This window comes from Erigeron canadensis, chromosome 8 (genome assembly GCF_010389155.1).
Source record: "Erigeron canadensis isolate Cc75 chromosome 8, C_canadensis_v1, whole genome shotgun sequence".
Classification (NCBI taxonomy): domain Eukaryota; kingdom Viridiplantae; phylum Streptophyta; class Magnoliopsida; order Asterales; family Asteraceae; genus Erigeron; species Erigeron canadensis.
Genome location: NC_057768.1, coordinates 39,368,601 through 39,477,508, shown reverse-complemented (window position 1 = coordinate 39,477,508; position 108,908 = coordinate 39,368,601). Strand labels below are relative to the sequence as shown.

Genomic DNA, 108,908 nt, shown 5'->3' with positions numbered 1-108,908 from the left:
ATCATTTAACCCTTAAAATAACTATATTACCTCTTTTAATATCAATTACTTTTACATTCACTACCATTCCCACCCCATCACCCGTCGTCGCCACCATCCATGACACCACCGCCACCATCGCCGCCGCATTGCGCAGTGTTATATATGAGCTTTATCAACTACTCCTGCAAAACAAAACAAATTAAGAAAAAATTATTAGGTGATTATAGAGGTATTTTCCGATGAAAGAAAGCATAGGCCGGTGACCAAACTATTGACACATATATTTAAATCACCAAGTTAAGAAGTTTCGAGTCTATATATATATATATATATATATGGAGATGAGAATCTAAGACTGTTAGGTACTTAAATTTAGGTGTGAAACACTCACATCTTGTTTTTTTGATCCATAAATATCATGGAGGCCAAACATTTAATCATTAAATAAAAAATATTAAAAAATTTGTATGGGAGGGGTGTAATGATCTTTGTTGATAAAAGTATATATATATATATATCTATATATGGGAATGGGAATATAAGGTTGTTAGGTGCTTAAGCTTAGGTGTAAAATACTCACATCATGTTTTTTTAATCTATAAATATCATGGAGGCGAAACATTTAATCATTAAACAAAAATATTTTAAAATTTGTATGGAGGGGTTCTACACCTAAACTTAGATGTCGGACAACCTTATATTCCCGTTTCCATATCCACATATATATATATATATATTATATATAACATCCCATTTAATTTAGTGTATTGATTTTAATTGAGCTGATATGGAGTTTACATGAGTATGGAAAAGCTATACATAAAAATACGAGTAGTTGCTATATATATATAGCCTCAGTTATCATTGGTCAAAACTAGGAATGTGCACGGTTTGGTCTAAACCGGCTAAACCGTTTAAACCGAAATAATTGGACGGATTGGTCGGTTTAAAATCAAAAACTTAAACCGTTGGTTTACCTTTTTAATAAACCGCTCTTATGGTTTGGTTCGTGGTTTTAGACTTTTATCAAACCGGTTTAACCAAACCGGACCATTTAATTATATCAATGGTATGTTTATTATTATCATTATTAGTATTATATATATATATATATACATGTGTATATTAATATTCAATATTATAAATTATAAATAACAAATTATTAGTTGGTATAAAGTTGAACATATTCAAATTCTAGATTTAAAATTTTTAAAGATACGATTCCTAAGTCACCAAGCTAATTAATATTATATGATTTATATTTTTTTAAAATACTTTGTGTTTCATTTTAAGTATAAGTGAAATTTTTGCAATTTAGTGTTACTAAAAGCTTTTATATATGAATGTCAAAAGTATGATAACCGTTCACCGGACCAAACCAAACCGGTTAATTGGTTTTCGTCGGTTTGGTTTGGCATAACAATTTGGACGGATTGGTTTGAAAAAATGTTAAACTGTTTACATTGGTTTGGTTGAAATTTTTAGCAAAAACTGACCAAACCGGACTACGCACATCCCTAGTCAAAATAGAGTGATTTAAAAGTCCATTTGATGAAAGCGCTATGTGGGAACATATGAGCCGAAGGTGCATCGTGTGGACACATTGTTTCGACTGAAATTAATATGAAAAACTTAATCTGGACTCGTTTGTAGGCTTGAGGTCTAATTACTTAATAAAAGTTGCGTCCGAGCTTGCACTCTAAGCTGGTTTATGTTTTTGTTTTACTTTTAAACAACTAATTTAATTTTTTTGACATAGCTCAAAGTTCCATAAAATCAACTTTATCTAAGCTCATTTGGCTATTTTGACTCGTTAAAGTCGATCGGCTCATTTGAGCATATGAATAATTAACTGAACGAGCCAGACCAAATTGAATGTTAATTTGTAAACTCGGATTGTGAAACTAATCAAGCATGAATTTTTCTCTCCAAGCTCGACACGAGCCTAGAAATCATTATGTTTGAACACTACCTAAATGAGCTCATTTGTTAATAATTACACCATTCCGAATGTAACCCTGAAACAACCAAATTAATTTGAAATGAGTCGTTGTTAATAACAAATAAATAAGTATCCAAATAGAATTACGGCACAATCCATATATGTCGAAGTAATTAAAAGTTTATACTTGCCATACTCAGAATTGTTGGATGAATATCGTATTCTTTAGCAAATACAAATGGTATGATCCCTCCTGATAGCGCAGCCTATCAATGAACATAAAGAAAAGCATAACATACCAACAAGGAATTAGTCTAGTGGTAAGACAAACACTTGATAACCTTAAGGTCTCAGGTTCGATCCCCGCTGGGCACAAAAGATAATTTCTTTAAGGTACCCGTTACCAGTGAAGCCTAGACCCATATGTGAAGTTTAAATACGCGGGTTCGATCATTCGGGGTGCCCAGATCATGCGGGGATTATGATGTAGGTATTTTGCCGACATCATATGGCTCATGCGGGGTGGGTCGATGGATATCCAATTGTGTTACCGGGGCTAGGATTCCCCCCATTACCCTTTAAAGAAAAGAATATTCCCGTGGTTGAGAACCCTTGCCTTTCTTACTAGATTTCCTGTTGATGGGGAAGGCTTGGCAAAGAAGCTTGTGTCAGAAGAGAAGTGGCCTTAAGAACGCTGGTTTTAAGAATGAGTGATTGCCCTTCTCCGACCCTTACTGCCCAACCTGAGAGTGGACAACTAATGCGTTCAATATCGTCTTTATCCTTTATATCAAGTTGAAGGTTTTTACTATTGTACAACGATTGTGCCTTTTCTATTATTCTTTGCATGCCTGGTACGTGTGGTTCCCATCTCGTGAGTAATGTCATCAAAATACATTTTTGAACTACACAAAACTAAATTTTTCTATTTAAACCCTTTTGAATACATATATCTAGTGTCAGAATGTCATACATTGATCATGCATATCATACATATAGAAGCATATATAAGGTCTAATAACTTTATAATATATTCATTAGATCATATATTTTTAGGCATGATAAAGTGTTAAGATTACCACTTGCAACTTAATTACAAGTCTAATATGTTACCTTGGATCTGTGGATCCGGACCCTGTAGATAGCTTTAAACCATGGCCCAGAAGACTATTTAGGGGCTTTTTGGTAAAAGAATTCATTTAGGGCCCATTTTTGTTCCAAAGAAAAGTTCTGCACCACTTTGGGCTACCATTGAACTAGTATGACCCATGAAATAGGGTTTGTGTTAGTTATGACTTATGACTTTACGATCTAGTGAAAGTGTTGTCTATGACATTTCTTCAATGGTTGTTTGACTAGAGTGAAAAAGAAAAGAAAACAAAAATGAACTTGTGTTGAAAAATTTATTAAAAGTGCGTTTATTTGAAAAGTTAATTCTAAATCGACATTATCCCTTTGTAGATTCGAATGTGAATACTTCTTTTCGTGCATTTAAAGTTGATCATGTATAACAAGGGTAATGTATAATTGTTAATTTATCAAATTTATTCTTGTTTTTAAATGTAATGAAATTTCTATGTTTATATGCATTTTTAACTGCGAACGTCTTGTGCACAAATGAAATTCTAGCATCTTTTAATAAAAGTTGGTAGGAAAATGCTCTGGGTTAGCCTAACGGGTAACAAGATCCACCGTCCAATATAACATTTTTGCAATTATGTGAAAGATGGGAACTAAAATCACCATCAAGAATATTGTATATTTTTTCGAATATTCAGTCAGTATGCGACATCAGAGAAACCTCATTGTATATTGGTGAAATCTTGCACGTACCCTAGACAACGAGATGTTGACCATAGGCCGTTACAAGTATTCAAAGAAAAAACCACAAGACTTGTCATCCTTAAGGATTGAACTCAAGACCTTGGGTAAAACCATGGATGTCTTTGACCGCATCATTGGCATGAAGAATATTGTATATAGATCATGTACAAGTGTAAAGATAGATTTCATAAATGCTGCTATTCATTGACAAGTACACAATCGTGAATAATGTGGCTTGGAGTTATGTGACATAAATTAGTTTGAAGTAAATCAAAACGTTTGGTACTTTTATAGTTTTATTTAAAACATTGTATGAAATCTTATCTTAAAACTTACTAAGACGGTTTGTCAATATAATATTAGAAAATGATAAATGGTTATATAAAAATGTCAACAGAAAACTTGAATCAATTCATTCACAAATTTACATTATGCTATTTTAAAGATTATTAAAAAATAATTTCTTCTACAAAATACAAATTTTTAATATTTCACATGTGAATTAATTGTAAAAACATGTAATTGAATATAAAAGTTAAGAATTCTTATAGTTTTTTATAAATAATAAAATTATATATATATAGCTTTATGTATTAAGTGAATGGTTTCTATATATATATATTTTTTCTAATTAACTGTTTATTTAAGATATAAAATAAATAACAATATAATAATGATATTGATATAGTATATATAATAAGGGGGAAGGAAATATAAAGCTGTTAGGCATCCAAGTTGGGTGAAAAACCCTTTACATACCTTTTTTTAAAAGGTAAAAATCATGGGGGGCCATGTATTTATTTAAAATATTAGTATGTGAGAGGTTTTTCACTCAAGTTGGGTGCATAACAGCCTCATACTCATTTTTTCCATATAATAATATAAACAATATGTATTATAACAGTCTATATATATATATATATATAAAGCCTTAGGTGTCAAGTTAGAAATGGGTGTAGCACTAGACTTTGGAAAGATTTTTGGATTGGGGAAACAATTTTGGCTAACAGGTATCAAAGACTTTTTGCACTTGAAAATCAGCCTAATTACTTTATTTCAAATCAGTATATTGACAATAAGAATAACAATGGGGTGGGTATCGCCGGAGACTCGATCTCCATCCCCATACCCGATTCTCACTTATAATTTCCACTCTCGTCCTTATCCCCGTCAGAGATTTAAGTTACATCCCTATACTCGTCCCCATCAGGAATCCCCGTTAGGTAATCGGGAGATATCTTTTTGGACTAAATATAAATTCATTAAAGTAGAAGATAGCTAAGAAAAAATGTATTGTTCAACCTTTTCTTTCTATATAGAAACTAATATTTATGTTAAGTAATTGATAAATAAAGTGTAAGACATAAAAAGTATTAAACAAAAAGCTATAAACTTAAAGTGTAATTAATGAACATATATAGTTTTTTTCTGGTTCGGGTATGGGAATCGGAGATGTATAGTTTCTGATTCCCGTCCCCATCTCCATCGGGGAATATAATTACATCCTTGTACCCGTCCCATCCCGATCAACTCCAAACCTTCTAGTCGATTTACAAAACAAAAGCTTTTTTAAGGTACCTATTTCGCAAACAGCAGAATTATTTATTAAAACTTAGCTTTCGACAAAATACCGAAAGCTAAGATTATAACAAGTAAGTTGGCTAATTTGCCAAAGTGGCCAAACTAATCTATCTTTTTTTTTCTATGACAATTGATCTAAAAAAAGGGAATAGAAACAATTGACTTGAAAAAATCTAAGCTTGAAGCAGATCTTCCGTTGAAGATGATGTCATTACGATATTTCCAAACTGACTACCACCAAGTTAGACAAATAGCTTCCAAAATAGCTTTATACGTTTTGCTTACCATTAGCTCATTGATCCGTTGTAGTACTTGTGAAGTAAGGTACCTATTTCGTGGCAATGGAAATGTAAAGGCAACATGTATTTCTCGGTTAAGGATATTAGAAAAGACTTAGATTTGGTAATATTTCTTGTTGAAGATCAACCGACATGCTAGAACTTTACGGTGCCTAAGAAAATCAATATTTTCACATGGAGGTTGTTGAAAGATCGTCTGCCCATGAGACTGAACCTTAGTACTAGAGGCATCGAGCTTAGTTCTATCAGTTGACCGATTTGTAATATGGGGAATGAAACATCGAATTACATTTTGAAGGATTATACTCAACCAATGGAGGTAGTATATGGAAATGAATTGAATGTAAACATAATTTTTTTAGGAATATGTTAAATGTGATGTTGTTAGAGCTTCACTTAATGTTCATAAAAATTTTTAATCTTTTTATATCAAAAGTTCACTCCGTAAAATTTATGGTAAGTAGTGCACAACTATTTAATGTACTTTAGTGAAAGTCCTTAGGACTTCGTTTAACAAAACTTAGTTGTTTGTTAAGTTCATATTATGCACATGTTTGGCAAGAGATTTTTATAAAATTTTGAAAACTTTAACTTTTAACTTTGAATAATAAGCTCCTATCATGTTAAACGTGGAGCTTGGAAACTTTTTCTAGTTATATATCTCGCAATATGTTAGTATTATTAAGTGGGACTTAATCACTTAATCACATAGAGCAATGAGTAGTTACAGTAGTATAATAATGATATATAACCCAGTTACGAATTTTTTTAGGCTTTAAACCGTGTAGGGCATCAAATTTGTTCGGCACATTATCTTCCTTTATAAAATTATAAAAAAATCCTCAAGTAAAAATCTGTTCATACGATACAATAGAATTTTGGATCAAAATGCATGGTTTATTGTCATTAGGCCCGTTAATTAAAATAGAACACACCTAGAAAGAGTAGAGTATGCATGTGGTAATCCACATGGTACCTAACATTAAAAATGTGAGAATCACATGGATCATTGGATGGATGGCCGCCAGACACGGGTCATACCGTCATACACATGACCTTCTTACCAACGGCTTTTTCATATATTTTCCAAATCGGTCGATACGTTCTTATGTAATTAAGCTTATATATTAAGGTTACTCGCTTTTTTGTGTGCTTAATCTTAATTAAGCTTATAATAATCACCAAAAAAATGTAACAATTTTCGTTGTAAGTTAATTTAAGCTTATATCTTGCCGTTAAAAAAAGAAAAGAAAAGTTATAAATTTAAGCCTACTATTCGGTTTGATTATTCCTGATGGTGACAAAACTCCGTGGAATTGAGTCTATCAAACTTAAGTAATCAGCTAGGGATTAATTAGTTGCGACGTTTCTTGAAGTTCGTTAGGTGATTTTGTCGTATAACGTAAACTAGAGCCGAAAGGGCTGCATTAATGCTATCCATGGATTTTGTTGAAGATGAAGTGAATATACAATATATATAGTCCCACAAGTGATGTGCCACTTTCACTAAACATCCCTCCATTCTCATTCCAGGTTTGATAAGGAGATATCTTGGAATGTAGCACATCATGTTTATTGTTTCCACATGGGTGTAGGGCATCAAACTTGTAAAAATTTTTATGCATTTCCATTTGGGGTTATACTAATGATTTTTTTCCCCCCGTTTTTCTCCAATACTATCTCTATATATCTACGTTTATATATTTAATTTAGTGAACAATTGTGCAAATGATGTCAAGAAAAGACAAGAATATTTGATTATGTTATATCTTTTTGAAGGTGTTTTTTTCCAAAAGATCGAGTGAGTGATTGATACCGAAACATTCAGATCTGGTAATTATTTCAAAATTAAAATTATATCTAACTGGATTTATAAAAACTGAGACTTTTTATAAAAAAAACTTACGATTATGTTAACCAGTAGATCGATCACTTCTAATTTTACCATTGTAACGTATGACACTACGACATATAACCGCTCTCTAGCAAAACCTATATAAGAGTTTTTATTCACCTACTTGGTTCCTTTAATTTCGTTTCTATTCAAGAGACAATCCACATGCTCTAGCTAAAGTCACGACCAGATTCTTTGACGTCAACGGTCAATTTTATCTTTCTAACACTTAATCTTTCTATTTTTATTTTTTAAATGATCGAGCACGGCGTTGTCTATTTTTCTTGTTTTGGTTGTGACTTCCTTTATTTTTACGTGGTTCGTTACTCATTTAAATTTGTTTAGCTAATCCAAATTCTTAACCTGACCAATTTTCGATCTTTTAGCTAATCCAAAAACATGGTTATATTTATCAAAACACACATAATAAGACACATTCTTTTCTACTAGATTGGTGTCAGTGTAATGTAACGACGGTAATGGCGGCGGTACGTGACATATCATGTTTCACTGCGTAAAAGTAAATTTCATTGCGGCTGAAAATGTGATTAATTTTTGCGCTGGGATGTGCAAGTGGGAAGGACTGAGGATGGGTACGAATTGTGAGTTAGGGTTATTGCTATGTGTTTCCGCGTGATAGAAAAATAGAGGCTGAATTTTATTTAAGGATATTTTAGTCAATATGAAAATAAGGATGTATTACGATGTAAGGTAAGTTAGACATATCATGTTCTTAAATTTAAATGATGAGTATTTAGTACTATCGTCTTTAATTTGTAAGGGAGTATAGATTTGTAGTAGGATTACGAACAAGCTAAACATTCAACAAATCTTTCATTAAACAAATGAACATATATAGAAAAATCCGTTCACCTAGTTAAATGATTAAACACAAACATAGCTCTCGTCCATTCAAGTCGTTTACGTTTGTAAACATTAGATAATTTGTTTGTGAATGTTCGACAGCTTGTTCGTAAGCTTATAGTTATTGGTTATTCATTTAGATCGTTTATTCGTTATTGCATGTAGCCTTTCCTTCTAATTAAGATTTATAATTATAAAGTCGTGATTGTACCGAGTACTCGAGTAGTTTCTTAGTTTCTTTCTTTTTAGGGATAGTATATAAATAAAGTAGATTTCTCGTTAGAGGAAATTTTCAATGGGTACGAAACGGATCATATTTGATATTTCCCCACAAGAATTAAAAAGAATAAATGGTTCTGTTTTCAAGATGACCCACAATGATAAAATATGATTATATATTTTTCACCACAGGCTTTGAACTAAGAACGTGATGATAAAAAGTTAGAAACTGGAATTCACATCCCCATTTAGAACATCATAACTAAGTTCTTTTTGTATACACCTTTTGGGATTCATATGATCCCGCAATCATCGTTGGCCCCAAAAAAAGATCAAAAGGAATGCATTTTTTATATTCATTTCCACGTCTTTCAAAATTGTAGAAAGCAAGATTTTCCTCATCATTGTCCTTTGTAGGTTTCAAAATTAACATATATTAATTTTGGCTTAGCCAAATCTTTATTTAAAAACTATGTTAGAAGTAATAGCAACCATTATTCAACAAAACAAGCCATTATCCAACAAAACATTTTTATCAAACATAAAACTAAAACTGTATGCGTTATATAGTTGTCAATATATTTATTTGATGTATATATTGTATGAAAAATATTTTATCTGAAATTCATCTTATTAAAAATAAAAATTAGCAAAAAATCTCAAATCTTGATCTAGTCTTGGTCCATATATCAAAAACCAATACCATTAGTACCGAAAATTCTGTGGTTTGTAGGATTTTTCTGATACTGTAATGATTTTATACCGATACAGGCTTATATGAGTCCATAACTGGTATTATGTTTTGATGATTTTTGAAACCGATACCATAATCGGTATTATACGACGACAGTGGCAGTGGCGGTTTGGTAGTAGCGGCTATTGATGGTGGTGACGGCCAAATAATGTGGATAATTGATGTAAAAATATTCGATATAAAGGAGACAGTATAAGCAAATAAGAGATAAAGATATATAGTGTAAATATGTATGAGGAGATGGTGGGCATTGTTGTAAGAAGATCCACCTGGATTCGAGTTTCACTTCTTACATTTATGGGTGAGTTAATGGGGAATTTTCAAGAATATTATGGGTTCAATCCAAACATTCGTAGTAGGAGTAGAATAATATGTTCAAAGTAAAATTACAACTATTGACCTTTTGTGAGGAAAATGACCGTCATTGCCACTAGAACATTTGTGATTTTTTTTTAAAGGTAGCAACGGATAAATGGCTAACATGCTTACGCGGATGCGTCCACGCCGGTTTGATTCATGGCAATGCCTTAAAAGGTTTACTCCCCATGTATTAGATAAGTATAACATTGCTAAGACGTACTCACCACATTTGCATGTGACAGGATTCAAACCTGATTACTCAGAAAGCCCTTGACCACTGGACTAACACTCCAATGGCATTGACACATTGTGATGATTTACCTATATTTCACTATAGAAACTTTGCGTTTATGAAGTTAATTAGTCTTAAATTAAATTTTTAGAACAAAATTTGTCAATGTAATTATAGTAGTATTAATGAAATCTATAGATAACCCCAAAAAGGAAGTAATAATTGTGTCATAATAATAAAAGTAACAAGATGAAAAGGTGGACTGATTGAAGATAGAGAGAGGGGCCACATTCTTAACATTTGACCCAAAAACGTCAACAAAAATTAAACATTTGATTTAACATCTTCGTTTATTTATGATAATTAATCACACACAAAACACACACAAAGACACGCATATGATATAGATGCAGTTTTCCCGTACTCCACAAATCAAACTCCGTTTTTCACTCTCTCTCTCTCTCTCTCATAGACAGACAGTGACCGATACTTGCCGTGAAATCCATCATTTCTTCTTTCTTATTCTTAGCTTAACTTGTTATTATTAACTTTCATTGATCCATTCATGGTTAGTAATATGATTTGCTATATCTATATCTATACATACATTAATTATAAAAGTTTCTGTTTTTATCATCCAATTATTTCCTTTTATATCGCCACTTTACACCCTCTCACACAGGAGCACGATATATGTGTGATTTACTATAACTTGTTAAATGGAATGATGACATTTTTTTTGTTTGTTTGTTAGGGAATTTGTTGAATTTTTACTAGTGGCCATTTGTATTATTAAATGGCAGGCGAAATCCAAGAACCGTTACGGTTAAATTTTCAGGTTTTTATTTTCTTTATTCATGTAATTATTGTAACTAGATCTGATTAATTTTTGAGTTATTGTATTTATTAGATTTGATTTAGAATATTAGTTACTGCTGTAAATGCTCATTATTATTTATTACAGTTTGTTATTTAACTTATGTTAGTAATAATCGGTCACTGTTAAAAATGACGAGTGATCCACTGTGTATATCAGTATATATATATATATATATATATTTACACAGTGTATGTATATAAAATAGTAGAAGGCCGAGATCAGATTTAGAGATGATCTAATGGATGACATACACATACCCTCCCGTTAATATCGAGACTATTCTGTGACAGTGTAGCACTATAGATTAACAAAGGTAGGAACTTGTTGTAATCGATGTTGGTAATTGTAGCAACAATGGCTTTTAAGAAACTGCAATGCAGATTTGGACTTATCAACAATTTACGAAACACGAATTTATGATTAGTTATGCAATCGGTATTTTTTTAGCTTAATGATGTGGTCTTAATGTGATCTATTACTTTTCTTCGTTATTACATGTCTGAAGATATTGATATATGTTTCCTTTGATTGGACAGGCTGATCTCTTGCACTCTGGTTCGATCTCATTTGGAAAATTTGAATCTGAATCTTTATCATGGGAAAGGAGATCAATCTTTTCACACAATAGATATCTTGAAGAAGTGGAGAAATACTCAAAACCGGGTTCGGTTACGCAAAAGAAGGCGTATTTTGAGGCAGAGTTCAAAAGGAAGGCCCTTTTAAGGCAACAATCTGCCGAAGGTCAAGATGGTGGAGAGGTATCCACAAGTAGCAATAATGATGGGCATGATTTCGATGTATCTGGTAATGAAAGTCCTTGCAGTTCTGGTCCTTCTGTATGCAATAGAGAAACCGAAATCCAGCAGCATGAAAAAAGAGATGTTGAAGGTTTATATGCTGAGTGTGGCAATGCTACCAGGCATCCTGCATGGTTTGAAGAGAGCCCTCATAGTTTAGGATATGATGAAGATGCTATAAAGCAGGAATTTGATAGTGTAAATTATGAGTTTCTTCTTGCTACAAGCCAAGATGAACCTGTAATTGATATGATTAATTGTCCGGTTAGTGTACCTGAGCATGTCAAGCTTGATGAAACACATGAAAGTGAAACTGAGAATTTAGTGGTAAATACCGAACAAGGTAGCAGGGTTACCCTTATTGATGAGGAAATACATACGGATGTCACATCAGAAGCCAATGATTCATCCATTACTTGTCAATCACTTGAGATGGGCCATGATGGTACTAGTTCCAAAGATCGGACAATACCCAATGATTCATCCATTACTTGTCTAACACCTAAGAAAGACCATGATAGTACAGGGTCCGACCCTCAGACCGTTTTTTCTCTCAAGGTAATACTTCTGACATTATTTACTTGTTTCTACGACTCTTCAATCTTCATGCAGTTGCTTCTTATAAGTAGAAATAGCGCCGCAAGTTGCAATTTTGACTGATTTTTTTGTGAAGCGGTCGATTAAGTTTTTGTTTTATATTAGTCGAACCCGTAATAGATCTAGTTCTTCAGAATATGGGTCTAAAGTTGCTCAGAGTGTATTATTAAATGGATAAAACCTTCTTAAACAATTCATTCAAGAAATTCAAATTATCAGTGAACTACTATGTTTTAATCACTTGACAAACTAATTATTATGAAAATTTTGGATTAAAAGTGTTAGGGTCAACCGTGCCTTACCCATTTCACCATATCAAAATTGGGCATTGTGACCTGTAACAAATTTAATCTCTACCCAAACCGCCCGACCCACCCATGTTGTCATCTCTACATGAGATCACCTGTATTGGATGCAACTCATGCAACCTCTGTATTGAGTGGAAATGCATTTCTAAATTCAGTTGAAACTTTTAATCAGTAAGGGATGATAATGTATGTTCTTTATATCTTTGTGCTTAAAATGATCGGGTTCTACTGGTTTAAGGTACAGCCTGCATCAAAAAATAAAGTTACTAGGCCAACTATGAAGACTCGTGCCATTGGGGATCGGTTCCAGAAACATGTTTCCAATGAAGTATCGAACGGCTCAATGAAGCCCAAAACAAGTGACAATAAAGGTTTACCTGTAAAGAAAACAGAAAAGAAGTCACCCCGACCTGCTAGTCCCTTCACTGGTTCAGGTTTAAAAACTTCAAAAGCAGAGGTGAATATCAACTGTCTCAAAATTATCTTACTACTGTATAATATATTGACTGTTTAAATGTTTTACAAATTTCTACACCTAGTCACCTATACAAATGTTGGTGTTTATCTGTAATTAATATGATACTGCCATCCTTTATCTCTGGTGGTATCATTATTGTGCTACTATTCTCATCAAGATAATGAACCATTTTCTTAATTAGGATACGACAAGTTCAAAGGAAAAAGAGCACCGACTGAAAAAAAGGTACTTATTTGCTGCTTCCATACTGTGGGCATTCTATATGCTTCAAGACTTCTCCTTACAAATGATTTCTTTTATGCAGCATTATGAAGGATTTAAGATCCGAAAAACCAGTCAAAGCTCAGATTCCGTTGTCACAGAAGTCTGTTCCCGGAGCACATATGACTGCTAACAGGTTGGTAACAATATACATGCTTACCAAATTACAAGTTTCTTATTATTAATTATTTAACTTCAGTAAGCTTCTCAACTTTCTTTTCTCATCTATCTTTTTTTAACACTTCCTCCTTTCAGGCCAAAACCTACTATTAGTTCAAGCAAGTTGCAGTCCATTCAGGGTGCTGCTGGTTTCAGTTTTAAGACTGATCAACGGGCAGAAAATAGGAAAGAGGCAAGAATAGTGTATTCTTGATAGCTGATCTGTGATATATATGTACCTTTTTTTACTTGAAAACACAAACGGTGCACCTTTTTTTGAGGTTGATATTTGCCAAATCTGAACTGTTGCTCACATGTATAACAGTTTTACATGAAAATCGCGGAGAAAATGCATGCTAAAGAGGCTGAGATGAACCAAGTTGAAGCAAAAACAAGGGTATGAACCAACGCAAGTGTCAAAAGTATTTCATTCCCATAAACTTGTCAACAATGATGTGTAGTCATGCGCTAAGATTTGTAATTTCAGGAAAAACAAGCAGCCGAGATGAAGCAACTCCGAAGAAGTCTCAACTTTAAAGCAAAACCAATGCCTTCTTTTTACAGTGAATCTACTCGTGGTTCTGATCAACACAAGGTACTTCAGTAACATCTTTGAAGCTAGTTTTTATGACATGTATGTGTTAGGACGCAAAATTCTATTTACACTAGTTTGTCATGTTTTGTGTCTATGCATGTCATTTTTGTTTTTCTTATCCTTTTTATTTTTACATCATATTGGTATTAGTAAGAAAAAGTAGTGTGACACTTATACAATGCAAAAATTGCAGGTTATACTAATCAACAGGACAACAACTCAACCACGGCCTAGTTTCCAATCAACACCCACCCGTGCCAAGAGTGCATCAAAGTCTTCTGTTGCATCAAGCATCAGACCAAGCTCTGCAACTTCATCAACCAACAGGATCCGTCTTTCAGGAAGTGTTGGGAGAAATGATATGTCTGTAAAGAAAGAGCAAGATATACGAATTCAACCACGGCCTAGTTCACAATCAATGGCTACTCGTGACAAAAATACTAAGTCTTCAGTACCATCAAACATCAGACCGAGCTCTGCAACATCATCAATCAACAGGATTCGTCTTTCAGACTGGAGAAATCATGTACCTGTAAAGAAAGACCAACATACACCAAATCAACCACGACCCAGTTCACCATCAATGGCTAGTCGCCGTGACGAGAATGCATTAAAGTCGTCTGCTCCATCAAACATGATCAGACCGAGTTCTGCAACTTCGTCAACCAACAGGATCCGTCTTTTAGAAAGTGTGGGGAGAAATCATATACCGGCAAACAAAAACGAACAGATATCATATCAACCACGTCCCAGTTCACCATCGATGGCTAGTCGCCGTGACGAGAATGCATTCAAGTCGTCTGCTCCATCATACATGATCAGACCGAGTTCTGCAACTTCATCAACCAACAGGATCCGTCTTTCAGAAAGTGTGGGGAGAAATAATATGTCTGCAAACAAAAACGAACAGACACCAAATCAACCACGACCCAGTTCACCATCAATGGCTAGTCGCCGTGACAAGCATGTGTTCAAGTCTTTTGTTCCATCAAACATGATCAGACCGGGCTCTGCAACTTCATCAACCAATAGGATCCGGTTTTCAGAAAGTGTTGGGAGAAATCATATACCTGTAGAGCAAGGGAAGATTAAGGACGCCAGTTACAAGAAACAAAAAGAACCAGAATTAAGAGCTATAGACATGGTGAAAAGACATACGAAAGGCATTTACATCGGCAAATCCGGAAATTTAACAGTCTGCTGAATGTTGGTATTTTCTTCTTTATAGATATGTTGTAGTAATGTAGAGAATAAAGATGTGAATCTTGTAACAAGTTGTGACCTCCAAGTCTCTGTTGATAGTTAATTGTCTTAGTAGTTGTTCTTTGGAATGGAGCTAAGAGTGGTCAACTTCAGAGCAATTATGCTGCAATGACTTGTACGGTAAAGTTTGTAACGTGTTAGATTGCTTTGGAGTTGCCCCTCCCTAGCTTTAGGAGAAGGCCTGATCATTGGAAAGATGCGTATCTGCATAGTTTCAGGATTCACCTTCTTAGTTACCTTGATCAGTAGTAATATATCTGGGAGGCATTTGTACCATGTTTGCTTCAAACAATTGTGTTCTCTTTCACACTCATACGTGTGTCCAAAGTATTCAAGAATATTTCTGTATATGTTGGCCTTCGGGACTGTATTGGTAGGATCTGTTGTATTACATCCATTACAATAATTCTACTAGTCGTATATGCTCACTAAAAATTTGAGAATTCTATATAACCAAAGAAGATAGGTTATCATTGTTACAAGGCTGAACATGGATTATGAGAGTTCAAGTATATGATCACAGAAATGTCATTTTGTTGGATTGTCTTTTATGTGCATCTTGTGTAGTTTAGACACAAATGCAGAGTTTTAGGGTGAATGAAACTAACATAAGCGCTTGCAAATATTACATTGATCTATCCAGTTCGTTAGAACAGTTTCGAGTAAACATCTATGTCCTTGCCTGATTAAAACATATCCTTACTGGAGTTTAATCAACAACCCCAAATAAGCATATATAGCTAAATAAACTTGACCCTAGTCATGATGAAAAATCAAACTCAAAAGAAGGAACATATCTCTCATAAAGGCCTTAATATAAATTAGACAGCTAGTCCCCAAGTGTAAATAGCTTAATTGTCAAACTAAGTCGCTATTTTACTATCATGTCGTTCAAAAAAAAAAAAACCCTGATTACGCATGCCTAAACCAAGGAATGAACTTCTTGCTGCTGATTATCATTAATATGTATTTTTGAACGCTTAATTTGGTTTAGCGACATTGTCCCTTCAAATAATCGGCTCTAATTCCAGGGAAACCCATTTTGGGAAAACTGCCTTTAATCCTGGTAATATTTGCTCATACAAGGATTTAAACCAAAATCTTAAGTTTCACGTTCTCCAATTACTAATCCATCTTTGATGTTTATCAAGCTTAACTTTATATGACAGCAACTTATCATTATGGTACGGCCTTACAAAAGACGTTTGATGTACTCACTTGATATTGCACACTTGGAAAAACCAAATACAACGCATACGAGAATTGACATTTGACAATAATTTGCGACCAAAAAAAAAAGTAGTATCAATCATTATAGAAATGAAAAAGTCTAACTAAATGTATGAAGAAAATTGATTAATTAAATTTAAAGTGTGATGTATATATGAGTCATTAAAAATTAATGCGTTTTATTGGTTATAAATTTTGAAAGGGTTTTGTTAAACGAAACCCTATGTTCTAATAAGGGCATCCAAGTGAATGACATCGAATCTGATTTCAAAGTTATGGCCTTTGGTTAAAGTGCATTAATTAGTTGTACATTATCATAAAATTCAGGGGTAGGTTTTTAATATGAAAATGTACAATCTTTTTATGCACGTTAAATGAAGCCCCTAAGAGCTTTATTTAGCATTTTCCATTTTGAGATAGTAATCAAGTTTGTTTAAAGGATAAAGATCCCGTAAAAGTGTAAAGTTATACCAAGGATTTATAATAAAGGACTTGTAATTTAATAGAATTGGATTAAGAACTGAAAAATTGTCGGTTTAAGTTTTAGTGGAAGAACGTGTGAAATATTATGCGATTTTCTTTTTTCTTTTTAACGTTTGTTTTTTTTTGTCAGAATTTGTTTATCTCATATGTACCTACCGGGCAAGCTGTAATTATGGTAGTTCATAGGGAAAACCCCTAATGGCGGAACTTGAACACTTATTATGGAGGGGCGGAACTCAATGACGCATAAAATTTAATTTTGTTAGAGAGGCTAATGTGTATCATGAAAATTATTTTTGAAGAATATATAAATAAATTATTATTAAAGATAAATACTTTTGGAGGGGCTGGAACCCTCTTTGGCCCCTTAAAAGTTTCATCCTTGAAAACCCCCGAATAGATCGTTAAATGGCACGACATCTACAACATTAAATGCCATTTGGGGTAAAACATACGTCCCTTTGAATTTGAACCCTGATTGCCCAAGGAACAAACATTATTGAAGGTCTAGGATGACACTCGATTATCAACGCATTGATGTTTGTTAATATTTGTTTTTTCAAATTGAATCATATTATAAACACAGATAAGCGATGCAATCAAATATTAAAAACATACTCGTAACAATAACAACTTTATATAATATAAATATACAGTACGACATTAATAAATTTAACCAGAAACCAATTATCCACACTAACAATAGGCAACACCATTTTTGCCACATATCTTACTTCATTACAAATTTTGCCCCATTTACACATGCACCAGTTCTCCCCACAACATCAAGATTGTGATGTAACAACCACCATATGTATAAAAAATTAAAAAAAATAAGAGATAATTAAATTAAAAGATAACTCACACACACACAAAAAAAAAAGTTTCTTTAATTAATTGCATGCTGGCTACCACACTAAAAAACTACTTAATTTAACGACAGAAGAACATGTAATAAGAAAATCACAACCATTGATCCACTTAGCCGATCAGCCGCCGACGACTTATGAGGATTTCGTGGCGGATCTTTGTAGTAATAAGGGAACCATGGGACTACAGGGTCAGGAGATGGTGGTGCACCACCGTAAAAGGTAGGTGTTTGAGGGTTATAAGGATAAACATTAGACGGTGGTGAAAAAACAGCAATCGGGGGAGGGTAATTCCCCGTTTGAGATGGCGGTGGCAACGTTGTAGCCGGTGGCGGCATATTGCTGCTGCCACCGGCTATTGGTGGTGGGTTGCATGGGTAGGGGCATTGAGCCACAACTGATAGTGGTGAGTTGAAGGTTGTGATAATAAGTAGGAAGAGAGTGGATAGAAATTGTTTTGAGGACATATTTTTTGTTGAAAAGTTTTAGACACAAAAATTACAATGGTTTGAATGAAATGGAGAAAAATGGTTTAGAAGTCATTTTCGTTACGGTGATTGATTTCAATATTTGTTTTGTCATTTGGTGATCATGAAGTGGCCGCGGCTACACATATTTATCAATTATGAATGAGTGAGTCATGCATAATAAACTCGGTTCTTGACTCTTGAGTCATGCCTCAGTCAAACTCAGCAGGCTCATAAATAAGTTACGAAATATCATCTTGAAACTCTTGTATGAAAATAATGTAAGATATAAATATATATAGACTCCTAAATGAACCGAATGAAGAAAAACGAAATGTTATTTATGTTAATTTGTTCATTTAAATTTAACAAACTCTTCATGGATATATAACCGATTAACCGTACATAATGTTGTCTTTATATTCATCTATTTATATTTATGAACGATAAAAATAAAATGAACGAATGCTAACTAATGTATTACATTACTAGAAGCTGACATTACAAAACATCTAAACTCTGATAAAAGTTATGGAATCTGCTTATATGTGGTTGTTTTAATTAAGAAGTTTTACAGAATTCAAGTGGCTCAAATAATACTAAAGTCAATACTATACGTTATAACTATGACCATAAATGATCACAAACATAAACCAACAAATCTTTATATAAACGTGAATGAACGAATTTGAAAGACATGTTCATATTCGTACGTTCTCTTAATTAAATAAACGAACATAAACAAACTTACTATTGAATGCCTCAACTAACAATTTATATCAAACGTTTAGTTCACTTACAATTTATCAAAAGAACATGATCAACTACAAATAATATCATAATTATCCATAATTTTAGGTAGCGTGAATAAATTAAAATTCTATTCACGTTTTTATGTGTATAAAATTATGTTGAACTAAAAGTGTGTAGAAATTTATCTACACTAAAAGTTGTGGTGTTTTAAAAGTATACACTTTTTAGTGTGAGACAATATTTGTAACTAAAAGTTGTGGTGTTTTAAAAGTTGTGGTATTTTAAAAGTATACACTTTTAAAAGTATAAAATTATGTTCTATTCACTTAATTTGTAACACAATATTTGTTCACACTAACTAAAAATGTAGTGTGGACAAATAGAGTGTGACAAATTAAATGTGAAATTTCACACTAAAAAGTCTAAACTTTTAGAATATCACAATTTTAGTGTGGACAAATTTTTACACTTTTAACTCAACATAATTTTACACACATAAAAGAGTGATAATTTTTTTAATTTGTTTATGCTAACTAAAAGCGTAAATTATTGTAATATTATTATATGTAATAAACTGACCTTTTTGGGTTATTGATTCATTATTTGTAAAAGGGAGAGAAGGTAGTATATCTATATCTATACTATATTATAAAGCAGATTCTTTCAGGATTTTCAACATTGAATTGAAATTTTCAATATTGATTTTAACTACATCTCCAAAATACCTCTCTCATTTATTCTATATTTATCTAAAATAACCATAATACCCTTTCTCTCTCCTCAAATCTCAACCAATCATTTTTTTTCTCCCTCCTTCATAAATCATTTATTCCTCCAATTCATTAAAAATCTTTTATCTCAAAAATCATACGTCGATAAATTATAAAAATTGTTTGGGTGTTCTTAAAATTTCATGCTCTTTCATTAGAGATGTCATTCGATATACTTTCGACGAATTTTTAAATCCGATGGCGGAGGCCGTAGGCATTTGACTATCACACTCTCTGACCTAGCTATCACCCCCACCATCTCACCGCCGCAACGCGCAGGTACTCACTCTCATCTATTATAAAGGAAGTAAAGATATGATTGAGAAGTTGCTATAAATTAATTATTAATTAAAGATATATATAATTTAAAACCAATATTTTCTGCATATTATACCAAAAAGTAGCGATCATCACACAAAAAATCCGGTCATTCTCTTTTGTTGTTAGTTCTAAATATTATGTTTAGCATGTGAGATGATAGGTATTAAGGGACAAAAAGATATTTAAAAATGAAGGCTCCTAATTGGCTTCTTCTTATTTATATTCTGTTCCAAACTTCCAATTATTGTCCTCTTCGACTTTAAATGATCAAAACCACAAGACATTGCTTCATTTGTCTAAAACCATCCCAAATATAAAGAAGGAAATCAATCATAAATAGATAGATAATATGGTAAAACTTGAAACTGATAATTCTTGAATTCAAATCTAGAATTGGGTACACATAAAAAAAAAAAAACATGTCGTTGAGCTAAAATTTATTGTTTAAAAAAAATGTATTATTTTTCTTATTTATACACAGTTATCCAGAGTCTGGACAACATTTACCACAGAACTAGCTAAAATCTATAAGTTTTGTTTTAAAACTTTTTATTTTCACTAGAGAATTTAAAATATTTTGAAAAATCATACACGTCAAACAGTGTGTAAACTAGAGTTTTACTTGCACACGTTGTGTAACTAGAGTTTCATTAAGTGTACAATATTATATGTTAGAAGAAATTTTGATCGACTTTTTATCTAAAAATTTGACACTTTGATTCAATAAAATTAATGTATATTTATTTTTAATGTAAGCAAAATATTTTCAATATAAAAGATATGAGATTTCTTAAAAATGAATTTTTCTTATAAAATTAGAGTTAAGTATATAAAGAGACATGTTGATATGCTATACTTAGTTCAAACATGTCATTCAAAAAGAAAAAAAGAAAAATATCTACGTTAATAGTGATAATAATAATATTGATGATGTTCAAGTCAAACTTTATGCTCTACTAGTGTACCTGTAGTTGAATGGATAACTCACATCATGATTAATTCATTAAATATATTTCTAGTATTATTCAACTTTGAAAAGGATCCAATGGATCGATCGAGAAAATTTTATTTCTATCATTTTTTTAATTTTAATGATAGTTTTAGTCTGTTAGATGTTAATGATTCAAATCTAATAACATCTAAGGTAAGAGTATGCTGAAAATTGAAACTCACGTATACAGTCAAGAGTAAATGGCATTTTATAAAGCAAATTACTTATGAAGAACTTGAAACAAACCATTGATGTTTTTGACCCCGTAGACATTTTACTCGTGCATTCACTGTAGAGTAATCAAATTAAGTTGTTACTTACAATCACGTATCTATTTATTTATACTATATTATAAAGTAAAAAATCATGTTTAAATTTTAAGTTTTAACATTAATTTTCTCAAAATGTTCCCCTATCAATTTTATATTTATCTAAAGTAACTATATTACCCTTTCTCTCTCCTCAAATCTCAACCAATCATTTTTTTTTCTCTCGTTCATAAATCATTTATTCATCCAATCCATTCAAAATCTTTTATCTCAAAAACCGTACATCGATAAATTGTAAAAATTATATGGGTGTTCTTAAACTTTCATGCTCTTTCATTAGAGAGGTCATTCGATATACTTTCGACGAATTTTTAAATCTGATGATGGAGCCCATACGGCTAAACATTTGAATATCACACTCTATGACTTATCATCTCCTATGACCTGTCACAATCTATGACCTATTACTCTAACATCTCATCGCCGCAACGCATGAATACTTGTTCTGGTTTCGAACTATAGAAAACCTGAGGAAACAAAATTCTTACATATATACGTACTATATATGTTAACAAATTGCATCGATCATTCGCTTGTCATATTTAAACGGTTTGTATATAGTTTATTTTATGTTTTGGTTTATTTAAACAGGAAGTGGTTATATGGGAAAGGAAAGAACATGGAGTGCGGTGGGTGCAGATCACCTAACTTTTTCACAATCTCGATAGTTCTTAAAATAATTGATGTATGAAGTTTGGATGAACAATAATTCAATTTTATACGATTATTAATATTCATCTAGTATGATTAACGAATCGACAATATTTATTTACAATTGATTTTTTTTATCTAGAGAGAAAGTAAATATGATTAAATAACTACTAGATGGGTGTCCCGTGCGTTGTAGCGGTACCATTAAAAAAATGATAGTTGATTGTGGTGATGATGGATATGGAAGGCGATGGTCGTAGTGTCGGTGATGATGGACATTGTCACGCTGGAAAGTGATAGTATGAAAGAAAGGGAGACAAAGAAATGATGTGAAGTGAAGGTGTGTTATTTATTTTAAGGTTACGGGTAATATAAAGATATTGTAAAAAATGCTTAAAGTCTTAAACCTTATTCTTAGATTATAGATAGTTAAGATAGTTAAGACTTAAGACTTTTATTATATGATGGACATTATTATTAATAATAATAATAATAATAATAATAATAATAATAATAATAATAATAATAATAACAAAAGAAGATGTATTTATTTATACTATATATCCATAAGTTCGATCAAAACGATATAAAAAAATTAATTTTTAATTTATTGTATTTATGTTATGTTATATATCTAATAAGAAAAGATAAAAGATATTATTAAAAAGGGAAAAATTCATAAAAGGGTAATCTTTTTACTCAAAATTCTTAATAAGGGGAAGCTATTTAGTTTTCGTCTATTAAAAGGATCTCATTTTCAAAAAATTCTCAACAAAGGTAATATCGTTAATTAGTTTTTAACATCAACCTTTCGTTAAATGCCAAGTCGACTTGCCACGTCATTAATAATTGCTGACGTGGAGGAAGAGATTAGGTGTGAGAAATCGTTAGACACAAATATCATATTATATGTATATGTACTCATAAAAGTATAAAACAGATTGTTAAAGAAAAAACACGATCTTCCGTAAACTCTTTTTATAAGTAACTATATGATATATACCGGATCTAAATCCAAACTTTTAGATTCAATGGGCCATTCTTTTTCACACAGCCGCTAGCTTGCATTTTGATACAATCCAAGCCTTGATTTTTAGTTGTTCATTAGTATTAAATTAGCACTCTTCTTGATCGATTATTAAATCTCTAAACCGAATTTGAATTTGTTGTTGACCGAGCAAACCAAGAAAAAAAAAAGATTTGGAGGGGGTGGAGTTTTCTTTTGCCGCCGTGAAACCTACACTAGCCACCTCTAGACTAACGGCTGACCACAACCGCCGTCGTCATATTCACAAGACCACAATTCCGTCGTCGGATCCCACCAACTCTGATGTATAGTCAGATCCCACCACCGATACCACTATAATCAAACCCCACCACCAACGCTCACAGAGGTGGTTGCAGCCAACTCAAGATCACACACATGCTTATTGTCAAGAGGATACATAGGCAACACGAAGGTCCTGGTCCGCTTGTCATTTGGAGTCGATAGTTCTAAAGAAGGGGTAATGAAACTCGCTGTTAGATCTGAGAATATTCCTCATCCAATTGATAAATTAGGGTTCATGATAAAGGGGGAAAAAAGACGCATAAAAATAAGTTGGGGTATTTTTTGTTGTATAATATGGGGTATATAGATTTTTCTTTCCCAGTCAAAGGTCCACATCAGTAATTTTAATGACGTGGCAAGTTGACTTGGCATTTAACGGATGGTTGACGTTAAGAATTAACGATATTACCTTTATTGAGAAAATTGTGAAAATCAGATCCTTTTAATAGATGAAAACAAAATAGTTTCCCCTTATTAGGAATTTTGAATAAAAATGTTACCTTTTTATGTATTTTTCCCTATTAAATAAAATAAGAATACTTTCAAGGTTTTATTTTAGTTAATATTTATATTTAGATACTAGTGAATATTAAACCAAAACTGTTTTTTTTTTTTTTATCTTAAACTGGGATCATCTATATTATCTTTAATAAGTTTGTTATTTATAGCCTTACATCTATAAATAAAACGCAATAAAACATTATACATGACAGTTGTAAATAATCTAATATATGAGATATTTAAGAGTATTTATACATACTTAATTATACTAATTACAAATATACTTTTAAGCTAGGATGAAAATTGTATTATTAGTTGAAACATATCTTCATTGATAATGTGTTTTTGAGTTATATTAAATGAAAAAAAATGAAATGATGAGATAAAAATGAAAGAGATTGAATTATTTCAAATCATCTTAAATGTGGAAGGAACATTTTTATATTAGAAACAATTATTTTCAAATCATATCAATTCATTTCTTTTAAATAAAACTAAAAAAAGTAACACAACTTACTTCATAATCATTTGGGTTCTATCCCTTTCTTCTTAAAAAACTTAAGAACACAATGTTAGACTCCAAGAACGCAAGGTATTTGTTCTTGTTCCCCTGCTTCAATCGAATCCTAAGGTTCCACAAATCTCAACAACCATACGAATTTGGGTGATGACGAGAAACGTGATGATGTGTACGATAAATTGTTGAACCAATATATATGTCTTAAACCATATAGTTTTTAAATCTTTAGTTTTTGAATCAAATGTTACTGAATTAATGTTTTTTTTTATCATTATTATTGTTGCGTAGGAAATTAAAAGAAATAAAAAAATAAAAGCAAAAACATTATAAAGTCAGTTATCTTTATGTAAATGTTTTTTCTTTAAAACCCTAGCAAGACGTTAGAAAACAAAGTATAAAGTTACAAATCCAAAAATAAAATTAAACGTTACACAATCTAGATTTTTTCCAAAGTTTTAACAGCAATGATTGTAAAATAGGTGAAATACTCATGTTACGTTACAGATTTGAGACGAGAAAATAATCTCACCAACGAAAGTCATGCCACAAATTTTCAGTCAGTATTGTTTTTATACAATCTTTATGTAAATATTAGAACAAATTGATACTCTATATAGTAGATTAGTAGTCTCAATACTAAAATTAAAGTATTCCCAAAAATCAGTTAATTTTTTTTTTAATTTATTTTTAGAACGACAAGTATATAAATATAAAAAGGATCTAGCAAAGTATCAGAAACCCATAATACAAGAGATAATTACAATATAATTACAAAAGTAATCACGCTATTTTTGAGCCAACAAACACTTAAACAACACCTAGATACTTCCCGTGGCTTGAACTTGAGGATTGTAAAAAGAGTGGAAAAAAATTAGTGCTAATTATAGTGACCTAAAAAAATGAGAAAAATCAATTTTTTTTTTAAAGGCTTGACTAAACAAAACAAACATCGTGGGCCAGACGTGGCATTCAAGATTGATTCTATCTTTACCCATCTGACAATAAACCTCTGACAACACATCATTACCTTAACATTTCACTTTTAAGGATTGCAGAACCTTCTTTTTATTTTTAATTTTAACATGAAAACGATATAGATAGTCCCGAGCGGTGATTAGTATATTTTAGATACCAATAAGTTTGTTGTATATGATTTTTTAAGCATAATAACAGGAGATGATTTTATTCGAAATAAAATACTTTTATGGCATATTTTAACAAGTTAAAAGCCCCGGATTATATTTAGCATTTTTTTTCAACATTTATATGAGATTTTTATGGGTATAAATTCTCTAACTAATTTGAACATGACTAAAAAATTTCAATTATTAAATTAAAATTAAAAGTCAAAACTTTGATTTTAATGTTAAAAATTTGGTTTAATAACAATAACAAATAGAAAAATAAAAAATTGAAGACAAGATTAAACACTACTAACTGTACACGATTTGCTTAACTTATATTAATTATTTAGACAAGAATGTAAATTGCAATAAGTAAAGAATAAGAACAAGAGCAAAATTCAAATACAAAAATCTATGCAAGTCTAATCATATGTATCATTGATTTATAAATAGTGAATACATGGTCGATATATTACAACTTGACTTATAAGAAAGTAAATGAAATGAACATACAATTGTTAAGTATATATAAACTTAAACAATTTACAAGAGAGGAAATAAGTGACACACACTTGTGGTGATCACAAACAGAAGTGTTTAATGTGTGGCTGTGTTGCTTTATAAAGGGGAGGAATTAGGGCAACACAGTCTTGCTTTGATAGTGATAGGATGGTGGTTGTCGAGATCCTATTGGCTTGAAGTACTTGCATCAGAAGTCTCTGTCTTCTTTACCAAATCGGGTATGAGAGAAACCTTTCTCTTTTGGATTCAACTGCAACTTTGCCATACAAAGTATAATACAATTGAAACAACGACTATGTGACTCTGTCTTCTTCTAATTCAAATTCTTCTCGATTTGACAAACAAATTGGATAAAAATGTATTGTTGGCATAGAGTTACTGGACTCGCCAGCTGATGACTTCTCACCAGTGATTAAGTGTTGTCAGCGAATCCTTGACTCAAGGACTATCCATAATTAGGAAATGAGGACTTAATTTCAATATGTTAGTTACTATAATCGACATGTTGTCATTTTCTTAAAGCCCGGCAACTAGCCCCACACACACCGACACAATCCTTGATGCTATTGAGTTTCTTTCGTTTCTTTGAATTCCAAATAGGCCGTAGTGTTAGTTTTTCTTAGGTAGAATGGATTTATAAACCATTTCTTGGTTGTTTCATGAAATTAATTTTAGAAGTTAAAAATTAAAGGAAAAAGAATATATATTTTTCTTAAAATAACGTACTATTTTTCTGAAAGCCACCAGAACCATTAGGCAAAAGATAAAGAGATAAGACATGTATTGAGACGTTTGAGTTGCGTCGGCAATGGAAACACCGGTTGTCATTTGTCAACCTTTTTTTCAATTGTTTCAAGACTCCTAAATTCCTAAAGTCTTTCCAATATTATATTATACGAGTAATTAATATATTCTGCAAAATTTAATATATAATTTCTCCTTGTTAGGAAATCTATATATTCAATACAATTAACAATAAAATAACTTACATATATAACTAATTTCTATCCCATTCTGAAATCAATTAATCATATATATGCAGAAAATGTGGAAAAACAATCATTATGATACTGTCAATAATATATCTACCTAACTAAAATCTAAAACAAAGCAGAAAAGATGCATGGAAAAACAAGAAAGACAATTATAACTATAGTGGCTTAGATTATTATACGTATACACAGATATATACATCTATGTAATATATGTAAAACTATGAATGTACGTACATGAACAACATAAAAGATGAATTTAAAGATTTATTCAAGAAAAAAATTCGTATACAAATAAAATAAAAAAGTAGTCAAATTAAATGCTACTACCACCTTTTTTTATGATCGATCACAAAAAAGATTGCTCTTTTCATCTTGATAGAATCTGATTCTAATTCCAACCTTTTTTTCTTTACACATAAAAAACGAACTTTGTAATATATAAATTCTATATATATAATTCACCAAAAAGCCAACATGCCAATTAATAACCAAAACACCACCATACTCGCTGGCGCCACCGCAAATCTCTTATTATTACTATCAGCCGCCGATACACTTTGCACAACTGGATACAAGTCTCCTGGTGGACCAGTAACATAACTAAAATCTGGCGATTGCCCACTTCCACCGCCTCCGCCTCCTCCTCCGCCGCCGCCGCCGCCATGTGGTGGTGGTGGGCACTTTGGACTAGATGGTTTCTTGGGTGGTGGCGGAGATGGTGGTGGTGGTGATGGTGGTGGTGGTGATGGTATTGGTATTGGTGGTGGTGGACTAGTATAGCAAGTTGTGCCACAAGGACAACTACCACACTTAACTTCACCGTTTTCATCGAGCTTTCTTGGGTTCTTTGCCTTGATAGGTGATGGGATGATCGTCGCGATTACTGCGACGATCAAGAATACCATGATTCGGAATTTGGTAGACATGTTTTGATGCTGAATACAACAGGAAAAATGTAAAAGTATTTTGGGTGTTGATGTAAAGGAAAAAATAAAATTGAGTGATTATTTGGTGGTGGTGGATGATGGTTATTTGGTTAAGGAGTATTTGGAGTGAAGAGGACTTAAAGTGTGTGTGATTTATGTATGTTATTATGGGGGGGTGTTTGTTGTCTAAGTTGGTGGGTTGGCTTAATCTATAAGTCACCACTCAATTTCGTTGTATATGCATGTGGCATTACCTAATGGTTGGGCCCCCAATTCATTCATATAATATATATGCTCGATCAATCCTTCTCAATGTGTGTTTATAATTATTTTTTTTAACTTTAAACCCACTTAACTCACTTAATATTAACGCTTGTGAATGTGACTTTTAAAAAGTATGCTTGATTTTGATTGAATTTAACTTCTTAATTAGATGATCTTGTTTGATCTCTTCCAAAGTATATTTAAATAAAAATGATCGATATGATAGATCAAATAAACTCAAGTATTAAACCCATATCCTTTCCATAAAAGATTGATTGGGTTTCCATTAGAAATTTTTGGTTATTGTGTGCATATGCTCTCAATGATTGTAATTGATTACAAAATAATTTATTAAAAGTGATATATACCACCGGCAATATAAATCATTTTAAGCATGTGAATAGTAATAGTTTATTCTCATTGAATTATTTGGTGCATATATACACATATATATGTTGAAAATTATGTGTATATATATAGAGTGTACCTAAACAAGGGCATGTGAATAAGGTCATCCCAACCTTAAAGTTAGGTTTGATGATGACATTATTGTATCATATTTTAGGGAAGACGTATATTGGACCATGTTCAATGACCTTAGTTAGCTCAAATAATTGAGCAAAATCACACAAGAGAATGCTATTTTGGGTTGATGGTTTGAAAATAGATGGGCTGGATAGACATGAAAAGAGAGACCATATATGATTAATTTTTCTCTATCTCTTCTGTATGTGTAATAAAGTACAAGTATGGTTTTCCACTTTTCCTTAATAAAAATAAGCAAATTGTTTTCAAAATACTTTAAATTGTCTCAAACAGGGTCGGAACAAAAAACGTTTTTTGTGTGCTAAAACTTGGCAAAAAGTTTGGACTTCAGGATTTGAACTGTACTTTTTACTCCGAAGGGGCCAAAGCCTCTACACCTAAGTGGTGATGGTAAATTCGGACTTTCTAACTAATTACCACTTTAAGCGATTGCTTTACTGGCCTGACGGTGGTTTGTAAGAGGTTAGCCCACCATGGTCCTAACTCGTCTCTGTTCATGGACTAATGCGCCTAGATGAGTAGATGGGCTGGTATTAATTAGTTCTCTATTTCTTTTACCTTTTCTCTTTGGACAAATCTATACAAAAGCTCGATAAGCAATATCTTAAAATTAAAAGAAAAAAATGGGGCAAAAGTAGCATAAAGAGGGAGGTGATTTGCACTCATTTATTGTCTTCTTAAACAAGTTAACCTGTTTCCGGGCAAACCCAATGTCCCAATCTAGTACGTTTTGACCAAGCCAATCACATTTGAGCCCGTCACCCCCTTCGCCTCCTCTACGCAAAACCATCAAAAGGTATATACTATTCTAGCATTCTGGATCCAATAGACCATAAACCATTACTTTTATAAACCAAGTAAATTTACTAGAAATTAATATGCCCCATTCCTTGTCACAGAAGACCAACATATTTCAGTGTAAAAAGCTTTCTAAACTAATCCTAGCAAAAGATTACTTAAAGTCAATTACCAATACAAATGTGACATGTATTTATCTATGTATATGTGATGCATGTTTTGAGAGGGAATGCAAATTGTCATTTGATACTTCAATAAGCTGAAGTGTTGACTAACAAATAGTTTGTGTCAAATTCTCTCTGGCTGACTGGCTCAGTCAACATACAAAGTGAAACTAAAACGATAATATAACGTGAGATCAATGGAGACAATCATCACGGGAGTGGGGCGGCTTCCACCACAATTTTCTTATCATTCTGTATCCTGGGAAGTGATGGTTCTGGTGGAACGTGAACTTTATTCTTCGGTATTGGCGGGGAAGGTGGAGGAAGTTTGTTCTCTGGTACCGATGGAGTTGGTGAGGCAATCTTATCATTTGTTTCGGGTTCTGGCTTTGCTAATCCGACCTTTTCTCTAAGAATCTTGAATTTTTCCAAGATCATCTTCTTCATTTCAGCTTTACTCATACGTGCCTCAGCCGGTTTTGGTGATAATAGAGTGACAGCACTGAAAGACGTTGCGGTTAAATACAATGCTAGATTTCTTCTTGAGACGTTCATAGAGGGTTTCTCAGATGCTTCTAGCATTTGAGACTCTTTGACCTTTACCTGCATTATTGAGAAAGGAAAAAGAAGAGGATATACGTCAGTATTGGGACTGACGTATAATATATGTCAAAAAGATATTCTGCAATGAAGATCAAGTTGAAGGACACAATACTTTATAAAAGAGCAGAAGATGGAAACGTTTAACTGATATGGGTCATATAGCATAACCATTCAATACGATCATCCAAGCTCTCAAGGTCCTTCAAAGGGGTTAACCATGACAATTTAGATTAGCCCGTGATGTGAGAGAAATCGTTTAATCCTATTGGAGTAACAAGTCTTTATTTTTTCATCTTATTAGCAAATACAAAATGCTATACATTTCCATCATTGGGTCATGGTCCTAGTGATATACGTGATGACCGATCAACCAACAGGTTGTAGTTTCTATTTTCTAATTCCATTACGGACATCATGTAAATATGTATGCATATATATATATATATTTTGTGTGGATGTTTTATTTGTATGATTATCTTTCCAAGCTATGCAGTTTCATAAACAATCCAAGTATGTCGGTTGATGTCAAATAAGGGGGGAAATCATAGGTGTTGCTGTCCTAACATCCAAGGGATTCAACATGTGAATCTGATAAACGGCAAACTTATTATTATAATATTTTTCTGATAAAAAATCTGCTGGCACGGATCATTATCCCATCAAATAAGTTACTCGTAACTGTTTCCTCCAAATCTTCTTCTTCTTCTTGTTATTATATATTCTCAAAGTGTAGTAGTATTCACTTGAAACTAATTGAACAAGAAATGTACTTACATATTTGAACATAACATACACATATAATTGATTAGTGTATGTATATATGGAAAGCAATTACAATACAATCACTTTCGAATATTAATAAACAAATCATAGAAATTAACATAATTAAAAGTAAACTCGGTCTTCAATTCATAGACGCAGGCAGTTCATAGATTTGCAGTTTAATTAAAACAATTAAGTATCACTTCAACCAAATACTTTACAATACTTCATATACAAAGCCGACATTACATAAGTTACATACAAACATATAAACACGTACAGGAGAGGAGGCTAGACATATTGAAAATGAACTACTATATGTAATGTGTGTGTGGCGAATGTGTTTCATATATATCGTACATGTTTTAATTTCTGGCTAGCTAGCAAGACTAATTATTATTCTTTAAAAAATAAATCACAGGGATGAACGGGACCTGGAGAGGAAGAGTAGGTGGAGGCAGCTTCGCATTAGATCCGGTCACTGTCACCGGAGGCAGAGATCCGGCCATCATTTTAGCTGTCAAGGAAACCATTTCAACAACTTACAAAACAGATCAAAAGGCAGTGTAGTTTGATTAGTTAATTAGTGATCTCGGTGTTGTTGAAGTCGGAAAATACTATAAACAAAAAGTAGTAGTAGATTTGACTTTGGGACTCGGAAAGTCGAGTCAAACAGTATTTTTGGAAGTAGGTGTGCAATGCGCTAAACAAGTTTATTTTGCTATCTACACACCTTCTACTTTCCTCTTTTGCTTCCAGATGTCCTTTCTAATTCAGAGTACTTGTGTTTGTGTTTGCTTATTCAATTTAATCAGCTCTTTTGGAAAACAATTCCAACTTTAATCAAAAACTTTTATGTGTTAACTTATTTCAGCATGCCTATGTGTATTAGCTGAACAGTTAAGTTTTTTTTTTTTTTTATATATATATTTTTTGGAAAAAGTCAGATTCAATTCTTAACACCTTCATATCAAATTAGTTTATATGTATGAGTAAGAATAAGATTAAAATTCCGACACTTAATTAAAAACATATATGTGTATCCATACGCAATATTATTTCTAAGTTCATTTTAATTTAACAATTTGTAGCATACTTTTTAATAGAAAAATTCAAATTAAAACCTATGTAGTTTAAATTAAGATAAATAGATTGTGATAATTTTGCGGCGTTAAAAAAATGAGTAAATAAAAAACTCGGGTTGTAGTTAAGGTGGCTTTAGTTGGAAAATTTGGTCACGACAACATGTATGTATATATATATATATATATATATAGTATAACTAAAAGAGGGGGTTGAGGTACACTTGGCACCCCTAATCTCTCCATTTAACTTAATCTTTAATCCTTATTAATCCTCAAATTTTTTAATATTAATCTAAATTAATTTACACTTTTTGATTTTCCATCACCAATTTACACTTTAACCCTAATCTAAAATAATTAATTTACACTTTTTGGTTTTTCATAACCAATTTATACTTTAACCCAATTTTAAAAAAATTAACTTACACTTTTTGATTTTCATTAATTTACACCTTTTGGTTTCCCATCACCAATTTACACTTTAGCCCAATTTAAAAATAATTAACTTACACTTTTTGATTTTCCATCACCAATTTATACTTTAACCCAATTTAAAAACAATTAATTACACTTTTTGGTTTTCCATCACCAATTTACAGTTTCACCCAATTTAAAATCAATTAATTTACATTTTTCGGTTTTATTGGTAATCTATAATATAACTCACGTACGACAAAAAAAAAAAAACTACGATCAACTACAAAATGGTTTTTCTTTTATATACTTTGCACATAATTAATCATTATTATTGTTATTATTTAACATTGAATTTTTATGTTATTGTTATTATTAAATCTTTTAATTTAGTTTGTTGTCTATTATAGGTCCGTTATGGCTTTTTCTTCAACAACAAAAAATATGGTCAAATTAGTTCATTTTGAGGATCTTAAGCCAACACATGTTAACCATTATTTACGACCCCGTGTTGTGCATGTATGGATTGTTTCGCGGTGGAACAACCCAAAGAAAAAATCAAAAAGTTCGAGATGGTCTTTGTTGATGAATTGGTATGTATTTTTTAAATTATATTGTTTACACTTTTAGAATATAAGAAACTGTAAATTTTTTATTTAACTAAAGTTGAAAAAAAAAAGGTTAACTGGAATCAATATTTATATGGAGTTACTTTTTGTATGTTTCTTCTTTAGCTTACATATTCATTAAGTTGTGATATGTGATTTAACTAATCTAAATATTATATATTAAATTTTGTATTTGTAACCTATATTAACTTTTAGGATTTACAATTATATATTTCTATAACCTTTTAGATATAAAGTCTAAATTTGCTATGAGTAAGTTTCTGATTACTTTAATATATTAACTTTGATTATTTTGATATCGTTTTGAAAGTAGCTCATTAATGGTGTATACTTAAAACTTACGATTATATCTTTTTACAAGCTTTTAGATAAAAAGTCGAATTTTGCTATAAGTAAGATTATGATTATTTTAATATATCGACTATGATTATTTTGAATCTGTTTTGAAACTAGCTCATTAATGGTGTAAATTTTTAGCCGTTTTTAATTTATTCTATCAAGGGAAAATGCTACATATTGAGATGATGTTGAATGTTTTAGTATGATTATTTAGCATGGTGGAACAATTCATCATTTTAGTTTGTGAATGACAGATATACTTCGGATCTTATGAAAAGCATGATATCAATTTTAAATAATACCTTTAGATAAAACTATTTGATCCACGTTATGTATAGAATTTAACACAACAGGAGATGGCTTTGCAAAGTTTTTGACTCGACACTTTTTTTTTTCAAGAATTTGTTTCCCTATCTTTCTTGCTTTAGCCGATAAAATCATTTGATCGACGTTTGGAATGTCCTTGGTTGAATTCCTTTTTTATCATGAATTTTTCTAGATCTATATGCAAACATGTTTATTCGATTCTTATGGTTAATTTATTTGGGATTTATATTTTAAAGTTGGATTAAATACATAAAAACACACTAAGAGAACTTACCAGTTTTTTCTATGTTTTTTTTGCTATTTGCATGGCACTATCAGACATGGCTTGGTCAATGGTGAATAAGCGAAAATTTTTGGAGTATTTTGACCGATTGAGTGGCTATTCAGGTACCAAATTTCCAAGTTGATTTTGGTATATTTATTTAATATATTTGAATTCTAATTTTTTAACTTTGATTAATATATTTTGAGAATATCCGTCCATTGGAGGGGCCTGAACACTAGTATATATATATACAATGTTAGGCTTAAACTTTTTGAGGACTTTAAGCGAAATCAATTTTTGAGGTTTGGTTTACTAACATGTAAATTAAAGTAAACAAAAATAAAGATAACTTAACTATGGTGTTGACCTAGTAATAAAATAAAGTGCAAGGTTGATGGAATAACGGAAAGGATTTTACTCCAATACAATTGTATAGTTATATTTAAATTAAAGTCCAAAGAATACTAAGCTTACAATTGTTGAGACCTTAGATTTTTGAGGGCTTAGAGCGATCACTTAACCCACAAAAACTATTAAGTCGGTTCTGTATATTTGACTTCAATTACAAAAAAAGAAAAAAACATGTCGTATCTAAGCTATACTAAATGAGAATTATTATTAGTCACACAAAATTTAATACATCTATCACAAATATGCTATACTGGATTGCACAGTGTGCAATAACAAAATATATTTTGTGGTAAATCAATCAAAACTATTGGTATGATTATCCCTTCCCATACTAAATAACTAATGTGTGGTCCGGTAAGCAAATTGCTCATTCCCGGATTGAATTCAATTAAAGTCTGAAAGTACGTATGTACTCTCAAATATGGATCTATCCATAAGACGTCGGCTATTTATCTCCATGTTAATACGTCTCAGCATTTCGATCAGTTATTATACAAATAAATGTCGCTACCTAACTCTATCTAATTGCCGCGCCTTTTTCGTTTACAAATGTAGTTACCGGCTTGCCGCACCCTTACGAGTACAAACAAATTCTATTTTACCGCGATTTGTTACAAGCATATAAAAAATCCCGTACCTTTTCGTGATAAATTATCAACTTATACACAATTCTATATTTTCACCATAAAGTACTACCCACGAAATGTGGCGGTGGTCGTGGCGGCGACGGTGTGTCGTGTGTTGGTGGTGGTGACGTCGAGTACTGTAAATAATTGATATAAATGTGATTGATTTAAAGGGTTAATAAATAATTTTTAAAAAGTAATGAACTGATAGTATAATTTAATCATAATATTAAGTGGATAGCGTATGTAAAAATATTTTAATGTTAAGACAAAGAATAGATAGTCTTTGATGGGTTTTAAGTCCTAAATGTCCAATCTTTGCATTGATAGATAGTCTTTTTAATCCCCTAATATATATTTTTATGACATTGTTTTAGTTCATAAGTTTCATTTAAACATTGTATATATAGAGTGCTAGCCAGCTAGATTGGTTAAGTGTTTAATACAGTTATTTCTGACAGAGGTCAAGGGTTCTATCCTTATTTTTTGTAAAACTGGAGGTCCTTTTCTATCTTAGATAGAATCTTAAAGCAGTTTTTATACTGTCGTAATAAGGGTAGAACTGTCTACATTTTAATCTCTCCATAAACCGCTATTTTATTGCGACTCAAAACCCATGAAAAATAGCATTAGATGTTTACTTACTTTACATACTTTGTATATATATAGACTACTAATAGCCAAAGTGATAAAGAACCTTTACCCAAAATCGTCATCTATATGTTTAACTGGAACGGATGTAACATGTCGTGCTTCAGATATATGGCATTCCATTTTGAAACTTGTTCACGATTTACACATTGCAGATACGGTTCTTGTTACCGTTATCAATAGGAGAATTGGAAACGGGATGGATGTGTCATTTTGGCACGACATCTGGATGAATGAGGCTCCTCTTGCTAGTCAATTTCCGCGTTTATATGCTTTAGAGACTCGAAAAAATATCAAAATAGGAGATATCTGGGATGGCCAAATAGCCCATTGGAGATGGCGTCGCAACATCAGAGGAGGTATTGAAGATTCACAGCTGAATCAACTCCATGATCTTCTCAAACATATTACAATAACTTCTGCCCCAGATCGATGAAGATGGCATCTTGAAGATATGGATGAGTTCTCGGTCAAGGGTTTAAGGTCTCATATCGATGGCTTATCCTTGCCATCTCATTATTTGGCGACTAGTTGGAACAAAATCGTGCCTAGGAAAGTTAATATTCATGCTTGGAGGGTTGTTAAAGATCGCATTCCTATTCGATTTAATTTGTGGTTCAGAGGAGTGCATCACAATTCGTTGATTTGTCCTACATGTGGAAATGGCATTGAAACAACATTTCATGGTTTCTCAGACTGCTACAAGGCGAAAAGAGTTTGGTATTCTATTTGTAAGTGGCTCAATTTAGACATTCCTTCACATTATGATCCTATCAACTTGCTTTCTTATGTGGAAAATATGAATAAGGCTAAGGCTATTAAGGATTTTGTGATAATCATTATTTTTAATGTTTGGTGGGAGCTATGGAAGTTTAGGAATGATATTGTTTTCAACCCATCTAAGAAAGGGGACGTCATGCTGGCAGATGCCATCATCAATTCCTCTTTTCTTTGGTTCCGGAACAGAAGCACAAAGACTATCATTGGTTGGGACGAGCGGATTAAAAATCCTTTATTATCTTTCGAACTTACTCTTTGACTCGTCCGATTATTTTGTGTAGGTTGTTATTAAGTTCAGTCAAAGCTCCGAGATGGATCTAGTTTTGTAATTTGTTGATTCTAGATTTGTATACTTGTATTTTAACCTCTAGCTAGTTCCTTACTAGTTGGTCGTTCATTTAATAAAATTGATGCCGTTCTAAAAAAAATATATAGAGTACTACTAAACTTTATAATAAATACATGTGACAGAAAAGTAAGTTACGATGGATTCTAGAAACTTTGAAATACTGAACAATACATAATTCAAATAGATATAAATTAATTATATAGCCTTTTTTATGCGTATGTACGTGAAACTAGATATAAAACTAAAATTTAAACAGAAATATATAGAGTACCAAACTACCAATATTTTCCATATTTTCCTATAAGCCATGCTAGAAAATGACATTACTAAATGAGTTGTAGTTTCTTTTAATCGATTCAACAAAACAGAGCGACTTTACAATTTATTTTTGTCATTTTATTATATAAAAAAATCACATGAATGCAGCCATGCTCAACACATTCAAATTTTAAATGAACTTTTATATATATATCTTACCCACTAAATTAACTATAACAATATTCAGGAAAGGGAACAAATTTTACATGGATTCAGGCACTTCAATATTCATGATTTGGTCATTAAGAATGGAACTACTTAATTAATTACATAAATATGCATGATCATCAAGAACAGATAAATACAGAAACAAGTTAGTTAGAGCATAAAAGAGTGCGTACGTGATAACAAAAAAATATATATGTATATTATGATTTCATAGTATGTGTTGAAACAAATCGTATAGTATCAGAAAAATCAAATCACTCGCGATTATGAGCTCTCTTGGATCTAAAAATTAAGAAAAAAAAATATTCTACATACAGTTTGGTAAATTAATTTCGAAAAGGAAATTAGAGATTGAAATTGTACAAACCCTGCCTACAAAAGTGATTATTATGGACAATAGCTTTGATCTTCACTAGATACGAACTCGGATTGCTTGTAGAGATCAACGGCATTATGACATAGAGATGGACCAGAAGGTGGAACCGGGCCTCGTGGGAGTCTATGTTTCAATAATCCTTCATACTTCTCAAGCCAATCATCTTCCTTGAGTACCCTAGTTGCATTCGGTGAAGCCAATAATATCGATATCACAATAACATAAATAAGACAAAGCTCTAGACGCCTTAGTAGTACCATCCTCACCTCAATCTTAATTTCTTCTTCTTTAATTTCTTGATGTCTATTTATATATATATATATATATATATATATATATAGAAATGAAATGTATATGTAGTTGTGGTTTTTGATCAAAAAGGTTGTGCCTTTATTTATCCAACTAGCTCGAGAGTAGTTGCCCTTATATATATGTTTGTGTGTGTAAGTGTTTATATATACATATGGGAAATGTGAATTATATATATATATACAAAAGAGCTAGCTAGAAAGACAAATTAATTATGTGAAAATTTTATATAAGTGGATACAAATGTGGGTAATTGACTAATGGTGAATTGAACGCCGGTCCTATTCGACTTGTGAGAATGTATATATGTATGTAGCATGACTATATATATATATATATATGCATATATATACTTATTTTTTTTACTCGGTGCGTGTGTTTTTTAGTTGACTTTAAGACGGAAGTTTAAGATGGTAATTTGACTTTCAATTGGTGCGAGCGCCAATTTGGACAAAGAGAATGCCAGGTTTCTACCGTTTATATACGAATTAAATCACAAGCCTCAGCTCTAGGATGTTTAATTTATTAGAATTTAATTTGTTCAATTAGAAGATTTATAATTAAAACTATCTATACTTGTTTAAAACTAGTTATTTTATTTGGGAATTAGACATAACTTATTTGCGTTTGATAGTACGTATATAAGAAATTATATTGTGTTCACAAATACATGCAATAACGTAATGGATTTATAAAACAATGATATAATGTTAGTTTAATTTATACTAACATAGTCAAAATAATAACAGCATATCAATATAATGATAATATAGTTATATCCAATATTATCCGATTATAAGTGAAATAATTTAGATTATTAATTAAAGAAAAAAATTAGCCAAAACTTCTACTAATAAAAGTAAAAGTCACAAATCATTTCATGATTTTAACGTGTGGCACATGTTTAAAAATTGAACCTTACCCGATAACCAAATATTATCCGTACTTGTTAATCCGGCCTGTTAATTACAAGTTGGATGCTCAATAACCAAAAAACGTACATTTCTTAAATGGATTTGTAATACTGACAAGTTAATTTACAACTTTTACTTGATCATACAGACCATAAATATTTGGAGATTTTTTTTTTTTATCATATTATCAGTCGTAAAGTTTTTTTGACATACTCGATCAATATTCGATTAATATGAAAGCCCAAATACTGAGAGACGAAATAAAAAATAAAAAAATGGGACCTTTCAATGAGGAATTGAAGGTACAATATAAGAATATATATAATTATATATAGATAATAGATGTACGATGTACAATTGATTGATGCATATATAACATAGTGAACAAAATCAATATTTTGATAGTACATAATGCACATCTAGATTGTAAGTACAATCGCACAATATTGTACAAATTTCATATAAAAGCTCTTCTTTTTATTTAAAAGAAATAGGTTTACCTAAATCTTAAAATAGGACCGTAACTAAAAGAACAAATCGCTAGATGTGCCTTGAGATCAAACTAAATCGCAAGATACACTCCCATGCAATTTTGCTAAATCACATGTATCACCATCCGATATGGACAAATCACAAGGTTCATCAATGTGATATGGTCAAATCAGCAAGTGCTCTCTGAAATTTTGAACAAATGCTAATGGGATGGACCAAATTACATAGTTTAATTGTGATTTGAATACTAGTCTGTGAGATTTTATTTGTAAAATGTTGGCTTTTAAATAATTGAATCTTATATGGTAAGTAAAAATTAAACACAAAAGTCAATTTTAAACATCGAAAATTGTGATTGGTTAATTATTTATTAGATCAACTGTGTTTTATACTTTTATTAGTGGGAGTGACGAGTGGCAACAGGTGGCGATGGTGGTGGCACTGGTGATGGGGCAGACAATGGTAGTGAATGTGTGTAACAGTGATTGATGTTAATGATGGTAGCTAGTGTAGTTATTTTAAGGGTTGAGTTATTTATATTATAAATTATTTTTCTAAGAGTATTATAAATACATATTAGGTGGTGATGTTTAAATTAACGAATAAAATAGAGAGACATTTTGGATAATTCAAACTTGTTATTTAAGAAAAGAAGAAAAAGTTGATGCTTTATTTAATTAATACGAGTAGTATAGATATAATCATATAAATATGAGATTGATCATTCAACACATTAACTACCTAATATATATGTTTATCAAAATCATTAATCCAATAATTTATAAATATGCATTATCTCTCGACTTTTAAAATAACTAATTTAACACATTTTAAATCAATAGTTTTACATATGTAACACACATCATTCGTCATCATCATCACCATCACCGGTCATTGCTCCCGTCACCCGCCGCCGCTACAACGTCTCCGCATCGCGTCAAAGTTGATTATAGCTTATAGTCGAATTCCAAAATGTTTATTATATTTTATAGCTAGTTAGGTAAACTCATTCAAATATTGATCACATGCCTATATTGTGTACAGAATTGAAATCGATTTAAGCTATAAATAAGATTTACTGAAGTCTAAAAGATACGATCTGCCATCTGTGGTATTGTTGTACTAATAAAGTTACAATAGGCGTATGTAATATTTAATTGTGTGCCTTCATCGTGTGCATTTATTTTAGTATATATAAGATCTCATGTGGGTTTTATCCGACATTAACTTATAAAGCAGACATGGCATTATTGAATTTGACAATGGGTGGCTTCAATTCTACTCGATCTCAGGTAGCATGCAATGAATATATAAGGGTTGTAAAATAAGGTTGTGGCTGGTTATTTGGTACATTTATTATCTCTAATCTATAAAAGAAAGTACGAAAATCATAAAACATTATGCATGTCGTTAGAAATAGAATTACGTACTTTTTTTATTTTATTAAAGAGCAAAGATATTAAAAACATGTAAAATACTAGTCAGTACGTGATTTTTGAAGATTATCTTTTTAATATACATATTATATTATTATCTGATTGTCATCAGCCACCTTGCCACAACCACTATGGTCTATGGCAGTATGTGATTCTATTCCGGCATACACTTACTTAATTTTGAGCAATTTTTCCAAAAAATTTAATAGTTAACTAGCAAGGTGCCCGCATAATGTGTCGGTGTTGGCGGCAATGCGGTGGTGACGGGCAGTAGCGACTGACAATGGTGATAACGAGTAGTACTGTAAGTTATTGATGTAAATGTAATTAATTTAATGGTTATTGTAGTTATTTTAAAGTTGACGGACTAGCTAGTGGTGTAAATTATTTCATTAAGGATTTTAAATATATTAGTAGAGATAATTAAATTAGTGAATAAATAATTGGATGATTAAAAAAAAAGTAATTTTTTTTTGTCAAGGTGTTCCACTGTTCCTAGATGCTTGGGGGCGGTCGTCTCACTTCGGCTAGTCTTAGATGTCAAAAATTAAAAATGTTTTTTTATTTATTTTATCTTTCAAAAAGTTTCAAAAAAAGGAAAAAGTTAAAGCTAATAAGGATGTTCACATATGTTTTCTTTTAAGTTAACTTTTTTATGAACTCAAATATCATAAACAATATATATATATACTCTAATGAATGTAAAAAAATAACGTTTATTAATGACGTTTACGAACCTATATGGAAGAATATTATGTCATCTCCGTCTGTCTAGCTAAACAAAAAGCTTTTTAATCCACTCATTTTTATAGTTATTTATTAGAGTAAATAGTATCTATATTGAAAATGGGGTGCTAATGTGTTATAGCTCTAGTTCAGCTCATTTATCAATTAAGATCATATCCTTTTTATATTTCGTTTTCATATCATTGTTTTTCTAAAATCTAAATTCAATTACACGTCTCGTCGATAATGAATCTGAAGACCTTGACTATCTTAACCCTCTAAGTTAATTCTCGAGTCTGAATGCAACTTTGAATACTATGATACCGACTATTTTTATTTTTATTTTTGAACGGCAATGATACCGTCTATTCATCGAGTATGCAACTCATTAAAGTGCCATTCCACTAAACAATGAGATGTGTCTCACGCCGTACTCTTCCCTTATTCCATTCTCGATGTAATCTTTTAACATTATCGATGCAATTATTTTTTACTTTTTTATACTAGATATATTTCGAGTAATCGTTAACAATAACGAGCATAAACTATCAACCTACAAAACAAACTAGTTTTGGAGGGTTCCAATGACCCAACCATCTTTGAGTGAATTTTTTTCAAACTGAGTTTAGTGTAAAATCTTAAATCAAAATACGCTAGAACATCTTTAATAAAACCGAAAAATCAACCAGCATGTTTGGGTAAATATCCTTGTCTCTGGAGACAGAGGTTATGGGTTCGATCTCCATCCCATGCAAAGGTTGGAGGACCTTTTTTACCATTTAGGTAGAAACTGGAAGCAACCTCTCTACTTAGTTAGAGGTAAGGTCTGCCTATATCTTAACCTCCCTCATACACCGTCAAGATATTGGGGCTCAAAACCCGCGGAAGACGACACTGAGCAGGTACTTACTTATTTATCTTTAATAAAACCGAAAACTAAAGGGGCTTAAAGTAGAAAAAGATAAGTCCAGGAATCGAACATATCAACACAATAGTTACATGGACCAAATTCTGAAGATTACGCCACACTAAAAAAGAATAACAAAAAGCAGTAAAAAAGGCGCTTAAAAATTGCTATGCTTTTTGGGGTTTTAGCTTCATCCATTTTAGGGCAAGTAATTATTCCAAATCCATATATATGTCTTCTTAAACAGCCCAGCTTTCTGTTTGTGTGTGTTTTCAATTTTATTTTATTTTACACTGTTTCTTGATTTTTGTGTTTTAATTGCAGGAATATAAAGGGGAATTCATAAATTAGTTAACTTTAGATGTTTGGGCTATCTTTAATTGCACCCACTACTTCACTTACGGCTTCTGCAAGGTTTGTTTGAATTTTCTTGAAATTTAGTACTTTTTCCATTCATATATATATATATATAAAGACAATATATTGTTTCATGTGTATGTATATATATATGTGTGTGTGTGATTTTATCTTATTTTTGTTGGTGCTATGTGGTTGGAAACTTAGAGGCAGGCTAGTTGTTAAAATGGCAGCAACCCCAACTGTGAATTTAGGAAAATCGGTAGAGTCGGTTATTGTGAAGCAGCCACCGGTGCACCCTACTTATGATTTAAAGGCTGTTATTAAGTTAGCTCTTTCTGAAGATGCTGGAGATAAAGGTTTGATTTTTTTCTTCTTCTGATTTTCTAGTCATATTTGTTACAATTCAGTTATTTGAACAATACGAGCGATGAAGTTGTAGTTAATGCGAAAAGGGAATACATTATTGGTTCTGTACGCCTGGATTGAATGTCTCATTGACTATGTATCTTATGACATTAGTCATTTGTGTTCTTTTAAGTCATAAATGTAACATAAGTATAGTTTGACGGGGATTGTTACTCGTTAGGCTTAGCTCTTGATGGTGATGAGTTAGATAAAGATTACACTTTTCTTGACCTTTTAGTCGTATTTTATTTTGAAAGCTATGTACATTGAAGTTGTGTTATTGGCAAAAGGGAAGAAAGCATTAATATCCCGGGCCTAGTTAAAATGTCACATTTGACTTTAAACTCGTGTGAATGTCTGGTGATGGCGTTACAAGTCAATATTCTGTATTTGTTCCTGGAATTGAGTCTATTTTCCAAATTTTGTCAAGACTTGCTATTTGTGTAACCATTAGTTGTGCGTTTAATTACTTTTTGTTTACACTTAATAAACTCTTTACGTAAGCAACAATTGAAATGACAGCTTTTCTATGTATTGTTTACCTATCAGGAAAATATGATCGTGAAACTTATGACACCTTTAGTGGTGGTTCTTAAACGAATGAAACTCATTTTTAAATTTGATTTGGCACAGGACCATTAGGAATAGTTGAATTGTTGAACGTGTGATGTATTTAATTTCCCATTGTTTTCGGCCTGTAAAAATATAGGAGATGTGACTTGCTTGGCCACCATACCAACTGACATGGAAGTTGAAGCTTATTTTCTTGCCAAGGATGATGGAATTATTGCAGGAATTGCACTTGCTGAAATGATATTTAAAGAAGTTGATTCTACATTAAAGGTGTCGACAAACAGGATATCTTTTATCAGAATTTATTAAACCTTTGTTAATCTGCTTATGTCAGTCTCTTTTACTGTTCAAAATGGTATCAGGTGGAATGGTTTAAGAAGGATGGAGATAATATTAGCAAAGGACTGAAGTTTGGCAAAGTGTATGGTAAGAAATTATTTGAAGTTCAAATATTGATTGATACAAAATGTGGGGTGTTTCATTTTTTGAGCCTATTTAGGAAGGGCATACAGCATCGTTGTAGCCGAAAGGGTCGTGCTCAATTTTATGCAGAGGATGAGTGGCATTGCCACACTCACAAAGGTGTGAATAATTCTATGTAGAATATATCTAGTCATGACTTGTTATTGACGTTTTCATATTAGAAACGATATAAAGGAAGAAAGAATACAATGCTATGTACTATTTGTTTTAAGGCTGAAGACTTAAGAGTTCTTGTGAACTCCGTATCTATCGACCAATTAAACAGTTTGCTTTATCAATTATGTTGATGAATATATGTTAAAACTTCTCTTGATCACTAGATCTTTTTGTTATTTATAAATAGACTTTAAATTTTTATTTAATTGATTGTGTTAGCCAACATGATTATATTGATGTGCAACACTTACCAGCCCATAGGAGCTAGACTAAAGCCTGAAAATGTCAAGAAAGCATACAGAAATGCAAGCAAAAGATAAAAACAAAATGTTTAAGACAAAACACATCGACATTGTATCAAAATGGGAATAAATTTTTAAAATAAGACTTGCTAATACCTACAATAAAGAAAATACATTTTCAGTTATAAAAGATATTCATATCAAATCTTCTAGTTGGTTACCATAACTATATAAAACCTGATATTCTATGTAATTTTGTATAGGCCATGGCAGATGCTGCTCATCCTGCATGCATTTTGGAAACAAGAAAAACTGCTCCGGCATTGCGTTTGGTGGATAAGTGGGCGGTGTAGTTCACTTTTTCATTCTGTGTCAGTCACATAAACATGAAACTTATCTGGATTTTGTTTCTAACACATGTGGGTTCTCTGGTAACAGGTACTAATCGGTGGGGGCCAGAATCACAGGATGGGTTTATTTGATATGGTAATGATAAAAGACAATCATATCTCCATTGCTGGAGGTATCTCAAATGCCCTCAAATCTGTTGACCTTTATTTAGAGAAAAATAATCTTCAAATGGGAGTTGAGGTAACATCTGTGGGATCTCGAATGATTTTGTCTTTTATATGGGTGAAATCTTAAAACTTGTAATTGTTTTATATGAACAGGTGGAGACTAGGACATTTGAAGAAATACACGAGGTCCTAAAATATGCTTCTGAGAACAAAACATTGTTAAGCAGGATAATGTTGGATAATATGGTGGTGCCTCAACCTGATGGTGATGTTGATGTATCCATGCTTAAAGAAGCTGTGGAGATAATTAACGGGAAGTTTGAGACCGAGGTAAAAGTCTATAACATAAGTTGTATATTTGTATATTATTATCTACATTAGTAATAGTGCGCATGAGCCTAATAGACAATAACTTGGTTTCTGGTAACAGGCATCTGGAAATGTTACCCTGGAAACGGTACACAAGATTGGACAAACTGGAGTTACATACATATCCAGGTAACAATGGGTTAAACAAACTTAGTAAAATTTATTGATGTCGGCTTTATTGATTGTAATAAAGTTTCTATAAGTAAAAAGCATTATGATTTATTGCATGATTTGTTCATGTATACAGTGGAGCACTGACACACTCAGTGAAAGCAGTTGATATATCCCTGAAAATTGATACAGAGCTGGCACTTAAAGTTGGAAGGCGCACTAAACGAGCATAGTATTTTGTATAATTCGAGAGTTGGATTGTATCCCATGTGCAAGATTATTGTCCCATAACCATAACTTATGATTTCTCTACTTGGTCGTAGAACGAGTTTTAGGGAATAAAGTCATGGAACATGCTCTTAAAGGAGATGCATGAATTCCATCCCTGGCATTATTTTATAAACCAAATCTTTGATTTTTATCGTTAACATCAAACTTATCTCTTTTTTTTCTCTTGTGAAGAAAAGTGAGAAGATGTCACGTGTGCCTTTACCTATAAGAACTTTAAGTTTAATGCTAACATTTTGCGCCGGCTATATGTTCTTCCTATTATATTTGTAATAACTATGAACGAAAGTTTGGTGAAAGCTAAATACGATAGATGATGATCTCCTTCTAAGTTTCACAGATATATCTACTGGTTTTTGGCCCAGTTTGTTCGGGTTTCATTTTTTTTTTTTTTTGTTTGTTCAACTTATCCTATGGCCATGTAAGTTTGACAGTGTGCTAGGTCTTTTCGTTTGTTACTTAAGCAGTTTGTAATGCTTCCAGTTTGCTGCAAGTCTTCTATGGGCTTGAGATATACAGCTGGCTAGGTTAATAGGAAACATTATACATGTCTAAATCTGCAAATTGTTTTTCAGGTGGATGTATTTTTAGCTTGGGCAGTCAAGTTTTGTATCGTTTGATATGGGTAAAGTTTTCAGAGATTCTCCAGTGGTCAGTTTATTTGGATCTGTATATACAGTTATCAACTGCGCATATATATGGGTCAGGAAAGGCAATACAAAATCTGCAGTTGTGGTAATATAAGATCTCAATTCTCATGTGCCAATTTTCTCTTTTGGATGATTTCGGCTGCTAAGTTTTGCTGGGCCTTGGGGCATATTTATATAGAACATCTGGGTTTATGCTATTCAACTTCAGCCATGATTAGTTTGCTAATGTAGTTGTGTAATTGATTGGTTAATGTCCTAATAATAAGTAATGATTAGTTAGTTCAATAATTGTTGATGAGAATAATAGTTAGATAATTGTTCTAACTATGCTGTCAATGCTCAGGAAAGGATTTGTCCTTTAGCAATAATTAAGACACAATTAGGACATGATTTTGAGAAGGTGAGATTAGTCAATCAATTAAATAAAATATAAAAATTTGATATTGATTCATCTTTAAACAAATGTAAATGTTATTCTGAAACGTCAAACAAACAACAACCAAGGAAGAAAACACAAGGAGTTGCTTCACCTCTTTAGTTTATCTTCATTTCAAAAGTGTAAAAAATCAATAATTAAATCAATCAAGAGTATCATAAATATTTTAGTTGATGTTATCTTCGGTTTGTTGTTGAAACCTTTGAAGATACCCCAACAATGAGTTAGCCTTTCGTTTAGCTCGGTCTGAGCCATTATTTGCAAGCTTTATCAGTGGTGTCAATGCCCCGAGTCTGCTTATTAAACAAAGATTATCATTATCTCGTTTGCACAAAGAAAGCAAAATGGAAGTAGCATTTTCTTTATTTCTTGAGTTCCCATTTGCCATATGGTCAACTAAACTAGGAATGATGCATGCTCTCACCATCACGGCTTTAGCTTCTTGGTGGCTAGCAAGAATCGAAAGTATGGTCAAAGCTTCATCAACCATTAAACCACTTGAATCAGTCAACATTTTGAGTAATGCTGAAATGATCCCGGCCCTGACCGCCTTTCCTTTGTTTCCTTGATAAATACACAGATTAAATAATGCTGTAGCAGCATCATTTTTCCCTCTTCTGCTTCCGTTTTCAAGAAGCTCAACCAAAAGCGGGATTGCCCCAGAGGCACCTATTATGATCTTGTTTTCATCAGCAAGTGATAAGCTAAAAAGGGTAGCGGCTGCATTTTCTCTTGTTTGCATACTTCCTGATCTAAGGACTTGAACTATTGAAGGTACTGCATTAGCAAGCATTATGAGCTCCCGGTTGTCTTCATATATTGAAAGGTTTAAAATTGAAGTCACTGCGTGTTGTTGTGTAATACTATCTTCAGATGTTAATAAATCAACAAGGATTGGAATAGCCCCAGCTTCTGCAATTAGTATTCTGTTGTCCGTGCTTCTTTTTGATAATGACCGAATTTCAGAGGCAGCAGCTTTACGTTCTTCAATAGAGTTGCTTGAAAGGTTTTGAACGATTGTTTCAATGAGAGCAATGTCTCGGCTTACATCAACAAATGATCCGTCGCTCTTTTTTAATCTTCTGTTTGTCAGTAGCAAACTTGGGTGGTCAACATTGTTATTGGTACACCATTGAGTAATCAAACTTCTCAAAACATAGTTGGGAGTAAGAGTGAGGTTTTGAAGTTTCTGCCGAGTTTTTGGGCATGTTGTATTCCCACAATTTATCCATCTTTGTATGTATAATCTGTCATAAGTCTGTAAAATAAAAGCAGTTTGAGGGTCAAATAAACACTATACTGGTTACAGCAAAACTACTCAACAAGGATTGCTTTTTTTCTTTTTGAACGGCAATCTATCCTACTCCTGTACTACACGAATGCCTAGCGTGCAACTTATGTGGCAAAATGTGACAACTTGGATACATTTTGGTGAACTTATTCTCTTTATGTGTTAGTTTCTTGGATGATCAGAACTTGCCAAACACCCCAATGACTCAAAAAGCTAAATATTACAATTTCAAGCAGACCCATTATCCAAGCTGCAAGTTGTATCTTCTGTGACCGTTTTATAACAGCTAATTATCTAGGTTTGATTATGGAATATCACACAATCACTTTCAAGACATAAAGCAAAACACTCCTACAATACTAAATTCCATATACCTGTCCCGTGGACACAATTACAGGATCTCTGATGAGCTCCAGAGAAATCGGGCAAAGGAAGTCCTCTGGAATCACAGGAGAGCCAACCTTCTTGTTCTCTTCAACGACGTTCGTTTCATCATTAGGTTCTAATACCGATGATGCCTCAGAAGATGTAGTTGCAGACTGATAAATCATTTCATCAGGATCATTCAAAAGGGTTTCATTTGAAACCCCTTCTACTTTTGACTCAACGTCATGATGATCAATATCACTTGTCTGAATTGAATAAGACTCTTTTGCCAACAACTCCGGAGACAAACTACATCCCAAATCATGTGATCCACCATATCGTTGTGATGCTCGTTTCAACTGGCATCTTACTAAATCAACCTACATAATCATAATTCACTAAAAACCAAACTCCCATGACATCAAATATAATCATTCAATCAAATATTTTCAAGACTTACTTGTTCCTTAACTTCCTCTGAGATCTCAAAATGATCATATGGCAAGTTAGCTAATGCTTTTTCCAGTCTCCAGGTAACGCATTGGAACTGAAACGCAATTTTCTCCGAATCTCCAATATCCTTTAAAGAAAAGTAGCATAATATAAGCAAATGAGAGATGGATTGTAGCACTTAAAAAGTTGAAAGTAGCATACTTACAGGGGATATATTATGATCAAAGCTTCCTGCAGACACAATCAAACTTTTAGCCCCTTTAACAGCTACCGTCAACTCTGACAACAAACAATCCAACGCCGAATCCAAGGGCCCTTTAAAGTCCTTAATTTCTTCCAAGAAATGTGACAACAATGCAACTCTTCTTGACAAGTCTATACAATCTTTCTTAAAACTTCCTGTAAAACCAACACCCGAGTTCTGTGCCACGTCGTGGACTAAACGAATAAGAGGCTGGATCGCCATGATAACGGCCGTGGCATCATCATCCCCTGCCATTGGTGTAAAGTCAATGATTGATGAAAAAGAGTTAAAGATTTTGAAAAGAAGAAAAGAATGCGTGTATATGGTGAAAGGGAAAACAAGACAGTTGTAAGGGAGAATATATGTTAGTAAAATATATTTATGTATGAATGCTATAAGATTGGTTTATTTAAAAGTTTGTTGGTTGGCTTCTACTACTTGGCTGGCTGGCTGTGTATGCATAGGTTGATACATATCCTATATATATCTTTTTAAAAAAGCTTACTTTATATTATTAAAAAAAAAAAAAAGTTATATTAAAGATGTTTGCAATCATTAATTACTAGACAATGATTCTTGAAGATACATTTCTTAAAATAGAAATTGAGTGGAAGAACATTCCTTTTACATGTAATTTGCCATTTTTTGAAAGCTTCATATGATGTAAAAATTTCATACATATGTTTTTGAGGAGTGAAAAGAAAGTTACCATATGACATTGAATGATTTTCATAAATGTGGAAAAAAAGCTTGTGATATGATGATGCTCTCAAATATTATTGTTTTATAACCATACATATGTATACACCACCTAGTATAACCTTTTTTTTATGCTTATGTTTATGTTTCTTTAAGTAATAGGTTTTTTATCATGCCAATTGTAGTAATCTAATGTGATTAATTAACATTATTATTATGTTAAAATATACAATGTCAAATTAGTTGCTATGATGATGATAGTGACAAGGGGACGTTTGATCCATCCTATAAGATGTGACGCAATTTTTGATAAACGTTATCTCAATGATAATCATTTAATATCATTTTCTTTAACTTAAATAAAAGAATAGGGTCACATTTAATTTTCCTGTTACATTCCCCATCGCCTACAATAGTTAACCAGTTTACACAGTTTAACATAACGAGGTATTGAAGGCTATTCAGTTTCCATCGATTCATTCATCTTTTTATATAAATTCTCATGTCAAAAGGTATAACATTTTTTAATCCGACTCTTCCAATAATTAAAACAATCTACCTTTTTTATACATGATCGGTTTTGATGATTTAATATCTATACAGGAGGTTGTATTTACCAGACTTGTTCCAAAATGTCTTAGTCGCCGCTTAAATGGAACGATATCTTGTAAAGAGAAGATTATCAATACACAGAACATATGAAAATGACAATTTTGTTTTTTTGCTTTTATATGTCAACTTGATTATCAATGACCCATGACAAGTTAAGGGATTACAACAAGAAGACGAAATGGTTAATTTTCATGCGTTTTTGTCAATCGTACATAGTACATTATTATTTATGATCCTGTCTTATACTAAAGTAGAGAGGTACCATTATAAAATATCAGTCCCGGCTCAAGTTTTTTGATAACGAGATCAAATTTGGGGTCTAGTTTATTAGCATACAAAGTAAAGTGGATGGAAAAAAAAACCGTATATGCTACTGGTTGATGTTGCTAAGTTGCTGATACACCAAAACAAAATTTGTGAGAATCAGAAGTTAGGAACACCAGTGAATGATTTTTGGAGAATGAAAACACTGAATACACTTACCCAATTTTATGCCCAATTTTTGAAGAATGGAAACATTAGTAAATAACCCTTCGATTTCACCATAATCACAAGACTTCGTTGTCATCACATTATAAGAGAGAAAAATCACACGCTTTTTAATATTTTTTTGGAGGATGAAGACTTCGAGGGAGGTTGCTTGTTGCGCTCTAACTTTTGTCTTTTTCTTTGAAAAAAAAAATTTAGGCGAGATAGGTAATTTTTTTAGCCGCTTGAAGTTTTGGGGGCCTTTTGCTTTTGGTGGCCCAGAGCACATGCTTGTCCCTAATATATAGTTTGGCCGGCCTTGTAAAATACAATTTCCAACTGCTAAGTTACACCAGATTGAAACAAGTCAAACAATTGAAGAGACGCAACATTACAACATTGTTGTAATCTTGCCCGGTTAAACTTAAAAACACTAAGCTAAACAAACATGTTGCATGCCTACAAAATATTACATTAGAACTCATTAACCTATTCGTTTTGATAACCAAAAGATATTACAATTCGATCATTAGAAATGCAACCAAGGGGATGTACAAAACAATGAGATGAGTAATTGTTTGTATAAATTGAGTATAGCATAATCGACTCATTTATTTTAATCATCATTTTTAGTTGAAAGTTCAAACAGAAACGTTGATCAATAATTGAAATATTATAAATAAGTTCAATCGAAAAGTGAGAAATATTAATTTTCCAACATCATATTGGTATACAAACTGGACCCTTTTTTAACAAATTGAGACGTCGAAATGTGGCTAAATGCCTCGATGCAAAACCCAATTACCGAACGTCATTGATAGGCTATAATGAAGAAAATAGTTTGGTCTAACCGAATTATATTGATGGGCTACAATGTCAATAAGCAAACACTTTGGCCCAAACAGGATTATTTATGGGTTCATTTGTGAACAACTAAAACATCATTTGGTCTCAAAATTTTAAAAATTGAACTAATCTTGTAGTCACAAATTATTGTCATTCATAAGACACTTGAAATACGTCATTAATAATTTATGCTCATTGTTTAACATCTTTTAGTTCATTTTATACATCCAAAAAATGCTTACTCCGTAACTTTAGTATCACAAGATAAACTTTTTGTAAGATACTCCACATTTTTGACGTCTGGATTGTATATATAAACTGTATATAGTAAGTATGCCTTCAGATGTATCTCTCAAAACCTATAACTGGATATAATATGCAGCTGTCGTCAATCATTTTTGAAACAATTTGGTTTTTCATACAACACACAATTGTCTAAAATCTGTAAACTGGTATGTTATATCTACAGACTTATTTCACCATCTTCAAAGGCCTCATCATCACATTATCCTCATGATCCAATATCTGCAATCAAAAAAAAAACACATTATCGTTTTACCAAACAATGTGCAACAGAACACGAGTATAGGATTATCAAACATCCTATCAGATACTCGTATAAAACGTGTGAGCTTATGAATTATGATCAGTGATATGTTGAGGAACTTACATGGCAATGGTAGACGTATCCTGGCTCTGCAGTTGCATCGAAGGGGTACGATGCATTTGTATGCAAGTAGGCGAACTTGACAATAATCCTGGTCACGTATCCAGGCTGCATCTTATACACATTCTTCCACCCTTTCTCGTACGGTTCCACACTCAATTTTCTCCCACGCGCGTATTTTTCAATATCACATTTTTCAGCATTGTTAAACTCTGTCATACAATCTCTAAATTCATCTATATCTGTTATATTTGTCTGATCCAGCACCTTAAAAAGCCCAAGATGAATATGCAACGGGTGATTATCCTCTGTCAAATTGATCACATTCCAAATCTCCGTTGACCCAACCTTGGGCTTTTCGGTCACTGGATCATCATACGACAATGCATTTATATAAAGATGTGTTGGCTCATCAATCGTGCTTGTGTACTCATACATTGCAATGTAACGAGTTTTTGACACTTCTGACAATTTCGGCGTTGGATATTTTATCAACCTTTTTGGTACCCTTGACGAGTCATACTCATGGTTACGGCTGATGATGAATTTCATGACTTTCCCGTTGCTCTCATTGACAGGGTCTCCACCCGGGTAAGGATAAGCCGCCCCGTTATGTAGAACAACCGAGTTAAGTTTTGACTTTGAAAAGTCAACAACCACGTCGGCAATCTCAGATGGGCCCAAAAGTAACTCTTTCACCAATACCGACTCCTCATTATAAACCGAGTCAGATGCCACATGGATAAAACTTAAACCGTTGCTAAAGAAGAACTTAAAAAACCTTGCGTTACTAGCATTGATGATACGAAACCGGTATTTTCTCCTACGAACGTTCATATATGGCCACGCTTTGCCATTAACAACAATGACATCACCGAAATACTCGGGTTGCCATTGTGGATGTATACTCGGGTTATTCCCTTTTAGGTCCATGTAGATGGATCCATTAGCTCTAAAGGTACGATCAAAAACAACTAACGGCCGATCAAATTCATCGCCGTTAGGTAATCCAAGTGGGGCCTCAACGTCTTCATGGCGTATTATGTAGGCCCCAAACAGCCCAGCGAGTAGGTTGACTCTAGTCAACCCCATGGCGTGGTCATGGTAATATAAGTTGCCGGGCTGTTGCTGATTATGGTACTGATATGTCTTTTTAGTCCACATGGGCCCACGCTCTTTAAACCGAGCCGTGAACCATGAGTGCGAGTTACCATCACTTTGTGGCTCATCGATCCCGCCATGTAGGTGTACGACTGTTGGAACGCCCATTTTCGTACGAGGTATAGCCGTTGGAATGGTGGGGTCCCATGGAAGAATATGTTGTGAAGGGAGATGATTTTGCCACGTCACATATGTGCTGACACCGTGGATGGCCTCGATTGTTGGACCGGGAACTGTTGCGGTGCGCTTCGTTTCACCATATGCGAATACCTTTGTGGGTGGCAGATCTCTATGAAATTTCTGTAAATAAATTTTTAAAAAAAAAAAAAAAACATTCAACATATATTCGTTTGCATTATTTTTTTAGGACTAAAACTTTAAAAAATGTATATAAATTTTTTTTCGAACATTCAGTCGGTATTCGACATCAGGGAAACCTCACCGTATAATAGTGAAGCCTTGCACGTACCCTAGACAACGAAATATTGACCATAAACCGTTACAAGTATTCAGAGGAAAAACTCCAAGACTTGTCATCCCTAAGGATCGAACTCAAGACGTTGGATAAAACCTAGGATTGTACTAGTCATTATTGGAGAAAAAAAATATATAAATTGATAAAGGTACCACAAACATTTTGTATGTAATTAATTTAGTTTAATCACTTCCACTAATAGATACTCAAGTGACTTCACTTTAATGGTTTTAATGATTCGAGTACGGTTGATGATTTACTTTAAGTATTTAACTAATTTATACGAGTAAATTATTAATCCATTATATGATACAACCAACAAATATGGTAAGGAAATTACTTCTCCTTTACTTTAATACAGTAGATAAAAAATGTCAATATGACAAATGGACTAAAAATGTACAAATGATGATATTGGAAAAGAAAACACAATATTCTTGACAAATACTTTTATTAGAGATTTTTGTAAAATTTTTAAAGGTATGTGTTTGTTTGGTAAGGAATAAAGAATCACAAGAAAGGCTTAACCATGTTTCAAAAGGGGAACGAAAGGACAAAAGTGGGGTACCATAAAAAACCAGAAATTGTCTTGGTCTTTCAGATGGATGATATGTACAGTATATGAGTTGTATGTCACCCAAAAAAATGTGATTATTCCAAAGCATAAATTATTCTAAAAAACGTATATAATCTTTGAAAAAATGTTAATTAGTTCTTAATATATTTATCACTAGATAGTACTAGCTATGTATTTTGATGTTTTTGGAAGAAAATGTCAACAAACAAAATGATTCAAATAAGGATTGAACTCATAATTAAAAACATGAGAGATTTACATATATCTTTCATTTAGGTATAACTTCATATTTCTTTTAAAAGCTTTGTATTTATATCGCCGTTCTAAAAAGAAAAACTTTGCATTTATGTAATGAAAACTTACACTTTCGAAAAATATGTAATATAATTATATTTCTAAAATGGAAGATATATGTAAATCTTCCTAAAAACATTAATATACATTTTTGAAAATATTCATCAATATGTTTTTTATTTTAGTTACTACAGTTTATATTGTGAAATAGTGATCGAGTTTGTTAAATTCATACATCTAAATCATTACACTCTTTATTAATATTATTAGAATACAAATAAATACTGTAACTTAATGGTTTTAAAACCATGACTGGAAAAGTGTATACTAATGATACAAAGGTATTAAAGAAAAGATATTATATTTTTTTTCCGGATTACTCAGATATGGTGAGCTTTTTTTATTTCGCTCGAATGTAATGTACTAATGTACAGTAACGACTTAACTAGTTTTTCTTTTCGTGTCCGATTTAACCATTTCCATGCTACCCCTTTGCCTAAATTTAACATGATTCGAAATTTGAAATAGTCTTTAAGAAAACAATAACTCCTTCCAATAAATACAGTTGTTCGTTAATGAAATTTAAATATCACATTATATTTTGATGATGATATAGACCCTTCCAATAAATACCGCATTTTGACAAGTAACAGTTACACAAACTATTTAATAATTGCATATAGTCTGAAGTCACCTGAAATAAATTTCAAAACTTATTATTACCAAAGATTATGTATTTCTTTGACAAGTCTACAATGTTTCTTTTACCTGGACTTTCGTGTAGTAACAAGTCGTCTCCACTTATATATAACCTTATGACCCACAAATAAAGAAGTAGTAATTCAATATATATCGTAAGTTAGCTTAAAGCTTTTTTAGCGAAAACTCAATTTAATGTGTAAACGGGTTAGCTTATTTAATTGGGAATTATGAAATTTTGTTTTTTTTTGTGACAATTTTGACTATACTTTGGTGGTCAATGACCCAAGAACCTAAAAACCTCCATTATTGTGTTTAAAAATCACATTTAATATGTGAATCTGAATTAGAAATTAGTAGTTGAGCATAAGTTTCAATTCTCGGATGAAACGCCAGTATAGTAGTGTAATTTATATATAGAATATATTAAAGCAACATTGAATTAAATTGAATGGAATGAAAGATAGACATACATACCCAGTTTTTTTGGAACATGGTGATTTTAAGAGTCTTGGAAACAGGAAGACCATCATGATGAAGAACATCATAACCTTTGATTCTGGGCATATCTGGAATTTCATCCACAAACATTCTCAACTGAGATGGACTTACCAGCTGCTGGCCTCCTCCTACATCTCCATGAACCACCACAAACAACAATATATGAACTAGAACAAAAGTATGAATCATTTTGTGATATGTCAATTCTCTGTATTATTTGCATGTACAAGAAAACACACTATGTGTGTTTTTGAGTAATAAAGATCGATGAAGGGAGAAAGAAAGAATGAAAGTACTAGAGAAGGTTGTGTGTCGTCTAAATTATAATTAGTAAAATGGAATTAGATTCATTTATATTGAGTGTGAATGTGATAATATGATAATGATTGGATAGTGTAGCTAAGCTGGTGTGAGGAGGAGGTGTCATTATGCTTCTAAAATGAACACGAAGAAAAAGGTGTTCCTTCAAAACTTTGTACTGACTTGTCTTCTTTTCCTTAATTGCTTTCAAATTAATACTTTATACTATTTTGCTTGATTTCTTTTTTCTTTTTTTTTTCTATAAAGATATATGTTTGTTTTTTAAACATTCAGTCGGTATAAGACATCAAGAAACCTCACCGTATAATGGTGAAGTCTTGCACGTATTCTAGACAATGAGATGTTGACCATGGGCCGTTACAAGTATTCGGAGGAAAAAACCCCAAGACTTGTCACCCCTAAGGATCGAACTCAACACTTTGGGTAAAACCTGGAATACCTCTAACCAGTTGGACTAATCATCATTGGCAAGATATATGTTAAATAAATAAATAAGCCATCAATACTATCAATATCAATATATATACAGTAAATGATACGGGGTAGTATATATAAAATTGTATATTGTAAAAAAGGGTTTGTAAGTGTAATCTAGAGGGAGTGAATTGATTATACCAATTATTTAGCTTCTTTTTGAAATGTTATGATTAAAAACAATGTTTTGAGACTTAATTTGTGCAACATTTGTAACTAATACCATACACAAATATATAAATGTAAAAGCATAAGGAAAGAAATACTTCACTACACAAGAACACAACGATGTATAGTGGTTGGGGCGAATGTTAACGAATTCGCCTTAATCCACTCCTCGATTCACTAATCGAGATTTGTAGCACTATGAACTCCAAATCCGGTGGAGAGTCCGATTATACACCTTGACACTTCAAGATATCAACAACTCCTAGTCACTAGGATGAAACCCAATTCTTGACACTTCAAGAATCACCCAACTCTAACCACTAGAGTTTGTTTACACCCAATAATCACACTCACTAGTATGATTGCACAATTACAATCTCACTATTTCACTAAATAGTTTCCTCACTACAAATTTGCTCTCTTGCTAAGAATAGATTTGAACAATGAATAATAATATGATAAGTAGTTGTGATGCAAGAGGTGAGTTCTCAAAACAACCCAAGTGTTGTTTATAAAGAGAGACTTTAAAATAGATCCGTTTGGTAGTATGGACTCTGCAGAGGCCGTGCACAGGTGCACCATCCGTGCCAAATTTTGAACTTTACAAAAAGCCAAGAATCACTCCATAGATATCTTCACCATATAAGGGAATAATCCCATCTTCAATGTTTTCTTGAAAGAGAGACTTAGAAAGGGTAGATGATGCATGCCAAATATGAAAGGTTTTGGGATAATGGGTAGTCACAAGAGGGTATATGGAAATGAGAAGATAAGATCCCCACTCAAACTCAAATCTGCATTTTAAAGTTATTCACACCCAAAATGTTGACTAATTCTGACTTTTGAGAAATGTTGACCAACTTTGACTTTTGTACTTAGAAAAATTTTGGCCTCAAAATTTGCCGGAAAATCAAAGTGTTAGAAAATGGAATTTTTTGATTTGGATCATCATTATATGATTATATAAGCCTTCCATGAAAGTTACAAGTCGATTTAATATAGAACGAAGCGGGAAAAAATCGAATGTGCCGAGACCAGTGGCGCACGGCTCTTGCACAAGGCAAAGGTCGTGCTATGCTTCAGAGAGGCCGTGCTATGCTTCAGAAAGGCCGTGCTCCAGTGCTACACCAAGATGTCCTTTATTGACATTTTTGGTCCGAAAATAGCGTATGAATGCTTATGTTTGTATTTTTGACATTTTTAAACAAGTGTGTACGTTGTTGTCATATATCAAAACAAGCGGAGACGTTAAGTATAATTAATGTGCCTAAAATGCACTAACATGGTTTATTCAAGCAATATATAAAATAGTTTTTAAAACGACAATATGGTACACATATAAATATAAAAAAAGAAACATTTTTAAAATCTTTCTAAAGATAGATGAAGAAGAGTGTTGGGGTGAAAAGGTAAAAGGTCAAGGTGTATAGATAATTGACGATAAGTGAAATCCCTATGTCTAGTAAATATACGATTAACGTATTTATTCTTAAAGACATATTATAGGGTTTCTCATTAAATAATATGGGACTTATATTGCACATACTAACCACCATGCCAGGAGCGAAAATTGTAAATGTTTTCTCTATAAATAAAGAGTCATTTCCAATCATTTTAGGTCTAATCTTCCACCCTTTTTGTGTGTGTCATTCTCTCCCAAATTCTCAATCTCATCATCAAACAATCATTTCGTTTTGAGAACACCTAACAATCAAATGACAAACATTCTTGCTCTCACATGGTCCTTTGGATTATCATATATACTTATATTATTATCATATTTTTGTTATATTTATAATACAAATCATATTTAATCCAACACTTTTTTCTTATAAAATATGAGGAGTTAAATACATTATAAGGAGTAATGTAATTAAGATATGTGTATGTATTTTGTCAAACATATATTATATAATTATCTTAAGCATATATGAAAAGGCTAAGTAAAAAAAATATGTATGTCACGGAATGAAAGTTTTATGTGATTTGAACATGTTTTTAAGTATAAATCATAGTCTTTCATCGAAACGAATCGTTCAAATAAACGAATGGTTCAATTTACGTATGTATAAGTTAATTAGTTTCTTAATTTAGTGGCCATCAACTTCATCTTATCAAAATATTTTGCGTAGCTTAATTGTGGATTAATATGTTCACGTACTATACTTTAGCTAGGACAATTTTAAAACTACTGCCCGGCCAAGAAACAGATATCGATCACTTAATCTTTTTGCGGACCTTTGAATATCTGGTTGTGATCATATATAACATTTATCTTAAAAGCTAAAATTATTACTCGAAATAAGGAGATATGAAAGTTGTATGAAGACAAAAGAATCAAAATCATGCAAGGGAAAAAAAGCAACCATCATATTCATAAAAGTCTTTCCTATCTACTACTATATAAAAAAGTTTTCCAATTACTATTTCTGACTTAAAATTGATTTATTTTGTATGTTTCGACGAAACTACAATAATGGTATGGACAAATAAAGTTCAACGTGGTTCAACATTGAACTCACCTTTGTAGAATGCATAATGTCCATTGATTTCGGTCTAAGTACAAAAGATCCGTTAGTTAAAAGGATAAATTATCGATCGAGTTTCATTAGGTAAATGGAATCGATCATCAGTGTCCTAAGATATGAGTAACTATAGACTAATGTGATTCAATTCAATGATATTTATTAATGATATATATTTTATGTAAATAATTAACTTGAATTTGTGGTTCTTGATGGCAACCATTTTACTTCTGGTCTTTTTATTCGTGATTTGTACGTATAGTAGACATGAAATTGAATTTGAATTCAGAATAATTGGTATAGTTGGATATTTTATGGATTTGGTATTTTGAGCGATGTCCATATCTTCTTCTTTTTTTTTTCCCCTTCAAATTTGCTTGTTTGTATCGATGATTCAAATTCTCATTCCCAAACGTGGCCTAAATATTGACTCTCGGTTCATTGACTTAGAAATTTTGTATGGATTTGACCCACCCATGTTCTCGTATATATGGCAACAATCAAATATTTATAATTGTCTAGTCCGGCCATGTCGCGTAAATTAGTTACACATCAGCAAAACTTAATTTTGTTAAATTGCATAATAATTCAGCTAGCTTTTGATTACTAGACACTTGAATTATCGTACAAAGTAGTAACAAAAGGGAATTAATTTACCCAGTAGCAAAAAGGAATAATGACATTCTTCTAATTATCTTATTAAAATTTAGTCTAATAACAAGATGATGATGTTTTTGAATAATCAAGAAAGAAAATGATGAAAAAAAAATAATGAAATCCATATGCTATAAGAATTTTAGCGTTAGAAAGTTTATTCCTAAAATTATTAAAAATGATAAATTGTTAAATTCAAATAAATAGTGAAAATATATGGAAGCTATATGATGATTGAGATATTGGTATAATGGTATGCATGGGTGCTGTCTCTAAAAGTTGGATTTAAATTTTATGACAAAATGATTTCTGATGAAACGATACCAACTTATTATCTATATCTATACTTTTATATCTATATATCTATCTATATCTATATCTATATATTATTATATAAAAATATAAATTATAACCCCATGTTAAAAGTTTAGAATAAAATGATGTATGTGAATCGACCAAAATACTCTTAATAAATTAAATCACCATTAACTCTTAATATTAAATTACACAATTTAGTATATACTATAAGACAATTAACCTAATGATTTATTAACTAATCACATCGCTCAATTTCATCAAATTGACTTTTGATGATGTCATCATTTAGATAAACTACAAATTAAAAATCCTAATAATCATTATCCAAATATATTATTATATTAGTATTTATATTAATTTGTAGAAAAAATCTCATTAATTTACACTTTTTTATTTTCCATCAATAATTTACATTTTTTATCCCTGAATACTTAATTTATATTTATTTTTAACCATCAACTTGAGAGAATTTTTAAAATTTATAATCATTTAATTAAATTAAAAAACTTTTAACATATGAAATATTTTCTAAAAAAAATTATTTCAAAACCTAACGACTTATTAACAAATATTATATTAGAATTTTATAATTATAAATATTAATATTTAGTTTAATATTTGATATAAATACAATGTGAACTCTAGATATATATGCCAAACAAGATTTACAACAAAGGGTTACTTGAATGCTAAATCCAAATCAATATAAACTACATTTAAGATTCATTTTATCTCTCAATAAAAAAAAGTACATAATTTTCTCCTTTTTATATATTAGTTTTACATATTAATGTTTAATGTTATAGTTGTCACTCAAATCAAGAATTCTAATTGTTATCATATAATATAAAAATAATCCTAATTGTTATCATATTATCATAGAACAAGTGATTGAAAATAAACCTATGCGTGTTATGGACACGCATCATGATTAAATACATATACTTGAACAGTTGAATGTCAAGTACATGATCACAAATATGTTTATATTTTAATTCTTAATTATTTTTCATAATAGTATCACATTATGAGTATAACTGATTTCAAAATGTTTTATAATGGAGAAATTATTATATATAACATGTGGCTTGTGGAATGACTACGACAAACAATTCCATCAATATGTCTAGGCTAATCATTACAGTGACAAACATATGATTATTGTACTACAAATATAACACTTGAAACTGTATTTCTTCAAAATTATAAGCTTTTATGACTTAAAAGTATGAAGATCTAATATTGATAATATCGTAAAGCTCGTGTCCAGTGTTAGAAACGGATCTAAAATCTAGTTAGTATATTATATTATAAAATATCTCTACTAACCCCCTTTAAAATCAAATACTTTTACTTACACCAATTGATGCCGCCATTACCGTCACCATCCATCGCCGCCATCACACCACTTCATCACCGGCTCGCCAACGCATAACGCGGGTACCATGCTTGTGTTTCTGGAAAATTAAATACTCGTAAAAAGAACAAAAGTAATCTAGTTTATTTATTTTTTAATGATTGATGATAAGAGAACCGGTGTATTCCAATGTGTAGTGCACTTCCATAGTTCCATTGCATGCTCATGTTTATTTATATTTTCTATGATTTAGAATTTATGAGTTAAAGTTAATGAAAGGAATCGACAGAAGGGATTATAAGGTGCTGAATAAAAGACATGGTTCAGTTGATCGGCTTTTTTTGGACCTCAAACCCAATCAATTGGAAGAATTCGCTTAAACATAGCAAAAGACTTTGTTTCTCCATCTATAAATGTAAATTTATTATGATTCTTCTAAAGTTATTTGCATTTGTGAATGTGAGTACATTGTATATTTCATACACTACGAGGTAAGAACAATTAAACAAGCTGTTTTATATCTAAAAGATGGAATAATGAAATATTAACAAATGACATGTATGTTGACATGTTGTGTAGTAAGTGGAAGAATGACATGGATAACCACCAAGTTCATTGCCTTCTAAAACTACTTCTCACCATTGTCGCCTTCATTTGTTAAAGCATCAAGTATGTTCGCTTGATACAGAACCATCCAAAACGCAACTTCACTGTTACGTCAGCTTTCATCGTTTTATCAGTTTTTACTGTTATGGATGCAAAATCACGCAGAATGCAGAACACTAAATTTTTTAAAATTTAATTTACTTATAAAAATCACACAAAATAGATTTTTAACTAACTTTATATATTAATATAACAACGTTATTAATAAAAAAAAATACATCTATAATTGAAAGAATACAGTTAATTATCCATTTATATCTATACTCCCTTAATAAGCAAACTACCTCACCCCCTTTTAACACCCCTTCCTTTAAAATGTCTTTTATGTCCTCCTAATTTACACTACCCTATTTTTTTTCTATCACGCTCATTACACACACATACGTTCATCCGATTTCCGATTTTCTCTCCCTCCCCCCTTCTCTGATTTTCTCCCCCCATAAACACCATCCACCACCGCCCCAAATACCACCATGCACCGCCGCAATCCACCTTCTATGTACATTATCCCCCATAAACACCATCCACCACCGCCTCAAAAAACCACCATCCACCGTCGCCGGCTTGTTTTTTTTTTCTTTTTCATCGCCGCCACCCCACAAACCACCATCAAACCACCGGGCATTTTTTTCTTATTCCCCGCTGCATTGCGCGGGTACAACGCTAGTTCTTACATATATGCTTGGCCTCTTTTTAATTTATTATCTTTAATTATACAATAAATCAATACACATCACCGCCACTATTCTAGTATTCTACTCTTATTACCACTCATCACCTACCTCTCCACATTCAAAGCATAAATTGATAGATCATCATAAACTTAACAACCAGCTGGTTGGGCCACCTTTTCTTGAAAAAGGCTCATCTTTTTCATCAAAAAGTGTTATCAATATCTGCTTAATGTTTCGCTCATCATCGTCACCATTGATGATCAGTCGTTTGAACTCCATGATTTTGCAGATCGTCGATGATCTTGAATAAATGGTACCCGCGATTGTTTGAACTTTGATCAATCCAACGATTAATTAATATTATTGTTATTATTATAATTTTATTATAAAGAATTAGAAAATATTTTTTTGCTATTTATCTTATTTACTAATGATGAGGCTAATATGAAAAAAGCCAAAAGAAACTAGATGCCGACACCCGGCGAACAGATGCCTCACCACGAATCAAGAACGCCGAACGTATGGAGGGGTATGGGAGATGGGTCGGCGTCGAATGCCACCTAGTGTGCCACCTCATGCCCGGGGTCGGCAAAGGCTTACCATACCCTATGCTCTTAGAGCATCAGGTATGGATGCAGGATGTAGAACCATCCAGAATGTCATCTTAGCGCCACATTAGTTTTCATCATTTCATCAACTTTAGACAGTTATGGATGCAAAACCACCCGGAACACAGAACACCACTTTTTTATTTATTTAATATGTCACCTATATTAATTTTTAATTATGTCTTTCCTAATAATGTATTTTTAAAAAGATGTTAGTAATAATAGAAACAAGGCATTAAAATTAAAAAATAAAATGCATTAATAACAAACTAGAAATACATTAACCATAATCCTAAAAGATACATTAATAATTCATGTTACGATTTAGCTAGATAAACATAACACAAGATAAACATTAACCATAAACCTAAAACATTAGCTAGATAAACATTAACCATAAACCTAGATGAACATTAAGGTATCACTTAAAATTACTCCGTCTCTGTTCACATATTTCATGTTACGCTCCATCGCTCGCTTTTGGAGAACTTGCATGATCTTGAGTTGTTCACCCGAATAGCCTTCTAGTTTCTTTCCTAAAATCTTGAAGTCGTTTTGTTCTTGACGAAGACTAGCAATACGGTTCATTGTCTCGTTTAACAAGTCGATTTTTGCTTCTTTGTTCGAATGACTTGATGATGATGAAACAAGGCGTCTTGCTACTGTTGCCAACTTGCTAGCTTTTTTTTTCCCATGATCAGGTCTGCGCGATTTCTAGAACTCTGACATATCATCTTTATCGAGTAGATATGAAAGTTTATAAGTTGAAAGTATATAAATTGATAGAAATGTATGGTAGAATAGTTAAATATTGCGTCTATTACTACATAAAAATTTCAATGGCAAAATTACGTATAACTTTTATACATATTCATTAATAAATTTACTTTTTTTTTCAAGGTTATTAATATAGCTACTTTATTGAATATATAGAACTAAATGTTATATTGATTCATGTATATATATTACTGAGATGAATTCATTGAAATAAATAAAGATCTACAATTAGTAACTTATAGGGTATCATGCATGAAATATTCAGACTATCTTCCTGCACCAAAGCAATTATTAGTAACTTAAGCCTTAAATATATTAAATGAACCATATTTATTTACTAAAAGCAAAAAGAGGAAGGAATGTCGTGTATCGGCATATACATCAAGAATCTTGATGAATTCTTGATGAAGTGGTCGGCAAAGAACAAGGAGGGATGGATCAAGAATGGCGCCGATGTCCAAGTAATCATCCGGGGTTCGGCGTTGATACCCCATACTGAATGCTCTTATAACGAGAATGCCTAAGTCACCATGAAACAAAACTTATTGGGAAATGTTTATAACTTCGTAGTTGGTACGAACATCGATACTTCTATACTACTCGTACATATTTAAAAAAATCATCTCTTGTTGAAAGTTACACAAGGGAATTGTCTAAAATACCCCTCCATACAAAAATAACTCTTCTTTTTTCATTTGCAGTCATTCACATATACGCAACTTTCTCTCAATATCTATCTTTCTTTATTTTCATTTGCACCCATTAATAGTATCCACTGCAACGTACGTATACCATGCTATATAAATATTATGAGAATATATGTCCATAAAAAATAAAAAGTAATTGAATGATAACCCCTGATCCCATATAACATTTGGACTCATTAATCATATCCTTTAACCAACTGATAAATCTCAACCATTTTAATAATTATTTGATTATCTCAAGTTTTGTTTTTGATAAGACTTGAATGCAGGATACCCAATATTTGAAATTTTCATAATTTACTTACAATGGATTCAAATACGTATAATGTGTGCGTATACCCAAAAGATCATTTACGCATCACTTACTTCTAATGAAAGTTTATCCTTATAAACTAATTATAAGAACTCTTTAATTAAATGTGATGTATGATGGTCTTCAAAATGAAAAAAATGGAAAGAAAAAAAAATTCTATTCTAAACAAATCATTACTTAACCCAACTTTTTGAATGATTTAAAAGCATTGGTGGTGTTAGTGAGAAGCATTTGTGGTGTTAGTGAGTGTCACCATGATGACTTTAAATAAACATCGAGATCTGTTCACATTCTAATCTTAAATAAAAAGAAGGTAAAGAAGTGTCAAAAAAACCAATAAATAACGCATATTGTTTTGAAAACCCAAACGTGGTATGATGTGACAAAATCCGACTAGTAATATGAGGTGTGATATGGAAAAAACCGTAAATAAAAAAGTATTATAGCCACATAGCCACTTCCTAATGAAAGTGACACTATTCACTTCCAATTCTGTTAATTAGTAAAAAAGTTAATGTTTTATTGAGTGTGAACCATGAATTTGTTTTAGATCCATTCTTGGCTTATTTGACGAAATCCGACGTTTAAACTACCGGATTTCTTAATCTTACGAAAGGTTTTTTTTATAAACTACTAAAAACACCACAGGGAACAAAGTTAATGTTATCCGTATAAATTTGTACGGATGTTAGTATTTTGTTTTTTTTAGAATTCTTTATTTTGGTGCCACTTCCGTCTTGAACATCCAAAACCTCTTAAGTTGGTATGGAAAGGGGAAAATTGTGGCCACCTGGTGGATGAGAAATATGATTGTTTTGAGAAAAAGAATTCGTGAAACAAAGATGGATGAGATGAGCCACCTTCTCATTGGATGAATTGGGAGACAAGGCATATTACGCAACATATGATCATACGTATGTTTATGAAATGGTGAGAATGTTGCAATCGAGTTTGTTGAATACAAGGCGTAGCTTAGCTCTTGGGTGGATGGCTCTAATTGCATTAATTAAGCGTACGTGCTAGTGTCGTTAATGGTTTGTTGACTCATTTATAAGGTCTTAGATTTCCGATTAGATAAGGTTTGAAGCTAATAACTACTAACTCGTTGTTAAGAAACATGTACCCATGTACGCTTGTATGGTAGTTGTTTCTAATTAATGCCATGGATAATATTACTAAGGGGATTTTGTGCCGAGTCTTGCATTAATGAAACTTAATTTAATGATTAATTCTGTTTAAAACCGTATTGTTATCATCACTTGGTATTTGCTCACATCATATCCGTCATGTGCACCATGCAAGCCTCATCTCTACTCCCTAATAAAATAAATCCCCTTCTTCTATTAAATATTTCTGTTATTTAATCAAATTCGAAAACCAATATCATATCCATCCAAACTAAATAACCCTATACGTACGTGGTTATATCGATCAACAATTTTCATAACTTCACCCCGGCCTGTTATTTGCGATTTGGTGTTACAAACACACCCAAATATATTTTTTCGCCTATATAATTCGATGTAATTTCAATAAACTCATCGATCGTACCTTCGATTCTGATCCTTATTTTTGTACATGTGGCAAGATTGTTAAACTGACAATCCAAATTAACCGGCCCACGATACACTGTTGAACCTCAAGTCTTGCAAAGGTAACACATTATCCCAGTTGTTTATATTCACATATATATATACAAATTAAGTTTATGTTTATAATTTTGAATATTTGTTATTAATGACAATTATGTTTACTCTGGAAAAAATGCATAGGGTGTGAATGGAATTGCATGCTAACATGAAGACCATGCAAGAAGATATATTAAGTGCAGTTATACCATTATTAAAGCTTTTATCATTAACACTTATGGGACTAATATTTGGTCACCATAAAATTATTCCCAAAGACACATTTAACTTACTAAACAAGCTTGTATTTGCTCTGTTTCTACCATGCCTTATATTCATCGATTTGGGTAAATCGATAACGCTTGAAAACATTTATCTTTGGTGGTTCGTTCCTGTTAACGTGTTGATCAGTATGGCATTAGGGTTGTTGTTGGGATTCATAGTTGTGTGGTTATGTAGACCGCCGCCACAGTTTGTGAGGTTTACTATTGTTATGACTGCTTGTGGAAATACGGGCAATTTACCTATTGCGATATTGGGTTCACTTTGTCATGATAATGGGAACCCGTTTGGGCCAGATTGTCATCAAAGAGGCGTTGCGTATGTTTCTTTTGCTCAATGGGTGTCGGTTCTTTTGGTTTATACGCTTGTTTATCATATGATGGAGCCTCCTATGGAGTATTATGAGATTGTTGAAGAAGAAAGCGTTGAAAATAATGGGAATGCTACTTATATTAGGCCTTCAGTTGTTGATGAAGCAGAATGGCCCCATGGTATCGGAGAAACTGAAGTAGTTTCAAGAACGCCGTTTATTGCTAAAAGCGTTAAGGAAATTGAAGAAATAGAAGTACATGAAATCAGATTAGAAGTCGATCAACCCATCAGTTCAGAAACGGGCCAAAAAATCAGAGTTGTTGCTGAAAAGACTCCAATCAAGAACATTTTTCAACCTCCAACAATAGCTTCTCTGCTAGCTATAATCATAGGTTCTGTTCCTCGAGCCAAATCATTTGTTTTTGGACATGACGCACCACTTGGGTTCATTACAGATAGTTTGGAGATTTTGGGTGGGGCCATGGTGCCATCACTTATGCTTGTTTTGGGAGGTATGCTTGCTGAGGGACCAAACGTGTCGAAACTGGGGATTAAAACAATAATTGGTGTAACCATGGCTAGATTGTTAGTGCTTCCGGTATTAGGAATTGGGGTTGTTGCTTTGGCTGACAAGATGCATCTACTGGTTGCTGATGATGCTATGTACAGATACGTGCTTTTGCTGCAGTATGCGACTCCAAGTGCCATTCTTTTGGGAGCTGTTGCTAGAATGAGAGGTTATGCTGTTAGGGAATGTTCAGCAATTTTGTTTTGGCAACATATATTTGCATTGTTTTCGCTCACGTTTTACATCTTCATTTACTTCAAATTGGTGTCAGTATTATGAGGCAAGTGCTTACACTCGCATATACACATATATGTGTGTTAGTATGTATATGCTTGGAGTTCTGTTGTATGATGGCAAAGAAGAAAGCATGCAGTACAAGTTACATTAATTCCAAACTGTTGAATGCGTACAGCTATGAAGGCTTATACTAACTCAAAATGCAGGACCAGAAACTATATCTCAGGTAGATGTTAGTAGTGTTTCAAGATTTTGTTGAAAGAGATCAAAGATAATCGGATTCTGTTATCGATTGCTCCTGTTATGTAACTAGTACAATATGTTAAATCACATCATTATGTATTGATGACCCATCTTGGGGTAAATCTTTACTTCTGTGATGATTTTAACTGCAGTTATTGATGTCATTAAAGTCATTTGTTGAAAGATTTTGTGTTTGGATCGTTGTATGAAGTAATGCCTAACAATGACCAAATAATTTCATGGTCGTAAGATTTTCTTTTTCAATCTCTATACATATTTGTTGTTCCATTGCGGATGAACCAGCATATTGGAAAAGTGGAAGGTCTTCTAATTATAGATGATTGGACTATAAAAGTCTTGGTCTTAAATGTTGTCAAAAAGGTGTTCAAATATTTGAAACTTAGCTTAGTTTTTCATAGCATGAACTGATTCAAATCACTCAGATTTCTATACATATGAGAAACCTTTTATAACTTTTTAACTATGGCCCATATGTGGCAGGAAATTGTGGCATGTGGTTGTATTTGTACTTCGTAATTAGTAGATAATTACCATGTCTTAACTTGTTCCAAGAAATGAAATATAATCTGTATGGGTCTAACTTATACAAAATTAACCTTAATAATTAAACATGATCTTACCAATTGAAAATATTTAATTGAATTATTCCAGGAGGGCTTCAAAGGACTACACACACACTGTCTATATGTCTATATATTACTCAGTAATTCTTTTATAAGTTTGCAGGTAGGTAATTCTTGAGGTTATCCGGGTCAAATCCTCAAAAGCCCAAAGGGTATATGAAGATGCATTAACATTTATCTGAAAGTAACCTGGTTGCTTGAAAAGTCAAATCTGCATTTTTTAAATATTGGTAAAACATGTTCACAATACATCTTCATCTAGTTTGCTGTTGACCCATAGAACTTTTTTTTTATAAGAACCCGGGTTAACTTATAAATAAATAAATCGAATTCAACCCGGGTAACTTTGAAATATATTATTATATTAAAATGTATGATAACAACGTTAAATAAATTGAAAAGTTGTGATAAGTTATTATGTAAATAATGTAACTAAACGGAAACAAAACTTGTGTAGTTGTACACACATGTTGAAACACATACGGATGGTAAAAACAAAAAGTAAAACATATACTAAAAGACACCAAAATTTCGGCCTATTATAACGGAAATTAAGGTGATTAAAATCTTACATAATAGTGTGAACATTTAATAAAAATCTATATTAATGAGATATATTTAAAAAAGGTAGAATATTTTAAATTTTAAATCAATAAATTATGATAATGTCATAATTAATTGAAAGGATGGATGAGAATAAACAATTTTAAAAAATCTTAGGTCATCACAATCTTCCTTTATTTATATAATAGATTATTGGTCATATATTTAAGGCAAGGGTGCATCTGCCACAAATTAATATTTCGCTAGTTTTTGGTTCTTCTTTAGCCAATAAGAAGACGCCACCTATTTTTGTGATGGTGTAGTGCAAAAGAATTAGCCAAAAATTGCCTAAATGTCAATGTTGGAAAACTAAAAGGTTGCCATAAAATATATAAAAGTGGTCGTTTTTAATAAAAAATAATACTTGGGCTCAAAATTTGGGGATCGGGAATTCAAAAGTCGAAGACCTCATGACTGCCAACCCAAAGGTTTACCCCGCCAAGATACGTCCTGGATCATCCGAGTCCTATTTTTACGAACATTTTATATCATCATCGCCCATATAAATGTAACATCGGCAGCCTAATTGTTCAACGATATCATCACCGACATAATAATACTTTTCCGGCTACCTAATACTTTAATGGAACAAAAGACGGCAACACTACTTAGGAAAAAATCCGACAACGCTACAGCTAAGTTAACACTACCAAACTAATCACAAACATGCAATTAACGGCAATGTAAAGATAAATATACATATAATCATAAGCATAAGCAGCAGCAACAGTTAGCTGGAAAACCCAAAAAGGGCTCGCAAGAAAACCGAATAAACCATAAACCCCAAAAAGGAGTCACCGAAAAACTGAAGCAACGTCACCAGAAACCCCAAAAAGGGGCAGCCGGACAACTGCAGCAACAGAAACTAGAAACCCCAAAAAAAGAGGTCATCGGAAAAGCGTGTACCAAAAAAAGGGTCACCAAAAAAATTAGTCATACAAAGAGCTTGGACACCCGGACTTTTGTCCAAGAGGTCACAGGTTCAATACTCTCGGCCTGCGTTTGCCCGTCAGGATTTTGTCCTGGCTTTCGTGGAGCTTTTACCAGGTGAAGCAGGCGGGGGGAGGGGATCGGGTAGGTCCACGGTATCCAGTCCGGATACCCATGATCCGGCCCTTACTGTTCTAAAAATTAAAAAAGAAATGTGCCAACTCCACCCTTGCCAAACAACTATTTGTCAGTAAAAGTGAACGTTATGGCCGACGACCACCGGAAACCCCAAAAAAGGGTTTCAGATCTCGCCGGAATAAGGGTATTTTACGTTTGGAGTATCGGCAAGTCGTTTACGGCATGGATTCCGGCTATAGAAGCCAATAAAACCATAGTATTTACCTCAAAATGGAAAACCCCCAAATAAAGAATTAGGTTTCCCGTGTGAGAAGCTTTTTGGCACAAGAACAAAAAAAAAAAAAAAAAGTCACATAGCGCGCTCCCAACGTTCACAAGGATCGGCCATGGCCAATATATATAGCCGATGGAACTTGCCGATGGATAGGGTACAAAGAAGCCAAAAAGCTGATGCAAGCCAAAAAAAAAATATAGATGCAAACCAAAGAAAAAAGCCAAATAAAATATATCGACTGCACCCTTACCTTTATGTTATTTCGGATCGCTTATTTGGTTTCAGGATATTTTGAGCACCCCAAATTGACAGTCAATATGGACGTTATGTCGTCACGTGTATCCGAACGCATAAAATATAAATTCAAATACTCATTTAAAACTCAATACACTACATTCTATAAAACTTTGGTTTTAGTGTGACCCATTTCCAAGCATTTAAGTCTAATTTCTTACGTATATAACGTACCCTTAATTAAAAGTTGTGTTAGCATTCCTTTGTTTTTTGAAAAATGATAACAGACCATGGTCTCGTGCTTTTGGTCAATTTGTCAAAATATGCAGATATACTTCGATATGTATGTTTAAAGGCATAAATGTGATCATTCAAGATAATGTTTTTATAACTAAAATTATATGGTTCAAGTCAGCACTATCTCTCTTTAATATTTAAAGTTAGTTGTTAGTAACAAATAACCGGAATCAGAACCGGAAAATAACTGGTTCTAATTAACTAGAATCGGAACCGAAAAATAACCGGTTCTTGAGGAACCGATCGGTTTGGAACCAGTTCTACTTTCATTCCGAAAACTTGGTTCCTTAAAGGTTTCAAATCGGTTTGGTTCCGATTCTTGGACAAAAAAAAAAGGAAAAAAACTAGCCAGAAGTTGACCAAGAACTGGTTCCAAACCGGTTCAAATTCTTCTTCATGTAGACTAGAACCGGTTCCACCAAGAATCGATTTTTGGGCAAGTCTAGTTGTTACGGTTGACTGAATGAGTCACCCTTTTTTGGGCTTCCTTTTATAGAAAAGTAAATTATGGGCTTCAACTAACGACTGCACTGCCCATGCTTTGAAGAGGCTAAGCCCAAAATTATGTTATCAACGAAGTAATCACGATAACTACTCGTATGTTGCTTATAGTGCAGTCGAATAGAGTCATAGACAATAAATTTAATTTTGTTGTAATTATCAAAGTTTCATGCAAAGACTTGGGAAATACTTGATGTTTGAAGATTAAAATCTAGAAGATTATAATATGTTGGATTTTTGGTTACCATCCATTCGTGGACTTTTGGATTAAAATCTTCAAAAATATTTGTTCTAGGCTTTCTATATATATCTCATCGTGTAGAAGTACTGTAAAAATGGGTGACACTTTTCGTGTACATTTGGACTGGATACAAAAAAAATTGTTGTTCAAGGCTTAAGACTAATAACAGCTCTATATATCTTTCATGTAGAAGGATTGTTAACTTCTCCACTGTCAATTTGAGGTGGAAGTCAGGTTTCTACATAATTGTTAATCAACACGAAATATAAAACCACCACTAATTAATATAAAAATCACAGGAGTTTTATAATCCAAGCACATAGAATGATTGTTAAAAGCCTCAACAGACTGCCAGTATTTGATGTCAAAACATAAATCTAATTCGAGGCCGATAAAAACAAATTGCACTATATAATAAGCTAAGTACTCCAGAGCTGCTGACAACTTCTTTTACAGCATTCCCGAAAGGGAAATATCTAACTTTTGATATTATTAAAAGTAGGTTATATTGACCGGTTTTAATAGTAACCCCATGTTATAAAGCCCTTAATAATTTGGTACATTTTATTTAAGGCATCAAGGTACAACATGCATTAAACTCAGCCAAAAAAGATGATACAAATGATAGAATTTGCCATAATAATGATTCTGATCGATATATCTATTAAGATGAGCATCTCCTTTGAAGACTCTAAAGCTACAAAGAACTCACTCAAGATTTTAAGTATAAATTATAATTATAAGCTCAGTTGGTTTTCGTGTATATTATTGAAGGCAATAATGATCTCCTAGATCATACTGGTCATGCATCTAATATCCTCATAGCAGGTTTCTAGTTAAAACCTAACTAAGTAAAATATCCGTAAGTAAACATCTGCATATCAACTTGAGGTATATACCTGAATCAATTGTTTTATAATATACACTATGTATATTTGAAATTATAAAATCATATTTATATGATTAACAAATGCAGTATGAATTTACCTTCACGAAACTGCGTCCAGCTGTAATGGAGTTAGCATGTTGGGGAAATATATTTGTGTCGCCTACAGGTTCCTAATACAGAATTTATAATGATAATATTTAGTGTAACATACTTTGGAATAGTAACTGGTAAGTAATACGGAATTTGTAATGATAATATTTAGTGTAACATACTTTGGAATAAGTGATTTGGAGTTATCTCCACATCTCGGGCACCTTAATCCATTACCAGCTCTACAGTACGATAACATTGTGTTGCTACTGTTGTTGTCGATTGTGAGTAACACAAGTTAACTGTTATGGGTAGTTATTCCTATCAAACCAAAAAAAATATTGATTATAAATTGCATGGAACACATTGAGTAAACAATAAATACCAAAGAACACTAAACACATACTTCAAGTAGATCGATCATGTAATATCAATTCCAGCCTTCACCGACAATGAAAGTTGTAATTTTCTGGTCTATGCCTTATACCATATATCTTGATTTCTTTTAAACATTTTATCGAGCACCTTGTATGCATTAACATAAGCAACAACGTCTTATACATCGTGAATGGTATCATCATCATCTACAAAAAGAAAAGCTGTAAAAAAAAAGCTCGTTCTATACAAATTTATAATTATTAAATATCAAGAATTAATAAATAGTAAACCAAAACCCTACCAATATATTCCTTTTTTTATGAATTGAGGATAAAGATTAAGATTGGAAGAAAAAAAAAACCCAATTTTGAAATAGCTGTTACTTCCAAAAATCAAAAAATGATAGACTTGAACCCAATAATTAAAATTGAGATCTAATGTTGATGGAATCGGTGAAGAACCAAAATTCGAAACTTGCGTGAGTACAGATGAAGATTTGAATCTGGCATATAAAATTTGATTTTGAATTTTAAAACTATATATTGCAAATAAAGCTTGTTTATGAATTGTGGCTTTTCAATTAAAAAACAAAACGTTTTGTAGTTCAAGTGGACAATATGCTTACCTTAGGTACCGGAGGTCCCTGGTTCGATTCCATGTATGAGCTTTTTTTAAAATAAAAGGCGATTTAATTATCTACGTTGAAGTAGCACTCCACATCAGCGGATAAACTGCTTATGTGGCTACTGACATGTCAGTCAGATCGTTATGGTGACGCCACGTAAGAATTTGCTGACATGGCGGGCTCAGAGAACGCCACGTGAGCGCTTTCTGATAGCCTTTTATATATATATATATATATAGATAGATAGATAGGTATTGGTTTATTGTGTATCTTCAAAGAAGTATTTCATCGTAAGAAATCTTATTTATAGTTTTTTGAATAAAATAATCATAACATTTAATAAAATCAAATGATGAGATTAAATTTAAAAGAACTAATAATCATAACAATTCGATCCTTAAAAAAAAGTAAAAAATTAATATATCTATATAATTATTAAAACCAGTAAGGATCCGAACGATTTCAGAGTCTCTAAAAATTCAAACTATCTTATGATATTGCCACATAAGCTATAAGCTTTAATCATATGTGGCATTTTTATAATTTTTTTTCCAATAGTTTAGTTATGTTCTTTTTTATTTATTTATTTTTACTTCATCATATATTTTGTTTTTCAAAATTTATATCTACTTAACTCTTTGTTACTTTAGATCTTGGGTTTTATCAATTACAAATGGATGTAATGCTAATAAAATGAATGTCAAATTTTCATGGTAATAATTTATATTATGTTTATTTTCTTACTTCACTGTATATTATGTTTTGCAAAATTAAGATCGGATTACATGCAATTTGTTTATTTTAATCTTGGGTTACAATCCATTTCTTATGTTTACTACATTTTTTATTAGTTCAAGTTGTTAATTTTTACAAGATTGGCAAATCTTCTTATATTTTTACAAAATTTGTTTCGGTTACTTAATTTGTTACAAGGATTTAATTATATTTACATGTGTTTGTATTAAGTAACTCTGACAAAAAAACTTGAAATATATATGTTTAATTAAGTTTATATATGTTTCTCATTATAATTTTAATCATTATTAATGGCACTCTAGGTTTTAAAGATTGAAACAACCGCGATTTATTAATAACTATTGACGTCTATAATATAAACTTTACCAACATTTAATTTAATTATATTTTTAAATAACCACACATCGTGCGGGTAAAAGACCTAGTATATATATATATTTTTTTTTTGAACGGCAAAAAATTAATATATTACCCTTGACATTTTACATTACATTAAAAATTTTTTATATAAACATATATATTTCTCGTATCTCCGTATTAATAAACCCAAAGAAAGATTCTTGTTCTTGAATTTTTCTAAATTGTTGGTTTATTCTTTTGATGTATACTGGATTGTGTCTCTCCTAATTCACAGTTGTTGTCATCCAGAATTTGAGGATCATGTCCATCTATTAATGTTTCAGAAATATCTTTACTGACTTTACCTAAGTTTAGGTATTGTCACTTTAAAAAAAATTACAAATTAAACATTTGAATTTGATAAACATACATAATCCTTCCTGAATTTTAAATAAACTCCCCTGAATTTTACATAATCCCCCATATTTTACTTAAATAGGTACTACATGCTTTACCTAACCTTTCTCCTTAATGTTTTGGCCATCTCCAATGGAGAAGGCATGGCAATGTGGTAGAGCCTTGGCAAATTGAAACTTAATTTGTTAACATTAAAGCAACAATTCGTTTACCAGGTTGTTATTCAAAGTGCTCAATAGCATATTCTAAGCGATCAATAAAGTATGTCATGACAATCTTTTTTTCAAGAATATGTTACCTTTCATTTAATTCTTTTTAGTTTAATAATATGTTTTAATAGTTGATGATGTGTAATGGAAAAACTGAGTTTCAGTGTGCTAGGTTGGAGTCAAAATGAGTTCAATTTGTTGTTTCATTATGTTGGAACAATATGCTGATGTATTGCTAAAGTCAGTGCCGGCTCTCGGGGTGCAGGTCGGAGCCCTCTGAGGGCCCACTCCTTTCGAGATAGATAGACATATATAGATGTATGTAACTATGTATACATGACAACTACGAGATTACGAGACGTGACCAGTAAAAAGAGTAGTGTATCTGGGTGTTTGCATTTTATACAGAGCATGGATCTGCTTTGAAAGTGAAGAAATTATAAGAAGGTGGGTGGTTTGGTCATATACACAAAAAAGGATTAAGATGGTTTTTTTTTCTTTTGCAGAGAAGAAGATGGTTTACCACTTTACCAGTATGGGATGTAAGTCAAATTATAATATTTTAGTCAAGGGTCAGTGAAGATAAAGCTGGATGCCACATATATATCATTACTATTTATATTATATTATTAAATAAATTATAAATTGTTAGTGAAGTCGTGAAGGTTCCAACACTTCAATTTTTCTTTTTGTCATTTGAGTTTTTAGTAAATATAATTGTATGGTAGATAAAGATAGTAAATTGAGTTTGATTATTAGTTGTTTGAGAGTTTTTAAATTATTTACACTTTTTTAGTTTCTTATATATATATATTTTTATTTATATATCAACATTATTTTAAAGGTCCACAATCTAATTTCGAGTTGGGCCTGAAATTTTTTTATGTTTTTGAAGACGGCACTGGTTGAAGTGGTCGATGTGCTCAGACAAACTGAACAAACAATTAGAGATGACCTTAGAATTGTGATGTTATGTCGTTCTGAAATTATAATCAAATCAAATTAAATTAATAATAAACTAAATAATGTGTCCTAACATAATGATGCTCATGTTTTATTAAACTGCTCCATCTTACTACATAACTTATCGAGTTGATTTTTTTATATTTATTATTATTATTATTATTGTTGTTATCTTTGTCTCTATCTCTATCTCTATCTCCATATATATATATATATATATATATAATTCTCTATCTCCAAGTGATGATGTGACATAGCTCTTTATTCGTTACGTCATTTTTTTCCTACGTGTCACATTTATATCTGTTTTATCCTAGGAGCTCGACACCTCAGCTCCCACACGTTCGCATATAAGTTATATGGTCTCAACTTAGAGGGGGAAAAAGTAGTCCACGAGATTCGAACCGATGCAGATAATGATATATTTACACCACCTTGCCGGTTGACCCACCATAATTAATGTTAAAATTTTGCTGACTCACCTTTTCTTATTATCATATTCCCTGCCTTTATTCAATTTTTGGAGAATCACACTTATCTATTACCAAGTCCACCATCATAGTAAATTATAGAGATATTATATATATACAAAAAACTTATTAGGATTTACAAGTCTTTTAAGCATGCAATGTACAAGTACTAATAGTACATGATAATTTTCACTAATTTTCATTTGAACCTCTATAGTTTCTATCTTTTAACTTTTTTTACTAATAGCACATGATAAATTTTCCTAATTTTCATTTGAACCCCCTATAGTTTTTATCTTTTAACTTTTACCCGACATCAAAGTTTTCGTTTTTATTTTCTTGACACTAAACTTATAGGTTCGCATGTTTATATCAAACAACTTTCACATTGTTACGTTTTACTTTTAAACATTTGGTTTCTGATTATTTTCATCCGTATTTTTGTATTTTTATAATGTTTTCAATACATAATAACTTTTTATCATCGTTACTTCTTAAGTTCATTTAACATTTAAAATATTAATATGGGTATCATTCTATGTTTTTATATATCTTATTATTCCTTTACATTATTTTTGTGTTATTGTTACATGCTTAATTGTTTATTTCTTGAAAAGTTTATATCTTTTAACTTTTACCCCACATCAAAGTTTTCGTTGCATATTCTTAACACTAAACTTTTAGGATCTTATGTTTTCATCAAACAACTTTTACACAGTTACGGTTTTACTTTCAAAAATTTGGTCTTTATTATTTTCATCCGTCATTTTATATATACATCACGTTTTTAATATATAATAACTTTCATTATTATTATGTCTTACGTTCATATAACATTTAAAGCATTAATATATTATTGTTTATGTTTTTATACATCTTATTATTCTTTTTATATTTTTCTTATTGTTATTGTTATGTATTTAGTTGTCGTTTTTAAAGTTTGGGTTCGTTTACTTGACATAATTTGAATCTAAAACTTTATCATGTAAAAAACGTACTCTGCATCAACACGCGGATACAATAATTAGTTTTTTATAAAAAAGAACGGCTTATAATAAATCGTTTTTTATATTTATCAACCTCAAACACACACGAGGTACTCAAGTTTGAATATCCTTATTTCAATCGGTCCCTTCATCGCAAGAGTGCAAGACTAGCTTCAAAAGTCAAAATCACCTCTCAAGTCTCGGTCTCAGCCAAGAAATTGACATCATAATATCATATTCATATATCTTATGGTGAGCATATCTTCTTTCTTTTTCTTTTTTCGCATTTCTGCTCTTTTTATTTCTTTTCCATTGTACAACATTAGAATATGATATTTCTTGGTTGGTAAGTAATGGGAGCAAATACGTAAAATAGATTCGTAGGTCGATAGTGACATAAATCATAACTTGTTTCGTATTGCAATAATCTTTTTCCAACTTTTCTTATAAGTCGGAAGTTCAACGAAAGTCTAATAATAAGCGGCGTTTGGTAGGAAAGAATTATAGAGAATGAAAATATAACAAAGACTAAAAATGATAGGAAATAAAAAAATGTATTTAAAAAAATAATATATATTACGTTGTTTCATAACAACAATAGACAATGGACATAAAAGAAATATAAAAAATAACCAAATTAATATAATTTTTTTTTTTTAACAAAAGTTGGTTGTAATATCATGATATTAATAATTAATAATTAAATCCATGAGGGAAAAAAAAAAAGTAACTTGATTCCATTCTCACTATTCCTCACCATTTTAAGAGGAATGATTAGAATGGAAATAATTACTCTTTCTACCTCTTCATTTCCATTCCTTTATGTAAACAAATAAGAGAAGTGATTCTCATTATATTTTCATTTTTTTTATTTTATCATACCAAACACCCCTTATATTGTTTGGTGTTAAGTAAGAAGTATGATGTATGATTTGTATATACTTTAATAAGAACTTTTAGCTAACAATCAATGAATCAAGTACTAAAATATCGAGCTACATAATTGTGTGAACTCTTTCTTTGCCAAATGCCAATAACCTTTCCTCTTTCTGGGTAACGAAATAAATACTTGTCAATTTGTCATTTTGTTATGAAAGCGTAATAACAATTTTTTTTTTAACGGTAAATTTGGGCTCAGCGACATGCCTTTTCATATACCCAACTCTAATTCCGGAGGAAACCCATACTGGGAAAACCCTTGTCTCTATTCCTGGAAGCATTTTGCTCACACCAAGATTTTAACCCAAAACTCTCAATCTCAGACTCCACCATATACCAATTACCACATAAATTCTATTTTAATCTTTCTAAATGTATAATATAAACAAAACTCTGTAATTATCTTAATTTATAAATTTATAATCTAAAATACGTTAAATTTTCAGACGCATGCAATATGACAAGGGTTAAGTATCTGGAAGTGTAAGTAACTTTTACATTTTTCTTATTGTGTGAATGTAACTTTCATTTGGTTCATTGTATGTAACTAACCCGCTAAATTTGAACGATTAATGTAAAATATTTTCGTTGACCAATTAAAAACTTCTACGTGACAGCTCATATGGTGTGTCACGTATACACTTTTACATTAATCGTTTAATTTAGCGAGTTAGTTACATACAATGAAGTAATGAACCAAATGAAAGTTACATCCACACAATAAAAAAAATGTAAAAGTTACGTATACCTTTAGATACTAAACCCATATGACAAATTGCAACCTAAAAAATGTGTTTATGAAACTGTGTGAAAAAATAATAATAGTATAAAACTAGTATGTAAAGGAAAATGTTGGCTTTATCAAAATGTATTCTTTTTATTCTAAAGTTAATTGAATGTAAATTAGGATCAATTATTATTGTTTCGTCATAAATGAAAAGATGTGTAAAGAAAACTTGCAATAGACATGATACTTTTCTTGAAGACACGATAAAGCAAAGATGAACCGCTAAAATGTGCCACACGGTTTTGGCTTTTGCTTTTGGCTTTAGCTTAAGCTTATGGGTTAACCCAAATAAATAAAGCAACCAAATTATCACTTTTGACTTTATGCACCAAATCTTGGTAAATGTATCCTTTTTTTAGCATGTGATTATTGCAAAGTGTGAAGAAATCCTAATGCTACTTTATACTTTAGTGATGATCGAACAAATCACAAATGATTTATTTTTCATCGGGCAGAAAAGCAAACAGAATTGAAGGTCTTACATGTTTTTCTATGACTACTTTAAACATAAGTGCAACCTACATGGCTACATATATGGACACAGGACACACGGCTAGATAAATAATACTTTTTTCTTTTAGTGAAAGTTTAATAAAAACAATGTACGTGGGTAGGTTGTTCTTACTTCTTATTTTCATAAGTAGGTCGTTAGGTTGACATAGAGACATAGCAACAAACTCTTAATATATAGCCGGGCTACAACCATGTAAATATCTTGCTACAATGCTACATAGACAGAAGAGGACCATTTAAGCTTAGTTTGTATAGGCCAAACTAAATAAATTATAACAAAAAGTAGGTTAATGCAGCTATTGTTAACAAAATAATACATTATAAAAGCTTGACAAACAATGTCAATAATTGATCATCTCTATTTAAAATTGAAGAAATGTGTATCATCAATTTGTAATATAGTCTAGAAACGTAGGAGTTCAAATTTCATTCATGACCTTTTAATCAAAACTTTTGATAATGATATTTTGATATTTAAACAACATTTGAAAGTATGTTACTTACATATATTAGTGTTTTTTCTAGAGTAATTCATTACCATTGAGACTAAATTCGAAAAATAATTCATCTATATTGGGTGTTTTTTTTTTTTGTGCTAAGTTTATTACTTACATTGAGATGAAGTCTAGCTCATGAAACAATATATATATATATATATACTAAATTAATTTAAATTCAAAAGTAAATGGTTGATACACATTTGGAATTATATACAAAAAAAATTTCTACCAAAGCTTAACTTGCAAGCGCTTGGTTATTGTTTGAGGTAAATGCTTGTATCGGTGTTGTTAATTGGCTTTTTTTTTTGTTTGATAAAATAATATCTAAACTCCAACAACTTGAGTCCATACAAAACTAGGAACCCAAATTAATATTATTTGGTACAATTGATATAACAGTAAAAATATATTATGTACAAATTTGATAGAGATTAATCAAAAGTTCTAATACGATTATCAATTCATATGATCAGTTCTTACATTCATAGTACATCCATAACCAAGATTCTATCTTTTTCTGTTTCATTGTTTGTAAGCAATTTTTGTTATACAAATTTCGAGTACTTAAACAATTGGGTTTAGTATTTAGAAGTGTAACGAACTTTTACATTTTTTCTATTGTATGAATGTAACTTACATTTGGTGCATTGTAGGAAAAACTTTGTAAAACTGTTCAAATAATGTAACTTTTTGACATGCACCAATCGAAAAATTACACGTGCTAGCTCATATAATTTACCACGTATACACTTTTACATTGTTTGAACAATTTTATAAAGTTTCTTCCTATAATGCACCAAATCTAAGTTATATTCATACAATAGGAAAAATATAAAAGTTTCTTACACTTCCAGGTACTAAACCCTAAACAATTACTTATATAAAGTGAAAAAAAGTTGAAAGTAATATGAGTTTAGTATCTGAAAGTGTAAGAAACTTTTACACTTTTCATATTGTATGAATATAACTTAGATTTGATGCATTCTAAGAAGAAACTAAAAATGTATACACGGCAAACTATATGAGCTAACACGTGTAATTTTTCGATTGGTGCATGTTAAAGTGTTACATTATTTGAACAGTTTTACGAAATTTTTTCCTACAATACACCAAATATAAGTTACATTCATACCATAAAAAAATTTATAAAAGTTCGTTACATTTCTAAATACTAAACAACTTTTATGAGGTAAGCAACTAAGGAGAATATTTATTTTAGGAAAGAATAATGGTGAAATATGGTCTACAATAACATGCATTGATAAGGAATAAAAGTATCATCTATTCTAATAAATTTTAATCAAACTTGTGTATAAAATTTATACAATACACTATATTATCAAAAAAATGTTTAAAAAAATAAAATAAATAAATTTAACAAAAAATTGGTATTGATACTATTAATATAAACTCCCATAATAAAAGACAAGTATTCCACAAAATACTTCTCAGTAGTGATTAGTGGTAAATTAGGCAAAACATGCGGGGGGGGGGGGTCACGTGGGCCCATTAAAGCAAAAAAAGATGGAAGCACTAAGATCCGGGCTGGCCCACATGCTAAACGAATTCGATTTTAGCAAGGCACCTACTTAAAACTTTTTATTTTCCATCCTAACAAACTCTTCCTTTAATCTCATTTATTAATTTATGAAACTGGTATGGCTAGATTTAATCTCATTATACATACCAATTTTGTTATTGTTAGGTCACACCAAAGAATCGAACTTGTGTCTCTCAATTTTACATGTGGATTTCAGTTTTATTGATATCAGGAATGATTTTGTATTAAGACATTAATGTAAGTTACATTACAACAATATTATTTAATTTACTAATAATATACATCATACGGAGTCTTGCCTCATAACAATATTAAATACGAGATTCTTATGAAGCTCTGGAAAATAAGATAAACCCACTTATCCCCTACGGAAAATTGTACACTCATCGAGCATAACGAAACACCTATCACAAATCCGACATGCTCACATTATTATTTTTTTTGAAAGGTGATTTCGATTGAAACTTCGTGTCGCGATTCGACAGCGAGAGGCGTAGCATACATTGTGTTAATCGGGTCCGCGCTAGAGAGCTCATTCGAAGTAGAAATGCCTATTTCAAATACCTAATGGAGAAAAACCCCCTACTAATCTGCCTGAAGGCACGAGGATTAATAGGGGTAAACTCTGTCCTCTAAGATTTGAACCTGTGTAAACACAAACCAAGCTCTCACTGAAGGACTACCTATATCTCAAAGTTTGTGAAATGAAGATTCGAACCTCAAACCTATAGGTCACTAGAAGAACTCCAAACCACTACACCAACTCATCATATCTAACTCCTCTAATTAACTCCTATAATTAAGTAAAGGAGACCCGAACTGCCAAACAAGTCATTTCTAAACTTAATAATATCTCTAAAAGTGGTATGCATTTGCTCCAACTCTATTACCACCTCTCCAATACACTATCCTTATATGAACACGGATTTACCCGATCGACGATAATGGGTTATAGCTTTTTCTTTTATCTTACTAAATATGGTTACCAGAAAAGGCATGGTTGCTAAAAATTTAAGAAAGAAGACAACTTTTACTTGTTAAGCCAATCAACAAGTCACTCAAGCACCATTTATGTATGAAATTTAAAAGCTAATTTGGTACACATGAAAATAAAATTATTTATATTGCAACTGTGTACTGTTTAACACTAAATTTTGATTTAAGTATTTTTAACAAAAAATTTTTTAAAAAATAACAAAAAATAAATAAAACCAAATACAAAAAATGCAACATCTTTCTGCTATTATATTCTTTTTCAGCTTTGAGTTCGTTGATGATATTCCAAATATATCATACTCAGTATATAGCCCGATAAATACAATTCTTATTATAACGTCGGTATAGTTCATTTTTCTCTTTTTTTTTTAACGTTTGTGTCACGGGACGGCTAGCCGTTACATCCATTCGGGCAGGTAGTCACTAGCGACCGATCCACGAAGTCAGTGACCACAGGGGAGGGAAAACCCACCAATTTAACCACTACAGAAGACTCGACGTTAAATTGGAGGTAAAACTTCGCCTGCTCAGACTCGAACCCTGGTCTCCCAGGATCCAAACATCATTTAAGGACTTCGAAATGTCATTGGGGTTTCTTATGAGTGCAAGTTTATGCTGTTAAAATAAATAAGAAATCATGCAGCTAGACAACTATAATCCCACTTCCCTTAATCCCTTCATTTTAATGTTTCTTTTCGGCTTTTTTGACCAAGTTTTGTTAGGGATAAAACTCGTTTTTTTGTTTATTTCAAAAGTACTAGCTAGTGGTTTAAGATAATAAACTTCAATACTCGTTGAAAGTTTGTGTCAGTTGTTAATATTTAATATTCCAAAAGCTACAAGTTGAATAGTTTTTAGTTTTTACACACAACATTGCATCATAATTCATAAAGGTTAAATTAAGTAGGTGATCTACACTAGTTCAAAGCATTTATATTGTGATGGTGATTGTGTTTGTCACACCACCTTTTCATGATCTCACTTCTTTGAACTAATCCCACATACGAAAACGACGATGGATTGGTAGAGACATAGAGATCAGGATTCAAATCCTAATATAAACAAAATGTTTCATGACTAGAGATAAAAGATTTCTCATAATGAGCCTTCATGAAATTATAGTTAGGTGTACGAGGAAGATATGCTATTTAACACAAATTCGCCACTAAAAGGATAAAAAAAATCAGACATTTGAAATGAAATAAAGGATACTGGGTAATTTTAAGGCCTGCCAATGACAACTTTATGAGTAACGTACATAAAATAGTTATTTTTTAACATAAAAATTAAAATGTGAACTTTTAATCCGAAAAATACAATATTTTTATTCACGTTAACAACAGTCTTTAAAGATGTAGCTAGTATTTTCCTATTTTTAATTAGAGTCACTATTATGAATACATTATTACATTTATTAATTAATAAAAACTTTAATCATCACTTATCAGTACATTCTATCATTTAATGGCTCCTTTAATATGTTTATATATAATACATTATAAAATATTTAGTCTTTTCTATTGTTTTTAATAACCTTGAAATGTTTCTCTCTTTTTATTCACTATTTAAAAAAATTCCACTTGAAATATCTATAATATCTATCTGAATGAACTTAATTTATAATATCTAACGTTAACACGGTGAGACTAACCCTTTTATCATTAAGATAGGTGTCAAGTGGAAGCGAAGTACTCTTAAATGATTATACTACCCATTTTACATCAACTATTTTTACAATAATAAACTAACAAATACATCGCTACCGTCGCCTCCACCATCATCATCTTTACCATCCTACCCGACATCGTCACCATCACCAGTACATAACCGTATCGTGCAGGTATATGCCTAGTTAAATAATAGCAAGTTAAGAACTTTTGTAAGACCTTAACAATATATTCTTGAGCTAATTTTTGTATGAAAAGGAAAGGAAAAGAGAGAAGAATTAAAGTTTTTTTCATTCATGAGATTTTTACATAAAGAAAAGAATGAAAAAGATGACGATTTTAAGGGTTTTTGGCTCAAAATCTTTCCGCCCAGATATGGCCGGATTATAAAGGAGACAAACATTTTGTTTAACGTAATTACCGTTATGCCATTCTACATCTAAGAATCTATTTTTTCTGCAAAGGGTATTTTTGTAAATTGATTTGTTATATATTTTTCTTTCAAACTCATGGATGCAAATAACACTTTCCTTTATTTTTGATTATTGTGTTTTTAATTTAACTCAAGAATGACATTTACTTTTTATTTTTTCTTTTGTTATTTTTTATCCATATCATAATAACTCGAAAATGAAGTGTAATAAAAGAAATACAAAGAAAAAAATCTTTCTCTGTAATTTTTCTAAAATTGAACTACCACTAAAACAATGTTAGATATTACCTAGAATAAAAATATATCTCATTATTGACTTATTAATAATCATAAAGATTGATATATATTTTCACGAATCATTTAATTAATCAACCATAAAAAGCCAAAGTAAAGTTATAATAATAAAAATAATACTATAAAAAAAACCTGAAAAAGACAAATAAAACCCATGAAAATTCCTCTTCTACACTATTCTTTGCAAATCTGACACAGTGACACTGCTACATTCAGTCATTCACACACAAACACACTCACCCGCCTTTTCATTTTTCTCCCCTCCATAACCCATGTGCAAAGCACGCCCCTTTCGGATCTTCTCTCTCTTTTTCTCTATATATACATACACAAATTCTATACGTATAGGTTTAGCTTAGAAGGCTAATGTGAAACAGCCACTTTTTCAATGTTTCTTGTTTTCTTTCTCTACTTTGAAATAAATTTATAAAAAAGTAAATATATAATTCCAAGAATTTGTGTACCTTTTGTTCTCAATAAATGGATTACATATAAATATTTCATTTTGCAAACATCATGACCACCTGAAGAATAATATAATGATGAAGATTTCAATTATCTTTTTGTTCTTCTTCATCACCTCTGTTTCTTCACACTATGGAGATCAATCCAAGTTTATGTTAGGTAATAATTTCCCATTTGGGTTTTGTTTATATTGAAATTTTGCTTGTGGGTTTTAAGATTTCATGAAATATGCTCATAAAGTAATGATCTTTATAGAATTCTAGAATTTTTATAAAATGGGTTTATGGATTCAAGATAATTGCTCATATATTTATAAATTTAGGAATGTATGGTAAATTGGTGTATCTCTTAATCCCAAAATAAATGTACATTATGAAGCGCACAGTACTATCAACCAGTAAGATGTGATCTTTACTTTCTAAAAATGTTTTGATCGGTTAAAACTTGAAGCTGACACTTATATAGGATAAACAAAACTAGTATTGTATGGACGTTTATTTTGGGACGGATGGAGTATACCTGTTCTTGTTTTGCAGCAATTTAGGTTAGTTCGTATGATTTTTTTGCTAAAGATCAAAACTTAATGAATGGTATCTAAGCCAGAGGAGTTTTGGTGAGTTTTTTGAATTGGGATTTTTTTTTATTGTTTCTTGTTATGTGGTTATGTGTTTTGGTAATTGGATTATTGTATGTAGTGACATTGGGTCACTTTTAATATGAACATTGGTAAAAAAGATGAGCTTTATTTCTGAATTCTGTCTGTTTGAATGAAATTTGATGGTCAGCTGTGCTGTGAGAAACAATAACTTTGTTTATAAATTTGTGTGATATGAATGACATCATTGATTTGCAATTCATTTTGAGCTAATGTATATGTCAATGTTAAACATAGGTGAAGATAATTTTGGGCATTGGAGAAATGGTATCTTGAGCTCATCAGCTGCAAGCCAGGCCCCTGGTCCATCCAATGATCGATTCAACACGCTTGTATTAGCAGGATCAAGAACGAAGAGGCCCGATATTCTTAACCATTTTAAGCGGTATCAAGATGGATGGGACATTACTAATAAACATTATTGGGCAGTAAGTTTCTTGGAATTGAAAACTTGTTTTTCAACGCTCATTTGTCATCTTCCTATTTGTTGGAATATATTGTATAGTTGGTGTATTTGTTGTAATAGTTTAATGACATTATCTACAGTCGGTTGGGTTTACAGGCGCCGCAGCGTTTACTCTTGCGATATTATGGTTTGTATGCTTTGGTTTGGCCATGATCATCCATCATTGTTGTGGACTGAAAATAGACATCAAAGGCAGAAAATCTCGTGGCTCCCAGAGAATATGCTTGATTTTGCTTCTCGTTTTCACATGTGCTTCAGCGTAAGTATCTGTATCTCAACTTTGATCTTGCAAAGATATCATTTAGGGATTGTTAACGAGCTGGTAAAAGGTGTACTTCATGCCATGTTTCAACACAATTGTGTATCTGTTATCACATGACTAAAGCTTGTTGGTACGCAGGGTCGGTTGCATACTTTTTTCAGTCGGACAAGGTGAATTTCATGGCAAAGCCGTGGGCACATTGAATTATGTTGTAAACCAATCAGATTACACCGTTCAAACACTCATGAATGTCACGGGCTACTTGTCACTAGCAAAGTCTGTTAACGTGGCCCAGGTTTTTCTTCCTTCAGATGTTAAAGATGATATTGACAAGTTGAACATTGACCTAAACAGTGCCGCAGATACGCTGAGGCAGAAAACGCACCAAAGTTCGCAAAAAATAAGAACCGTCTTTGATACTGTGTAAGATTCCTCCTATGAACACAATATTACCATTATGTTTGCTCATTTAGGATTTTGAAATTGTTTAACTCTTTTATTGTATGTTTTTATGCATTCCAGGCGATCATCGATGATTGCTGTTGCCATAGTGATATTTCTAGTTTCGCTTTTAGGCCTTTGTAAGTACCATAAGCAATTGATTTGTCGTGTCATTTTTCTTTTTCAATTTTCTGTTTTATTTTATGATTTTAATTGGTTTTCAACTTTTTATTTTCTCTTGTATTATTGCAGTTTTGTCCATTCTTGGTCACAAGAATGCAATCTACATGTAAAGTTTCTTACCTTTTTTTTCCGCTTTTTTTTACTCATTTTCTGTGGTTGTGGCTGTATGCCTGTATCTTACTCGTGGCTTTTCTGTATGCAGATTCATAATCAGTGGATGGTTACTTGTTGCGGTTACATTTATTCTGTGTGGAGTTTTTGTGATTATCAACAAGTAAGATTAGTATCGATTACTATGTGTTATTTCCCCGTCTCAAGAAAATTCCAACCTTTACTTTTAGAAAGGTTTCATATTAAAAATTATTGTTTTACCCACTGTCGTCATTATGACTAAAGTGTTATTATTGTATTCGGTAAATAAACTTACTCATAAAGAAGAAATAATTGTTTCATTTTCAAGGTTTGACCAACTGACTTCACTTACAAATCTGCACAACCTTCCTATTTTCTAAAAGAAAATCATCAGAAAGCCAAAATGTTTAATTATTAAAAAAAACCTTTTTAGTGATTTGGAATGAACTGCATATGTAATTCACCATTAAATCGTGTCAGATTGACTGACAAAGTCAAATGATACTTAATGATTTTTGATACAGGAGGCTAATGAGCTATTGTGTTTTCAGTGCAATATCGGACACTTGTATGGCCATGGGACAGTGGGTGGATAACCCGCATGCTGAAACAGCTCTTAGCAACATCCTTCCGTGTGTTGACCAAGGAACCACCAATGACACTCTGTATAAGAGCAAGTTAGTTGTAAACGATATTACCAATATCATAAACGGTTTTATAGGTTCATTTGCCAACTCATATGCGTCTCCTGGTGGGAACTCTAATTACTATAACCAGTCGGGCCCAATGATGCCGTACCTTTGCTATCCATACGACTCTCAACTGCACGAGCTAGATTGTCCTTCCCAATTGGTTTCTATGGGAAATGCTTCTGTGGTATGTAAATTTTCCAACTTTCTTAGGTCAATTTGACTATATTTTATATCTGATATGAATTAAATCCAAAGAAGTAGACTAGATAATGCATCCAGAGAAAATGTATGGTCAATTTGAGCCTTACAAAAATGCTTTATAGGTGATACTTGTAAGAATGTACGGAATTAAACATGTCTCAATGGGCATGTCCTTTGATGAATTAGGTGAACTGTGTATTTCATTTTTTTTTATAAAAGGCCGGGTGGGTAACAAATGGGCCAGTTTTCTATTTGGAACACAAATCTGTTTTTTTGCATAGTTGTGTTCTTCATATTTGCAGCTATGCATTCAGAGTTTGTCTCAAATCGTATTATAATTTCTTTACTATGAAGTAGCATATAGAAATTTTAATTGGTTCATATATTAGCTTTATCTACTTGCACTTTACTTCTATACATTATTCTATTATGAAATTTTCAGATGGATTTAACAGGTAACCAAAATCGACCCAGTTGGCTCATGACCATTTCCATCTCAAACTATAACCCAGTTTTTCTTTAAATTTATAGTTGGAAGAACTTAAATGAAATTTGTGTTTGGTCCACATGATTTCATAGTCCATGAGTATAAGAATGAGGTTGTATTTAACACAAGGGATTATGTCTATCTTCGAAGAATCGAAGCATTAGAGAAACATCAGTTGACATGTTTGCATTTTAAGTTTATAATGCCTTACATTATGATGGATTTTACTTCATTTGTTGGAAGTTTGCATTTCTATAAATTCATTCCAGGAATCTGTCAGAAAGAATATGTTATCTTGGAATCTTTTTGTATAATTGGAAAAATACCAATATCTGCATTTAAAATTAATAGTTTTGTTTCATTTTGTTTGTCAAGAACCACGCGCAACAAAAATTGTATATATCTCGAGATTTGACAAACCACTATCTCCAGGTTTGGCAGAACTACACTTGCACGGTCTCGGAATCAGGATTTTGCACCAGCCCTGGAAGATTGACACCAGACATGTATCAGCAACTAGTGGGAGCAGTTAACATAAGCTACGCCCTTCAACATTATGCACCACCCTTACTCAGTCTCCAAGACTGCAATTTTGTACGTGAAACGTTCAGAGTTATCACCTCCGACCACTGTCATCCATTAGAAGACCGTCTTCAAATGGTGAACGCAGGTTTGGGTCTTGTCTCTGTAGGAGTCATGCTCAGTCTTGCACTTTGGATAATATACGCAAACCGACCTCAAAGGGAGGAAATGTTTGCTAAGATATCATCAAAGTTTAAAGGCAAATGCAATGGAACGACCAGTAATGACGTTTAAGATGTTAGAAAAATCATATAAAATAGTTTTAGCTATATATATAGAGTGATGTGATTAGGGGTTTTTCATTGTGATATCCCCCTTTCCTGCCAAATTCAAGATGGAGCGAAGCATCATTTTGAGTTTTGAGCAGGCGTAAAATGTATACCGTTCTTTTCGTTTAAAAAGTTTGTAGTTGCTATGAGTCTCTAATGAAAAAGATTAAAGAAAACCCATCTTGGTCTGCCATTCACAAAAAACTGGAACTTACGACTTGTCATTAGTCCCTTGGACATAAACAATGACTATTATAGTAAGAAGATGCATAGTTGAGGTATCGCCTTAAATGGAAAACAAGAACGGCCAAAGGTAGACTCTTTTGACCATTTTTTACAGGAGTAAATGAAAATTATGCTTCAACCATGACTTATCAAGTGTTGACAAATCCATAGCGCATGGTTTGTATTTCCACCGACAGTTAGGAGTTCACAACTTTTCACACTTAGGCGATCTGTAATAAATTCATCAATGCACTTGCTTCATTTCTAAGATAATTCAGATCAACGTTGTTCAACATAAAAAAGTGAAACTTTTGATCAGCCACCATACATTATATTAGCATTATTATATTAGATTTGATATAATTTATTAACTCATAAGATAATTTAAAACTTAAGTAGTCATCACTAGTAAGTAAATAAGTAACGCCCAATGCCGTCTTCTACGGGTTTGGGGTCCCAATACCTCGACGGTGTATGGAGGAGGTTAAGATGTAGACAACCTTACCCTATCACGACGGTGTAGAGAGGCTGCTTTTAATTTCTATATAAAGATAGAAAAGGACCTCCATCCTTGCAAGGGATGAGGATAGAATACATGACCTTTGTCTTCAGAGGCAAGGGTGTTAACCACTTGATCTAACCTTCTTGCATAAGCAATCATCACTGACCATCATATATATAGTTTAAGCTCTAATGACCATACGCATTATATTATAATAGATTGATGATATCACATAAGATAAGATATAAAATAAGGATTTAGTCAACCATAATCCTAAGGCCTATGGAATTGACTATATGGTTAACATTCAGTAAAATAAATGCTTTCTAACAATAATTTTAACCAGCGTTAAAGAACTTTTGTGCCAAATTGTTGGCCCGACATGGAGGGAAACGGCGGCTAGGACCCAGCATGCTTTTATTGTTAGTTTTATATTTTCTAAAGATCAAAAGTTTTTAAAATATTCATTATTTTTACCATTGCATCTCAAACGGTTATTATTGTTTTTCCTCTTATAAAACGTTATAAGTATACTAACTTTTAACCATAATCATTTTCAATTAATAAATCTATGTATTCAATTAACAAATCCATTTTATAACAAAAATTCCATTCATCATACTATCATCATGTACACATATCATTAGTCTGAGGGAAACTATAGAATTATGAAGAAGGAAAATGAAATTGTAAATTTGTTGTATATTAATTAAAGAATGATTACAGAATGCAAGATTATATATCAGAAAACTAATATCTGTATCTATTTATATCTATCAATTTAACCGCTTAAATATATATTTGAATACTAACTAATTTTCTAACAACCTCTTAATATTTACACTTCTAACCCCTCTAGTTTATAATCTTTCTAAATACGACCTTAACTTCTATATACCCCCCTCAAGTTGGAACTTCTTGTAGACCCAACTTGTTGCTCAAAAATGAATGCTATGAAGAACCCAGAGCTTTAGTCATGATGTCTGCCAACTGGAAATGTGTAGGGATATATGCTGTTTGCAGAAAACCTTCTTGAACCTTGTCTCTTGTAAAGTGGCAATCAATATCCAAATGTTTAGTTCTGTCATGATAGCATGGATTAGCAGCTATTTGTTGAGCTGCTTTATTATCACAAAACAGAGTCAGAAGAACCTTAACAAGAATTTGTAAATCCTTCAACAAATAAGTAAGCCACACCAATTCATAGGTAGTAGCTGCCATACTTCTATACTCCGCTTCTGTGGAAGATCTTGAAACAGTTGCTTGTTTCTTAGTTTTCCAAGAAACTAATGCATGTCCTAAGAAAATACAATAGCCAGTGAGTGATCTCCTTGTCATCAAGCAAGAAGCCTAATCTGGATCACTAAAACCTGTGACCTTCAATTGTTGTTGTACAGGATAGAACAATCCCTTTGAAATGGTCCCTTTCAAATATCTTAACAAATGAACAGCAGCCTGCATGTGAAGTTCTCTTGGTGAAGATACAAATTGACTCAAGTGTTGTACAACATATGATATATCTGGTCTTGTCATTGAAAGATATAACAGTCTGCCAATCAACCTCCTGTAAGATTCTGGTTCTGACAACAATTGGCCTTTATCAAGAGACAATTTACCATATGTGGGCAAAGGAAAGCCAACTGGTTTAGCAGCAGTTAAACCAACATCCTTAAGAAGATCTAAGGTGTACTTTCTTTGATTCAAATAAGTCCCCAATTCATTTCTGCATAATTCTATGCCAAGAAAATACCATGCTAAACCCAGATCTTTGATAGTGAATTTTCTATCCAAAGCCAATTTAATCTCTTTAATTTCACTATCATCATTCCCTGTGACAATTATGTCATCAACATATACCAAGATAGCAGTAAATAAGTCCCCCTTGGCTTTGACAAACATAGAATAATCATGCTTAGACTGTTCAAAGCCTAATGAAGTAAGAAATTTTGTCAGTTCAATATTCCATTGTCTAGAAGCCTGTTTCAAGCCATATAAGGATTTATTTAATTTGCAGACTTGGTTTGGCAATGCTTTGTGATAACCTTCAGGTGGAAACATGTATATTTCCTCATCAACAAATCCATGAAGGAAATCATTATTTACATCAAGCTGATGTAAAGGCCATTCTTTTGCAGTAGCAATTGCAATCAATACTCTTACAGTTGCTGCCTTTGCAACTGGAGAAAAAGTATGCTTGTAATCAGTCTCTTCTTGTTGATTAAAACCCTTGATAACCAACCTTGCCTTAAGCCTTTCAACTGTACCATCTGACAAATATTTTGTTTTATAAACCCATTTTGAAGAGATTGCCTTATGATTAGGAGGCAAAGTGGTCAAACTCCAAGTATTGTTTTCTTCTAAAGCCAAAAGTTCCTTTTCCATGGCTTCCACCCAACCTTTATCTTGAACAGCCTGAGCATAAGTTGAGGGCTCAAAGTTGCTTAAAACGTTTGCTAATGAAGCCACATAATCTGGAGGATAGTGCTCAAACTCCTCATTCTTGAATATTGGATAAACAGGGGAGACCTTAGAAGATTCATGAATTGCCATAGAAGTAATAAAATTTTTGCCTTTAGGTACAACAAAATCTTGTAACCATTTTGGTGGAACCACATTTCTTTTTTATTTTCTCAAACAATTCTGGGTATTTGAAGAAGATGGTACAGGATTTTGTGTATTGCTAGTGGGAACAGATTGACCTATATTAGGTAAAACTTCACCAGAATCCTCACAAGATGTAGACATATCACTTGAAATTGCATTAGTATGCAATCTATTTTCTTCATCTTCCAAAGTGACAAGATCAGTAGGGAAAATAGATTTTGGATGAGCAGTGATCTGTGAAGAATTTTCTTTGAAAGGAAATTCTGTTTCCTTAAAAAGCACATCCCTACTGTGGAAAATTTCTTTTGTAGAAAGATTATATAAAATATACCCTTTCTGACCAGGTGGATAGCCTAAAAACACACACTTAATTCCTCTTGGTTCAAACTTGTCTTTCTGAGGTTTAGTCACAACAGCATAGCACAAACAACCAAACACCCTCAAATTATCATAATTTGGTGGACATTTATGAAGAAACTCATAAGGTGTCTTCCAGCTCAAGATTTTCATGGGCATCTTGTTAATGAGATAAGTTGCAGCTAAAACACAATGTCCCCAAAACTGTTTAGGCAATCCTGCAGTCAGCCTTAAAGCTCTAGCAGTGTCTAACAGATGTCTATGCTTTCTTTCAACTACAGCATTCTGTTGAGGTGTGTAAACCATGGATTTTTGATGTAAAATCCCTTGAGACCTCAAATATATCATGCACTCATTATTAACTATTTCAGAACCATTATCAGACCTTAGATATTTAGGTTTAGTGTGAAAATGATTTTGAACATAAGAAATGAAATTCTGAAAAACAGGGGAAACTTGGTCTTTTGTGTGCAAGAGATAGGTCCAAGTACTTCTAGTGAAATCATCAACTATGGTTAAGAACTAATAAGCTCCATTTAGAGCAGAAACCTTGTATGGACCCCATAAGTCAACATGAATAAGCTCAAAAGGATTGTTAGTTCTAGAATGACTAACTGGGAAAGGCAATTTGTGTTGTTTGGATAAAACACAAGTTTCACATATAAGATTTGAGATATTAACATTTTTGTATTCATCAATATGAATCAATTTGGATACAGAGGTATGACCTAGTCTATGATGAAACAAAGAAGCATCAATTTGCTTACAAGTATTATTCAAGACTTTATTTACAAAAGAAGCTACAACAACAGAAAAAGAAGCAAGAGCAGAAGAAGATTGCCCTTTGCAGACATAGAGATTTTTGGTGCCTTTGCCAACAGCTACAACCTTGTTAGTTGTAAGGTCCTGAAAAGCAAACCAGGACCCACCAAAAATGGCAATTAGGGGTTTTGAGTTTAAGAGTCTACCAATAGACAACAAATTAATTTAGAAATCAGGAACATATAGCACATTAGTCAAGGTTAAAAAGGAATTAATTTTAACCTTGCCAATTTTAGTAACAAGTTTATGAGAACCATCAGGCAATTTGACTTTTATGGGATATTTAAGGTCTATAATGTCATGAAATAGTTCTAGATGAGGTGACATATGATCAGTGGCCCCAGTGTCATTGACCCAATCCTTCTTAAATTCTATGTCAACAATGGAAACCAATGCTTGTAATCTGGCATGAAATGACATACCTGCATGTGGTTGACCAATTTTACCACAATCAGTATTATGTCCCTCAATCACTTGATTTCCTTTCAACATCTTCATCATCTCTGTACACACAGTAGCCACTAATTTTCGATCAATTGCTGATTTCTGATCACAATGAATCTCATTTTCATACTCCATGTCAAAAGGTGAATCCCTCTGACTTATGTCACCAAAATTGGTACTAATCTGTGCAGCCATTCTTCCCCCCTTTTTGACCTTATTTCCTTTGTACCAGTCTGGATATCCCAATCTCTCAAAGCATTGTTCATACAAATGACCAGTTTGTTTGCAGTGAGTACAAAAAGGTTTCTCTCCCTTATTATCACTAGACACAAACTTCTTGAAATTCTGATTTCCTTTATTTGCATTATTGGCAAAAAATGCAGTGTGATCAGGAGTGTGGTGAGTGACTTGTTTTTGTTTCTCTACTTGTTGAACTATATAATATGCCTTATTTATGGTTGGAAGAGGATCCATGGACAAGATTTGATTCCTAACAGACTCATAGTCATCATTAAGCTTCATAAGGAATTGCATCAACCTAGACCTGCTTTCAATTTCAGCATACTTAACCATGATCTTACAAGTACATTCTCCCATTTTGCCACAAGTACAAACTGGTATTCCATTCAAGCTATGCAATTCATCCCAAAACTTCTTCATTTTATTATAATAAGCAACAATAGACATATTACCTTGAGTAACTCTACTCAATTCCCTTTCAGTGTGAAAGATAAGAGGTCCATTACTTTGACCATATCTTTCTTCAATTTCTGCCCACAATTCCTTAGCAGATTGAGCATACAAAAAAGCTTCAGACAATTCTGCAGTCATAGAGTTCAACAACCAACATGTAACCATGTAATCACATCGAGTCCATCTTCCATAATCTGCATGAGTAGCAACTGGTTTGGTTAGGGTTCCATCAATGAACCCTATCTTCAATTTGGCTCCAAGAGCCATTTTCACTGTACGACTCCATCCAAGAAAATTGGTTCCATTAAAAGGAGTGTTGGTGAGAACCATTCCTGGATGATCGGAATTAGCAAGATGCAGCGGATCATTAACTAAACCATCAACATTAGTCGCCATGAATGATTTATTGAAATTTTGAATACTATGAATATAAAAGGAATTTCGTTCAAATTGAAACCCTAGATTCAATTCAAGAACAAGAAATGGATTAAAATTGGGGAAAACTGCCTAAAAACAGAAGAAAGACGAATCGATCAAGCTACGATCATCAATTCAAACGAATAACGATATCAAGTAGCTTATCGTGATGACGATGATCAAGATCCGCCATTAACGACCTTCATTTCTCTGATACCATATAGAATTATGAAGAAGGAAAATGGAATTGTAAATTTGTTGTATATTAATTAAAGAATGATTACAGCATACAAGATTATATATCAGAAAACTGATATCTGTATCTATCTATATCTATCAATTTAACCGCTTAAATATATATTTGAATACTAACTAATTTTCTAACCACCTCTTAATATTTACACTTCTGACCCCTCTAGTTTCTAATCTTTCTAAATACGACCTTAACTTCTATAGAAACTGTTGTCATTAACACAAACTTGGATGACATCTTTAGATGATCCACCTAGCTGAATTTTTTTTGTCTTCAAATTTTAATATTTTAGTCTTTTAATTTTAACAGTAAATATTTAATAATAATTGATAAAATTTATATTATTAAAGCTAGGATATATTTATCGAGTGTTATATAATATATATAACAAAATATAATTACGATCAAAAATTAAAAAAAAAACATTTTAAAATTCAAACTATGAAATTTAAAATGAAACATAGATGATAGATAGTTTATCTCCAAATTTATATACTGGTATATGGTAGTGAGTGTGATCATTCAACGTCAACGCCCATTTCCCAACTTTGGCGGCATTAAGTCAATAAACAATTATCCTAGGACTGTCATAGTTTAAGCTTATTGGTCCATTGGACATGCATAGGCATTCAATTACAATACTAACCGAAATTTTTTGTGTTGTATATATATGCATGCATATGCATTTCCTTCTCCATATTACTTGCAAGTTGCAAGTAATCATGTTATCAATGATGAACATAAGGATGATGGCAAAACACCATAATTGGTAGGATTAATTATAGACAACTTCACACCATCTTATCTTTAGAAACCATTAAACCATCTTCTCCAATACCTTTTCACCTTCAAACTCATAAACTTTCGTTGATTGATCATATCGTGCCCAGCATTCACATTCACATTCCATTGCTTTTCTTTTACAAAAATTATAACAACAATGGCGATCTCAACACAATACTATCCATTTAATTTGCGGGTAGGTACTTATTATCACCTAATTATTCTGGACCATCAGCTCACATAGACTGTAGTGATCCAGGATGAGTTGACTTCTTTGAGGCTTAAATCGATAGCCAACTACATGACTTTGTTGTCAAGAAAGAGCAAGACGAAACACTAGACCAACTCATTCCGGATTCTCTTGGTTGTGTTGCTAACAAAAATAGCCCTCATATGGCAAAAATCCAAGTCAACCATTTCACTTGCGGTGGAGTAGCTGTGGCAGTGTCAATATCACACAAGGTCGCGGATGGATTAACTATGCTCAACTTCATCAATCATTGGGCCACCGTTACACGTGGTAGAACCCCGGTTAACCCCATTTTCAATCCCAATAATTCCTCTACAAGTAATACTACTCAAGTGTACTTTGCGGTCCAGCCCGGACCATCCAAAAGTATTAAGTATACATGCAATAAAGAGATTCGTGTTCCCCAATTCGAAACTAAATGGTCTCAAAAGCAAGATTAATAATATGGGTGGTACAACTGATCATCCAGTGAACCCAAGTCGGGCTAAATGCCCTAAATCATTGACATCTTTACTTTTTAAATCTGCAGCATCTGCTGCAGATACAGTAAACTGAGGTTCGCCACTATGCTAATGTTCATCTTTTTATGAAATTGTAAACTCCTAATTGATACTAATCTAGATTTATTCTGCTAGACTTGTGCTTATCTTGCGACAAGACGGATAAATCTATTTTCGGTTAGCTATTTGTCCATCTTTTAGACTTGTATACGGTAAAAGTTTGGGCCAAATGTTGTTATTAATGTACAAGTCTTTCGCCAAAGAACCTCAAAAAATTCCATAAACTAGAAACATGGCACTGAAGTCTAAAACATACTAGAGAAGTATAAAAATGCTGGCCACAACAAATGGATTGTAAGAACATGCAAACAACATCATCTATTAACCATTTTTTGTAAATTTACTAATGTGTGTGATCATCAATATTCAATCCTGCCATCCTTGCTAATGTGTACTATGAGCCTTCAGCAAAGATATATGTTTGGACACTCTTGGTTACAAATCTAAAAGTACTGGGTAATCAAATACATTGCACTCATTCTTTCCAGCAAACAATCAGACACGATAATCGTCAAAAAAGAGGGGTGAAGTTTCTTCCATATCTGTACATTGCTTGTCATACCATACATATATGTATGCCAAATAAGAAGTGAGAAGGGGACCTTAATTCAAAAAACACTCTTGCTAATTCAGTTGCTTTTGCACACCATCAGCTTCAGCTTCTTCTTGGCCTGAAATTTTCCCGCAAAAATATCATTATAATGATACCAAATTCAACATAAATCAAATTAATGAATCATTATCTTCCCTTAAATGTTTCTTTCATGGGTTAAACGTAAATCTATTTTGACATTCAAATTTCACCTAATAGTTATACAATCTTTAAAAGTTGGGGTTTATGAAAATACTTCCGATTCTTTTGTTGAGACCGCCAACAGCAAGCAAGTGCACCAAATAAACAGCTAGCCACTGCAATTGCCAAAGCTGCCCCCACAGGAACAACAAGTGCATTTGTTGGTTGTAACAGGTCTTCTGAAGCTGCATCATTTTTTATCTGAGCATGCGCCTTGTCTTTCTCTGTATACAAGGACACAAGTTTCTTTCCATAGTAGCTGCCTAAAAACTTGAAGACCTCGTCAAGGTCCCAATCAATTGAGCTGCTTTCCTCATCTTGATTCTGGTTTGTATAGCAATTAGGGCAAAGGTGCTTTGAAGGCCAGGTTGTTTTTGGAAACTTAGGATCACCAGTTCCAAGAGACGATTCAGTTTTCATTAATCTAGTGTTGACCTCGTTATGTGCAGTCCATAACCATAGGACGAAGTCACGTGTATTGCTGAATGGAGTGGAAACTCTACAATGGAGCGTCGAATTAGAAAATAAATGGGAAAAGAAATGGAACAAGATTTTGCTAAATTATTATTATTTACCTTTTGCACATACTATAAAAGTGTTGACGACACTCCTCACACATGAAAAACTGGTGAATAAAATCGCAGGTAGATGTAAACGCCATCTGACTCTCTCCATCTTCAACTCTCACTGAAAGTGAATGTAACATAACCCATAAACCACAGCTGCAATGTCAAACAATTATTAACTTTAATTTTCTTCACAGTTTGAAAAGGTGTTTGGTCCTAAGGTTGAAATTTGAGAAAACCAAATTGTGATTTTGTAGATAGATTAGTATACCTGAAGCCCCGAGTATCATTCTTGCTGCCACGACAAAACATCTGCATGCATGCAAAAAAAAAAAAAACTATGATGACTTCCTTTAATCATGAAATCAGAAAGCACTTAACAAACTTGTTTTACCGAAATAGAAAAGTAGGCTGAGATTTACCCAATATCCACGGGGAACTTCTTTTCCACATATGTCAAATTTGGCTACACCACCATGTCTACTCCCATTTCCAGATTCCTGTTTGTTTGTGGGCCACTTATTTGAAGGGTATAAATCGTCAAAGTTGACAAGTATATCAGCACTTCCTTTCCGACACCTATAATGAGCAGATTTCAAATTAAGATTGATTATTTCAAGTATGCAATGAAAGAATGTGGGGGAATGAACCTTCTGGAAGGATGATGAGCCACCATTAGCTGCATGAACTTTATAAGTGTAGCTCTAGTATCTGGTTTAATCAACTGTTAAAAAAAGCATATAATCATCAAGTCAATGCAACCGGATAGACATGCAGTGAAAACCATAAAGAGTAGCGGACATTCACCTTGTGTGCTAAAATGATATCAAAGGCAATAGATGTAGCTTCTTCGACATCATATACAGCACGTGCAATCTAATTCATAGAGAAAACTTTTAAAAGTCAATAACACTGCTTTACTTAATATACTATAAAATGTAGTTACATATTAGGCCTTCAAACAAACCTGTCCAGGGTCTGAGACGTTTGAATGAATAAGCTGATCATTTTCATATTTCTCATCTTCAAGACTATATGAGCTATATACAAAAAGCAAAAATATACAATCAAGAACACATATATGACTGTGTAATGAAGTTAATCATGTAGTGCACATAATCAACCTGCATTTTCCGTCTAATGTAGTGACTGGTCTTACAGCAAATATTTAATTTCAATTGAAGGATAGCATAGCATATAAAGAATCTGAAACAATCATACCTTCCCAGCTGTTTATTAATCCATTTGAGCAAACGATCAGCTGTTCTTCCATCATCAATAGGACGGATATCACTTTTCTCACTTTTTCCATCCCAGCTGCCGCCAACAAACTTAGAAGGGGGTCCCCAATATAGGGATGGGTAGTGAGTAACAGAGAACTTATCACAGAGTTTAGTATTAATCTGTGCTGCCAAACATATGGATAAAAGAGAATTAGTATTAGTAGGTAGCCTATAAGATAATAAGTAGCAAAACCATTTCAAGTCAGGAATGATAATGACGAGGTAGAAGAGAGATCTAGTAGATTGCCACAATAAAACAAACAAGGAATAGCACAAAAGACACAGGTTGGCATGTGCATGCACTATTTCTTTTAATGTTAATTCATTATGAATAGTCTACTTGAATTTCAGATTATGTCCCTTGATCAGCAATCAAACGGATTCCCTAATATACTGATATGCAAATACTTAGTCAAATCCATTACAACTAAACCAACACATAGTGATACTTCAAGCAAGCCAAACATGAAAAGATTACTGATCACCAACTTTCACCTTCAGTTGCTTTCTTGAGTTAACCTCGTATAACCTTTAGATGCATATCGCAACTTAGTTTGTACATGCATAGGGTTGTTAATAGGTCATACGCCTACGCCCAACACAAAACAACATAACGTATATTACACAACAATTAAATCCATAGGAACAAAAAATTATACACAATGACCATTATCTTAAGATACGGCTAAATGACAATATCACATTAAGAAAACACAAAGAAGAGTAAAAAACATAAGTAACATTACCGTATTCGCACAGTCTACTCGTGTCATCAGTACGGTCCCTGGATGAACTGCATTGGCTCCATTGAAAAGCCTAGCAACCTTTTCATAATGGGACTACAAAACAAAAGCAAAAACAATAAAATAACCCAATAAACAAATGCGTAATTATTCAGAATACGGAAAATCCGAATACCTTATAGTTTCTGCAAGCCGGGCACCTGCAAAAGGGTAATTATCACAACAAATTAAACTTATTGATCGTTATTCAGGTACTATAGATTATGATAATCAAAGCAGATATAACATGTATCACTCAGAGCAGATATGGCAGCGCCATGGGTACATGTGTTATAAACACCTGAGTCCGAGAACTATTATACACTCCATATTATTTATATGCAATATCAAACTTACACTTATAACTCAAACCAAGAATACCAGATACAGGGAATTCATATTATAAAAAAAAATATCATAAGTTACTCGCATGGTTTTCCACAAATTACTTCTAGTGTTACAGGCTTTCAGCACTGATCACATTAGAATGTGAGGATGGAATCTAGTATTTACTATAGTCTATAGCTATAAATAAGGCAGAAAAAGAAATCAAAACCAAAAAAAATGACTTAACCAGTTTAAAGTAAATTAGTTTTCGGTTGAATAAAACTAGCCTCCTGGAATTTCTAAGTTTGAAACGTGTATGATACTGATGCGGGACAGCCAAAACGTATAGCCTTTCAAAATCAGGTACATTTACAAAAAGTTTATTACTTTATACAGAATAACACCAACATTAACCAGTAAATCATATGAATAACCTCATTTTTACTATCTCGGATCAAAAAAATTTTATGGCAAATCCCCAGACAATTTCAAAAAAATGAATGCTATGATACCACAGTATAGCTTTATACATCTTCCCATTAACAAACAGTCAAACATTCTATAGTGGCTTTATTTCAACACCCCTACAGACATAGTTCATTTTGACTTCAGCCCATAACATTCTTTTCCAAAAAAGGCTTTTTCACTAGTACAATTTTCATATTTCAACACAAATATGACCAAACAAAAGATATAGACTACAAAGAAGTAAAAGTCCTAGTATATCTACAGATCCTAAAAATCATGGTCTTATTTTACCATATAAAGTAATCCTCATTTCCTTTGTATTAAATTTATACATGTAATAGTTACTTAAAGGTGATTCATTTTGAACTTAACAGACTCAATTAGAAATTTCTTAATATAGTAAGTAGGAAATGTCTATTTGTTTTAGGGGCCGTTTGGTTCTCAGAATGTACGGAAATTTAGTGGAATATATTTTCTATAACATTCAGCTCATAGATATAGATAGATATAGATATAGATATAGATATAGAAGTATACATAATACAAATGATAAACTGTCACAATAACAAATTAATAATATAAAAAAAGATAAGTCCACAATTAAATACAAATTAATTAATTAATGAAATAAGATTTAAATAATTAACAGAAAACGAACCAGTGAGCGAAGAATTCAACAATGGCATAAATAGCTGGAGTATCTTTAAGAACAGAATCAAAGTTAGTGACGTTCAAATCGACGGCGAAATCAGATTGATCTCCGGCGCCGGATTTAGTGACACGTAGGAGCGATCGAGATCCCGGCGGAATAGCCGATGATGATGATATAGAGAACGATAGCAAGGTGTAGAATACTAAAAGTGTATGCAAAAGCTTAAATACTGAAGACATGGAATATATAGATATAGAGATTGGAGTTAACCGGAAGGGAAAGACGGAGAAATGTTTTCCGGTTGAAAATGAGAAGTCTGTTCAAAGACTCGAAAATCAGAGTTTTTAGTGAAGGTTTATTTTTACTTTTTATTTATTTTTATAATAACTCGAAATACTTAACCAGTCAAATCCAAAGTTTTTAAAGGCTTATTATTTGGTAATTTAGCTTACATTATCTTAGTCGAGTCCGCATTAGAGAGCCTCTTAATCTCAATACCTAGTCGGAGGAGAAACTCCCAACTAAACCGTCCGAAGGCACGACATTTAATTGAGATAAAACTATGTCTCCTCTGCATGACTCAAACCTACATCACTGTAGGACTTTATTGTACAATTCCCTCTAATGTTCTTCTCATGTCTCGAACTCTAGACATCCAACATATAAAACTGGTGTTCAACCACTGAGCTATAATGGGAGTTAGGGGTGAGCAAACACCGAACCGGAAAACCAAAAACCGAAAAAAACCGACAAAACCAAACCGAAAAAACCAAAAACTGAAAAAATTCATTGGTTTGGTTTTCGTTTTCTACAAACCGAACGGATCGGTTTCGGTTTCATATGTCAACAAACCGATAAATACCGAACCCAACGGATCGGTTCGGGTTTTGATTTCATATGCCAAGAAATCTATAAATACCGAACCGAATGAAATATATTTTTCTTTATTTTATATTTATATCATATTACATTTATATTTATTACTTATAATTTGTAAATATGTCAATATTTTTAAACTTTGTGTCTATTTAATGTATAAATGTATATAAATTGTATGTTTTAGATGAAAACGTATAATAAAATCAATTTGTTTTATAAAGGTTATACCAATTTTAACACCTAAAAAACATAACTAGTTAATAAAAAACATCTTTATAGTTTTTATATCATATTTTATTTCTTAAGAATCGAAAGTTAAATTTATAACATAATAAACAAAAAAAAGTAAAATAAAAATTATAAAAAAATGAAACAAAACCGAAACCGATTTAAACCGAACCGAACAAAAATCGAATCCAATGATTTTGGTTTTTTAAAAACTGAATGGATTGGTTCGGGTTTGGGCTTTAGGCAAAAACTGACCCATAGTCACCCCTAACGAGAGTTATATGATATAGAGTAGAAAGCATTTTATTAAGTGTTAACATTTTTAAAAAATTAAAAAAATAATAAGTGTTTTTAAATGGTAATATGTGTCGCGTATTAATTTTAAATATTATGGTATAATAAATAAATAATCAGGCATTAATTTTATAATTATGTATATATATATATATTATGTATATATATAGATATATATATATATATATATGAGAGATTTTATACTCAAACTTAGTTATTTAACCGTCACATATCTCCTAACCTCTTTTTATTACTCTATTTTTCATAACCTTTATTAGATTTTAGACCCGTGTCAAATACACGGGTTTTACAACATTATCAATATAAGAATTAGTATATGGAACCAATGTATACGTTAAATGTAAAAATATACTTAAAAGGGAATTGGGATATTCAAATGTAAATCTCGAATGTTAAATCATATCAAGGATGTATAGTGTAGCAGGGTTTATACAAACTCTCACAAAAAAACAATATCTCAACTTTGATTACACAATTGAACGAGTTCTCATTGATGTATTGCAAAAAAGTAACTTTGTTTTCGTTAGCCATGATTGTTAAAAACAATAAAAATAGTAGTTTGTTCGTAGGATTATCAATGATTTTGTGTGTTTTGATTTAATTTGTAGGGTACGGTTTATATAATAAGAATTCATATCCTAAATGTAATTTGATTCTAATTACTAATAAGAACAATGATTATATATCATAATTATAGTCTGATTCCAATTATTAATAACGACAATATTACAATTAGTTTAATTACAAGTAATGATAAAAATAAAATATTGATAATCTTGAAACCTCTTTATTTTTTAGCATTATTTTGTTATTAGATAAACATTATGCAATAAAGTATTAATTATTTTAAAATTGGGTTAAAAATGTAAATTGATGATAAAAACCAAAAAGTGTAAATTAATTATTTTTAAATTGGCTTAAAAGTGTAATTTGGTGATAAACAACCAAAAAGTGTAAATTAATTTAGATATGTATTGATTTAATTAATTTTGAAAAATTGAGGGTTATGATTGGTTAATTGAGATTAGATCAGTTGTCTTTTATTATATATTAAAATTATTATATATTAAAATTATAATATATATAAAAAGACAACTGACCTAATAACTTATTAACCAATCATAATTCTCGATTTTATCAAATTGAAAATTGATGATGTCATTATTAATTTACTTCTAAATTAAAAGTCTTAATAATCATTATCCAAAGATATTATAATATTATATTAATATTAATATTTGTAGAAAAAATCTCACTAATTTACACTTTTTTGTTTTCCATCAACAATTTACACTTCTTACCCTCACTAAATACTTAATTTATAACTATTACAATTGTTTGTAGTTATCAACTTGATAATTTTGTTTTAGATTTTCATCATTTAATTATGAAAAAAATTTCATCATTTTATTTCTAATCTTTTTCTTCCATAAAATCTTTTAATATACTAAAAGGCATTTGCTCTAAAAACTTATTGATCAATCATAAATTTACACTTTTTGACCAATCACAAAGTTGACTTTTGTTTTCAATTTTGATTTATAATTACATTTTTTTGTTTTCAATCACAAATTTACACTTTTTTACCATTAATTACAATATAATAGATAAAGAATAATAGTTAATATATATTCAATAGAATAATAACTAATATATATTTAATAGAATAGTAGCTAATATATATCTTAATTATATGTTTTATCATATAAAAAAAATCTAATTATCAATAAATAAATAAAATTTAATGTAAATATATTAAGATTTTAAAAGTAATTGTACCATTATCCTTTTTTTAAAAGTTTTTTTTAGTAATTGTCATAACACATATACGAAAAATAAAGCATGTAAAAATATAATCTTTATAGACAACTTGCAGGGTCGCTAGCTTGTGAGAAATAATTTCTCGATAGGAATAAAAAGTTCCTAGGCATTTACCATTTTTTTATTCTAATTGCAATATTTGGAATATGTTTCATCTAAAAATAAGATAATACTTTTAAAAATGTAAAATAAGAATGTAATATCACCTTGTGTAACAATAAATCAAATAAAATGATTGTGACATATTATGATTTTTTTTAATATTCAAATATCGCTAAGTATGTTACAATTTACAACTTTGATGGACATATTATAATTTTGTAATATTCAAATATCGTTATATATGTCACAGTGAACAATATATTTTTAAAAATATTTCACTTTAAAACTCAAAGTTTAATAATATAAATCAATTTTTTATTACTAAAAATTATAACTAAATTTTAAATCATAATAAACTAACATTTAATATGATAAAGTTGAAAGCTCGTGTATTAGACACGGACCTAAAATTTTGTTTAGGATAAAGTTGAACATAGTTTAAGAATGGTAGTATTGTATTTTGAAATAATATTATTTTAGATTTTTAATTTTAACTTATGTATTATCGAGCTTTACGAGTCAACAATGAAATATTATGTTTTCGAAAGTTATGAAAACCTGTTTTTAAATATAATAAATATTTTGTTTTTGTAAAATAAAAAAAATTACAATGACTCAAAGGTTTAAGAAATATGCATGTTCGAATTTCTTGGAGTAAATTTTGAGAGTTATTTAGTAAGTTTAGAAAGTTACTAGTCAAAGGCTTTGACTTCACCCGTCTGAATATGATTGATCAAAAACCAAACCAAAAATTAGTATAAACTAAA

At 31.9% G+C, this 108,908-nt stretch overlaps 10 protein-coding genes and 1 pseudogene across 14 annotated transcripts; 4 read left to right on the top strand and 7 right to left on the bottom strand.

The window, feature by feature from the left end:
* The first annotated feature begins 10,339 nt into the window (after positions 1–10,339).
* LOC122610042 (protein WVD2-like 7) lies at positions 10,340–15,637 on the top strand. Of its 2 annotated transcripts, none has more exons than XM_043783021.1 (10): positions 10,340–10,519; positions 10,706–10,789; positions 11,368–12,186; positions 12,778–12,990; positions 13,193–13,236; positions 13,316–13,408; positions 13,528–13,624; positions 13,757–13,828; positions 13,919–14,026; positions 14,220–15,637. In XM_043783021.1, the coding sequence occupies exons 2-10, from the start codon at positions 10,748–10,750 to the stop codon at positions 15,228–15,230; spliced, it is 2,499 nt and encodes an 832-aa protein (XP_043638956.1). In that variant the 5' UTR covers positions 10,340–10,519; positions 10,706–10,747; the 3' UTR covers positions 15,231–15,637. The 2 variants fall into 2 exon arrangements, with proteins under 2 accessions (XP_043638956.1, XP_043638955.1); XM_043783020.1 differs by having other exon boundaries at positions 12,772–12,990.
* Positions 15,638–17,930: 2,293 nt separating this feature from the next.
* On the bottom strand, positions 17,931–18,338 carry LOC122610814 (classical arabinogalactan protein 9-like). The gene has a single exon (XM_043783769.1). The coding sequence runs from the start codon at positions 18,336–18,338 to the stop codon at positions 17,931–17,933; it is 408 nt and encodes a 135-aa protein (XP_043639704.1).
* Positions 18,339–27,294: 8,956 nt separating this feature from the next.
* On the bottom strand, positions 27,295–28,270 carry LOC122578999 (formin-like protein 18). Its single transcript, XM_043751077.1, has one exon. It carries the CDS (start codon positions 28,069–28,071, stop codon positions 27,604–27,606), a length of 468 nt encoding a protein of 155 aa, XP_043607012.1. The 5' UTR covers positions 28,072–28,270; the 3' UTR covers positions 27,295–27,603.
* A 1,626-nt stretch (positions 28,271–29,896) lies between these two features.
* Positions 29,897–31,928, bottom strand: LOC122579032. Its single transcript, XM_043751116.1, has 2 exons — positions 31,643–31,928; positions 29,897–30,446 (listed from the first exon to the last, which is right to left on the bottom strand). The coding sequence occupies exons 1-2, from the start codon at positions 31,739–31,741 to the stop codon at positions 30,054–30,056; spliced, it is 492 nt and encodes a 163-aa protein (XP_043607051.1). The 5' UTR covers positions 31,742–31,928; the 3' UTR covers positions 29,897–30,053.
* Positions 31,929–42,839: 10,911 nt separating this feature from the next.
* LOC122611121 (nicotinate-nucleotide pyrophosphorylase [carboxylating], chloroplastic) lies at positions 42,840–46,402 on the top strand. Of its 2 annotated transcripts, none has more exons than XM_043784089.1 (11): positions 42,840–42,934; positions 43,055–43,144; positions 43,295–43,446; positions 44,205–44,338; positions 44,431–44,494; positions 44,568–44,650; positions 45,213–45,296; positions 45,388–45,540; positions 45,621–45,797; positions 45,898–45,965; positions 46,084–46,402. In XM_043784089.1, the coding sequence occupies exons 2-11, from the start codon at positions 43,092–43,094 to the stop codon at positions 46,178–46,180; spliced, it is 1,065 nt and encodes a 354-aa protein (XP_043640024.1). In that variant the 5' UTR covers positions 42,840–42,934; positions 43,055–43,091; the 3' UTR covers positions 46,181–46,402. The 2 variants fall into 2 exon arrangements, with proteins under 2 accessions (XP_043640024.1, XP_043640025.1); XM_043784090.1 differs by having other exon boundaries at positions 42,841–42,938.
* A 901-nt stretch (positions 46,403–47,303) lies between these two features.
* Positions 47,304–50,064, bottom strand: LOC122579142 (U-box domain-containing protein 11-like). The gene is made up of 4 exons (XM_043751254.1): positions 49,637–50,064; positions 49,439–49,558; positions 48,987–49,358; positions 47,304–48,579 (listed from the first exon to the last, which is right to left on the bottom strand). The coding sequence occupies exons 1-4, from the start codon at positions 49,928–49,930 to the stop codon at positions 47,488–47,490; spliced, it is 1,878 nt and encodes a 625-aa protein (XP_043607189.1). The 5' UTR covers positions 49,931–50,064; the 3' UTR covers positions 47,304–47,487.
* Positions 50,065–52,646: 2,582 nt separating this feature from the next.
* Positions 52,647–57,148, bottom strand: LOC122578499 (multicopper oxidase LPR1-like). The gene is made up of 3 exons (XM_043750474.1): positions 56,651–57,148; positions 52,971–54,428; positions 52,647–52,825 (listed from the first exon to the last, which is right to left on the bottom strand). The coding sequence occupies exons 1-3, from the start codon at positions 56,861–56,863 to the stop codon at positions 52,772–52,774; spliced, it is 1,725 nt and encodes a 574-aa protein (XP_043606409.1). The 5' UTR covers positions 56,864–57,148; the 3' UTR covers positions 52,647–52,771.
* Positions 57,149–68,000: 10,852 nt separating this feature from the next.
* Positions 68,001–69,305, top strand: LOC122609765 (annotated as a pseudogene).
* An 18,251-nt stretch (positions 69,306–87,556) lies between these two features.
* Positions 87,557–92,191, top strand: LOC122578780. 2 transcript variants are annotated; one of them, XM_043750815.1, is made up of 9 exons: positions 87,557–87,804; positions 88,538–88,728; positions 88,847–89,025; positions 89,167–89,451; positions 89,551–89,609; positions 89,722–89,758; positions 89,855–89,926; positions 90,309–90,660; positions 91,597–92,191. In XM_043750815.1, the coding sequence occupies exons 1-9, from the start codon at positions 87,720–87,722 to the stop codon at positions 91,978–91,980; spliced, it is 1,644 nt and encodes a 547-aa protein (XP_043606750.1). In that variant the 5' UTR covers positions 87,557–87,719; the 3' UTR covers positions 91,981–92,191. The 2 variants fall into 2 exon arrangements, with proteins under 2 accessions (XP_043606750.1, XP_043606751.1); XM_043750816.1 differs by having other exon boundaries at positions 87,559–87,804; positions 90,336–90,660.
* A 4,034-nt stretch (positions 92,192–96,225) lies between these two features.
* LOC122610813 lies at positions 96,226–98,058 on the bottom strand. Its single transcript, XM_043783767.1, has 2 exons — positions 96,748–98,058; positions 96,226–96,609 (listed from the first exon to the last, which is right to left on the bottom strand). Exons 1-2 carry the CDS (start codon positions 98,056–98,058, stop codon positions 96,226–96,228), a joined length of 1,695 nt encoding a protein of 564 aa, XP_043639702.1.
* A 2,159-nt stretch (positions 98,059–100,217) lies between these two features.
* Positions 100,218–105,144, bottom strand: LOC122611259 (sulfhydryl oxidase 2). Of its 2 annotated transcripts, none has more exons than XM_043784253.1 (12): positions 104,803–105,144; positions 103,486–103,510; positions 103,314–103,406; positions 102,506–102,687; positions 102,252–102,324; positions 102,092–102,160; positions 101,935–102,008; positions 101,707–101,863; positions 101,556–101,596; positions 101,294–101,440; positions 100,730–101,217; positions 100,218–100,596 (listed from the first exon to the last, which is right to left on the bottom strand). In XM_043784253.1, exons 1-11 carry the CDS (start codon positions 105,033–105,035, stop codon positions 100,737–100,739), a joined length of 1,575 nt encoding a protein of 524 aa, XP_043640188.1. In that variant the 5' UTR covers positions 105,036–105,144; the 3' UTR covers positions 100,218–100,596; positions 100,730–100,736. The 2 variants fall into 2 exon arrangements, with proteins under 2 accessions (XP_043640188.1, XP_043640189.1); XM_043784254.1 differs by having other exon boundaries at positions 100,774–101,217; positions 104,803–105,142.
* Positions 105,145–108,908: the final 3,764 nt, after the last annotated feature.

Bases quoted from the DNA above. Each gene is read 5' to 3' on its own strand.
- LOC122610042 (XM_043783020.1), top strand. From the start codon at position 10,748: ATGGCAGGCGAAATCCAAGAACCGTTACGGTTAAATTTTCAG. The intron at 13,237-13,315 runs GTACTTATTTGC...TCTTTTATGCAG, and splicing joins GAGCACCGACTGAAAAAAAG to CATTATGAAGGATTTAAGAT. The intron at 14,027-14,219 runs GTACTTCAGTAA...CAAAAATTGCAG, and splicing joins GTGGTTCTGATCAACACAAG to GTTATACTAATCAACAGGAC.
- LOC122610814 (XM_043783769.1), bottom strand. From the start codon at position 18,338: ATGTCCTCAAAACAATTTCTATCCACTCTCTTCCTACTTATTATCACA.
- LOC122578999 (XM_043751077.1), bottom strand. From the start codon at position 28,071: ATGTCTACCAAATTCCGAATCATGGTATTCTTGATCGTCGCAGTAATC.
- LOC122579032 (XM_043751116.1), bottom strand. From the start codon at position 31,741: ATGGTTTCCTTGACAGCTAAAATGATGGCCGGATCTCTGCCTCCGGTG. The intron at 30,447-31,642 runs GTCCCGTTCATC...TCAATAATGCAG, and splicing joins CACCTACTCTTCCTCTCCAG to GTAAAGGTCAAAGAGTCTCA.
- LOC122611121 (XM_043784089.1), top strand. From the start codon at position 43,092: ATGTTTGGGCTATCTTTAATTGCACCCACTACTTCACTTACGGCTTCT. The intron at 43,145-43,294 runs GTTTGTTTGAAT...TTGGAAACTTAG, and splicing joins TCACTTACGGCTTCTGCAAG to AGGCAGGCTAGTTGTTAAAA. The intron at 45,966-46,083 runs GTAACAATGGGT...TCATGTATACAG, and splicing joins GGAGTTACATACATATCCAG to TGGAGCACTGACACACTCAG.
- LOC122579142 (XM_043751254.1), bottom strand. From the start codon at position 49,930: ATGGCAGGGGATGATGATGCCACGGCCGTTATCATGGCGATCCAGCCT. The intron at 49,559-49,636 runs GTAAGTATGCTA...TTTTCTTTAAAG, and splicing joins TTGATCATAATATATCCCCT to GATATTGGAGATTCGGAGAA. The intron at 48,580-48,986 runs GTATATGGAATT...TTTATTTTACAG, and splicing joins TAATTGTGTCCACGGGACAG to ACTTATGACAGATTATACAT.
- LOC122578499 (XM_043750474.1), bottom strand. From the start codon at position 56,863: ATGATTCATACTTTTGTTCTAGTTCATATATTGTTGTTTGTGGTGGTT. The intron at 54,429-56,650 runs GTATGTATGTCT...ATTTATTTACAG, and splicing joins CCATGTTCCAAAAAAACTGG to AAATTTCATAGAGATCTGCC. The intron at 52,826-52,970 runs GTAAGTTCCTCA...TTTTGATTGCAG, and splicing joins GATACGTCTACCATTGCCAT to ATATTGGATCATGAGGATAA.
- LOC122578780 (XM_043750815.1), top strand. From the start codon at position 87,720: ATGATGAAGATTTCAATTATCTTTTTGTTCTTCTTCATCACCTCTGTT. The intron at 88,729-88,846 runs GTAAGTTTCTTG...CATTATCTACAG, and splicing joins CTAATAAACATTATTGGGCA to TCGGTTGGGTTTACAGGCGC. The intron at 89,026-89,166 runs GTAAGTATCTGT...GTTGGTACGCAG, and splicing joins GTTTTCACATGTGCTTCAGC to GGTCGGTTGCATACTTTTTT.
- LOC122610813 (XM_043783767.1), bottom strand. From the start codon at position 98,058: ATGGCGACTAATGTTGATGGTTTAGTTAATGATCCGCTGCATCTTGCT. The intron at 96,610-96,747 runs GTTAAAATTAAT...TTTGCTTTTCAG, and splicing joins TTGTTACTAAAATTGGCAAG to GACCTTACAACTAACAAGGT.
- LOC122611259 (XM_043784253.1), bottom strand. From the start codon at position 105,035: ATGTCTTCAGTATTTAAGCTTTTGCATACACTTTTAGTATTCTACACC. The intron at 103,511-104,802 runs GTTCGTTTTCTG...ACCCTTTTGCAG, and splicing joins GTTGAATTCTTCGCTCACTG to GTGCCCGGCTTGCAGAAACT. The intron at 101,441-101,555 runs GTATACTAATCT...TTGACATTGCAG, and splicing joins AATGATACTCGGGGCTTCAG to CTGTGGTTTATGGGTTATGT.